At 38.6% G+C, this 144,179-nt stretch overlaps 1 protein-coding gene across 1 annotated transcript; it reads left to right on the forward strand.

The window, feature by feature from the left end:
* Positions 1-1,841: 1,841 nt before the first annotated feature.
* sorl1 (sortilin-related receptor, L(DLR class) A repeats containing) lies at positions 1,842-98,594 on the forward strand. Its single transcript, XM_057839623.1, has 48 exons — positions 1,842-2,217; positions 29,569-29,685; positions 31,093-31,227; positions 31,415-31,576; positions 34,486-34,553; positions 40,168-40,348; positions 44,817-44,918; positions 45,071-45,240; positions 45,940-46,132; positions 47,972-48,089; positions 53,132-53,205; positions 53,607-53,695; positions 55,074-55,252; positions 56,266-56,452; positions 56,904-57,032; positions 58,110-58,195; positions 60,067-60,239; positions 66,779-66,910; positions 67,130-67,221; positions 68,448-68,694; positions 68,771-68,909; positions 69,095-69,268; positions 69,390-69,503; positions 70,927-71,049; positions 72,465-72,584; positions 72,768-72,893; positions 76,855-76,965; positions 77,087-77,218; positions 77,457-77,588; positions 77,711-77,845; positions 78,046-78,195; positions 78,353-78,520; positions 80,727-80,855; positions 82,569-82,695; positions 83,045-83,214; positions 83,535-83,647; positions 83,882-83,998; positions 84,107-84,173; positions 86,871-86,953; positions 87,028-87,118; positions 87,245-87,438; positions 87,685-87,804; positions 87,984-88,148; positions 90,848-91,022; positions 91,319-91,425; positions 91,664-91,856; positions 93,313-93,525; positions 95,545-98,594. Exons 1-48 carry the CDS (start codon positions 1,897-1,899, stop codon positions 95,613-95,615), a joined length of 6,714 nt encoding a protein of 2,237 aa, XP_057695606.1. The 5' UTR covers positions 1,842-1,896; the 3' UTR covers positions 95,616-98,594.
* Positions 98,595-144,179: the final 45,585 nt, after the last annotated feature.

Genomic DNA, 144,179 nt, shown 5'->3' on the forward strand with positions numbered 1-144,179 from the left:
GCTCTTGTTTCATTGTCTTTAACGGTGCTAGACGTCCAATCCATTTTTACTGGGGGAATGTTTGTTCATTTGCCCCTCTAAAAATTAGCTGTTTTTACATTGACCACACAGTAACATTAACATGTCAAAGTACCACTTACAACACTGAATTTGAGGAAACCGGTAAACAGACGATCGAATGACAGTTATAGAATGGTGTGACACTGCAGCCTTCTCCGTGCAATTCCAGCTCATTTTGTAGACATAATGACAAAATCATTTCAGCAACTTGTGGCACATATGGTCATGCTTTGGTTTTGTAATACGTAGTAACAAATGACGGCTAAGTTTTTACACCATAAACTCACTACCTGCCACAGCAATAAACATCCAATCCGTTTGTCGTCATCAGTGTAACCGAAACGTGATCAATTAATGCCAGCAATCCAAGTCCAATGGCAGTGAATGAGTTAAGACATGTGCTTGTTTTATAAAAATTTTCAAATGTTGACATCCATTCAAATATGAAAGAAACAGGCATGACTCCATTGTTTATTTAGTACGATGACTGAATGTTTTTAGAAAGGATATGGCTAGTTGTCTGTACGTAGTACAAACAACATTGTAAGTAGGTAAACTGTTGAGAAAATACTTGTTTCCGCACCCAAAATTTGTTCGTAACCATAATTTTTAAAATCAAATAATTGACCATTGTAATAGTTGGGAAACATGTTGTATTTCTTGAGAAGGTATATATTTATTTTAATTAGACAAGGTTTAGCTTTCTTTAACTTTTAAAAATATGACATTGTGTACATGGATAGCTGTGGACTGCTTAAAAAACTTTTAGTCATACATTCTTCTTTTCCTTTCTTATTTCTTCTAAATGTTAAATGTAGACCACGTCATTTGTTGGTGGTTATTCATTCATTGAAGAATGAATATAGTCAAAAGGATAATATGCAGGTCACCCTGCAAGTTTTTTGAGGAACTGCACATGCCTCACCTTCTAATAAACAAGCAGGGTAGGGTGGGGCAAATCAAACTGTGATGCCTAAGCAGCGGTGTGTCTCCACGCATAACTTGACTTGACAACTTGTCTGGGCTAAGATCCTCCTATTGTCAGGTGACGGCCTGGTTAAACTTCCAGGCTACACGTTAGCTGGATTGAAATTAACAAAAGAATGACTGAAGAAAGTCAGTTACCAGAACAGAAAAAAAAAAACTTATTTTCAAAATACAAATGTTTAAAATGTTTATTACGAGAAGAGCCAAGACAGGAATTTGGAAGGCTAGTAATAAAGCAGGGAACCAAATACAAACTAGAAAATGCAATTTCTCTGGATATTGCACGGGTATACTTTGCTCTCCAATACTGTATGTCACCTCCTGTAGATTTTTGGCCATTCATTCATTCATTCATTCATTTTCCATGCTGCTTTTCCTCACGAGAGTGATTTTTGGCCAGTCCCTCTTAATTTTTGGGCATTTCTAGTGCCCCTTCCATGATAACTTATTGGCTGCCATTTACAGCATAAGATGTCCAATCCATTTTAACTGGGAGCAGGTGTATTAACATTCAGTCATTCGCACCTCACAGTCATTGATGTTTTTGTTTCTTTTATGTTTTGAGTTTTCAAAAAGCAACACCCATGGATGTCAGAGGTTTGATCAGGTGGAATGATTACAAAAAAGTGAATTATGTAAAGAAAACATTTAAGAGCGGTATCTTTGTAAGTTCAACTTGTATTTGTAAAAAGTTGTGCCATTTTTTTCAATAACTGATTTGGTTTATAACACATTCCCTCAGTAAATGTAATTCCCACCGTTCCTGAATGCAACATCGGGCCCATTGCAGCCTGTAGAAGGAGCTCTTGGCGCTCGCTTACCTAACCTGAAAACCAAACATACACAAACATGGCGTTAACACACGCAGGCAGGATGCTGTGTCCTCTTCGGTGTTCGCTTTACATCATTACCCTATGGCTTGTAGGGGTTCATTCGTCGACACTTTATCTACACAATGAGGACCGCTACGTAGCACCGCAACAAAGAGGATATTTTACAGTAAACGCAAATCAGGATTTACCAGACGCAGATGGAGGGGGCAACGCGGCTCCAGATCCACGACTGGCCGCTCTTGGTGCTGCTGAAGGCGTATTGAACCACGGCGCCCTTCTGCCAAGGCGAAGCCGCCGGAGCACTTCTGAATCTGCCATGCCGAAGGTGTACGGCCAGGTATTGAGATGCATCCTTGTCTTTCTTTTTGAGTAAAACCCCCGAACGCTACCTTCAGTGATCATTAGTAAACAAGCTTTGAAGAAACCACACAAGCTCACTGTTGTTGGTTTTAAGTCACACTCTACACTAAATGCACGACATATAGAAGTAGCCGTAAATGTGGTCTGAGTCGACGAGGGACAGCATAATGAAAGATCCCAGCCGAAGACACTGTGATCACCTGGTGTTTTTGTAACGTCACCGTGCTCAAATGGCTGTCAAATCTTACCTGCTTTACCTTGTAATCTTGATAGCAAGCTAGCTCCAAAGCAGATTTGCAACAGCTGGGTCATTTTCTGACAAAAGTCAATTGTGATGAGTTGATGAGATGACTTAAAACTCTTTTGAATGTGTGCTTAGTTAATGTGGCTTTCACAAATACTCGCGCAAGCAGATACGGAAGACTTCTGATAATAAAGGAAGTCATTGAATATGGTTTTACACGGAACTGTCAGAGTAGCCTGAATACAGGGAAAAAAACGTGTCTCTTCACTATTTGTGGAAGTTGACTGTCCCGTTACATCATTGTTGAACATTTTTTAATGTCTAGGTGCATGTATGTTAAGGCATTGTGACGGCAAGTGAAATGGATTAATGTAGATATATGTCGCACTCAAAATAGAATCCAACGCTAATTTCTTCCATCCATCCATCCATCCATCCATCCATCCATCCATCCATCCATCCATCCATCCATCCATCCATCCATCCATCCATCCATCATTAACCTGATAACACATTGGCGATTTACAGCTGAAATTACATTGCAATGGCGCCATGTTTTACTTCATGGCATTTCAGGGAAACATTTAAATGTACAAGGGAGACTAGGTGAAAACTTGCTTTTAAAGATACACGATAATATCGGTCACAGATAATTATCGGCCGATAATGGCAATTATGACGTCACACAGATAATCCAGATATTAAAAAAATTCAACCAATAATGCAATCCGATAATTATATACTTGATTTAGCCTCCAAATGTGCGCAACCGAAGAATTCAGCACGCCGCCTCCTCAACCCCTCCCCTCTCTGAAGCCCCTGAGGGAGGAGGGGTTGAGGAGGCGGAGTTACACGACAGAAGCAGTTGTATATTATAGCGGCTGTTACTAAAAAACGACGCTCTCGCCATCTGCAAAACATGCACCGCAGAAGTTCCACGAGGCGGAAAGAAAGCGTCCTCATTCAACACCGCTAACCCAGCAGCCATTTAAAACTGCATCACAAAGATTTTTGGAACGAATACGAGGCTGCTGCTAGCTGGAATGCTAAAGCTATTGTAAACACAAGCTAAACTATGGGGCTTGTGACGATACAGAGTTGGGTTGTTTATGAATGCAGCCCAAGGCGGGTGGTATACTCGCATCTAAAGCTAAACACCGGCACAACTCGACACCGATAGTCGACAAGTAGCCGTCTTCCGACGGAGCCCGCCGCTCTGGCCGGTCCGGCAGGCCGCTATGGCGAGGCTGGCCCAGCCCGGTTCCCCGGCGGCGGGACCGCTGGCGAACACCCCGGTTTCTCAAGCGTTCCCCCACGGCGTGCGGGTCACGAGGCGTGCGCCTCCGTCCGGAGCAGAGCCATGCCCCGAATATGCCGCGGCGAACCGGCCGGGGCGGGCGGATTATCCGGTACGAACGTAGCTGCCGCCGCCGACACAGGAGACAATTTTTTTTTTTTTTTACCGAAATGACCCAAGAGCCAAAACCCCGGATTAAAAAAATAATGCAGTTTATACGACCGCCATTCTTCATGAAGAACACGCTAATAGCATCATTTTCACCACGGACATTTGGTTCAAGTAAGCAAGCTTATCATGACGGCACAGTGGTTAGATGATAACTTAAGCATGCAGAAAACGAAGTCAGCCAGTCAATAATGCATTCATTATGTAAAATGACAAGCGATCAGATGACTTTGTAACGCTGCATTTATTTTTGGCTTAACAAAACTCAGACACAAAACAACACGCTCCAACTCTGTCCAAATAGTACTGCCGTGTATCAGTTTAGCTGCTGTAAAGCAAATGTTGTGAGTGCCGCAAACGTTGCCGCTGCAGAATGGGTACATGACATCTCGGTCTTTTGAGTTAATCATTTTCACAGTGTGCAACAACGCATATAACATTAGCAATCACTTTTCAAATTATTTAACCTATTTGTCTGCTCAATTACAGTCACGGTAGATAATCAAAACTTATTGGCACTTATTAACACTTATCAATTTAAATATGCACATTCCTGTTGTAATGAACTAACAATAATATTCTGTAGCCACAAATATTATTCAAAATCTTTCCTTCTTCCAAGTTTTTATTTTTATTTTTTTTTAGGATTAAGTATAATAATTTATTGTTTAAAATAAGGCTGTTAAGATTATTTTCAAGTATTTTTTCTTCCAAGAAATCTGAGAGAAATACACTTGAAGCGCCGGCAGATAATTTCACTTATTTCCAATAGATTTACACTTAAAACTGAGGTGTGTTTTGCAGTGTAGTAATATTATATATGTTGGGAATGGCTTACTTTTAACGGACGCATGCATGCACGTTATAATGGATGCTGCCTGTAACTGAGTGATAGATTTACTCTTTTTCAAAAGACTGGAAAATAAATTTGATGAAAACAGGCAGTGACCCGGCATTTGCGCTTCTGTGCGCACGTTATTTTTTTTGAGCGAGAGGGGAAGAGAGATAGTTTGTTGCTCCTCATCTTTCAGATGTCCAGCTGTAGTTTCAAGTCATGTCAATTGAAAAATGTCCTGACTGTGTTGCTAAGACCCGTGTGAGTCTACAAGAGGTGAGTACACGAACCCTCTTGTTCTGTTTAGCCTTTATTGTTGTTGTTTTTGAGGTGTTAACAGTTGGCGCCGAGCGCTAAGCTAGTTAGCTAATTCGCTAACGTATATTTCATATGTAGAATGTGTAAAACCATCATTAAGTACAGCGGTAACACTACAAACATGCGAAATAGTACAGAAATCTGTGAAAACAAAGTATATTGGTTAAAAGAAGACTTATTTCTAAAGACACTTTGTTTCCAGAAAATGTGGAATTCATTCCACCTGTGTAAATTTTATTGTATTGGTGAGTGAAATAAGTCCTCCCTTTAAAATGGTTAATGTTTTTGCACTTTCTTGTAAAAATAAATAAATAAAAAAAGCAGCTTAAGGGCAGATTTTTGTTATATGGACATGCTTCCATCGTTCCTGTTGAATCATTAGGATATTTTAAATAAATAATGGACACAAATTTGTTTGTCTACTATATTAATTAGTAATGTACGATATATCGATAACTGTGATAATCGTGATCATCGTCAATATCGTGATCATCGTTCAAGAATCGAATCGTTGCCCTCTGAATCGTAATCGAATCGAATCGTGGGGTGTCTAAGATGGCACACCCCTAATAATAGTGTATTTGAGATTTATCCAAGGAATTTATCTTAAACAGAATATGTGAGGCTTACGTTTTATACACAGGTCTTTATTCACAGAACACTCAGGCAGGTCATGACTTCAGCAACTATGTACTGTGACTTTACATAGTTGGTGAATTAAGTACCGTGACTTTACGTAGTTGGTGAATTCATCACCTGCATGAGTGTTCTGTAAAACATAGATTCAAATAAAGTGAGCCTGATTTGTTCTATCATCTTGGATTTCTTTTACACGTGATATCATCATTTTTGCATGAGTGTGAACTAAGGGTGTCACGGTACATGTATTCGTATTGAACCATTTCGGTACTTGGTGCACGGTTCGGAACAGAGGCGTACCGAACGAGTTTCTAAAGTAATGTAACTAGAGATGTCCGGTCGAGAGGCCGATCGATCGGGTCCGATCACGTCATTTTCAAAGTATCGGAATCGGCAAAAAAATATCGGCCATGCCTTTTTTATATATATATATATATATATATATATATTAAATAAATCGTTTAAATTGTATTTAACGTTACAGACATAATATGTTACACTCATCCTGAGCCTTTAGTTTAGGTTTAGCGTAGGGTTATCATAAATATCCCGAAAACGGCGGCATTTACTTGATTGATAAAACGTTAAAGTATTTAAAGCTATTAATATTTGCGCTGTACAACCCTTTCACTCGTTGTCGCTCTTAATCTGTTGTGACGCCATTTTTCCCAATGAAGAGAGATAAAATTCAGCATTAATTGAGCAGAGTGAACTTTGGCAGCCTTTGAAACCGCCTCTCATTTGATTAAAACCTTGCAATCTGTCTCCCTATGATTAGTAGTGTCATGGGAATCAATGTGGGGAAGCAAGACAGCAGTAAATCATTGTCTTCACACCATAAATTGTTAGCATGACTCACAGTCATGGTTTTACTTCCCATCATGGTTCCACTTTCCCATCATGCCTTGGGGCATGCTGCAGTATCTGAACTGAAAGCTCAACAAATACACTAGATGGCAGTATTTAGTCACAATACACAAAGTCCCAAGTCTTTCTATCCGTGGATCCCTCTCCCAGAAAGAATGTTAATAATGTAAATGCCATCTTGAGGATTTATTGTCATAATAAACAAATACAGTACTTATGTACTGTATGTTGAATGTATATATTCGTCCGAGTTTTATTCATTTTTTTCTTAATGCATTGCCAAAATGTATGATCGGGAAAAATTATCGGGAATGATCGGAACTGAATCGGGAGCCAAAAAAAGCAATTAGATCGGGAAATATCTGGATCGGCAGATACTCAAACTAAAACGATCGGGATCAGATCGGGAGCAAAAAAACATGATCGGAACAACCCTAAATGTAACCCTTACTTTTCGAGGCTGCGAATCGATCGGGTTAGAGTTTCTTTGTGTAGATTATATTTACTCCGTCTTCTCGACTATAAGGAGGACCAACACGGTAGGACAGTAAGAAACATCAACGGCGCGAGAACGCAGTGAAACGCGGCCGTTAAATACAGTCAGCCAATGCACACCAGCCGCAGTGCGGCCGCGTGTTAGACGCGTCCCAGAAGCGGCTCGACGCGATGCATGCGAAAAGAACGGCAGAGTTTATTATTTGACGCGAGACGCGGCCCTCCTGCGTCAATACTACTAGCTAGCAGACCGGGCAGACCGGAAGTCACTCATGTAAAAATACAGTGGATCCGGTCGATTTTCAAACTAATATGCAATCGCAACCCACTTTTTGAGTCCATCAGATCTCTTGAGTGGTAGATCGGGGCACAGTTGACTTGTCTTTGTTGATTTACAGTTGTTTTCTTTGCTATAATAATAACCAACAAGGCCCCGTGTTCAATAAAAACCCTCCTACCACAACAAAACAAGTAGGAACTAATATTCACATAGGAACTAAAGTTATACAACATAAAATATACAATATAAATGAATGCTACATCACATTTGTAAAATACAAACACATAACAAAATAAATAATAGCCCATTTAAATAAAATAAATTGAAATGAGCTACAACACCTGTAATTAAATAATAAGAATAATACACAGATCCTGCTTACACAATTAAATTTATTAATTTCTGTGTGGCGCTTTAACTTGAGAAAATCCACCAATAAAGCTTTTGAAAACCGTTCATAAGAAAAAAAAATCAATTCATTGAGGCATTTCATTTTTAAAATACATGTTAAAATCTTTGTCATTGGGACTGCTTTTCTCTTTAGCACGGGAATTCTTTTTTCTTCTTCCTTTCAGAAAGAAAGCTGACCAATACGCTGGGCCTGAAAGGCAAATTGTTGTTGGATTATTATCTTTAAATACCCGCTACTTTTTGAGCAGAATTCTAGCTTTGTATAGGCTACTGTTCCTATTGTTGAAAGCACAAAAGTGTGTAATAAACAACTAGCACATTTATATTTTGCATTTTGTTTTCTTACTGTACCGAAAATGAACCGAACCGTGACCTCAAAAACGAGGTACGTACCAAACCGAGATTTTTATGTACCGTTACACCCCTAGTGTGAACATTTGTGGTGGGGAAAAAAGCAAAAGGCAAACTTTTCAACAGGAGTCACATGAATCACCATTGTTGATATCTCACGTGTGTTGCAAACCTGCACAAAACATAACCCGCAAGAAGCAAGTAGTGATGCACGATAATACATTTTCCAACCGATACCGATAACCGATAATTTCCTCCTCATTCCAACTGATAACCGATAATGTCAAGCCGATAATTCTATTAACTCATTTGCTCCCAGAAACGTATAAAGACGTTCTATTTTTAAATGCTTAACTGTCCCACAAACGTATTTATACGTCTTTTGCGGTTTTTGTACAAGAAGCATCTAGAGCTTCCGATCTATCGCCGAAACAAAAAACAAGCCTCAAAACCCATTTTAAAGCAATAAAACTGGCCACTGGAGGGCAGTAGCGCATTTGTTAAAACCCACAACCCAATTCAAACAGTACAACTTTATTAGGGAAGTTAGCAGAGCCCCTCCGCAGCTTGCTGCTCAGGTCCACCGCACGCTTGAGTGTTCTGCACGGAAACGCGCACGGCCAAACCAGTTCACCCCCAGGAACATAAGTTCCCCAGGCGAACGAGACATGGGTCACCAAAAAACAAGACAAAAAAAAAATCCATCTTTACGAGACAGTCGGCAATGAGGGAAAAGTTTAACCGCTGTCGCAGCCACCAAACGTCATCTCTCAGTTAGGTAAGTGTGAATAAATTGTTACTTTGCTATCAAAAGCTCTATTTGGCTGGTTGTTCATGTTATTTTTTAAAAGGAAAACATTATTCAGATGTTTGGGATGTCACTGAAGCAATAAATAGCCGTGTTAAAGTCAAAATAATGTATGAAATTTTTGCGTTTACAAAAAGCTAATTTTCTCCGTTTTTTCATCAGAAATTGGAAAAATGCTCAAACTAAGCTATTTTCTAATGCTGATTTCTAAAGAATGGAAAAACATATGAACTTACTTTTTTTTCTGCTGAAAGAAGAGAGTCTAATCTTTCTTTTGGTGGGTTCCATGTTTATATAGCAATAGAACAGAATTTTTTGTGGGCCGTGCAAAATCAGTCAAAATCCAGTAAAATGGCCGGGAGCGAAGGGCCTTGCTCCAGTGAAAATGGCTGGGAGTGAATGAGTTAAAGGTGTCCGGGCGGCAGACGTGTCTTGAATTTCGTTCAGCTACGAGCGGCTGTCATAAAGTTATGAGGGAAAATCATTGTTTTCGAGCCTTTATGAATCGTAATTGAATTGTCACATGTCGAATCGCAATGCATGTAATAATCGATTTTTTGGAAGTCCTCTAACTACCGGTACTATGTATGCATATTTATGTAAATATGAGCATGTACGGCACTCGTGTAATCACATTTAAAAATATGCGAGTATTTTTGGACTTTTTTTGTCCAAAAAGTTCCCAACCCCTGTTCTAGTGTATTGTATATTAGTATTAGAGATAGACCGATTATCGGCTGGGCCTCAAAGCGCTTCACACTATATCCTCATTTACCTACTGGGGACGCAGCACCAGGAGCAATATGGGGTTTGGTATTTTGCTCAAGGATACGTAGACGAAGTCATCAGGGTGGAGATTCAAACCCACAACCTCTGGGTTGGGGAAGGACTACTCTACTACTGAACCACATCACCCCCTATTTTTATTATTAGCTCTTATTTTCTATTTATATGATTCAATAAATATGCCTTTAGGCATTTCAATGAAGTTCAGTGTTTGTATTATTCCATTTTTTTAACGCCAATTTTTACACTTTTACTGCAAATGAATACCGGCTCCAAAAATTGGTTATTCAATTCAATTCAATTCAATTCAATTCAATTTTATTTGTATAGCCCACAATCACAACAGAGGTCTCAAATGGCTTTACAGAGGCAATATGATACACAATTAGAAATGAAGCAACAAAGATGAATAGATACAGTTCAAGTCCTGGGTATCCCCTATCCTAAGACCCTCCATGCCGGCAAGGAAAAACTCCAAAAACTCCAGAGTCAATTGGGAGAAAAATGAGAAACCTTGGGGAGTACCACAGTCAGGAGAGATCCACTCCCAGGACAGATAGACAGGAACCCCAGAACGGCTAATGGGAATTAGCAAGCGAAATTGTAGTCCGTAAAAATACAGTGGAGTAAAGGAGCAAGAAGAGGTCCCTCTGGTCAGATGAGACGGGGGTAGCAGCGAGGACGTTATCGGCCTCTCTAACTACTAATAATCGGTACTGGTCCTGAAAAACCCATATTGGTCGTTCTCTAATTAGTATTGTGTGTTAGTATTGTATAATGAGTATTGTAAATTCTGTATCTAGAAGATGATCAGTTTACAATGACTTATGAGCAGTGTTGCGGACATATAGGGAAGCTTCGTTTTCTGGTTTGTAACTAGTTATTTATAAAACATTTCCTTACAATGACCTATATTCTTAAAAAAACAAAAATAATCACCACCAAAACCTGGTATTTTTGCTTATTTCCCAAATACACACTTATAGTTGTTTAAGTATGAATAATCTATTAATAAAGTCAACTACGTACACCAGTTTGGCATGTTTCTAGTAAGGAAGTTGTGACAGTGACACAACAGGTCTGGGAACAGGTTGACTCAAGATCACATGAATATTTTTAATGCACTACATTGTTTCCTCTAAACTATAAAGAACAACCTATAAAATGTACTCAACCGAAATGAGGTAACAATTTACACACAGTTTGATTGTGTAAAGTTTGGCAATTTTTTATTATTGCAGGTAAGGTTTGCTTTACCCTAAAGTTATTGCACATAAAATGATAAACATTTGATTGTCAACTGTTTTTTGAGTGACCATTTGCTCATTAAATTTAACATTTAACAAATTCTTTGCCCAAAATAAATTATGCAAAGACTTTTTCCTCATAGTATGCGTTCAAGTACAGTTTTAACTGATCAGTAAACAATACCAGTGCATCAAGCATCTTTCAGTTTGAGATACAAGTAAGGCGGAAATGCTTTTCAACAGATGTTTGAGCCCCACACTTGTGCTATGTTGCAGCATGTTAAAGGCAAGGCAAGGCAAGGCAAATTTATTTATACAGCACAATTCAACACAAGGCAATTCAAAGTGCTTTACATCACATGAAGATCATAAAAATCACATTTAAATCAACACAACGTAAAAACCAAGACAAAGATCGCATTTAATCACAGAATAAAAATTTAAAAAAATAAAACAAAAATAAAAATAAAACAAATACTACTACTAATAATAATAATTGAAATCAGCAATGGAGATAAGCACAAGAGGAATAGAAAGCAGGTAGAGTGAAATATATAGACAGTTTTGGATACGCAGTGCTAAACAAAAGCGTTTTTAGCCCTGATTTAAAAGAGCTAACAGTTTGAGCATACTTCAGACGTTCGGGTAACTTGTTCCAGAGGTGAGGAGCATAATAACTAAATGCTGCCTCACCCTGCTTGGTTCTTGTTCTTGGAACATGCAGAAGACCGGTTCCAGACGACCTTAGGGGTCTAGAGGTCTCATAGGAATCTAACAAGTCAAGCATGTATTTTGGTTCAAGGTCATTAAGTGTTTTGTAGACGAGCAGTAGTATTTTATAGTCTATCCTTTGACTCACTGGAAGCCAGTGTAGCGATTTCAAAACCGGTGTAATGTGGTCCAGCTTCCTTGTATTTGTGAGGACTCTGGCTGCAGCATTCTGTACTAGCTGCAGCTTCCTGACTGATTTTTTATCAAGACCCGTAAATATACCGTTGCAATAGTCCAATCTGCTGAAAATGAATGCATGCATAAGTTTTTCCATGTCTTGTTGAGTCAGAAGCCCCTTAATTCTGGTTATATTTTTTAGGTGGTAATAAACTAAAGTGCAAAATAGTTCCATCAAATTAGTGTGCAAATTTAACAAATAAATGTACATGAAATACATTATAAGCAGAAAAGACCTCCTACATCTTCTCTGGCTGGGCATCCGCCCTGCGCTCCGTCGCGGGTCGCTGGCTGGGCGCCGGTGTATCAGCGGGGTGTCGCCTGCACCGGCGGGGGACCCTGCCTTGCCTGGGGCTTGGTGGCCCGCTGGGGGTCCCGTGGCGTGCCGTGCCGGTTGGGGGGCTGTGGCTGTGGCTCGTGGCCCGGGTGGGCGGGCGGGGGTGGGTGTAGGCGTGGGGTTGGTGATGCGTCCCCTCCTGCCATCCCTGAAGGCCGGTTGATGGGCGCGCGGGTGGCCCGGGGGACCACCCTGGGTCCCGGGGGGGGGGGACGGTGGCTCCTTTGCTGGGCGGCGGGAGGAGGGATGGGCTGCGCATGGCCCCCCAACCCCCCCGCCCGCCCTCCCTCCCCGGGCTGGCTGGGTGGGGGCCGTGGCCCTGGGTTGGCGCCCGCACGGTTTCTCCGCCCGTCTGCGTGGCTGTCGCGCGCCCGGTGGGGCTTGCGTGCTGCTGGATGTGGTAGGGCATGCTCGGGTTGGGGGTTCCGGTGCCGGGATTGGCGATGCGGCGGCGTAGGGTTGGTCGCCAACGGGCTTACACTCATAAGAGATTCACATGATTACTGGGTTCTAGATCACAGAACTGATTTGTGTACACTCTACCCCTTTCAATCACTTAGCTTATAGTCTTATAGACACCCCCACCCCCATTCTCCTCTTTCACTGGCCAATTGGCCCCCACATGGTGTAAACCGGAAATACATCTCGCTGACGATAGCACCAGCATATTAATAACTAGTTTAGATGTTCAATGTATTTCTTGTTGTTGTTTGTGTATGTGTTTCTTTTCTTTCTTCTCTTGTATTTCTTTTCTTCTGTCCCCCCATAATCCCTTCCTGTTCGCTGCTTCGTCATAATAAAAAGGTATTTTGAAGGCTCACAATGGGAGTATGTCAGACTCTCCATGTGAAACATTAAAACTGTTCAGAATCCGGGCACTTAGACTTCCATTCTCTGTGTCAAACAGCTGAACAGGACAGGTTTAAAAGACCTCCTACAGGAGGGGTCCCCAACTCCAGTCCTGGAAGGCACCTATCTAGTTTGGTTTCCATGTCTCTGTTCTCCAACACATCTGAATCAAATAATCAGGATCATTATCAGGCTTTTGCTGGCTGATGAGTTGATCCTAAATACGTATTGATTAATCCGAATGACGGTGGCCTCTAGTGGTTGCCGCCATTACTGTTAGTGTTTACTGACCTCAGTATCAGCCCAGCTTAGATGTAAACAGTAATGTTAGCTGCTGCTGGCAGTGTGCTGTGGCACACCATAGCAATATCAGTCGTTTTGCTCGAGTTACTCAATAAATACCTGTTTAAAACTCTCTTCCGTCTTGTTGCTTTCCATCACAGGCAACTTGCTCAATGAAACTGTTGTGCATCATTATATGTGGGTCCCGCAGGAACACCATGTTTGGGGGGGGCACGTGTCAGTCATTTATACTGAAGGGCAAAACATTTGACAATACTATACGCCGTAGCTGATAAGTTAATTAGAAAATAAGGTTAAGAGATCAAATTAAACTACATTACTACCAGCAACTCACGTTGCTATGCTCTGAAGAACAGCTAGCTTTTAGCTAGATATCAGGAATGGCTGTCGAAAGCAAGGAATAAAAGAAAAAGGAAGAGAAAAATCTTTTTACTACAGGGGCTTCTGCTAACACGCAGAATACCAGGCTTGGTAATGTTTTCGCATTGTCAATTTGAAAAGAAACAGTAAATTCAAACTGCTACTAAACAATGCCATCCAAGTCGGAGTGTCCCGCCAAATGAAATGGTCCTCCTGTCAAAGAAGACTCATTGGGGCATGCGCAGCCTTGAGCGCACACCTAATGTTTTTGGGTAGATATTTTTGTATTATTATATTATATTATATTATATTATATTATATTTATAAGTTTTTACTGATTAAAATTACGGTAGTAAAGAAAGTGAGATTTACCAATTTAATACTGCTCACTTTCTCACCTCAATATATTTTAAGTATAATTTATACAATTCATATGGATCATAATTGCGACCAACAAAAATAGTTTTTTATAGTGTAGGATTTTTTTTTTCCAGCAGGCAGTGCAGAAATAAATTTAAATACTTATCAAACCCAGTCCCTCTGTGCAAAGGCTTTTTAGGATAAATAACAGTGAGTGGTTCCTTGATGAACCAGCTAGCAGAGGAATCATTTCATTGTCCAGAATGTGTGAAACATATGCTGTTTTCTTATGCTGACCACAGTCTTCTTGTGTGTGATCAATGCACACACCACAAACAGGATAAATACCCTCTGGAGATTTTGGTCATGATCAGGTTTCATCACTGTGACAGATGCTAGTAACGTGGGGTTTTATTAAGCTCTATGGTGTTGCGTTTTATCTCTCTGCTGAGTTGTATAATTAAGACTGGATTTTCTAGGAAGTTGTTGGACCTTTTAATTAAAGCAATGTTTTATTCTACATTCAATTCTTTCAAGTTGTTCATCATCAAGTAGGTGTTGACAGTGATACTTATTGTGTAGAAGACCACAGTTTTCAGCAGCACTCTTTGCCTGGTCCTCTTTATATTTCACCTTACATCCTGTGCTTTTTAGGAAAAGCATGCCTTTTACAAATGGGAGAGGTGCTGAGAGGTATCACAGCTGCTTCCTGCTTTTTATCCTTCCTTATACTGTAACTGTACTATTACTGCGTCTGAGGAGAGGAAAGCAGTGCACCATTAACACTGTGTATAGTGAAGATGGTGTACTGCTGACCTTGACTCGGGGCGTCGTGAGTCGGTGGGGAGAATACTTCGAAGCCCTCCTCAATTCCACCGACACGCCTTCCTTTGAGGAAGCAGAGTCTGGGGACTCTGAGGTAGGCTCTTCGATCTCTGGGGTTCAAGTCACTGAGGCGGTTGGTAAGCTCCTCGGTGGCAAGGCCCCGGGAGTAGATGAGATCCGCCCGGAGTTCCTAAAGGCTCTGGATGCTGTAGGGCTGTCATGGCTGACACGCCTCTACAACATCGCGTGGACATCGGGGACAGTGGCTCTGGATTGGCAGACCGGGGTGGTGGTCCCCCTTTTTAAGAAGGGGGACCGGACGGTGTGTTCCAATTATAGAGGGATCACACTCCTCAGTCTTCTCCAAGTCGTCACACTCCTCCAAGTCTATTCAGGGGTGCTGGAGAGGAGGGTTCGTCGGGAAGTCGAATCTCTGATTCAGGAGGAGCAGTGTAGTTTTCGTCCCGGCCGTGGAACAGTGGACCAGCTCTACACCCTCGGCAGGGTCCTCGAGGGTGCATGGGAGTTCGCCCAACCAGTCGACATGTGTTTTGTGGATTTGGAGAAGGCGTTCGACCGTGTGCCTAGGGGAGTCCTGTGGAGGGTGCTCCGGGAATACGGGGTGCCGAGCCCCTTGGTAAGGGCTGTTCGGTCCCTGTACGACCGGTATCAGAGTCTGGTCCGCATTGCCCTGCAGTAAGTCGAATTCGTTCCCAATGAGGATTGGACTCCGCCAAGGCTGCCCTTTGTCACCGATTCTGTTCATAATTTTTATGGACAGAATTTCTAGGTGCAGCCGAAGCGTTGAGGGTGTCCGGTTTGGTGGTCTCAGCATTGCATCTCTGCTTTTTGCAGATGATGTGGTGCTGTTGGCTTCATCAAGCCGTGACCTCCAACTCTCACTGGGGCGGTTCGCAGCCGAGTGTGAAGCGGTTGGGATGAAGATCAGCACCTCCAAATCCGAGACCATGGTCCTCAACCGGAAAAGGGTGGCATGCCCTCTCCGGGTCGGGGATGAGATCCTGCCCCAAGTGGAGGAGTTCAAGTATCTTGGCGTCTTGTTCACGAGTGAGGGTAGGAGGGAGCGGGAGATTGACAGGCGGATCGGTGCAGCGTCTGCAGTTATGCGGACTCTGCACCGGTCCATTGTGGTGAAGAAGGAGCTGAGCCAAAAGGCGAAGCTCTCGATTTACCGGTCGATCTACGTTCCTACACTCACCTATGGTCACGAGCTGTGGGTCGTGACCGAAAGAACAAGATCCCGGATACAAGCGGCCGAAATGAGTTTCCTTCGCAGGGTGTCCGGGCTCTCCCTTAGAGATAGGGTGAGAAGCTCGGTCATCCGGGAGGGGCTTGGTGTCGAGCCGCTACTCCTCCGCCTTGAGAGGAGCCAGTTGAGGTGGCCCGGGCATCTGGTTCGGATGCCTCCTGGACGCCTCCCTGGAGAGGTGTTCCGGGCATGTCCCACCGTCGGGAGGCCCCGGGGTCCACCCGGGACACGCTGGGGAGACTATGTCGCTCGGCTGGCTTGGGAACGCCTTGGAATCCCGCCGGAGGAGCTGGCCTAAGTGGCTGGGGAGAGGGAAGTCTGGGCTTCCCTGCTAAAGCTGCTGCCCCCGCGACCCGACCCCGGACTAAGCGGAAGATAATGGATGGATGGATATACTATTGCTTGTTATTGCTAGTCATATTGATTGTTCAACGATAGCCAATGATAACCCTCAAGTCATTGGGTAAAGTTAACAACGAAGTCAGTAACACATCATTATGGATCTGTACGTAAATAAGGTGGTAGTAATCGTGCAGCATCTCAGTGGACGCCATTGTATGGGCTGTATTGGTTGTATTGTACAAGATGGAAATAAAGCCCACATAAGCTGTAGGTTTTTGTTTGAGCGTAGTTTTGTAGAGTTGGACGATAAACTCTGGTATTTTATTTTGTATTCGCATTCAATTCTCTTTTGAAAGCGCAGTCTTGGCGCCAGTGGATGTGCAGGTAAAAATAAGCTCTATTGTAAGCATAAACACTTGTATCTTTGTTTTACATCTCTTAAAATTCTGCAACACATTAAATGTTTGTTGTCTGATTACTCGATTAATCTAACTTATTGATCGATAGATGAATCCGTTACTTAAATAAACAATAGCTGCAGCTCTACAAATGCAAATAAATGAGACTTGGGAGTAAAAGCGGGTTTGTATGCAAATGTCACTTTTTTTAGCTTTTAATCACGCTGTATGATCATTCGCTGGTTAAATACACAGTCTGAATGGTTTTCTGAACCATTCACCTACAGGCACCAACAATACATGTAATTTACCCCAATTCTCTCCAATAACTTTACAGTTTGTGGTGCTCCCAAACATGATGAAAAAGGAAACCCTGTCCTTCTGGACAGTTGATACAGGTGTCTGGGATATTGGAAGAAAAAACGGTTCAATTTTACAGATGTAATGTATTTTTATGTTCTCGTCAACATTTAATACTGCAATAAACTCATTTTTTGTATTGATAGTTTGTTTCTGGGTTTAAAAGCATGCCTTATCCAATTTCCCCTCTGTTATTACCTCGTCAAGTTCAGAATTCTATGCTTCCAATCTGTAAGTGGACGTTTCATCATCACCTGCTACCAAGACTGAATAGCATTAAGAAATGTGACCATTGTCTTTCAAGTGTGACTTTGTCAGATGTTCTATACTAAGAAGTTTTGAACAAGTGACTGACAGGTGTGAGTTTTTGTCCACTTTTGTCCTATTACAGTATATCACATTATTATTAAATAATACCTGTACAAATTACACTGAAAGAAACAATTGCAATGCAGCAGCATTTCCGACTGAAACCGTGCGAGAACTAGAAAAAAAGGGCCCAACCTACTTTGACGAGGAGTAAAAGTATAATAAACCAATGTTTGCAGAAGACTGTATAAACAAAAGTAACCCGTTTACTGCAGCATTTGCTACACACCCTTTAGTAGGAAATATAACACGGCATTGCTTAAAAATTGCTGCCTAAAAATCTCATGGAAAAAGTTTTATGGGCTGATAATGTGAACACCAACATTCACCTAATAAAAGGCTTTGAGTAAAGCTTTGAGTAAAAAAAAATCTATGAACCTGATCCCAAATATGTGCTATTTGGGCTCATTGATACTGCATCAGAATCAAGGCTCGAATAGTATTTTCTTCATTTTGAAAATCATTTTTACGGATTAATATAATTTTGTCTGAACCTTCACTCTTCAGAAGAGAAATTACATTATTGAGATATAGGGTTTATAGGCCGAGGCCCTAACAGATATTGTTTTACTCTTGCTTTATTTTTGTTTAGTTTACTGTAGTTTTTCCCTCTACTTCAGTTATTTGCTGTATTTCTCTCCAGGTTCCATTCTTTTTTCCACCAAGCAAGATACTGTTTGAAGAAATATTTTGTTTCCTACAGATAATGACAAAATGTTTTTTTTTCTCTTTAACAAATGTTCCTTTTTGCCAAGACATATATGTAAATACCTCCTCAATTCACTAAGCTTTTATGTTCAACACTTATACATCATAAACTGATTATTCAAAGCAGTGTTTCTACCAAGTGGTCTGGTACGAGCAGGGTAGTGTAGGATGATCCATACTACAAACTAAGGGAGTTGCAAAAAATCGATTATGAGATGCATCGCGATTCGACACGTTACGATTCGATTACGATTCATAAAGGTTCAAAAACGATGATTTTCTCTAATAACTTTATGACAGCCACTCGTAGCGGAACGAAATTCAAGACATGTCTGCCGCCCGGACACCTTTAACGGACGCACGCACAACGGTATAATGGATGCTGCCGGTTAGTGAGCGAGAGATTTACTCCTTTTCAAAAGACTGGAAAATAAATTTGTGGATGAGACCGGCAGTGATCCTGCAGTTGCGCTTCTGTGCGCAAGTTATTTTTTAGAGCGAGAGGGGAAGAGAGATAGTTCGTACCGCCATGTCTTTCAGATGTCCAGCAGTAGTTTCAAGTCATGTCAACTGAAAAAATGTCCTGAGTGTGTTGCTAAGACCCATGTGCGTCTATAAGAGGTGAGTACACGTACCCTCTTGTACTGTTTAGCCTTTCGTGTTGTGTTTTTGAGATGTTAAATTACCTAATTTGCTAACGTGTATTTCATATGCAGAACGTGTAAAACCATGATTAAATACAGCGGTAACACTAAGAACATGCAAAATAGTACAGAAATCTGTGAAAACAAAGTATGTTGGTTAAAAGAAGTCTTACTTTTAAAGACACTTTGTTTCCAGAAAATGTCATTCCACCTGTGTAAATGTTATTGTATTGTTGAGAGAAAAAAGTACTACATTTAAAATGGTTGATGTTTTTGCACTTTCATGTAAAAAAAAAAAACAAATCAGATTAAGGGCAGCTTTTTGTTATATGTGCATGTTTCCATCGTTCCTGTTGAATCATTAGGATATTTTAAATAAATAATGGACATAAATTTGTTTGGCTACCTTATTAATTAGTAATGTACGATGCATCGATAATCGTGATAACTGTGATCATTGTCAATACCATGATCATCTTTCAATAATTGAATCGTGGCAACCTCAATTGTCATCGAATCAAATCGTAGGGTGCCCAAGATGGCACACTCCTACAACCTAGACATGACAGCAACAAAGGTACCAGGAGCCATTTCTTCAAAACCAGTTTAACAAGCAGGGTCACATAGAGAAACAATGGTTTGAATGTACTATTGTATCATTCATTGTATACACCCAAATAATATGCTACTGTAAATATCCAGTCTTCATTTTTCAGCTGTTTCTTTTTTTATGAATATTTATGTAATACAATTGTTTTTACAACTAATAATGTACTCTCTATATCCTTTAAATCCAGCACTATACGGATGGCAAGACGTAAAATGTTTAAAAAAAAAAAAAAAAAAAATCAAACACACATTGATGTGCGGAGGCATTTGGAGTACTCAACATTGTCTCAAGGCAGGCTACGTGTTTGCGTTGACCATTCTGGCATAAAGAACAAAAACAAGCCGAGAACAAAGTTTGATTCTAGACCATTGATACACTGCATGGGAACTGTCATTGGTTGGAGAATACACTGAGCTATAACATTTCCTTCAATGATGAGACGTTTACTTTGTCCAATATTTGAGATGCTGCCCCTCACCTGCGGTTAGTGGAAGCTCAATGCAAGAGTGGCATCAAAACTAAAAATATAGACACAGCACATTCAATGGGGCAAATAAGTATTTATTGCCAACAAAGGGTACATAACAAAGTATTGAGAATGAGATTAACTCTTGGTATTGACCAAATACTTATTTTCCACCATGATTTGCAAATAAATTCTTTAAAAATCAAACAATATGATTTTCTGTTTTTTTTTTCCACATTCTGTCTATAATGGTTGAGGTTTACCCATGTTGACAATTACAGGCCTCTCTAATATTTTCAAGTGGGAGAACTTGCACAATTAGTGGTTGACGAAATACTAAATATTTGCCCCACGGTATATCAAACTACACTGCCCTTTGCCAGAATCTTTACACTTGGGGCATTATCTAAAAGAGACAATTAAATCTGATTGGCAAAAATCCTTTTTAGAACTTTAACTAACCTGCATTTCTCAATGCTAGATTATTTATTTTATATATATCTATATAATTCCATACATGGAACTGAAATGTTAATCAAAGCTATGTTATTCCGTTTCGTTTTTATATGTGCTTCATTTAGTGCGCATCTAATGCACACCAAATAAAATGACCGGTGTAAATATGATGGCAATAAATAAACAGTAAGGTATTGTGCATTTGCAAATGTTTACTTAAAACTTGAGTGCCAGCACCAACACAGTAAATGAGCTAAAGACAATCCTGTTAACACAATCTTTTCTAGTAAGCCAGAAGCTTCTCATCAAAAGCGGATGATTTCCATCTTGTGTAAGTATAAGCTCATGTGAAGTGCTTTCCTTTATCGACAGTCCAGAACACAGTATCCAGCAACGCTAAGCCTATCCTTTCAAAAGTTATCCATAGTAAAATTATTTTTAAATATGCTTATTTAACTTGATCTCTTCACACATTAGTTAACTTTGACAAAGGTTTTTCCTGCTACTTTACACCAAGGGTTGACAAACTAACAACCCACAAAGGGTCGCAGTGAGTGCAGGATTTCATTCCATCCGAACAAGACAACACTTTTTCACCTATTTCATGTCTTACACGTGTAATGAGTTGATTGCAGTCAGGTGCTGCTTGTTTCAGCAGAAACCTCATTGGTTAAACTATGTGTGTTGGATCGGTTGCAACAAAACCAGGACCCACAGCAGCCCTTGAGGGTCGTATCGCAGACCCTTATTTGACCACATTTGAGCACCCGAGCATCACACTGGTGCTGTCAAAAATCTGGCTCAGTATCTGGTACTATCAAGGATCAGGAGAGGGTAACAATACAACAGGCATTTTAGACCACACTCCCCTATAACCCTCCCTTCTCTTCAACTCAAAGCTCTCCATTATTCAACAGAAGTGAAAGGAAGGGGGGGGGGGTGCAGCATGGCCAGGAGCCCAACGACAGCAAAGCCAGCCTCAAGCAATGACATCATCTCTGTAGGACTGGCAGAAACACATCCTTGCTTTGCTGTATGTTACCAGGTGCAAACATGAGAATATTTTTCCCTTTTTCACAAATATTGATTTTCATTACTGGATGAATGAGAAATGTATTTCATATTATCGAAGTGTGTTGCAAAAATTGAAAAGGATGTACATAAATAATTGTGGAATGTGTCTATTGGCCTCTTTCACCATTCACTCAGAAGAACCTTTATAAAGGCTGAGGTCAATGACATTAGAGAAGAGCGCCTGGCAATATATAATGTACATAGTTCATAATAGTACTAGAATATATAGTATTTGACAGGGTTGCTTGATCTTGAACATGCATTTAGGGCCCATCCTTTGTTCCTACAATGGGGCACAATCGTGTTAAAATACAAATAGAACTACTGCAAGGTCAGAATCTCAGAAATGCCTTGCTAAAAAAGAAATTATGATTGGAGGAACTGATAGGATTAGTTAGCTGTTGTTGACAAAAGCCCATACATCCCGAGTCTACAAGAAACATTATTCAAAGCACAGAGGGTAATCATGAATTCTAAAAAGCTGACTGCAAATTTAGAAACAAAAAAACTGAGATACATGTGATGAGATAATTTCACTTTAACTTAAAAAAAAAATTTAGATTTCAGTACAGTTGTACAGCAGTGGCCAACACGGTGAATGCCTTCAGAATATATGTTAACTACTTAATGTATTGTACTATAGACGCCTAGGATCATTTTTGCTGCTCCACCATATGTTACATAAATCGAGATTTAAAAAGACCTTCCGAGGAGAGCCATGTAAGCCAAAACCATGACCTCTACTGAGATTCACAGATGTGCTTGCAAATCTGATAGATTAATCAATTCATTTAATTTAAAAAATGACACATTTAATTTTTTTTTTTTTTTTTTTTTTTTTTACTTTCCTGGTACAAATCATGTCAGTGTGCTCTGCTAACAACATTGCTGGAAACAGTATACAGCTCATTTTAAATAGCACAAGTTCCGACATTACTCTTCAACAAAATGTCATGGACTGAAGTGTGCATTTTAGCAGAGTTTCCACCGAGCAGTCCGATGTAGGTCAGGTAAAATAGTACAACAATTTGGAGCATTTCCATAGCCAAGTTGTGGATAATATGCTTGGAATATGTGACAATTTTTCATCTTCCTTTCGTCAAAGTTATATGTGGGCCAAATCAAGACCATGAAGCGGAGCTAAACATGCCTACCCCCAATCGTCATCACTGCCTTTGGTTGATTAGACAAAACAGGATTCTCATTCTTAGCGGTAGAAACACACATTTTCAGTTTCGATTCGATTACGATTCTGGTTGCTACGATTCGATTATTGAACGATGATCACGGTATTGACGATGAGCACGGTTATCACGATTATCGATGCATCGTACATTAGGTATTAATAAAGTGGCCAAACAAATTTATGTCCATTATTTACTTAAAATATCTTAATGATTCAACAGGAACGATGGAAACGTGCACATACAACAAAAAGCTGCCCTTAAGCTGCTTTTTAGAGCTGTCCCGACTAGTCGACATAGTCGACGTCAGCGATGACGTAAATCCGTCGACAAGCAAAACATCCCGTCGACGGTTAATGAAGGATTAAAAAAATATATGCGTGGAAAGTTCAGAATGTCGGACGCTCTGTATGCAAGCGGGGAAAGCGGCACAAAGCCAAAAAAGCGCACCAGAGTGTCCAAAACATTGACTTATTTCAAAGAAACAAAGGAGGGTACACTCTTCTGTCATGTCTCTTCAATGCCAAGCTTGGCTGCACGTCGGCCGTGAATAAACACCTCAAGCGCCGTCACCCAGTTTGTAATTTTTTTTTTTTTTTGCATTTTTTGTACACCAGAGGGTGCTGTCGCCTTACTAAATAATGATGTTTCATTGGCAATGGGCCTATAAGTGCTGTTAGTATTGTTTTTAATGATAATTGAAAGGTTAATTTTAGGGCTGTCCCAAACGACTAATTTTCTCCCGATTAGTCAGCCGACTATTTTTACGATTAGTCGACTAATCTAATAATTAATTATTATTATTATTTTTTTTTACTAATTTAGCAATGAAATTTTTATTGACGCTTATCAATTCACAAAAAACATTGGAACACTCAAATTATTTATTAAAGTACAAATAAACACGTAAATAACAATAATAAATCACAAATAAACAATGAGTTCAAATGCTGATAGAATTAACTAGTGTAGCATCCCGATTGAAAAGACGGTCTCTTAAACTGATGGTTTACAACTTTTATTCCATCCTTGATGTAAACACACCGAAGAGCTACGGTGCACACAAATAAAGCAACACAATTAGAAATTAACAAAAACTTTTCACCTTTTTCCTTTCAAACCTTATTTATATATCAATGAATTGCCTATATGAATTGCCTTTACCTTATTACCTTATCATTGACAATCTCTCCCTTGAGTGCAATCATTGTATATACTGTATATATTTATGACCTTTTAACCTTATATAATTTTCTATACCATAAAATAAACCATAACATGAAATAAACCTTTCAATTAGCATTAAGAACAATACTAATAGCACTTATAGGCCCATTGTCAATGAAACATTATTATTTAGTAAGGCGACAGCACCCTCTGGTGTACAAAAAAAAAAAAAATTACAAACTGCGTGAAGGCGCTTGAGGTGTTTATTCACGGCCGACGTGCTGCCAAGCTTGGCATTGAAGAGACAGGACAGAAGAGTGTACGCTCCTTTGTTTCTTTGAAATAAGTCAATGTTTTGGACACTCTGGTGTGCTTTTTTTGGCTTTGTGCCGCTTTCCCCGCTTGCAAACAGAGCATCCGACATTCTAACTTTCCACACATATATTTTTTTAACCCTTCATTAACCGTCGACGGGATGTTGTGCTCGTCGACGGATTTACGTCATCGATGACGTCGACTATGTCGACTAGTCGGGACAGCTCTAGTTTATTTCATCTTATGGTTTATTTTATGGTATAGACAATTATATAAGGTTAAAAGATCATAAATATATACAGTATATACAGTGATTGCACTCAAGGGAGAGATTGTCGATGATAAGGTAATAATTTAAGGTAAAGGCAATTAATTGATATATAAATAAGGTTTAAAAGGAAAAAGGTGAAAAGTTTTTTTTTTATTTCTAATTGTGTTGTTTTATTTGTGTGCACCATAGCTCTTACGGTGTGTATACATTAAGGATGGAATAAAAGTTGTAAACGATCAGTTTAAGAGACCATCTTTCCAATCGGGATGCTACACTAGTTAATTCTATCAGCATTTGAACTCATTGTTTATTTGTGATTTATTATTGTTATTTACGTGTTTATTTGTACTTTAATTAATAATTTAAGTGTTCCAATATGTTTTTGTGAATTGATAAGCGTCAACAAAAATTCCATTGCTAAATTAGTAAAAAAATAAAATAAAATATTTTAATTATTAGATTAGTCGACTAATCGTAAAAATAGTCGGCTGACTAATCCGGAGAAAATTAGTCGCTTGGGACAGCCCTACTGCTTTTTATTTATTTTTTTTTAATATGAAAGTGCAAAAACATTAACCATTTTAAAGGCAGTATTTATTTTTCTCAACAATACAATAAAATTTACACAGGTGGAATGACATTTTCTGGAAGCAAAGTGTCTTTAAAAATAAGACTTCTTTTAACCAATATACTTTGTTTTCACAGATTTCTGTACTATTTTGCATGTTTGTCGTGTTACCGCTGTACTTAATCATGGTTTTACATGTTCTGCATATGAAATACACATTAGCAAATTAGGTAATTTAACATCTCAAAAACACAACACGAAAGGCTAAACAGTACAAGAGGGTTCGTGTACTCACCTCTTATAGACGCACACGGGTCTTAGCAACACACTCAGGACATTTTTCCAGTTGACATGACTTGAAACTAATGCTGGACATCTGAAAGACAAGGAGCTACGAACTATGAACTAGAGATGTCCCGATCAGATATTTGGATAGGATCAAACGCCGATATGGGCAAAAAAATGCGCATCGGTATTGGATTGGCCGACACGGAAAAATTCCGATCCAGACTTCTGACCCAGTTTTGTTGGACGTCCGTTCCGGGTTTTCCAGTGCACCGATTTACATAATCCATTCCAGTTTTTGCTTTGGTTTCCCTAAAATCCGGTCCGCATTTTACGGCACACCTTCAACAAACTACATTACCGTCTCCCAATTTACCGAGAGACTTTATCGGTAAAAATGTCAGCTGTGTGGGATCATTTCACCTTAAAGGACGACAAAGACGTAGAGGCAGAGTGCAACATATTCCACAATAAAGTCAAGCGTGGTGGTAAAGCTGTAAGAAGTTTTAATACAACCAACCTAATCAAGCACTTAGCGAAATACCACCACAAGCAATATAAGGAGTATGTTAAGAAAACCGAAGACAAAAAGAAAGGTCCCACGCAACTAACACTGGCAGAAACTTTTACTATGCGTGACAAACTGGCACTCGACAGTCCCAAAGCCCAGGGAATAACAAGAGTCATTGCCGAAGAATTCATTCTGGATGACGAGCCATTATCTCTCGTGATTAAAGACGCACCATCCAACACTTAGAACCACGGTACAACATGCCCAGCCGTCATTACACCCTTGAGCGATTCGGCCGCGGAAGATTCGAGAACGATTCACAAACATCCAAATTCCGATTATTGAAATATGTCAAGTAAAGCGGAACTAATACACAGCGCAGTCTTCGGGACTCAATGAGAAACGGACCGCATTGCGTCCCGAGAGTAAACATCATGCTTGTCATAGACCTGGGTAACGCCAATGCTCAACTCACGGCTTTAGCTCAACTCATGCCGCTGGATAAAAAACACAAGAATACCTGACTGCTGCTGACAGCCGCTACAAACTACGTCAACGTCGTTTTACTGGAGATAATAGATATCATATGTATATAGAACTAGATGCAAAACGACAGACTCGACTGCGTTAGCAAGATTGAAGTATTGAAAACTAGATGTGTTGGTAAAGAGCCGCCATCTCAAAGCAGAAGACTTCCCTAGTAGGCTATTGTGAACCTTCCAAGCGAACCTAATTAACTTTTTATCTAAAATATCCCTAAATCTGCAAAATATTGACTTGAATCTATCTTCAAAACAGTTTTAAAACTTTCACATGTCGAAAGTAGACAGAAGTAGGGCTGGGCGATATGGCCTTAAGCACGTATCACGATAAATTGAGCAGATTTACCTCGATAACGATAAATGACGATAAATTCACCCAAGCAGACTGTTATATACCGTAATTTGAAAATCTGAATCAATGCATGAAATACAGATTAACCGTTTCTTGTTGATTTATTTACCAGCTTTCAATTTAATATATTTAACAATTGTACATGCAGTCTAAACATTAAGTATACAAAAATTTATTGTAAACAATAAGAATTCAAGTATGAACATTCAAAACAGTTTTTATGGCTTGAACAATGTACATTGTCAAAATCAATATGCCTGTGCAAACGTCATTGTAACACAAATTACTTACAGCTTGAACAGTACACTTCAAAAAGACAACTTATTGTTAATGGCTGCTGTGACATAATTACTCAACACAAGTGTTTACTGCAAGGTTTCAGGGTTTTTTTCCCAGTGCATTTTTTAATACATACACACACACATTAAAGCTGCATTGATCTAATGACACAGAATTAAGCACATACAGAAAAATAGCTGGGGCCATTAAACAGTTCTATTATAATTTTCACTGTTTGATTGTACTTTATGCTAAATGCTTTACCATCACAAAAGCTATCAGAGAAATTACACACAGACAAGAGATACACGATAACGTGATAAACTAATGCCAGTGACGTCAGATTGAAACAACTTGGAAGTCGGGGTAGTTATTTTTCCTCCGACTTCGCGACTTGGACCTCCCAGTTCGAGTGGCGTTCCAATGATATTTTCCTGCTCGGAGGTCGGAAAAGTCCGACATCCCACTTTTCTGGAACGCAGCATAATTGCTAGATGCAGTCCGAGACCAATCCGCTCATTAAGTTCAGCTGTTTCGACAAGTTTAGAGCCGCTATCCGACTCCATCACGTTCATTTGTGGCGTTAGCCGCTAGCGTTAGCCACTAGCATTAGCCACTAGCGTTAGCCTGTGGCTTGGCTACCAGTAGAAAGCATTGAAAGCATCCTCTTTGGAAATCGGGAGGACAGCGGGTGAATGCCCGTCTGGATGCCGCCAAGAGTCTATTTAATGTCGGGTGAAAGTTTGGCGAACCTCCCTTGAGCAACACTCCATCACGTTTGCTTGTGGCGTTAGCCGCTAGCGTTAGCCTACCGGGCTCGTTTGATTGGCTTCCTGATAACCACGTGACTCCATACGTAAGCACACTGTCTGCTTTCTTAAAGGGGAGTGAACATAGCCAAACAACACAGAGTCAAAGCGGGATGAAAAGACTATATTTTCTTGTTTTATTAAATTACCGAATTTACCGTCATGGTCAAAATGACGTCGGTCAACGTAAAGAATTTCGGTACCGGTAAATTTTCGGTTTACCGCCCTGCTCTAGACAGAAGGGAAAATATGGAATATTGGGAGCAATTTTAACAACTTTAACAGTTGATTCGCAAAATTAAATGAATTGAATGTAGTTTAAAGCTGCTGATACAGAATGGGGACTTGAGTATTTTATATACTGTTTTAAAATGTAAACTTGATACTGAAATAGTCGTTTATTTAAACCTGAGAGGCTTTTTATACAATTATTGTAACTAATGCACGAAACATTAAAATCATCTAATAGCTTGGAGGGTTTGTGGGATTTTCCACTGAGGTTGTTTGGGTGTTTTGCTTTTTTAAGACAGTTTACAATATTATTTGCGCGTTTTACTGACTGACTATGCCATTTCTGTTTGTTATTTATAATGTTTTGTGTTTGTCACTGAATAAACAGGTCAGTTTCTTGTTACCAACCGTTGTGTGTTATTCAAACTCACTTAATTCAGCTGGCTAGTTGTTATCAAGAGTACTAAAACCCTTTTCAACATGAGTCTGACAACTAAGTAAGGAGGCTAAATAACTTTAAACTTTAATACATGCTCAGATAGGCCGGTATCGGTATCGGCCAGTATCGGTATTGGATCGGAAGTGCAAAACAATATCGGTATCGGATCGGAAGTGCAAAAACCTGGATCGGGACATCCGTACTATGAACTATCTCTCTTCCTCTCTTGCTCTAAAAAATAACTTGCCCACAGAAGCGCAACTGCCGGGTAACTGCCTGTCTCATGCACAAATTTATTTTCCAGTCTTTTGAAAAGGAGTAAATCTTTCGCTCAATAACTGGCAGCATCCATCATACCATTGTGCGTGCGTCCGTTAAAGGTGTCCAGGCGGGAGACGTGTCTTGAATTTCGTTCCGGTACGAGTGGCTGTCATAAAGTTATTAGGGAAAATTATCGTTTTTGAACCTTTATGTATCGGAATCGAATCGTAACGTTTCGAATCGCGATGCATCTAATAATCGATTTTTTTGGAACTCCTTACTAGGTTGTAGTCGATGAAGATTTTTTAAAATGGGATTTCACACACAACCCGTCAATTACCTCATTGTACCTTTTTGCTTTGACAACAACAATAGTTCACATTTTACTTCTGCCTCGATGTTTGTTGCAGTGCATTTCGTCCCATTTTCATGTGCCAATTTTTAATTTTTGTCTATCTCAGATTGTTGAGTTTATTTCAAACATTTTTTTTGCAAAGCACGCAGAAACAATGAGTAAAAAGTATACCCACTTTAAATATCATTTCACAGTCATGAACATTTTGCCTGTCAGTCAAACACACATTTGCCATGCAGGAAATCTGATTACTGAGGGTTTATAGTAAATAGAAACACTTATTAATCCAAAATTACTGATACTCATCCAATTTACACCACTATTTGCTCTCCAGGCCAGCTTGAATGACTCTCATAACCAGATGGTTGTCCACTGGGCTGGAGAAAAAAGCAATGTCATCGTGGCTTTGGCTCGAGACGGCGCTGGAGCCGATGGACCCAGAGACAGCGCGGTAAGGTGAACACATGTATGGGTAAAAGTTGCAAAATTTGGAGTCGAAACATTTTTTAATCTTGCAGAGCCTGAGATTAGACATCTCTGGGACGACACTTTTACGTCATTCCACTCCCTCTTTTGTCAATTAATCACCCGAGAACCATACACTGCATTTAAAAACCGGTTTGTTATGTTTTAGCTGTTGTTGTGAATATTAAGTGTACAAGCTACAGCATTCTCCAGTGCACACCCAGAGATGACATCGCCTCAAACAATAATTGAACAGCATGTTTGCCTTTTTGTTCCATTTTTAGAGCTCACTGTTCACTTAACAGCTTTGACAAATTGATTGAAATGTGGAGTTGCGTCACTTTTTATTTATTTATTTTTTTTAATGAGGATATTGTTTTATTTTTATTTTTTATGTACATATATATATATTTTTTTATATAATTGTTAAATGAAAATTCAGCTGAATATATTATGCTAAGTCACTAAATCTCAAGATTGGTGGTAACTGAACAACTGCAAGGACTAGACTCTCAAAACTGAAAGGTTGTGTTGAGTCCCGCTACAGATTAAAATGCATTTCAACCAGTCATTGTCGAGATACTTATCTCCATACGACTACTATCACTGTTCCATTTAGTTCCCCCTCGTCTCTGCTCAGAGATGCGATCACAGTTTTTTCCCTGTGCTGTGTGAAACAAAAATATGAACAGTATAGGTGGAGATACGGCTATTTCATGTGCGTGCTCGTCAAAAATTATTTGCACATTGTTTTATAGTGTGCTCTCGCTTTTGTTTTTAGTTTAAAAGTGCTGGCTGGAAAAGTGTGAGACATGCAGAATCTGTAGGCCGTCCATCAAACTTCACCACTGACAAAAGATCAAATGATACTGGTGGACCATTATCATTGATTGGTTAGCACTGTCTTTACAAATTTGTCATGGATCTGTTGATAAAATTGTAAAAGAAAAGAAAATGACTCGAATTAAAACCAAAAGTAAGAGGGCGCCATATAACATGCGGATAATTTTTTACTTGCGCTTTTAGGTTGTTTAGACAACACAGTGGAAAGGTTGTTACTTGATTGATAAATCAAGTTTTTAGATTGTAAAAAGCTGCTTTTACTTTCCAATTTTAACACTTCTACTTTACATCTGTGGACCACAGATTAAGACAACAGCAGTCCGGTGCAGTAGTTACAAATTTGCTGCCAAAAGTGACTAAAAACTAAATTATTTGACAGGACGCAAAGTGTTATCTTTCTGTTTTGTAACTTCAATTCACTCCAGTGTTGCCAGTGCGCCCGCTCTGTCGGGATGATAGTCAGTCTACATGGCTTAAATAGTTTTTAAAGGACTGTCTTTTGTGCATGCCATTATGTTCCCAGAATGATCAGTTTCTGCTTTCAATCCAGGTCTATGTGTCTTATGACTATGGGTCCAGCTTCACTCCTGTCTCTTCGAAATTCAAGTTGCCTGAGGCTATGGCCAAGGCTGGCAGCACACAGATAATCTCTCAATTCTACCACAGTCCTGCAGATAACAAAAGGGTAAGTACTTTCTTATACTCTTGTGTCGCATGGCAGAGTGTGTTCAATAAGCAGACATCACTGTGAAAAAAATCTGATAACTTTGTGTTCCAGCTATATTTTATATTATTGGTCTACCAATTTGTTCGTTGGGAGCTTTAGTGCAACCTTCACCTATAGTGCTTAAACGTGTTTCCCTGTGTTTCAGTACATTTTCGTTGACACCACCAACAACTACCTGTGGAACACCTATGACTTCTCCCAAAGTGTGCAAGGTTTCTCAGTCCCATTCAAACCAACAGACATAGTGATCCACAGCACAATGCCCAATCTGGTGCTAGGGTATGACAGCTCTCACCCAAACAAGCAGGTAAAGAATAGCATACTTTGTCTTCAGTACATGAATTTTAAACTTGGAAAAATTATACATTCTTTTTGGTTTCTTTGTTCAAGACTGCAAAGAAAGTTTAGCTATGACACAAAGAAACCACTCATTTCGGTTTAATGTGTTTGATAATAATGCATCCTTAACATACACACTCAAAAAAATTTACATTCAGGTTAAAGATTTTTTTTAATTTATAACCATGAGAAAAAAATATTCTTCTATTCCATAATTTATTATGAAATACTTACTGTAAACAGCTGGGCCGAAATGGCATGCTACTGTTGCAGAGGAATTGTGTCAGATGAATTTAGCGCGGAGTAAAGCTTGCTTGTCAAATTGCATTCAAAGTAGCAAACTACCTGATCTCTTTTCTCATGGAAAATTAAGTCATCAGAATGTCAGTCATTTCCTTTGTGACATAAACTACCGTAATTTCCCGAATATAAGGCGCACCCGTGTATAATGCGCACCCCAAATTTACTTGTAAAATCTAGGGAAAATTATTGTACCCATTTATAACACGCACCCTAATTTTAGCACCAATAAATAGAAGAATACAAGAAAACAGAGCTCGTGTACAGATACAGAAATGTCATTTCACTGACTGGTGAAACACAGCACAAGCATAGCACATTGGTAGTTCAGAACATTACCATAAACTGACAATATTTACAGTAATAATATGATTTGACAACTTCTCCAACTTACCAGAATCTAGGAGAAAACAAAACAGATGTGACTTTTCTTTTAAAGGCTGCTGTATAACTTGCTCGTTTCATCATGATGAATAAATGTTTCTTCAATGGATTGATACAGTAAAGTGAAAGTGAGAACGTTTAAGTCGGAAATCCGTGAGAGCTCATCGCTGTCAACACAACAGTAACAATAGGAACTATTGTTATTTGGGTTTGAGTTTCCCGACGGACAGATATAGTTGACAGACACACACAGGAAGTGTGTTGTTACGTTTGTTATGGTCCGAGTTGCGGAGCTGCAATAAACGTTGACTCAAATGAGTTCAAGAAACTATTCTGTGCTTTATGAAGAGTGAAAAAAGCAGAATTTAACACAGACAAAATCATTCGGCCGATTAGAGTGAAGTATTACCAAAACAAAATGGTGACGTCATGTACCGTAATGGTTGGCAACGGGTCGCGGCATACGTTTCTTCAACACAACATGGCCGTGTCAATTAAAAAAAATCGGTTTATATATATATATATATATATATATATATATATGTAATATATGTATATTTCTGTCTCCATCCATGTACCTGTTTATAATGCGCACCATGATTTTACAAGTTGATTTTGGGGGGAAAAAAGTGCGTGTTATATTCGGGAAATTACGGTAGTATTCACCCGATGAATGTGTTTTGGTGATCCTTTTTGACTGCCATAAACAAAACAGCTGTGGGTAGGTCTGTACAGTTTGGAAAGTCACTGAACACTGAGAGAACAAAGGTCTGGTTTGTTAAAGGGAACCACGGACTTAAAGACTTATAGGCTCTAATAAGCCACAATTGTTCTCTTTTACTATATGGTATTAGAAACACATAAATTATAGCCATTGATTTAAAAATACAATATTTAGTACGTTTTAACCTGCGGAGGGCGCCAAGTTTTACACGTGCAATGCATGCTGGTGGTGATGACGCGGTTGGGCTGTACTGGGAGAATAGCCGTGCTCTATACGAGTGAAGCTAGTATGACGACTGGCGTGATTTTGTCACATTCTGCTGCTGGTCAGATTGTTGTTACAGAGCTGTGGGATGAATTCCCGACGTCATAGGAAGCAAACAAAAAACAGGAGTTCGTGACAGCAAACACTCTCCTGCTACGTCACTGGCAGTAGGAGCTTTAGTACTGTCACTAGAGGAACTTGCCACATGAACACTACCACCTTTGTCCTACTCTTGTCTCATCTCATCCCGTCTTTCATGTTCATTTTGCTTTTGCTGTTCGTTTTGTGAAATATCGGAAGTGTTGTCCTGCTCATCAATGTTCCTCTTGGGTTCAAATTGAAAGGGCTGAACAGATGACATGTTTATGTTGCTAGTGTCATACTCTGAAAGCCCAGCAGCGCAACCCGATGACATCACCGCCCACAGTGCATTGTGATGTCAACAACAATGGCGACCTACTAGTTAAACTAATTTTACAAGTTTTATAAAAATTAAAACATCAAGAGGGGTTTTAATATCAAAGCATTATAACTCATACTAACGTTTATCTTTTAAAAACTACAGGTCCTTCTATCCGTGGTTCCCTTTAAACTACTATCCAACACAGCAATGACCTACAAAAAAACCAACCTCATACATTTTAATATCAAATAACCCTTTCATATATTTTTAATGACAGTGGGTGTTCCAGACTGGCGCTGCGCACCTTATAAAGTAATAGACCTGTCCCATCCCTTTCAGACAAAAAATAATGCTGACGATACAATTATAAAATAAAATATAACCATATTATTATATTTATAGATCATATTATTATTATTATAACCGTATGATTGCAATTAACATATTCAAAAAGAATGTATAAATGTTGAACTATTGGAATAGGGTACCTTTTACTACTATTGATCACATATTTTCAGACACACAATTGGTTTTGTATTTTATTTTAACTACTGGTGCCATTGATTTTGTTTATTTTATTTAACATTGATCATAGAAATCTTTAAGGAAAACTATTGCTTTCTTTGATGTATTAAAACTATTTATTTATTTCTTCTTGATTTCATTTTTATTGAGCTAGTAGCTAAATACTCTTGCTTCTGTTACATGTCCAAAGTGAAAATGAAGGAATGAGCATGACCTACATTTTTTTTTTAAACACACCATCCCCCTCTTCTTCTTCCCTCCTTCCACACTCTTGTAGCTGTGGAAGTCAGACGACTTTGGGGAGACTTGGGTGTTGATCCAGGAGCATGTGAAGACCTACTTTTGGTAAGATAACATTTAAACTCACTGACAAGCACAGCAAACCATGGGCTGAGAAGCGCCAAAACAATTAAAAAAAAAAAATACCTTGAACCATCTTTTACTTTCAGTTATGTATGTTGGAAACACAAGTTGAATCGAAAGTAAATACGATAATGGTATACAGTACAAATAATGTTAGGAACTGTCTACATTCTCACAGGTTATCAGCGAAGGGACCAAAATCGGGAATACAATCTTGATGTAGCCGGTTGCACTCCTTCCATCACTCATTAATAAAGCTGAAGCTAATTAATGTACAAGTATTAACAAACAATGGATTCTATGAACGGTTATGTCCACATTTCTGGGATGTAGGCATGCTAATGCATTGTGATAGCGAGGATGTGAAATGACAAATTACCTGTATAATTCCTCCAGTTATCAGCAAGTTATTCCAAAGTATCAGCAAAGCTATGAAATGAATTATATATGTTTATATGTTAGTAGATGATTTCCTAATGCTGAATTTACTACGATGTCGATTCTTGAACTTGATTTTGCAATATTGAGCTGAAAATGTAACTTGATGAAAAAGTGTAATGGATTCAGCCAGCAAATGCATATTCGACTGACAGCAGTAAAGGCTAAAAGTAGTACTTGAGCTTGCACCAGGGCTAGCTGGACTTACAAATTTGACACACAGTGGTACCTCAAATTACAAAAGTCTCTACAAATTATTATTTTCAGGTTACGACACGCCTAAACAGGGGCAGAAATGCCTCTTGTTATGAGTAAAGTTTCATGGTTACAATAGGCATAAATAAAGCACAGTATGGGAAGCTGCGTGTATGGGCAGCTACTCGCAGCTCCCAGAGTTTACTGAAAGTAACATACTCACAGCTGCTCTGCCACTGGCTATTGCCGAGCATCTTCCTGGCATCCAATTGGCCAACACTCTACAATGTATTTGTACGTGGTGTCCTCTTTATTAGCACTTCCCACTTCTCGTGAGCATACGTATTAACTTTTATTGGAATAGAGGAACAGAAGAGAAGAGGAGTTGTGAATACAAACAAAGCAAGAGATAATGTAATAGAAAAGTATGAAAAAGGGGTGCGCTTTGTTGATCTCACCAAAGAGGATGGCAGTAATACATCAACAATAGGCACGTTCTTCAAACATTGGTGCAAGAACAACATCAGGAGTTTAAGCCATCGCGTGGATGGTTCGAGAAGTTCAAAAAGAGCACAGGAACTCACTCTGCTGTTCGGCATGGTGAGGCAAGTAGCGCCTACCACAAAGCGGCCGACGAATTTGTGAAATATTCAAACAATTGGTGATTGATAAGGGAAAAGGGAGATGAGGACCACAGTTAAAAGGTAAATGACCATCATTTTTATTCTTTATTTTTTTGTTTTTTACATGATGCACAACTGTCATTTTGTTAATTGTGCAAGACACTAATGTATATGTAACATGTTTTGTTGCCTTTTTATGCTTTATAAAAGATGTATGTCTGAATTTTGAGGGGCTTGGAACGGACTAGGGCAGGGGTTCCCAACCTATTCCACTAAGGCACACTGTGGGTGCAGGATTTCATTCTTACCAAACAAGATGACAACACTTTTTCCCCAATCTGGTGTTTTACAAGTGCAATCAGTTGATTGCAGTCAGGTGTGGCTTGTTTTAGCAGAAGCCTCATTGGTTCAACTGTCTCTGCTGGATCGGCTGGAACAAAAACCAGGACCCACAGTGTGCCTTGAGGACTGGGTTGAAAACCCCTGGACTAGGGCATTTACATGGAAAATGCGTCTCTACTTAAAGAATCTTCAGGTTAAGAAACTACTTCTAGAACCAATTAATTTTGTAGGTAGAGGTACCACTATACTTTATATTTTGATATATTTGTTCTGAAAAGTTGCAGTTGGAGAAAAGTTACTATGTACCGAGTTGGTACTTGGAACTGAAATGCGTTCCAATTTTTTTCAATTAATATATTGTACTGTATTAATTGGTCAATTTTGAGTGAGCAAATACTTTGCTGTCAAAAAAATCACACAATAAAAAAAAATATTATAAACCTGTAATTACCTCTGCGACCAGTGGTATACCTTTGAGAAGGGACTTGAGCACACCCTTAAAGTTTCCAAATGCAAATATATCAAAATGTCAGTATACCAATTCAAAGTTAAATCTGTTGTAACACTTTAGGAGGAGTAAGATAAACAAGGATTGCTTATTCCCACAACCACAGTGGCTCCATTCAAATGAATTAATTGTTTTTGTTATGGCTTAGAAAAATGGGTGCCACTTTGTCTAATAACACTGAAATCCAGAGAGTTTTTTTTTCTAATTGCCATCTTGCTTCTGAGTGGTGTTTAAAACCTAAACCAATGCGATTATTGGCCCCGATTTACATTCTGATCCTCTGTCATCTACCATGCACCCTCAATGAATCAGTTTATTTGAATACATAAAGTCGCAGTTGATTATAACTACATTAGTACATCAAGCATTTGTTCTTTGTCTTTTAACTTTGTAATTATTCTTTTATTTATTCATGTATTTGTTTTATTTATGGGTTTGAAGGACTATGAATGTGTGTCTTGAGTACTTTACTGGAGCAGTATGATACAGTTATGCTCCATAAAAAATAGGTTCCAGGTCATTCAGCACAAACAGAATTCATACATAATGTGCACTGGATTACAAGGTGCACCTTCAATTTTTGGGAAAAAATAAAGGATTTCAAGTGCACCTTTTTGGCTAAAAGAAATATGGTAATTCAAAATCCTCTGTGTATACAAGAGAGATGTGGCTTTTAAACCAAATAAAAGATGGCCAAATTCTGAAATATCAACAAATACAAACACCTTGTTACTTCAGTTAAAAAAGAAGTAGGAAGAAATTAAATACATTTTAGGTGGTGGTCAATTATGGCCAAAAGTAAGTGTGAGTTGTAAGTTAGTTGAAAGCATCTGATGCCATCAGCAGCAACATGTGACCGAGTTAATCTACATTAATTGTGATTTTAAAGTGGACTCAACGTAGTTCAGTTTTTCTCAGTTTCGTATTAATTTGTGTTGTATTAGTTTGTAAAGCAAACCTTTTTCCTTTAGAGTCTTGTGACCAATAACAGAAAACACTGACAGTGATGCCACATGGTTTATTTTGCCTCATTTTGCTACACTTGGAATATTTATAGTGTAAACACAATTTAAATGAGGGACAACAGTTACAACATGGACAAACCTCGGAACTAATTTGGACCGAATAAAGCAAACAACACGTCGTAAAAATAACTTGAAATTGTATGGGTAAAAGAAAAGATAAACACACTGTTCACATCATCAGATATAGACAAGGTTGGTCCAGTCAAGTCTGTCCAGATGGCAAACTCTGCCAAGAAATCCAGCATATGCTGGTTTCTGAACCTTTAAGACCATTACCAAAACAACAAATGATCCAGCGAGGTTCTCCTGGATGTGTTGTGTTATGGTAATGGTTTTGTTTTGCTAGTACAGAACCCAGCAGGACATTGTGGGATTTGTTGTGTTTAGTACTTTGTCTTTTACTTGGTACAAACCATTATACCGTTAGCCTAACAGCATGATTGCCTAACTCATATTTTAACATGTTCAGGAAAATGTTAATTTTATTTATAGTTTGTTTTTGCAAACACATTGATACTATATTTTTATGATTGAAGCAGAGAGTGTTTTTAAACAGTTCTGATTGGCTTAGGAGAAAATCAGTAAGGCATGATGATGCAGCAGTGGTAGGAGAGTGGCATTATGCATAGATCTCAGTATGGCAAAAATATGTCTTAGGCAATTATGGTGTTAGGTTAACGAAATGCTGATTTTGTTAGAGGGGAAGGAATTGCATAGAGAAGAGAGGCTCGTTACTGAAAAATACTGAACTACTAAAAAATGTTGGTTTCACAAAAGATGCAAAACAGACTTCAAACTAAATACTAAGGGAACAAGGTGAGGTCGAGAAACACTAAGAAATGATGCAAGTGACAGCAGGGAGCTGATTGGCTGAAACAAAACGTAAATGAAAACTTAACCATACAGCACTGGAACTAAAATACTGGAAAATAAGACCTATCAAGAGAACACCCCAAAAAGCACAAATCACAGACCGGGACAACATCCTTAAATTTTACAAGTCCCTTTGACTAGAAGCCACAGGGGCAGAACCTTGCAGAGACAGTGCTTTCTCTGTTAAACTCTTGAGCCTCTGACTGAAAACATCATGTTTGCAAAGCTGAGGCTAAGACACAGCCTAGCCTCTCCGTGTAGTTTTGATCACTGTGCACATGTGTTCTGGTACTGCCTTGTGACATTTTAACAGTATATTTTTGCTTCTTTTTCAAGCTATTTCAGTTGGTCCTTTTTACTTGCCTCAGCAAACAGCTATAATTTTTAAATATCTGGCTGACTGGGTTAAATTTAAATATTTAATGTTTAAATTTAAACTCTGATTGATCATTGAGGAGTGTGTCTGTTGTTGGGCAAGTGTTTATAATAAGACCCGTGTGTCTATTGGGTGTGTAGGAAGCACAAATTGGGCAAGTACTTGCATAATAAGGCACAATGTTACCGGGTTGAAATCTGCTTGCTTGCAAAGTGGTTTGATTTACAAAAGCGAATTCAATCAAACTATAAATCACATATAGATGACAAACTTCACCCCACATTCGTTTTGACCTTATAATTGAACACTCTAAATTGTCCATAGGTATGAGTGTCCGCGTGAGTGGTTGTATGTCTCATTGTGCCCTGCGACTGGCTGGCAACCAGTTCAGGGCGTACCCTGCCTTCTGTCCGTAGCTCCAGCACCTCCCCGACCCTTGTGAGGAAAAGCGGCATGGAAAATGAATAAATGAATGAATGCATAATGCATGAAATAGTGGAAAAGATGGGAATTACATGCAAGGTCACAGTTACTTTTAAAAATCAAATAAAAATTCAAACTATTTAGTTTCACTTGTAAATATATTTAGGATGACAACACCTTAGTCCATTTTGGGGCTACCTTTAAGGGCTAACACAACCTATTGAAGAACTCTGGTCAAGCTCAGTTTATTTTATTTTATCTTTTATTTATCTATTTTTAAAAAACACAACCTATTGAAGAACTCTGTTCAAGCTCAGTTTATTTTATTTATCTTTTATTTATCTATTTTTAAAAAAGTTTTAAGAACCAGTTCAGGTTAACCAGAGATTGTGACATTAGTCTTTGCTATCGTTTGGGTGACAAAAACAAAAATCAAGTGTTGAACCTTGACTTTGACTAGGGAATTAAATATTCATGAATTTACTGAGACTTCATGGTTTAAAGGCCTTCAATATACTGTAGTTCTTTTTGTCCACATGTTGCTTTTATCTAGCTATTGCTTATTTTTTCCCTCATTTGCACAGCAAGGTAGAAAATGCAATGAAAGCACGCACATTCTTCTTGAAATAACATACCAGTGGATACTTTCATTTTCACATTTTTGTCATGACTTGCACGTGTATGTAGGTAAATTCTATTGGCAGGTAAAGATTTCTGTAATCAGCAAAGGTGGTGATGAGCTGGTAAATCAATGCATGCACCCCTACTTCAATATCTCTGTTTTCATTTCCAGGGGTGTTGAGCCATACGACCCGCCCACAACAGTGATGGTCCAGAGGCATGAGCCCCAGGGTGTCTCCACAATTCTTAGTAGTACTGACTTCTTTCAGAGTGAACAGAACCATACAGTGATCCTGGAGCAAGTTGACAGCTTCCAGCTCAGGGAAAAATACATGTTTGCTACCACAACGAGGGTAAGACACATTCATATACAGTGCAATGGAAAATACAATACAGTGTATTTTATCTTGACATAACTGTTGTCAGAACTCAACCATTGTTGTTCAAAGGTATTCCTATGTGTTCAAAAGATCATTTGAACACATGTCTGTCCAAAAGATCATTTGAACACATAGAGTATTTGCCCAAAAGGAAAATATGATGTTAAATACTTTACAACATGCCATACGAAAACTATTAACCATCTACAGTATTTGTTCTTTGTCTTAATGATAGTTGAAACCCTTTTTCTGTTGTCATTAGATTCTCACTTGCATTAAAAAAACTGATAGTGGTTAGAAATTTTCTAGGATGAGGCAGTGACAGCTGCAGATTTGTAATATAGACACATTATCATGTAACTCAAAAAACAAAGCAAAAAAAAAAAAAAAAACACAAAAGGAATTAAGACAGCATGGCAGTTGAGAAAATAGGTTTGTCCTCTTAATTTATAGGAATATTCTGTTTACTTCGAGAGCATATTGTTGACTCAAAATTTATTATACCTCATCATTAATGCACTAATATGCCTTTTAATCAGGTGTGCCTTATGTATGAAACTATACACATTCAATGGTGGTGTGCTGTATAATCCAGTCCGTCTTATCGACTGATAAATATGGTAAATGAAACTTAAATATTTCACGACTTAGAAAACATTATTTAGTGTGTATGATTGGAAAAAAATCTTATTTTTAACTAAGCCATTACTAGACAAGAGAACTAAGTGCTAATTAAGCCTACCAACTGTTCTAAAGTCTCACTAAACCCCTCCTCCCAGTATTTTATCTCTAATATCACTGGTCTACTGCTTCCTGGATAAAAGTAGACTGAATTTAGGTCACTAAAAAGAAAAATGAGGGCAAAAGTGTCAATTGGCTATAGTTTCTTAGATATACTATCTGGCTGAATTGTTAAAATCCAAGAAATTTGGGTGAAAACATATATGAATTGAAATGGGAATGGCTATTTCTGGGTTAACATAAAGTATATACCTAAAAAAATGTCTACCATTTCAGAATATAATCTTGTAGACAAGACCTTTGACATAATATGCTGTTTTCAATGTATTGCTGTTTTGGAAGTTGATTAAATGCATTAATGTTTACACATTTCATAAGCGGTGGCAGACACCAACTGTAAAACTGATATCATGTTAATGACACCTATGTAACTTTGTAATCAAACTTGAACATTAAATATCTTGAGTATTTCAGCCAACCAGCACTAAAATATTTTATTCTCAAATCCATGTCACCACAGCAATTATGATTCAACCATTTTTATCTCTGAAACAGATATTTTCCTAAATTTTGTAGGCCAGTGTCATTTCATTTGTGTAACCAGCAATGTTCCCGTGCTGGATCACTTGACAGGTTGCTGGGAATGACGTACCAATAATGACACATTCTACTCAGCTAATTGCGTCGTGCGACTTAATGTGGCCTGTTTGTAACAAGCTAAATAAAATATACTTTTGTGTTTCAGTAGCAGACAATTATCATACAATTATTGCTTTGTAAATGAATACGGAGTGATAAAGGTCAGGCACACTCTGAACTGATTCGCCAGCCATAAAAAACAATTTCCTCATTTTAATCTACAACTTCATCAACATGGCAAACGAAAGCAAAATATTTCCTGCTGTTCTTGTTCTACAGCTGCATGCGTTCTTGGAGAATGTTTGCAATCCAGCTTTGCTTTCAGTTAATGCATAATGAACTGAATCAACCGAAGTAACAGCTCTGCTTCAGCACAAACCACTATTTGTCAGTTGTTAATGTTGAGCACATTGCAAGTCGTCGGTGTTTGTGTATTTGAAGGCAGAGAGAGGGAGCAGAAAAACAGATAGTGGAACAGATGGTGAATATGATTTGGATCTCATCTCTCTTGTTTCCATGGACAGATTTGCTGTCAGTCTGGTGTGAACTCACAACACCTTGTTGTTGTGCTATGTTAGCAGTTGATTGTTAACGGAGGTCTACTGTGAAGGATTTGCGTTATGTGACAGTAAATAATATATGCTAAGCTGTGCACCTTATGGGATAGATGTCAGTATGAAACATTTGCTAAAATTCCCCTGTGATTATCTCTCTATTACGGTAATGCGAAATGTCCTTTCAAATTTTATTAGAATGTGGATTACCCAGTTTTATCATTTTTCGTCCGTTTACTTGACTGTCTGCAACTAGGGTAGTGTGGCAATGAAGAATTTATCCTCTCAATTGTCTTACCATGACAAATACAGTGGTACCTCTATGTACGAATTTAATTCGTTCCAGGAACGTAAGTCGAAATGGTCGTATGTTGAGCGGGATTTTCCCACAAGTAAACATTATTTGATAATTCTTTCCACAGCCCAAAAACATGTGCTAAGTCCTTCATAAATACTGCAGGTACAATTACAAATAACAATTCAACAATAACAATACCACCAATAAAACAAATAAATTATAAATATATAGGCATGAAAATCACTCACCTTTCGGCGAAATTCTCCGTTTTGAAGTCAAAAAGTGTGACCTTCGTGACTTGTGTAGATCCCAGGAGAAATTTTTAGGGGGGGGTCGTAAGTCCATCTAACTAACTAACGACATGCTTTATTGTAGTTGCTAAGCCTGTCACGATATGCAATGAGTGCATTTATCGCAAGGTAAATAAGAATGAGGACGGTAATTTTCACGGCTGCGTTTTATCACCGCCTGCGTGCATACATTTGTTGTTGTGTCCAGATGTTTATTGGTCAACAGCAAGCCGTAGAATTACAGTTCACACATACAAAATAAGGAAACACATCTATATTAAACACTGTAAACGTTAGCATTGCTACAGTGAGGCTAATGGAAAAAAGACAACCTATTTTAGCCTGCTATAAAACATGGCACTGGACATGTTGGCCTGCTATAAAACATTGGCACTCTTTTCCAAAACGCAAACTTGCGGTTAAAAGGTAACACTACAAACATGAAAAATCGCTGGTTAACAGCATTTGCAAATGAAAAAAATGAAAGAAAAAAATCTATGAGTGACACCATAAGCAATGACGAAAAGTGTTTTTTGCAGAGTGTAAAGTTGTTAGCGGTTTAGCGAACGCGCTTCCGGTGAACATTTCAAAATAAAAGCATGTCACGTTTGTCATATAAATAACGATTTCTGGAGTTAATCCCACATACTTCAGACTTAATACTATAATATGTAAATACTATAATACTACAGAATAAATTTAAAATGACACCCTTTTTTAAAAAAATATGATTGGCAATTAATATATAATTATTATAATACTATTATATATAGTAGTATACTATAATAATAATGCTAGACATTTTTTTGATAAGAATTGTTTTGAATAATGTTGGAAAGGCGAAGTCAGTGTTCTGAATCTCTTTACATTCCATTCTTTCGCACTAGTAAATGCTATTAGCTAAGCCTGCACAATTCATTTGAACATCGCCATCGCAATGTGCGCATGCGCAATAGTCACATCGCAGGACGTGCTATTTTTTTCCCTTTTTTTCAACATTTAAACTTTTGTTTTACTTCATGAACGCAGCAAGTGTGCAGATCCTGGATTAAACTGAGTTTAAAAAATTAGGGCCGATGGCACCATTTTTCAGAGCATTGGAATTTAAAAACAACATACATTCATGTTTTTCTGCTTCATGCTCATACAGCACCACAGTGTCTCACTCTCCCTCCTGCTAGGCAGCGAGACCAAACTCTGTTTCTTCGTCAACAGTGCAGCTATCCCGAACTAATCTATTCAAGTTATTTGGTGAAAATTTTCTCGTTTCAATATCGCAATATGAGATCGCAAACTCCCCAAAAATTGCAATGATAGCTTTTTCCAATATGGTTCAGGCCTACTATCAGAATTTGAACTCAGTGTTCATGTTTGATTAATTATTGTTATTTACATGTTTATTTGTACTTAAATAAAGAATTTAAGTGTTCCAAACTATTTTTATAAATTAATAAGCGTCAACAAAAATGTCATTGCTAAATTAGTAAAAAAAATAAAATAAAATATCAGTCGACTAATTGTAACTTGTGTCTGTTTTGCTTTTACTGTTTTATTCTTAGTCTTTTGCATTTTATTTATTATTTTCTTTTTTTGCCAATTTGCACTTTGAGATTTGTTTTTCAAATGTAAAGTGCGTTACAAATAAAATGCATTATTATTATTATTATTATTATCCATCTTAGTTCAAGTTAACTCTGAACATTTTACATATAGTATGTAATTGTGTGTCAAACAAATCTACATTTGTCCTCTGTTTTGCAGCTAATCCTCGAGAATTTTTTTGGGAGGGGTTGTATTTTTTTGGAAATATAATCCTGACCCAACTAACAGGAGAAATTATTTTTAATTTTTCAATATACATTACTTTGTATGTTATTATTTCCCCATAATATTTGCATAATTTGTGTGTTTATTGTCAGAAACTGCTTGGCAGTGCTGAGCCTTCATCCGTTCAGCTCTGGGTCTCCTATAACCGCCAGCCAATGAAAGCTGCCCAATTTAGAACTCGCCATCCAATCACAGTGAGTTTTCTTTTGTTTGGATGAGATGTAATGTTTTAACGATCAGAATCACTGACACGCTCCCCTCCTGTTTCAATGTAATAACATTTACCTTTCTTTGTAATGTAACCAAATATTTTTTTTTTCTCCCACCTCCTCCATTGTGGTAACAGGAGTACTACATTGCTGATGCTTCTGAGGACCAAGTGTTTGTTTGTGTGAACCACGTGAACAATATGACACACCTGTACATCTCAGACACACAGGGTGTTTCCTTCTCTCTGTCTTTGGAGAATGTTCTATACTACAGTCCAGAGAGATCCAAAAGAAACTCACTCATCAGGTATTAATAGACCCCAACAAAATACTGTTGCATTGTGTGTATTGTTCGTGTTTCAGGGGTAATCTTTGTTTAGTGAATAATATTTTCATTTCGTCTTTATTCGTCAACAAAAAAAAATCAGTGCTCATTTCGTCCTGATTATTGTTTATTCATGTTGGGTTTGGTCTCATCTCATATAGTTTTTATCCAATAAAAATAAGGCGTTGTTGAACATATTTCCTTAACAAAATTACCACTAGCGCCCATTCCAGCACAATTTTCAAAGTGAAGATGTATTTTCAAGGTGCAGGCATACTTTACTACCTAACTGCATACCGAAATAGCACCAGATAACTGCTGATGTAAATGAAGGTGCTCAAGTTCTTATATTTATGTTGGGTGAGGGGCATGCTGGACACTTGTGTTACTGGGTGCTGTTTTTTAATATTTTTGCCACAGTCCCACAAATTTAAAAAACTGAAACAGTTACGAATAGTTCACATTTGAAGCCTACATATTTCTCAGTTTTTGCATGTTTTGAGCAATTCTCAAATACGGATGTATAGAATAATGTTGCAGTAAAAAACAAATATCGTTAAATTCCGTTTAAGGCTCTCTACATGGGATAATCTGGCCTGTAGATTTTAAATCTTTCCTATAAACTCATAGATTCCAATGTTGTATAAACAATTGGATTTTTTTTTAATCCATTTGTTTCAGGTATTATACTAAAGAGCCTTTTGCTGACCTGCACCGCGTGGAGGGACTCAGAGGTGTCTTCATCGCCACAATCGTCAATGGGTCTCTCACTGAGACCAACATGAGTTCGGTCATCACATTCGACAAGGGAGGAACGTGGGAGCTGCTTCATGCACCCACAGCTGACAGTCTCGGAGGGACTGTGGACTGTCAGGTACATAACCTTTGACGTTTCATATTTTTGGATAATGTGAATCATGCGCTAATAGACCATTTACCTAATGGTTAAGCAAATAAAAAACAGTGGGGCTAGACTGATGTTAGACATAACATTGCTATTCTGCTGTGTGTTGACAGTTTCGGTAGCAGAATTTTTATTTTCCAGATCGGGCTGGACAGTTTTTAGATTAAGATCGTTTATCAATTTTTTTTTTAGGTCTCTCTCGGTGATAGGCTGTTACATTTTTAATTGAACAAAACATGTTGCTTAAGGAAGGTGTCCATTTTGGGAGATGTTGAACTGTTCCTCAAAGGGAGTCGATTACTGATGTTTTTTGTTGTTGTTGTTTTTTTCTAAAGCCGTTTGTTTCACACAAGTTGAGGTGAACTATAACACTAAGCACATATACCACACATTGAGTATTGTTTGGGTTCTATCTGATACCGATTACTACTTGGCCCTTTTTCAAATTGATCCGGTGCTTCAACGGTTCTTTTATTGATAACCCTACCCTCCAAGAAGCAAAACAAAAACGCACGTTAACTGAGTTAAAAAGCACTGCCCTTTAATTTATCAAAACGTACTACAATTTAGAGTAAATCATGTCAAAATTGTGAACATTATTGAATAAGCTTTACTGATGTCTTCGTCCTTTTGACAAGAACACTTCATTTGTAAAACTGAAACGACACAAACATATTGTAGCTATGCTATGGTACAATGAATGTCACACAGATGTACACTAGAATATGTTACTGTGCAATATAAAAATATAGTTAGGTTTGTAACATTACCCCCACTTAACTGTAATGTAAACAAACAAAATGTTCATACCACAAATGTGCTCAAAACACTCATGTAACATGGAACAAAGGCAGAATACAACTCACAAGCAATGCTTTTCTAAGGCAGTGTTTTCCAACCACTGTGCTGCGGCACGGATGGTCAGGTGACAGGTCATGAAAATAATTTACCTTACTAAAAGTAAGGCCGAGAAATCACAATTAGATGAATTAAGTGTGGCAGAAAATCAAATCTATGACCTCAGCCCCATCAAACACCCATTTGATAAACTAGAGTGAAAACTAATCAGGTCTTTCTCATTCTGCATCATTGAGCTCAGACCTAACAAATAAATTTACCTACAGAAAATATAACATTAGATTTATCTACACATTTTTAAACAAAAGCAAAATTCTGAACTTAAGGACGTTTACATTTCATGAATATTTTTTGTTTCAGCTGCAGTGCAGTGTTTCTTTTTGTCCCTGAAAGGAATGTCTGTATGAATTCAAGTTCATTAGCATTGGAATGACAACTTTAGGTTCAATGGAGACCTGTTTCATGGGAGGAACCTTCAAAAAAATATACAGCTGCTGATTGGACGATGGTTGTTCTCTTTGCACCCGAGAAAAAAATTGTTTCATGTCAAAAAAACCTTTTAGTCACTTTCTTTGCTCCTCGTTTAATGCGGAAATTAATTGTATAATTCAGACAAAACTTGGAAAATTGATCTACAAGAACCGCTTTGCACGCCGACATTGTATTGAACCAGATAGTTTTTTCCTGGTCATATCGGAAGCTCCCTCCTCTTTCTCCTAATAGGTTCGAAAATCAGTTGACCGGGAAGTGGTTGGACAGTTGAGGTTTGCAAGACCTTACTGTATGATGAATTAATGAATCAGGAAGTACTGTCTTGCTTTCAAGGCTAGCGTCATACCATAATATCTTTGTAAATAAATAAAATGTCACTGTTGGATAGGGAGGAGTAAGCATTGTATGAAGAGCTATCATCTCTAGCTATCATTATCCGCTCTTGTTTTCCTTTCTCAGCTCAGTAAAGGATGCTCCCTCCATCTGGCGCAGCGTTGGAGCCAACTATCAAACTTTCAACAGAGGAGGGTTCCCATTTTATCTAAGGAGTCTGCACCAGGACTCATCATGGCCACAGGTACAGTACAATTGTCATTGTTTTTAATATACCAGAATTTCTGTACTATACACCACACCAGACTTAATATGATGCATCAGTGTTGCACCTACCGCCAGCTGTGTGCTCAGTCCCGTTCACTCGGCCATACACAAATAATATTTACAGCCCAGATCCCTGTTAGTTAGAAAACACCACTGGTATGCACGTATTAAAAGCACTGACACAGTTTGCGGCAGGAGAGTCGCTTATTCCCTAAAAAATCCATAATGCATAGTTACTAAATTGATTTTCTTAGGCTACCATCACAGTTTTACCAATTTTGATTACCATCATTTCCACACTGTGGCGTGCAATTAACTGGCAACCAGTTCAGGATGCACACCATGTTTTTCCCGTCCAGCCTATATCAATGTGCATTGAAGACTGCAGTATATTGGATGGGTCTTGTCAAACTTCTATTTATGTTTACAGATGTTGGAAAAACAATGTTTAACTAATTATATTTATTACCTGCTACTTAAAAAAAATTCAGAAATTAAAGGTAGCTAGCTGTAGCCTTATAAGTAGGCTTACATATTTGACGTTTATTACAACCGTGTAAGAATCAGTTAAAATGAACAATTGTGAGATTATGATGGCTGCAGTTGTGTCTGGCACACCCAGTTCAATGCGGCATCTGGTATTCCTTGTTTATGGGTGCAGCTCGCTTCAAATGAGAATTATGCACGCGTATGACCTTGAACTGTAACGGCACATGGTAAGAATGGATGGATAAATGGATAATTATGAGCTTTTTCTCAAAAGAATACTTACGCAATATATTGGAAATGGAATATTGTATTGCGATATACTGTACATGTTGTTTCACTTCATACTATAATATACCGGTAATATTGCAGAGCTCTACCGGCCACTACTTCAAGTCTCATTGGTGTTATCTGAGGTACTCTGAAAAATACGTAACCTTAAAAAACAGGTCACTATAATTACGACGATGAAAAAATATAATCTACCTTTCCCTTGACTTCTTTTCAAATCTGCTTAATCACCGATGGATAGCCCTAAACTGTTCTTCTGTAATGGCAACAAGCATCAGACAGAGGCTTTATTGGCAATAAAGTCCTTTTAGAGCTCAATAAAAACGACTAGCCAGTAGCAGTAAAGTACACTAGCATTGAAGTTCTTAGTAAACAGTGGCACCTAGGGTGAACGCTACCAATAGCTACAGGTGTAGACTTTGAATACACCACAAATGGCAACGTCATCATGATGTGCCAGACCAAAGCGACTAAATGGAAATGTTCATTTGTATTTTTAACTAGAAATTAGATGCTCATTTCATTTGACCCCAAAAATACATAAATAAGCTGCTTCCTTATTAGTTTCTCTCAAATGCTATAGCACATTTCACAAATGTCTCCTCCATTTTTCCCCAAAGTCGAAACAATATAATTTTATAAAGCTATATAAACAAAACCAAACTTTTCATTTCAAAACTCAAACTTTCAGACTGAAGAGCAGCGCGACACTTTCAAAAAAGCATCATTAAACACCACAGTAAAACGCAATGTTTAATTTGTAAATGTCACGTTCTTTGGTTCACTACTGCCATTGCATATTTTTTAGAAACTTGAACACATGTTCTTAGAGAACATTTCTTTAGAGGATTGGGCATTTTGATTTTTGAGTTTCATATGAAGAGTTTGAATCTACAGAAAATATGTACACGTCTGACCAGAAACAATTCTCACAACTCAATGCAAAAACAGATAATTTATAGCACACAACAGTACTCACTGACAACATGTCCAGTGTGTGAAGTTTTGTATTTACTGTATGTAGGCCTATGGTACACACACATACATGCACAAAAGTATGTTACTGTATGTAGGCCTATGGTACACACACATACATGCACAAAAGTACGCTTCCCAATGCACACATGGGCAAGCGAGCACACACACACGCCTACACGCCTACTCCCACAGGTGTGCACAGACACCTACACACATGCACATGACAGAGTTAGAATGCCCTTTACTGTCTTTTCACAACAAGTTGCAAAATAATATTTGGAGCTTCTCCCTATCAGTACAGAGAATATCAAATATAGATATAAAAACACATGTTCAAAACAAAGAAAATTATAAAGTATGGAAAGTATAAATATTTTTATATATATATATATATATATATATATGTACAGTATGTGTGTGTTTTAAAATGATGATAAAATTAATTAAAAACTGAGTAACATACAGGTCTAAATATACATAAGAGAATGGTATGAAAAAATATGATTTCTTTAGCATGACATTTGTATCACGTAAATTGTTTTACAAACTTGTGTAGTTTAAAACAGACTGCAGAACAACTGCAGTAAAATCAATTCCCAGACTCTGTCCCCATCCATTGTGTAATGTGTGATCATTTGAAACTTTCAGCAAACAGCCATCTGAACTAGAGATAGACCGATAATCAGCCGGATCGAGGTTTGGAAATTTGATGAAATCGCCATCGGCCTTTTTTTTTAATCTGACCGGCCGATATTAAAAAATCAATTTAAAGTTTGATTAAGTATTTGTTAAATGGTAATAGTAAATGGAGTTACACTTGTATTGCGCCTTTCCACCTCCTCTTTTTTTTCCCTCAAATATTTTTATTGAATTTTCACATATTAATGTTAAGGTCCTCAAAGCGCTTCACATTATATCCTCATCTACCTACTGGTGATGCAGCGCCAGAAGCATCGTGGGGTTTATTATCTTGTTCAAGGATACTTAGACAAAGTCATCAGGGCTTTCATTTGAAAAAAATCAGAGAGCTTTTTATTTAACATTTTATTCAACTTTGTAAGAGATGTTTCTGAGTCTAGGAAATTCAGGCACTTCTGGAACTATTATTTTCTATTTGTGTGATTCAATAAACATGAAGTTCAATGAAGTTTCAATGAAGTTCAGTGTTTGCATTATTCCATTTTTTTCACCCAAATTTTTACACTTTTATTAATAATAAATATTTGCTCCAAAAATCAGTTATCGCTCCTCTGACTACTAATAATGAGTATCGGTCCTGAAAAGCCCATATCAGTCGATCTCTACTCTGAACTGCTTTTATATCTGTGATCACATCATTTGGGTCAAGTGTCCTAAATTTTGAGTCTTTGTGCTTAACAAATGAAGTCAGATGTGTTCATTGTGTTCAAGTTTTGCTGACTGTGGAAAGCATTTTGTATTGTATAAACATTGATTTTAGAACATGAGGGATGTACTTTTGCAACTTATATTTTAGCAATGCAAAATGTGTTTAGATTTAAGAGAAAGGAGGATAGTGTTTTGTTAATTCAGTATTCGTGTGAAATGTGTTTGTGGTACTGAAAAATGGTGGCTCATTTTCTTAAATGTGTTGAGACATCTGCTCATTTGGTTTAGTAAATTGAATTTTGGGTTGTACCAATTGTGAAAATCCATAAAGTCGCAGGGTTCAAATGGCCAGAAAAAAGTAATGGCTTATAGTGCAAAAATGATTATACAGTATATAATAAATGTTATTATATAATTATTAATATACTATTATTATATATTAAATATATGATTATATCTATTCACACAAAAATATAATACAGTTGCTCTGAATTTCCTCATTGAGGTGTGGATAAACGCTTGTTCTGTTCTTCTAAGAACTCTGTGATGAGATGTTTCATTTGTTCTAGCAGCATTGTCTTAGTCCATGAAAGGAAGACAGATTTGAGTTAGTTGTCAACATGGTCTCATTGGGGATAGTGTCAATGCCATGTCACCTTGTAATTATTCAACCATTTCATTTCAATTCAATTCAATTTTATTTGTATAGCCCTGGATCACAACAAGATTGTCTCAAAGGGCTTAACCATTTCCTGCTTCTTCAAGAAAAATGATACAACAGCCTGATACAGCAAACTTAAGATGCAACCCAAAAAAATGAGTCACGCCGCAGAGTAAATATTTGCTTCCTGTATTGCCTGGAACAGGAAATGTGATTGTACTCTCTCTCAAAGGTGGTTGAGATCTCTTTTTTGACACATGACTGTTTTAACTAACTATCATGCACCTGAGAGAAAAAATAGTTATCGAAATATTGAACACATTTGTTTTTTTGTGTGTCTGATTTAATTTAGAGGCTACGCTTGGAAAAAAGAACAATCCAGGCAAGCTTATAAAAGGAGCTGCCAGCTTGTTTCTAGGAAGCTCATATACTAGTAACTAGTAGCTCCTTGCCTGTTTCTTCTTCTCCGACTACTTAATTTTGGCCACTGCGTGGTGAAAAATTACAAATAACAAAGATCACCAAAACAGTAAAAATTATGTCATAACATTATATCGGCTCTTTATTCGTAAATTGGTCGATGGCTGATCTTGATAAAAAGTCCATATACCGTCTGACTAAAGTATCGGCCGACCTATACCTGTAAATCTACTGTACATAGATTAAATGTTTAAAAGATTGATTGACTGATGCAGTGAGCAAGAAAAGGATTTCCACGTATAATATATTGTTGGATACACCAATGCTTAATAACAGCTCTTACGATAACGCCTATGGAAACCCAGCCATACGCTTTTAATGTTTGTGTGTTTTTAATCTTCAATTCCCCACTTTTGTAGTCAACCGTCAAACCGCCACTTTTTACTACAGCTTACTACTTGTTTCGTACCCTGTCACGTGGGATAGGGACCCTCATGACCTTAGCAAGGATAATGGGTACAGAGAATAGATGGATGAATGTTTTACAATAGAAAACTGAAAAAAAAAAATATATATATATATATATATATATATATATTACTAGATGCGGCTAAAAACTAAAGCATTAAAAAAAATGTAATCTAATATGCGTCAGGTATACTGTATGTGCAAGTGTTGCTAAGTGCACAGGCGTCGATGACTGTAATATGTTTTCAAATGTCCTGTTCATTCATTTTCAGGCACATTAACCTGTTTGTGGTGGGCCTGAATTAAGTCTTAAGAAGAGCAAATGTGTGAAAAGCTGATTTTTTTTTTTCTTTCTGCTGTTATTACAGGATCAGTTGGCAACAACTTGGCAAACAAACCGAATGTGTATGTGTCAAGCAGCGCGGGAGTCCAGTGGAGGGAGGTTCGTTAAACTATAACAGACAAAAAAAAAAAAAAAAAGGCATGTTCAACTAAACATTTAAAAAAACATGTATAGGAAAATTTAAAAACTAATGGCAACATTTAGTTTGAACTTGCATGCAATTTCTTATTGGTGAAGTTGATGAGGAATTGTGTTCTTTTTTAGTTGCTCCAGTCATAATCAGGAAAATAATTTAAATCCACATGCAGAAAGGCATGTTCTATAGGGTTCTTTAAGGGTTGAATTTCTGTTCATTATTGAATATAAAATACACTTAGCATTTCTTATGAACGATACTTGTCCAAAACAAAAGGCGGAGCCTGACAGCAAGAAAAAGGGGAAAAAATCCAGCTGCCTTGTTGCTTCTTTTGTTGATTTAGTACAACGGGTCTTGTTTTTAGGCATTAGCAGGTCCTCATTTCTTCTCATGGGGAGACCATGGTGGTATCCTGATGGCTATCCCACAAGGAGGCGCCATTAACCAACTCATGTAAGTTTTTATTTAGTGTGAGATTATTAGGATGGCAAATTATATTAACCTAAAGTAAAGGCAAGTTCTATCTCCTATTGTGTCACATATTATTCAAAAGGAGGTGCTTGGAATTTAAGATGTTCAGATAACAAGCAAACATTGTTTAATTTCCCTTGGGTTTGAGAGCATTAGTCAGCAGGATTATGTATTTTGAATATGAAGGTTTTCTGATCTAATAACCATAATATCCTAGTGTTTAATACAGCATACTGTATCTGTGCCAACAGAAAAAATACTAAGCAGACAATGGTGGTAGTAATAGTTTAAGTGCTAAAGCAATCTTTTTTTTTTTTTTCTCCACTGAATAGCCATCTTTATTTACCTGATTACTCAGTAACATGTTTTAATATTTATGTATTCTTTGGTTGGAATCTTGTGCAATAGTAATAGGGAGAGTACTGTACAATTTCAAGGGGTGTGGCAATAAAGTTATTTTTTTGCTGATGATTTTGGTACGTATCGTCTATTTGTAAGATCTGTCAACCATGATACTGATCACATGGATTCACTGTTAAATTTTCAATTTATTTATGTTTAATGCTATTTGCTATATGGTCACAAAAATAATAATAATAATAATACATTTTATTTATAACGCACTTTACATTTGAAAAATCTCAAAGTATACATTACCATGTAAAAAAAATAAATAAATAAAATAAAACAATAAAAAGTCTAAGAATAAAAGAGTAAAAGCAAAAATAGAAACACAGATAAAATCAGAAGACAGGTAAAATAAGAATGGAAAGAAAAAGGAAGAAAAATGGACGATAATTTACTCAAATCTATTAAAAAAAAAAAAAAAAAACACAGCATAAACTACTTTTTCAAGAGGATAGATAAAGAAAAAACTTGCTACCACAACACAGCAACTATTCAGTCAAAAACATTTTTGAAAAGCCTTAATTTACCGGTACTAGCTTTTAGATACACAACCTATAAAATACATTAGATTAATCAGTACACTGAGCTGGCTGAGTAATGCAAAAGTCACATAAAAATGCTACATAAACATAGCCTGGATCACATCTTGTATAGTAGAAACAATGCAAATATGCACTTCATAATTTACAAGGAAAGTGAAAACAATACAACAATAGAACGTACATTTAGATCCGTTTAAACAGTTTACAGCAATCAATTTTTTTGTTGTTGTTATTATTATTCTTAGTTTTAACTACAGTCAACCAACTATAAACAATCCTTTTTTTTTTTTTTTTTTTTTTTTTTTTAATTATTTTTTTTAAGTTATTATGATTATTCTGACAGTTTTAACCACAGTCAGCTAACTGTAAAATTAAAACAACAGAAACACAATTTATATTTGTTCCTGCAGGTTCAGCACTAATGAGGGACAGACGTGGACCAAATTTCAGTTCTCTGATAAACAAGTATATGTTTATCAGTTACTGACGGAGCCTGGGGAGAAAAGTACAGTCTTCACCATCTTTGGATCCTACGCCGGCCAGAGGCATAGCTGGCTCATTCTTCAGGTCAACGCTTCTGATGCATTAGGTAGGTTGTACTGCGAGGAGTCAGTACACAGGGACAAGGGGGAAAAAATCAACCTCACATTAAATTTACAGTATTTCATACTGTGTTTCTTTTCAGTGTGGAGTTGGGCATTTACAATACCGGTAATCATTAGGATTTAAAGTGCTTATTTTAATATCAACTATTTTTGTGACTACTCTATAAAATTGAATAACATCTTTCACAATATTTAGTAATATTTAAAAGAAAATTAAAGTAACTGCCGTAATAGTCTAGTATTTATCAGAGGTGTAAAAATACAATTTCATGACAATATGATATTGAATGCAGTCAGTTACATTTCACCTAAAGCAACTAAAAATGCAAAGACATTTTAACATTTGAAAATTTTCTGTACTTTGATTTACATGTATACTTTTCTGATCCTGTCAATCATTTGTATTCTTTCACATGCTGTGATGCTCGGTATATCTTTGTACTGTCCTTTTTTACATGATCAATTTAATTCATTCTATTAGGTTATCTAGCATATTGTATTGTATTTGGACAAAACTATTTAAGACTGATCACCTTCTTGAGGCCAGGCATTAAAAATGCAGTATATTTGCAAGTAACTTTGTTTTCAGGTCCATGCATTAGTGCAAGTTAGTTCAAATAAAGTCTTATCTTTTTTTTTTTATTCATACTGTAGACTTTGGGGGTTCATAAGGCGCATTCTTGGGACAGTCACTGAAATTTATTTACCCAGGTTGAATGTCACTGGGAAGCGCATAAAGTGAAATATTTCCCCCCTAAGTTCAGCAAAATGTTATTAGACTAAAGAATAAAGTTTAAGAATCTGAAATTGCCCAGATATTTCTCTTACATGACAGTTTTTATGGAGGCACCAAACATTTTCCATAAAGCAACGAACAAACATGCTTTAGCTTAAAATGCGCTCCTTAACCCAGGTTAGAGCTCTATTTTTGCAGTGTTTCACTCATGAGTTAAAAGAATGAATAACAAATAGACCACCAACTTGCTCTTTTTCCTAGGTGTTTCATGTTCTGAGGCAGACTACAAACTTTGGTCCCCATCAGATGAACATGGTAATGAATGTCTTCTGGGTCGAGAGATAACATTTAAGAGAAGAACACCTCACGCTAGATGTTTCAACGGCGAAGACTTTGACCGTCCTGTCACCATGACTAACTGCTCATGCTCCCGTCAAGACTATGAATGGTGAGGGCCCATGCATGTAACATACAAAACATTGCTAGCACGCAGCAATTGTAAACATGTTTCATCACAGCAATAGAAATGGTAAGTGGGGAGTACTTATGCTTATACATTTATCTACATGTTTTTACCATGCCCAAGCGCTTAACATTAGCTCGCTATAACCTTTTCACGCACACATTCACACACCAATAGTGCTGCTTCCATGTAACACACTGCCAACCCACTGGAGGCAATTTAAGGTTCAGTGCCTTGACCAAGGGCACTTTGAAAGTGGGCAGTTATAGCCAGGAATCGAACCGCTGACCGGACAACTCGAGCTACCAACTGCAACATAGCCGCCCTAATAATAATATGATACAAATAATAAGCCTGTTTTTAGATTACATGAGAGACCAAGGATTGAGTTTGATTGATTTTTTAAATTTATTTTGCCTGTTTTTCTCTCTGGTAGTGACTATGGCTTCAAGCTTAGTGAAGACTTGTCCCTGCAAGTGTGCGTTCCTGACCCCGAGTTTACTGGTGACGTCCATGCTCCTCCAGTGCCATGTCCTGTTGGCACCACTTACCGCTCCAGCAAAGGGTGAGCTGTAATTTATAGTAGAAATATTACTAATCTAGGTATCATTGAAAAGGCGGCACAGTGGTTGAGTGGTTAGCACGTCAGCTTCACAGTTCTAATATCATGGGGTCAACCCGGGTTCCAGCCTTCCTGTGTGGAGTTTGCACGTTCTCCCTTGTCTGCGTGGCTGTTCTCCGGTTACTTTGCTTTCCTCCCATATCCTAAAAACATGCATGGTCGTCGAATTTATCACTTCAAATTGACACTAAGTATGAGTATGTGCATGATTGGTTGTTGGTCTACTTGTGCACTACAATTCAGTTCAATTCAGCATGTACTTTGCATAGTTCCCATAGTTAGCTGAAAAAGGCTCCAGCACCCCCGAGACCCTGGTGAGAATAAGCAGAATGGATGATGAATGAATTAATCAATCAATTCTTATCAGTGCACACTAAAATACATCATACTGGCCTCGCAGCAATTATTTCAACAATCTTGTCATGTGCACAATTATAATATATTGAACAAATTTCTTTTCAAAGTTCCTTTTCACAATGGGTTAAGATATACAAACGTAAACAATAAAAACACAACCGGGTAATTAGCTAAATATTATGTCATAAGCCAATCAAACGTGTGTTTGAGGGGAAAAAAATGGACTGGCACATTCAGCAAGTGAAAAGGGGTAAATGTCAGCCTGAACCTAATGAGAGTAATTTACTTAATACTGGTAGAGTCAATTCTATCCATACAACATATGGAAAGACAATCTAAATTACCTGTATAACTGAAGTAATTATATAATGCAAATAAGGTTGCTTAAAAGTTGGTGGGGACCGTTTGAGCTTTCTTAAAAGTTGGTCGTGTTGTGTCCCTACCGTCCTTATGCAAATCTACGCCCTTGGCTAAATGTCATTCCTCAACATAAATTCTTAGGCCCGTGTGTGTACTACAAAGGCACACTGGACGACTGCTTGATGACTGGTTAGCACACCTCGTGCAGTTCTGAGAGCTATTCTGTCTTTCTCATCTCTTAGGCAAGAGCACCACCAAGTGTCAGACTACTGAAAATTATTTTCTGTCTCTTCATTGCCACAGATATAGGAAGGTACCAGGAGACACTTGCAGTGGGGGAGATGTGCAAGCCAGACTAGATGGAGAGATGTTACCTTGTCCTGTTGGAGGTAATTGCATCTTACATTCCACATAGTGTGTGTAATGCCTTGTACCTTGTAGTTGGCTGGCAACCAGTCCACAGAGAACTTTGCTACTTACCCAACACGCTTGCTCAGTCTTGGACAAGTGGCATAAATATCTGATTGGATTGACAGATTACACTATCTTCAAAGTCAATAAACATTGTAAATCCTGATGTATTTCTTAGCATCCTTATGATATTATTCTATTGTGATGTTTGGCCCATCTTTGATCTCATATGTGAGATCAAGTCAGATAGCAAAAATTAAATATTTGTAAGTTACTAAATCAACATGTGATATTTCTGTTGAACTGGGATATTTTTGCATTGTTTAGTATATCTCTAAACCACAGGTGTCAAACTGATTCCAGAAAGGGCCAAGTGGGTGCTGGATTTTGTTCCAACCGAGACCGTGCAGAGAGTTTAACCAATGAACTTCCTACTGAAACAAGCAGCACCTGACAAAGTTTAAGTGATTACACATGTAAAAGATCTGATTGCTGAAAAGGTGTCCTCTTCATTGGTTGGAAAGCAAACCTGCACCCACTTGCCCCTTTCTGGAATCGCTTTGACACCTGTGCTCTAAACAATTGATCAATTTATTATTTTATTAAAAGACATGTTTCATAAATGTATTTTAATTATAGTAAAATGATCTTGTAATTGGGGCTAAACTATTATGTGGAACACACATTTAGAGATACAGTAACAGGTATCATGCTAAGAGAAAAAAATAAATAGGCATTAATTTCCTTTGGATCAATCATTTTATTCATTCTTAGTTGGGATGTCCCGATCACATGTTTTTCACCGGAGTCCAAGTCACCTGATTTTGATAATCTGCCGACACCCAGTCCCGATCGGATACTGAATTTTTTTTTTTTTTTTTTTTGGGTGGGGGGGGGCAAACTTTCCAAACATGTTACTGTCCCACTGTGCCACCTTCATAATGTGAATTATTTTTAAAGAAAAATGACGTAGAAAAATGCTTGTCTTTATAAAATGCTTCATTAAGTGGGTCCACTCATGCTGCAGAGAACAGCCTCTCACTTACCCAATGAGTTGCCACAGCACACTTATGCAAGTTTAGCAATGATTGACAGATTTGTGCCTTTGATCGTAGAGCTACCAAGCTTCTCTGGCAACATCGAAACTACAAACTATCATCACAACTATCATCGTTAACTAAAAGTTCCAAACGCAAGCTGGACAGTTTGCCCGAATTGTTTAGTGGGAACGAGGGTGGGAGGCTCTGACGCTGTACGAGCATGAAGCAGAAAAACAAACAAAAAAAAATTTTTATTTTCAATTAAAAACCTGATCCTTTCACCGGATTCCGATCCTTGAAAAAAATCGTGCGATCGGCCCGATTTCCAATTTTAGTCATGTGTAAGTAACAACCATCATAATCACTTTAGGCATTATCATTAAGGTATCTAAGGGAAATAGATGTCAATGCGCATTAATGTCAGTTCTAATTCGTCAAAACTCAAATAACGGCAAAAGCCTCAACACAGCACTCAACACATAGATCTGTTAACATATTGCAGTCCTTTGCAAAACGCATATCGAATATGCATTCTTTTTTTCATATATTGTGCGACTTTCTTAGGGATTTTTATAGGGGCAATTTCAACATCACGTGCTGTGTATGGTGATCAGTGTGGTTTGATGAGCTCAGATCGACTCTGCATGGTTTTAAAGCCAGTTCGTTACAATATTAAACTAAGTCTATTAAAAATTTCTGCATTCTGGGACTGATAAAGTTTAATCCTATTTTGGCCCGAATTGGCCGTGACCGATTTCCAATGTCAATCTTTTACTTCCTATTTCAAGATGTATTTTATGTTTTTACAGAGAGTAATGAGTTCATCCTCTATGCTGTGAGGACTTCTATCCATCGCTATGACCTGGCCACTGGCACCGACCAGGTCCTCCCACTGCTGGGTCTAAAGGAGGCTGTGGCGCTGGACTTTGACTATGACAAGAACTGCATCTACTGGGCTGATATCCTGCTAGATACCATACAGGTTTGACATTCATTCTCCTGTGACACAGTTCATTTATAAAGCACTTTTAAAACAACTGAACATCAAACACAAACGCAGGAAGTATAAAAGAAATTAAAGAAAAACAATAGAAAACACGCAGACAATAAAACCAACGTACGTAGGACGAAAACAAGGAAGCAAATGAATAAAAACAAAGAAACAAAACAAGCATTTAAAACAAGAGTCTCATGCTATGCTAAAAGCCAAGTAATAAAAATGGGTTTTAACACGGGCTTTAATAATGGACAATAGAGGGGCTTGTCTAATGCACAACAACAAATCATTCCACGATTTGGGAGCAAAAAAAAAATAATTTTAAAGCCGTACACGGACCTCAGTTCAAGATCTTTCTGAAACTATTCTCTCCTACTCGAGGGGAGGGATAAAATGTTGTCTTATTATCAAGTGTTAGTTCTAAACTTAATACTTGAACTAAGAAAACAACAAAGACCTAGGAGAGGGACCGGAGTAGGATCAGACTAGGAACGAGATACGTTTTTACGCTAACGGCCGTCAGGAGGAAGGTTGATGCGGAGCGAGTGGCTCCCAACAAGCTTCTCTGACTTTCCCCCTGAGGAGCGCAGCCTTTTATTGGCAAAGTGAGAAAGTTTCAACATACATGTGTGAGTTTCACATCTTGAGAAATAGCTGTTATCTTGAGAAAAGAATGCGGGCAGTTATTTGTCTTGTCTCATTGTGTTGAAACTTTATGGTCAGCAATAGAAACCTAAAACAGGAAATCTGCCCCTCTGGGTCATGCTGGCATCTGTCCTTCAGTTGAATGTGACCTTCCGCGACACATTCTTTCTTTTGTAAGGCCTTAAAACTGTTAAATAAGACTGTAGTTATAACTATTAGTTTTAAACACACATTATTAACCTTAGCACGCAAAAGCATTAAAGCACATCTTACATTTCCCTCCTGTTGTAGGTTTAAAACTTTTCAGCTTTCATCAGAGTTAGACATTCTCGAGAGTGGGGTTGGTGTCTGACTCGTCAATTATCCATTAGCAGGAGTTATAAAATGCCACGATAGGGGCGAAAAAAACCTTAGCATTAAGGACAAAATTCCCCTATTCCCTCCCCATTTGCGCTAGGGACGAGAGCAGCTTCATGCCATGGCTCCATGGAAAACACACAATACAACACAACATTTGGTAAATGTAGGTACAATCTGGAACTCTTTTGAACGCCATATTTCAGCGATTTATGATCGCCTCGTCGGTGTTATTTATCGAGAGTCCATAGGGTTGCAGAGTCGGGATGGCCGACGTGGGGAATCTGCTTTAGACGATAGTGTCCGTATCGTCACTGTCCAAATCCGTATCTGGTTCTTCTAGGGGGACCTGTGACACAAGGTCGTATTTGGCTGAGTAGGCGACAAACATGGTGTTGACCTTTTGGTCCACAGTGGAGAGCAGGCGTTTGACAATGCGAAGTAGACTCTTCCATCCAACGACGGGAGGTCTTTCGTAGGAGTGGACGGGCTGCCAGGAGGGCGGAAAACCCTCCACCGCTCTTAATGACTTTAGGTGAGGTCGGGACTTTAGGAATCAGGGTCTGGAGGACTGGCGTCGCTAGGTCCTTCTGGCAACCGGAAGAACTTGCACTGGGACTGACGAATTCACTCAGTGCATCCGTAGACTTTCACTGCAGTCTGGCTGAAGTCAACCATCTCGTAAGGACCGTCCCAGCGTTCACTGTCCCACCTGGCACGCTGCAACACTTTCAGGAAGACCAAGTCTCCGACCCGCACCTTGAGAGTCTGTGGATCAGAACATTCTGGCAGATCATTGTTGTCGCGACCTTGTCTTGGATCAAACTGTTTCTTTATGTTAGCTGCAATGCTGCCAGAACCTTTAACAGGTCCTGGGTTTCAATCTGGAAGTCTAAAAAGTGGCAAGTTCTTTCCTTCTGCATCAATCTATTATTAATTTGTCTTTTTCCACTAGTCCGGCAGACTGGGGTCTGTACATGCAATGGGTTTTCTCTTCTTTTTTCCATTTCATTGTTTAACAGTCTGCCCACTTCCATTAGACCCTCAGCTCTGAAGTGGGGTCCATATTCACTTCGGACAATGGCAGGTATGCCAAATGTTGGAATAATTCTATCACACATTGCATTAATTACTGGTTTTTCATCCTCATGTGCGCTAGGAAAAATCTTAACTCATCTAGAAAATACATCTATTTATCCCCAGGCAATATCTTTTCCCCAGCACTCTGTTTAACTCAATGCAATACATGTGCAATGTATGAAATAGTTCAGTTGGTTCTAGAAACCTCCCTCTTTTTAGTCTCAAATAACCTTGTTTATGCAAAGTAAACACCGTTTGAAAAATTTTTTTTTTTAAGTTTTTTTTTTTTTTTTTTTAAGTATGAATTAAAGACATTGGGCCACAATTGTCATAGTGTCTATTAACCAATTATTAACCAACTCGATCCTCCCCCCTGAAGACACTTGACAATCATGTGGCTCAATTCAGCTGCCCATATGATCAATAATTTTGGTAGAAACCTTTCATCGCCCATTTTTGCTTTTCTGTTTGCGATGCTATGTTTTTATAGCCTTTAAGTTTTTTATCTATTAGTTGTTGCGGTTCAGTTTCAGCTAATAGGTGTATTTTAGCTTTATTGCGTTGATTTACAACCGCTATCTTGGCTGCTTCATCTGCTAGCCTGTTCCCGATTGACACGTTATCAAGGCCATTAATTTGGGTTTCACATTTACAAATGACTAACGCATTCGGTAGTTTGATTACATCCAGTAATTGTTTTAACTTGTGTTACCGTTACTATTACCGTATCAAAAAACAGTTTACGTTCCGCAATCAACCCAAAGTTACAGAGTTACAACTCTCCCAGTATAATAATTTCCACTTGGCAAATGCCAATATTTGCTTATGATCAATTTTTGTCAGCTCCCATTTTAATCAGTAAATTGAATTTTGCAGTGGCATTAATATATCGCGCAACGTTCCACTCAAGATTACAAAAATGGAATGAATTTGTCTTTGTGTTGGAAGTTCTTTAGAGCTGACAAAAATGTCTTTTCACCTTTGGGTCACTGTTGAAGATTCATCAACACGTGATCCAAAAATTACGATTCCACTTCGCAATTATAATCTATTCAATTAATTGTTTTTAGTCAAATACAGTATCTCAACAGGCCTAGGGTATCTTTGGGTAAATTTTGTAATCAATTTAAATTTCTATTTCAAATTTGAATTTTCCATATCACGGTGTGTTGTCCACATAAGTCAAAATCTGACTTTTTTACCCAGGCAAAATTTTTCATTTGCATGGGAGGGTATTGTGGGACAGCAATACTCTTTTAAGCAATCTTTTTTATTCCACTATGACTTCTCTGCTATTCTTTAACACCTAAAACACTACCTCTTATAGCATCCAATTCAAATTTTAATTCCAATCATTTTCAACTGACATCCATATAATTTATAATAGAGGATAATTCAGCAGTCCAGAGGAGAACAAAGAATGTTTTTTCGTGCACTAAAAAAACATCCATTTGTATTTCACTCCAGGTTGGTAGAATTATCTGCTTTACGTGTAAAATTTATAATGTTTTTTAATACTAACTCTCGATTTGTTGTTTTTATTTATACACTCCCTGTAACAACTTATTTCCCTAGTTTAGACTATTTCTGCCATTCTTAAAAGCGGCAAGTTTAAAATTGCTCTAACGTCTGCTAAGCCTGATTTTCCACCAGCTGTTAATATTTATTTATTTTGTGACATATGCCAAACCGCTGCTCCTTCCTCAACAGGAGTTTGCTAATCAACATTTGGACCTATCTTTATCTATAAGACTTGCATTGATATCTATTATCATTCCCAAGAATTAATGGGAAGTCTTTTTGACAGTTCTTACTGTATTTTGCCATGTACTTCAAAATCTAATTTAGTCAATCTATTTATTATGTCATTATGTGTGATTCCTTTTCTCTTTAAATCTGCCAATAATGAGTAACTTTTTCTATTTCTGAATCACCTTCTTCATTGTAAATTTAATAATGTCTCACTAAGATCATTTCTCTTAAATCTAGCTGAATAATTTTCTCCATCTTATTTTGAATGTTAAAGACTAGTTCAAAGATTAATACGTCAGATTATTCTACTTACTTGGAGTAAATATAATTATTTGTTCTTATTAGCTCGATACATCTAAAAGTTGGTCATTTTTTCACCTGAATTCAGAAGAATTTACTTTCAAAAAATATTATGAACCATATCTATTCTTGAATGAAGAACATTTCTAACAATCTAATTTTCTTTTTATCAAATATACTAGCTCTTTGCTTAAAATAAATCTGTTAAGTTTGTTTTCAAATAGCTATTTATCAACAGTTGATCTTTTCCTTTTTCAAAACATTAACTATTTTCTTTCTCTTTTAGCCATTCTCTTATTTTCTTTTAAGAGCGTTCTATAAGTTTCAATTTAGCTCAATAGTCTATTTTTTTTATCTCTAATGAGATTCTATTTTAAAAATTCATATCCTAAATAGTACAAGGGAAAGGCTGGAATATTCCCAGCTGCAATTACAACCTTCCCTTATAATTAATTTGGGCAAAAACCCAGCGGATGCCGTCGAGGACCCCATGTTGCAAATAGGGGCCCCCGAAGGGCCGCACTCCTCATGTTGAAAAACTTCTAGGTTTTTCCTGATTTTGCGCAATAAACGGTCAGCTATTCACAAACAATTCCCTCGCTTATCGACGCTCGTTTCACACGCCCAAAACTTTCTCAGCCCTACTTTCTCAGCTCCTCTTTTCCACATCAGCTCTTTTTTTTTCCCACTTCAGACGTCCATCAAACAACCAAACACATTCGCCACCCATCTTTACTTAGACTTATGGTTACCACTGTCCTCAATACAACTTACTCAAACCTTCAACATCACAATTCACCAATTATCACAATGGACATGAAAAATCATGAAAGAAAGACACAACGCAGCCTTATAATCAGTCACATGACAACAACCATACTTATCCACAATGACTTATCATACAAGACAGTACAATTTCAAATACAACTCGAACTCACCGTACATTCAACTAATGGCTCACACCAGACCAAAAATAAAAACATACAAACAATTTGAGCTCAATGACAAACTGTCAACACAGATACACAAAAATTCCTATTCACAACCGAATTCACCTTTTCGCCTCATTTTTCCCATTCTTTTCAGTTTCATCATTTTCCGGTCTGTCTTCTATTGTTTTAGCGACGTTTTGACCCATTTTCGCAAGTTTCGTTGTTTCAATGACCTCTATTTCACGTAATTTCGATTTTATTTGCCGTGCACGGTCTTTGTAAGTTCGATTTTGTTAATTTTTCGTTTACTCGAGTTTTTATCTCCGGTTCTGGGCTGAATTTTTGTCACTTTTGATCTTTTAACGGTTCCACGACCCGCTTTCCGACGATATTTTGTCTTTGTCACACAAAATACCGTGCGTGTGTTAACCCTTTGTACGTCAAGAGTTAATATTACGCAACGCTTTTTAGACCTTTAAAACGTACGTAATTTATCACACAATAGTTCCCGGAACTATCAGTGGGTTGATTTCAACGGTTTACTTTGCGCCGTTCTTCCCTCGAACTAATCTTATAAGTCCCCGACTTATAACTAAATGCGCCCCGTATCAACACCGAAAGCGTCAACTCTGGACAAAAATATGGTCCTACCTTGACCCGTCCCTCCCTGGCTCGGTTGGGACCTGTCACCGGCAATCCGGGTCGTCGCAGGAACAAACTGACGGCCGGTCCAGTCACGTAAAGGTGTCGTTGTCTGGAGACGGCCCGTTGGTCCCGCTACGGTCCGGATGGACACGGATGTGAGGTTCCCGGGTTTCGGCACCAGAGAAAAATGTTAGGTCTAAACTTAATACTTGAACTAAGAAAACAACAAAGACCTAGGAGAGGGACCGGAGTAGGATCAGACTAGGAACGAGATACGTTTTTACGCTAACGGCCGTCAGGAGGAAGGTTGATGCGGAGCGAGTGGCTCCCAACAAGCTTCTCTGACTTTCCCCCTGAGGAGCGCAGCCTTTTATTGACAAAGTGAGAAAGTTTAAACATACATGTGTGAGTTTCACATCTTGAGAAATAGCTGTTATCTTGAGAAAAGAATGCGGACAGTTATTTGTCTTGTCTCATTGTGTTGAAACTTTATGGTCAGCAATAGAAACCTAAAACAGGAAATCTGCCCCTCTGGGTCATGCTGGCATCTGTCCTTCAGTTGAATGTGACCTTCCGCGACACATTCTTTCTTTTGTAAGGCCTTAAAACTGTTAAATAAGACTGTAGTTATAACTATTAGTTTTAAACACACATTATTAACCTTAGCACGCAAAAGCATTAAAGCACATCTTACATCAAGTTATGAAGGGTTTGCTTTAGTGAGTACAGGAACTCAAACAGAAAAGCTTTGATATCAGTCTTTACAGACATATAACACATTATTGTGTTTTTTTTTTTTTTTCTTCATTGCAGCGTCTCTGTCTTAATGGCAGCACCGGTCAAGAGATTATAGTGAGGAACAACCTACAGAATGTTGAGGCTTTAGCCTTTGACTCCATCAGCAGATTGCTTTACTGGGTTGATGCTGGTGCACAGAAAATTGAGGTACATAACGAGTGTGTCATACATTATAATATTTTATAATATATTGTTAAAACTTCATTGTTAGGACTATTGGGAAGCTTAACTTGTTAGCTACAGAAAACATGAGATTAAAATTAACATGTTTTGGAAATGTGCAATTGTATTCTGGTACAAATTTTGTAATTACTGTCATTCAATTGAAATGCAAATACTGTAAATGCTATTGCTGACTTGTGTAAGGTTTCCAATCCTGATGGGGACCTGCGTCACACCCTCCTGAACTCTTCCATCCTCGAACATCCACGAGCTCTTGTTCTTCTGCCTGAAAAGGGGTAAACTACTAACATTACACGTACAGATAGACACACACATACAAGACATCCCTTTCAATCAGAGGCCAAAATCAGTAACTGAAATATATCACAGCAACAATAAAATACAATATTTAACTAATGCTAGAGTCAGTGTAGTATTACACCAAGTAATTTTATTTATGTTCTTTGAAAATGAGAGAAAATAATGTTATAAGTCGGGAAAATAATCACTGTATTACCGTAATTTTAAATAATTTTTGCACTATAAGGGACAATTGAATTTAAGCCGCCACCCACCAAATTTGACACGAAAACGGCATTTTTTCATAGATAAACCACACCAAACTATAAGCCGCACATACCAAATTTGAGAAGAAAACTTGTTGTTCATGTATAAGCTGCACTGGACAATTAGCCACAGGGATAGTCACACATAAAGACTACTGTTGTTGCGTTACAATAATATTTCCAAATTGATATCTATATTAAAAAAAAATACTCAATACCATTTTTGATACAACATGAATTTAAAAAAAAAAAAAAAAGGTTTTTTTAGGAACTCTTTCACTGCCATTGGACAATGATAGACATCCAGTCATGTGGCACAGTTGACTAGTAGACGTCCAATCTATTTGAACTGGGATGGTGGCAGCGAATGAATGTTCATTCGCTTGCAACCCTCCCATTTCAAATGGACTGGACATCAAGCGCAGTCATTGGCAGCCAATGAGTTAATAAGGAAAATGCAAAAGTATCCTCCATCACTGTAAAGAGTATTGCAGAATCAAATTTACCATATGACAACACAATTCTCTAAACCTGTGGTAGCCCAAAAACCAATAGATAACTGAATAATCAAATATTGTATCCCGATACAACATTTCAGTATTAATACGATTCAATGCTTTTAACAACTTAGTAAAGACATACAATTTATCGCCCTGCAAAATCCACATATAAAACACACTGGATTATAAGACTGAGGGTTCAAAGCAGAGGGAAATAAGTGGCAATTTATAGTTCGAAAATTACGGTAATGTGAAATGGCTTAAATTATTGGAAATGATATGGTCTGAAACTAAAATAAAATATACCGGTAAGTAGAATGTATACAGTCTGTACAAGTATTTAAAATCAACCTTCATTGCGTTATTTGTACAATATGTTTCCCCACCCCCATCCTAATAATTACAATATCATATTTTTAGATAAAGATGTTTTATTCATATTGCATCATCCCACAGTCTCATGTTCTGGACTGACTGGGGAGACAAAGCAGCAGGCATTTACCGAAGCGCCATGGATGGAACCAGTGTTTCTTCTATTGTGTCAGAGGGGGTCCGCTGGCCCAATGGAATTGCAGCTGATGATAACTGGTTGTACTGGACTGAGGCCTTCAGTGACCGAATTGAGAGGGCTGACTTTAATGGAGGTCAACGACGCATTCTGTTTGAAGGGTTGCCCCACCCGTATGCCATTGCTGTCTTCAAAGTGAGTACTTATAATTTTAGCATCAATATTTTTAATGAGAAGATGACTTTATTTTTCATAACAAACTTGTTTGCAGAATGACTTGTATTGGGATGACTGGTCCAGAATGGGTATCTTCAAAGGTCCAAAAAGGGGTAGTCATAGTACTGACCAAATTGTTGGCAGACTTACTGGTGTGATGGACCTTAAGATTTTTTATAAAGGCAAGAACAAAGGTGAGAAACATGTTTGAGAAACACACAAGTTGATAAATTGTAACAATACATTATAGCAATGAATGATCACTTCCAGTTCTCTCGAGTATATCTCGTGTATCCTGTACAAACTACTGATAGTTGTAAACACCAAAAGCCCTTTCCACTTAATAATACACAGTATGTCTTGAAATATTATCTACCAGGTCATAACTCCTGTGCTGACCAGCCATGCAGGTTGCTTTGTTTGCCTAAGCCTGGCTCTGGGCACACCTGTATTTGCCCAGAAGGCACCCCGTCTATCACCTTGTCTGATGGACAGCTGCAGTGCAACTGTCCTACAGGATACCAACTCCAAAACAATACCTGTGTTAAGAGAGGTGCGACTGTTGATAGTAAAAACTTCCTGTTCTCCAGTTGGCCTGATTATGTCGTCCTGCAAAAATGAGTATTTTTTCTGGCTAATTTTTGGCTGCATGTGGCTCTGTCTGTCAATGTCAGAGAGTACCTGTTCTGCCAACCAGTACCGCTGCTCAAATGGCCGTTGTATCAGTAAGATCTGGAAGTGTGACAGTGACAACGACTGCGGAGATATGAGTGATGAACAGGAGTGTCGTAAGTACCCAATCCACTTTTTTCCTTCTCCCATATACTTTAAATGTTTTACTTTGGTTACAATTCACTTTTCCTTGCCTTCAGTAAAACTGTAGAACAGGAAAAGCTGTATGTTAACATGAAAAACATTGACCACATATTTCATGGACCGAGGCCTTTAGACAAAGAACATAAATTATTGAGGTAGAAGTATCTCATTAGCAGGAGTTAAAGAGGGCCAAAACGGTCTGGTACGCTGTACTGGTGACAAAAGAAACTGTCAAAAGTTACCGTCAAAAACAAAATAAATAAAATAAATACCATCTGCCATGCTGCCACACATGCATCTCCAAGAAGAAAACTATTTACTAACGTCTGATTTACACACACAAATGTTAATAACAAGTCTACAAAAGTCCTTGTGTAGCATAATCCGTTTCCACCGATATTTATCAATGTATTATTTATTTATTTATTTATTTATTCCACTGAGTTCTGTCCACTGGCTCTGTCTCTTTGTTGATGTGCGCATGCGCGCAGCAAACCGCACTGGACTCAGTTGTCAATTCAATTGGCTGAGAGACTAGCATGTGACCAGCATGGATAGTAGCTGTTATTGGTTTGAATGCACATGTTTTCTGGAACAACAAAAAAAGAACAAATCCGAGCGATAATAAACAACTTGTTAAATTAATATGATAAAAAAGGGTAATGCAATGGAAAATTGATTGTATCTTTAAGCGAAAGGAGAGAGTTGAAGAGGCATATTTTATTTTATTTGCGCTGATGGACGATTAACATCGTCCATGAATATGTGCACATTTGGACTTATTTTGTTTCATTTATCATTTAAAAAATGTTTGTGTTATCTTCAAAATATATTCCATTACAATGTGCATAATTTAAGAGTCATTTGAAATTATGTTTTTTTTTTTTTTTGTTCATTTGTGTTACTTATTTCTATCTTGTATTTATTTATTTATTTTTAATTCTATGTTTACATTGTCTTCAATTTTAATGGACCACCAATGTTCTTAAGTGATGTTTTACAGTACTGTAGTTAAGATTGAGGAACAATTTTTTGCATTTAGATGTGAATGAAAATTATATTACGAGATGGATGTTGGGGTTGTGTTTTTATTCACTGTTATTTTGCACATCATTAAAAAATCTTGTGTATTCCTAGTAAGTAACTACACTACTTACAGTAAGTGTAATGCAGTAGCCTAATGCATTTGTAAGATCTGGTGTGTCTTATTGTATGTTATAGATTTAACTATGCCAAAAGCAGTTTTCTTTGCATTTAGGTGGTTTTAGGAAGTTTGAACATGATTTGAAAGTAATTCTGTTTTTATTTTTGTTTCAAAAACATCTCAACTACATTGGAATTTGGGTTATAACCAAAACTGACCATGCTTCAAAATGTTCTTGGTGGTATCTTCAGCGACAACAACTTGTGACCCGAACAATCAGTTCCGCTGCGTCTCCACCGGTTCTTGCATTCCTTTGTCTTTCCAATGTGATCATGAAGATGACTGCGGAGACAACAGTGATGAAGAGCATTGTGGTAGGTCTTCATGCACGCATGTTTGTATCAAAATACAATAGGTCTCAAAATTCAATCCAACACCATCCTTTGTTTGGCAAAGTATTACACACAGGAGTTGTGGCCACTTAATCACCAGCCAATATCGATAAGATGACATTTAATGCAATCCGTTTACCATAGATATAAAGAAAATGCATACACAATTAAGGTAAATTAAGTTTATATAAGTATTATTTAATCGATTCAGCCTTTATTTGCTTATTTTTTTTAATCTGCATCTCTGCTCAGAAATGACATCAACCATGGCGTCATTATTCGAGCTACATGCAATTTTTTTATTTTATCTTTTGCTTATACGTGACTTAGACTGCCACCAGCCCTCAATGCCATTGAAGGTTTTGCAGAGCCAAGTGAAACATAAAACCAGCACAGGACAGACAAGGGTTTTCTTGTCTATATATGCAACTTAGAAATCTTAGTGTATCTATATACTTAATGTAGTACCTTAAAACAACTTCATATCTCCATCCATCATCTGTACTGCTTATTTTCAGAAAACAAAATAGGATCCCCAAATAATTTCAAATTTAGATACATTTCCACATCCATCTGGAAATCATGACAAACTTAACTGACTGATCACACCACGCAAACTTGGGTAGAAACTTTTGTGAATGATAGTGCTGTCTGCATCTAGTCCTCCATATTCCTGAGATAATAATATGAAGCATTAGTCTGCAAAAACAATGAGCAACACTAATATTATGCATCAAATTAGATTACAGTATACTGTACATCTCACTGAAGAAGTGACTGAGCATTTCTCTGCTCAGAGTTGCCTACCAGTCACTACTTGTTTGGCAACATTTTGAAAGGTGGATCCCCTACATGATGCAACCCACCCATTTTTATGCAAGTGGCCATTTACACTATTACTGCATTGACAGCACAACGATCGATATTCTCGACACCAACACGCTCTCCCAGTCACTGAAATGTTTTACGAAGTATGTAACTTCACAAACTAGTTTTTTTTTTATTGCACACATCAAATCACATAACAAAAAAATAATAAGATATATGATACATTCAGGTGTTGCTTCAGCAGGAAATTTTGTTTACTGCAGATGTGGATGAGATTGTTTTTCTCTTTTCCCTCAGTGAAGTACACACTAGAGCGATGCAAAATGTAACATAGTTTCAAAATGATTCGATATCTGATTAAATCTTGCCTGACAGGCAGAACACTTGTGGGCCGGTTACAGCTTGTAGGCCGTACGTTTGAAACGTACGAGTATTTTGATAAGACCTCCAGTATTATCAATCTCACCAATTCATTCTAAAAAAATCTGCTTTCATCCAATCCAGAAACAAGATGTTGAGTATTGATTTTTGCTGTTGCTGTTGGTTGTTGTTGTATGACTCCTATGTAGAGTCTCACGTGTGTGGAAATGATGAGTTTACCTGTGCACGGGGTGTTTGCATCCGTGAGTCCTGGCGTTGCGATGGAGACAATGATTGCAGAGACTGGTCAGACGAGGTTAACTGCACAGGTAATCTTTTTAAAGAATTCACTGATGAGTTTTGCTTGTGCATATTTACAAAATACTGTACTGATTCATGTGCAATTTTTACCATGTTGTTTGTGTCGCTGGTAAAATCTTACACTTAAATAATGCTTACTAGTGTCCTCAAAGTTGTTATCATCATTATCTGAAATTGGCGTGTCTTTCTAGGTGGCCACCATACATGTGAATCGAGTAGTTTCCAGTGTCACACCGGCCACTGCATACCAAAGCGCTGGACGTGTGACGGTGACAATGACTGCCAGGACGGCTCAGATGAAGACCCTCAGTACTGTGGTAACATGAAGCCCTTACTAACACGTTTTGTATATCACACCACACTGTACATTTCACCTCCTGTATTCATGTTGCCTAATATCTCTAGCATCAGTTGAGCAAGGCCACAATCGTGTAAAGAACGGCAAGCATCACAGACTCAGATTGGTAATGTAACAAGAAGTGCCGAGCCTTCAAAGTGTATGTTAAGGAATCAAGTGACGTTTCCGTGAAGCCCGTTCCGAGGCTCACTTCATTTTGCCGAATACGATGACGTCCAAATCCTCACTGCCCAGTTGTACCACGTGATTGCTTCAGGAAGTGCTTTAGATTGTGGCGCGCAGTTTGACAGCTAGCTACAGTACATTAACACCTCAAGCTACATTAAAAATGTGGGTGTATGCCAGTCATTTTCCCTCCAAAATGTCATGTGACTCGTTACAGGAGTGCTGTCAGCATTGTTGTAGAGATTGAAGAGGTGGGGAAAAGGGGTATAAGAGTGCGATTTTACCAACATCCCAAATGGCAGACACTGAATTTGATATTGCTGTAGATCTCATGGTTTTGACTTTCACCTTGGAATATTTGAAAGTGTCAATGAAGTTTGAAGTGGTGAAACATGGAAGTCTAATAGGAAAAGGCCAACAAACATGACACTGATGATACAAAATGGGTTGATTGTTCAAATAATATAATTGTTATTTATTTTTCTTTAAATATTCAGATAATTTTAGTGAAGCCAGTAACACCATAAAATCGCTGGTGGAGAGGCTAGCAGTAGTTAGTTGTCACATTGCTTTGATGACCTAGACCAGGGGTGGGCAAAATATTATTTCATGTGGTTGCGGGTTTTCGTTGCAACCCATCAAGAGGACACCTTTTCACCAATCTGGTGTCTTACAAGTGCAATCAGTTGATTGCATTCAGGTGCTTACTGTTTTTCTGGACCCCTGATAGTTTAAATTGCCTGTGCGGGATCAGTTGAAACAAAGACAAGGACCCGCTGTGGCCCTTGAGGACCGGTTTGCCCACCCCTGACCGAGACACATGAAAAGAATTTCATAATAGGTCACGTACATTTTTGTTGACCTTTCAAAAATATTTAGAGTGGAAAAGGTAGTGATAGTGAGATTAAGCCTCATGAGGCATTGAACAACTTTAAGTCAATTGGTTTGATAAAGGGTTAATTTCTAGGACTCTCATATGTGCATGGTGTACCACCTACTGTCTATGTGTACAATCACAGTCAGTTGTCTCCCAACCACATGAGTGATTCGTTGATTTTTATGTGTGTGTTTGTTGGGAAGGCATTATTTTGCAAAATAATGTCTTATCATATCTTCTACTTAGATTATCATATATCTATATATATTTTTGTTCAACATTTTTTAAAATTGTTTTTCAGTCACAGAAGTTAAATTTGGTATAAATCTTCAGCAATGAGATCGAACTCATAACCTGTGTGACCATAATGTATGAGGGGGGCAGTACCTCCTGAAACAAAAAGAAAAAAAAATATATACGAAACAAAAATCACACTCATACACGCAAACAGTACTTTAACAGTCATACAAATGTATGATATGGTGATGTCTCCTTTTTAAGAAGGGGGACCGGATGGTGTGTTCCAATTATAGAGGGATCACACTCCTCACCCTCCCCGTTAAAGTCTATTTAGGGGTACTGGAGAGGAGGGTCCGTCGGGAAGTTGAATCTCGGATTCAGGAGGAGCAGTGTGGTTTTCGATCCGGCCGTGGAACAGTGGACCCGCTCTACACCCTCGGCAGGATTCTCAAGGGTGCATGGGGAGTTCGCCCAACCAGTCTACGTGTGCTTTGTGGATCTGAAGAAGGCGTTCGACCGTGTGCCTCGGGGAGTCCTGTTGGGGTTGCTCCGGTAGTACGGGGTACTGAGCCCCTTGGTAAGGGCTGTTTGGTCCCTGTATGACCGGTGTCAGAGTTTGGTCCGCATTGCCGGCAGTAAGTCGAATTCGTTCCCACTGAGGGTTGTACTCCGCCAAGGCTGCCCTTTGTCACCGATTCTGTTCATAATTTTTATGGACAGAATTTCTAGGCGCAGCCGAAGCGTTGAGGGGTTCCGGTTTGGTGACCTCAGCATTGCATCTATGCTTTTTGCATATGATGGGGTGCTTTTGGCTTCATCAGGCCATGACCTCAAACTCTCACTGGAGCGGTTCGCAGCTGAGTGTGAAGCAGTAGGGATGAAGTTCAGCACCTCCAAATCCGAGACCATGATCCTCAGTCAGAAAAGGGTGGCGTGCCCTCTCCTGGTCGGGGATGAGATCCTGCCCCAAGTGGAGGAGTTCAAGTACCTTGGGGTCTTGTTCACGAGTGAGGGTAGGAGGGAGCGGGAGATCGACAGGCGGATCGGTGCAGCGTCTGCAGTAATGCAGACTCTGCACCGGTCCGTTGTGGTGAAGAAGGAGCTGAGCGGAAATGCACAGCTCTCGATTTACCAGTCGATCTACGTTCCCACCCTAATCTATGGTTACGAGCTGTGGGTCGTGACCGAAAAAAAAAAGATCCCGGATACAAGCAGCCGAAATGAGTTATCTCCGCAGGGTGTCGGGGCTCTCCCTTAAAGATAGGGTGAGAAGCTCGGTCATCCGGGAGGGACTCGGCGTCGAGCCGCTACTCCTCCGCATTGAGAGCAGCCAGCTGAGGTGCATCTTGTTAGGATGCCTCCTGGACGCCTCCTTGGAGAGGTATTCCGGGCATGCCCCATGGGCGGGAGGCCCCGGGGAAGACCCAGGACACGCTGGAGAGACTATGTCTCTTGGCTGGCCTGGGAACGCCTTGGGATCCCGCCGGAGGAGCTCGTTGAAGTGGCTGGGGAGAGGGAAGTCTGGGCTTCCCTGCTAAAACTGCTGCCCCCGCGACCTGACCTCGGAGCAAACGGAAGATGATGGTATGCTATGGTATGGTGATGTCTCCTGTAAGTAAGCAGTGCCAAGTAGCTCCCCGGATATCAACGTACAACAAATTATACATATAAAACTTTTGGGTCCAGTAGTACGAGTTGCCACATGCAGTACGTCACTCATGAAGTAAAACCTACTATATATTTTTTTCTATGTAGTGTTGCATATGTGGAAATGATTCCATAAATTGCGTTATCATAATATTGCAGGTTGTGCAATATTTTTTTCTGAAAATGACATGAGCGTAATCAGGGAAAGAAGAGTGAAAGTGTTTGTGTAACTTGAAAAAGGGCACTGATTATGCTTGTGTAATTTTGACATTGATGTAGCTACAGAATGGTGGGGATTTTCGTTCTGTTTTATTAAAAAAATAAAAATAAAAAAAGGTTTTCCACAGAGAGGAAGCCCTCTTTCTTGCTGGCTCCATCCTATCAACTACTGTACCCTTCTCTCCTCTCTCCTAAACCTTTCACTCTCCAAACTGTCTCCAAACTCCAAACGTCTCTCATCTGATTGCAACTCTCCTTCAAACATCCACATTTTGAATGTAGCCAGAGGTTTTGATAGACTGCAGCGAGCTGTCAAACCTCGCATCAAATTTAAAGCACTCCTTGAAGCAATCACGTGGTACAGCTGGGCAGCGAGGCTTCGGATGTCATCATTTTCGGAACCTCCCCTAAATGAAGCGAGCCTCGTTACACACTTTGCAGAAAAGTCCCTTCATTACTCGACACACACTTCGAAGGCTCGCCGCACCTCGTTACATCACTCGGAAAAGGGTTCTCTGCCTGAATCACTTTGCGCTCACTAAATGGTCATGCAGTGTCTGGTTGTCTCAGATTAATAGATCAGCTTGCACTTCTGTCGGCGTGAGCAATGAAATTTAGCCTGTTTTTGCATGAGTAAATCTTTCTTAAAGCAAGCTTCATGTTGTTCATCTATTGTTATATACAGTTAAAAAGTTTGTGCGTCACTGCTACAAATGCTAAGAAGTATTAGCCTTCAGCAATATTTACTCTGTATTGTTTTATTATTTTTCAGATGGACCTAGCTGTAAAGGTTTCCCCTGCTCCAATGGCACCTGTTTGCCAGTAACTTCCCACTGTAATGGGATGAAGGAATGTCCAGATGGTGCTGACGAGGACTACTGTGGTAAGTATGTCAACTGTGCCTCTCTTAAATTATAATGTAATATGATAGCAATAATCATGCAGGTTTGTTAAGCATATCGTGCTTTAAATTAATATGACATTTGAAATTACCCCCTGCTCAGACCCTTTGTGCACTCGTTACATGGACTTTGTATGCAAGGACCGAACCCAGTGTCTCTTTCAATCCATGGTATGTGATGGTGTCAAACACTGTGAAGATGGGTCTGATGAGGATCCAGATTATGCCAAATGTGGTAAGGAATCTTACACTTACCCGTTACCAAGTTTCCTTATAAAATTGACAGGAACATGAGTAGTAAACACGGTATGTGTTCAAATGCAAGTAGTTAGTTTACTGTTTTTCCTTCTGTAGTGCAGTGGCTACGTCACCATCTCGCATGCATTTGAGAATGTTCAATATAAAGCAAATTCTCAGTATTGTACGTATTAAACTACTAAATCTACTGCTATATGTTATGCTTGTTTTGTCAGCCCCTCCATCTGAGTTTACCAAAGTGTGTGACCAATACACCTTTGAATGTGCCAATGGAGAATGTGTGAGTCTTGAGTGGAAATGTGATGGTATGGATGACTGCGGAGACTACTCAGATGAAGCTAATTGCGGTGAGAATTTTTTTTCTCCACGTACTCTTCATCTTCAGACAATAATCTTCAAGTACACGTAAACAATGGTGATTCTTTAACAGTCCTGATTCTACTCTTAACTTTTCTCTCTGGTGTTGCAGCTGCGCCCACTCAGGGTCCTGGATGCTCAAGGTATTTCCAGTTTGAGTGTAAAAATGGACGCTGCATCCCAACTTGGTGGAAGTGTGATGATGAAGATGACTGTGGAGACTGGTCTGATGAAGCAGACTGCACAGGTAGAGACTCTTGTTCACACTATTTCGGTTGTACGTTATTCCTAAATAGTGAATAGGCAAGGCACGGTGTCTCCAGTCCGTGGTTCCCTAGTCACTTGTGCCTTTTATTTTGGCTCTCTTTGATTGGAAAATGAATATTCTAATTAGTTAGTTTGGTGCTCTTGTAACATTGAACACTCCACAAGCCTCCAATCTTCCAGGTGAAGGATCACACACTGTGGCGCCTGGACGGCCGACATGCGGTCCCAACCGCTTCCACTGTACCACTGGAGCTTGTATTGTAAACACTTGGGTTTGTGACGGCTATACTGACTGCCCTGATGGCAGTGATGAGCTGGGATGTCCCACAGGTACAATTTTTTGGATGCCTAGCACTTTTGCGTAGGCAGTGATTCATGGTCCACAACATGTTTATGGTTTCATATCACGTGTATTGGACGTCCATAGAATCATTGATAATAACTCTAAATAATGCTGTCCCTCGCCCACTTTTTTCTCTTTGTGCAGTTGATCCATCCGTGACAAATAACCCAATGTCCACCAGGGACCCCTCGTCCTATGCTCATTGCCAGGAGGGTCAGTTTCTGTGTCACCATGAGCGCCACTGCATCCCTGGCTGGCAGCGATGTGATGGCCATTTCCAATGTCGAGATGCCTCTGATGAAGCCCATTGTTGTGAGTTTCTTTGTTGTGCACAACGATAGCGAAGTTAAGTTATGGTAAATTTCTTATCACTCCAGCATAATTAAGGGATGATTCAATTTTTGGACAATAAGTTATAAGCTGTACTTTTTTCCTTCCATAATTTACTGCTTATACTCACCTTCTACATACTGGATGGTCTTTTCCTGGTGTTCCACGCCTTCTTCTACCCCTGCCTTGTTGTTGTGATGACATATTTCAATATAATTGTCATCAAAATTGATTATTCCAGCAGAGAGAGTATATAAAACTGGACGGATGCAAGATGGGGGTCACTGACGTGAAGTTCGAATGGATTTTTCCCAGTTGGCTTGGCAAAACTCGTTTAGTTACGATGCCACAATGCTGCCATCTGGTGTTGAATGAAAGAGCTACTATTCATCTAAAGTAAACTGGTGACGTCCTTATGTTGAGTACAACAGACGTTATGGCTGAGAAAAATCGAAGGGGACGCCAGCATCCCCATTTGTACAGTGTGGAGTGTATAGTGTTGAAAAGTAAAAAAATATATAAGTTAGGCCAAGGATATAGGAAAAAAATAACATTGCGATATACACTCACCGGCCACTTCATTAGGTACACCATGCTAGTAACGGGTTGGACCCCCTTTTGCCTTCAGAACTGCCTCATTTCTTCGTGGCATAGATTCAACAAGGTGCTGGAAGCATTCCTCAGAGAGTTTGGTCCATATTGACATGATGGCATCACACAGTTGGTGCAGATTTGTCGGCTGCACATCCATGATGCGAATCTCCCGTTCCACCACATCCCAAATATGCTCTATTGGATTGAGATCTGGTGACTGTGAAGGCCATTTGAGTACAGTGAACTCATTGTCATGTTCAAGAAACCAGTCTGAGGTGATTCCAGCTTTATGACATGGCGCATTATCCTGCTGATTGAGATCTGGTGACTGTGGATGCTATTAGAGTACAGTGAACTCATTGTCATGTTCAAGAAACCAGTCTGAGATGATTCCAGCTTCATGACATGGCGCATTATCCTGCTGAAAGTAGCCATCAGAAGTTGGGTACATTGTGGTCATAAAGGGATGGACATGGTCAGCAACAATACTCAGATAGGCTGTGACATTCCAACGATGCTCAATTGGTACCAAGGGGCCCAAAGAGTGCCAAGAAAATATTCCCCACACCATTACACCACCAGCCTGAACCGTTGATACAAGGCAGGATGGATCCATGCTTTCATGTTGTTGACGCCAAATTCTGACCCTACCATCCGAATGTCGCAGCAGAAATCGAGACTCATCAGACCAGGCAACGTTTTTCCAATCTTCTATTGTCCAATTTCGATGAGCTTGTGCAAACTGTAGCCTCAGTTTCCTGTTCTTAGCTGAAAGGAGTGGCACCTGGCGTTGTCTTCTGCTGCTGTAGCCCATCTGCCTCAAAGTTCGACGTACTGTGCGTTCAGAGATGCTCTTCTGCCTACCTTGGTTGTAACGGGTGGTTATTTGAGTCACTGTTGCCTTTCTATCAGCTCGAACCAGTCTGGCCATTCTCCTCTGACCTCTGGCATCAACAAGGCATTTCCGCCCACAGAAATGGTCTTTTTCGGACCATTCTCTGTAAACCCTAGAGATGGTTGTGCATGAAAATCCCAGTAGAGAAGCAGTTTCTGAAATACTCAGATCAGCCCTTCTGGCACCATGGCATCATGGATGTGCAGCCGACAAATCTGCACCACCTGTGTGCTGCCATCATGTCAATATAGACCAAACTCTCTAAGGAATGCTTCCAGCGCCTTGTTGAATCTATGCAACGAAGAATTGAGGCAGTTCTGAAGGCAAAAGGGGGTCCAACCCATTACTAGCATGGTGTACCTAATAAAGTGGCCCGTGAGTGTATATTGCCAAGGCTCCATACTTACGTTTTGCATTGGTTGCACTTGAGTGCCTAACTTTGGTGTCTTACAAGGGTGAGAGGCTGTGGCACTGTACGAGCAGGAAACACAAAAACACTTTTGCGTGTTCAAAAAAGTAAGTGTATTGCACGTCTTTGCGATGCGAGTATTACGCATCCGCACATTGCGATGACGATGTTCAAATGATACATCTTTCAGGCCTTAAACATTTACTTTAATATATAAGGACTCATTGCAGTGTGGCATGATTAAATGCAAAAAATTAAATGAAAGAAAACATTCTAACTCTTTTTCACAGCAACCCACAGCCAACCTTCCTGTGTGAACGGAACTCGCTGTGCTGATGGAGAAATATGTGTGTTGAACGAAGAGTGGTGTGACGGCTTTTTGGATTGTTCCGACCACAGTGATGAGGACAACTGCACCGGTAGGTTAAATGCATGTTGTTCCAGCACGTGAAATTAATTTGATGTCAAATTCTTGTTTTGCACACCTTTTTTAATTTATTTAGCTTTTCCACCCTCATTTAACCATTTAACTACACTGCAGAATTTTTTTCACACATCCGGTTAACAATCCTTGATCATAGGCCATAATAAAGATACACACTTAGATTTACTAAGTAAATGATGTATGCGGTCTATTCCTCTAGCTCAGATCATAAAACATTACAACACCTCCTTTAATACTAATGCAGATGACACAGAACTCTCCATTTAACTGTCCCTACATAAAGTCTAATAGTCTCATTGTATTCATATATTCATCAAAACAATGTGTGGATGTGCCAGAATTTTGTCCAGCTAAATGTAGTACTAAAGACAGATGTCATCACCCCCCCCCCCCACCCCCAAACACACACACAAACACACACAAAATCAGATCTTACTTTGTTTTAATATTATTGACAGTTACAAATCAGGCCAGGAATCTCGTTGTAATTGCTTATTACTCAGATCTAAGCTCCAACAGTCATCTAAAGTTTTTCCGCAATTCTGCGTATTACCACCTAAAAAAATGGCCAGAATTACCTGAAGATCTGAAGTGTGCTCAAACAGTTCCCTAGTTAAAATCAGGGCTAAAAAACGCAATCGTTTACTACAGCTTATTTATAGCTGCCCTTATCGTTCAAATACCCAATAGTATTGGGTAGACTTTTGGGTTTCATCTAGGGCTGCAGCTATCGATTAGTTTAGTAGTCGATTAATCGATGAACTAGTTAGTTCGAATAATCGAGTAACCGGATAAAGAACATAAAAAATTCAAATACCTGAGCTGAGCCTCCAACGGAATAAAAAATAATAAGGATCTATGTACAACAAAAAAACAATTGGCTAACATACATAGCAAAAGTCTGCTAGCTTAAATGCTATAAAATGCTAAAAAAAATCTTTCTTTTTTTTAACAATGCTCTTAAAAAATGGTTCAGACACATATTCCCACAAAAAACGGCTAAATATACTTTACGAATGCATTACAAAAAACATTAGCTCAAACAAAAATTTAGCTTACGTTGGTCTTAACAGGGAGCAGCTGGATTCAGCCACGTGAAATGAGGCAGACTAGAGGGCAGTGTATCCACCCAAATCAATAAAACTAAATGCAAACACTTACGGTACAAAACAAACCATTACAACGCCACTTTAATTAAACGAATACTCGAAACAGCAAAATTTAATTCGAATCTTTTTTTCTAATCGAATACTCGAGTTAATCGATTAATCGTTGCAGCACTAGTTTCATCCATTTTTTTGTTTTTGGTACTATTTCCTGTTTTAATTGTTTTTGGCCACTTTAGTGTAACTTTTATGTATCATTTTATTTTGTTTTTATTTCTATTAATTATGTCTTGCTGATTTTAATGTGATGTATGGCACTCTGAATTAATTTGTTGAATTGTGTTATACAAATAAATTGCCTTGCCTAAATCTATCCGAAAACAACAATAACAAAAATCATATTTCTCTTTAGTATTGAATAGTTAAAATAAGAACAACAGAAAGTGTAACTAATATTCTAATGTACTCTATATACACAGTTGGTCAGTTTTGAAAATCTTATTTAGTATATTTGGAATAAATTAGAGTACAGAATAATAGCACACGGAACGTTTACAGGTGAACACTCTCTTTTCTTCCAGCGAATACACTGGCCTATAAAGTCCAGAACCTTCAATGGAATCCAGACTTCTCTGGCGCCATCACTCTAACATGGTCTTATCCGAAAAAGATTTCCCTGAACTCCTGCCTCTATGTTGTCTATTACAGGTGTGTACAACAGCCTTTAGAATTTAATCAGACACATATGTCCATTATCTTAATAGTTTGTTATTCTTGAGACATTGTATTCATGAACGCATGCTTTTCCTTGTTTTTCATTTTAATGTGAATGGGATCGTATCTAGCAATTGTTAATTTTTGATATTTTTACATTTCATCATTATAATTGTTTGTAGTAGTAGTTGTTGTATTGTGGTTTAATTGTACCAACAGATGAAGAAAGCAAATGCCAGTGGTATTTTAGTTACTCTTTGCAGCAAGTCAATGTAAAAATGATACCCCAGAACCAGTAGTCATTACTGTGAAGTCATGATTTTATCTCTTGTTTGTGTCTTAGGGTTATAGGCACTCAGCCGTGGACCACCATAGATACTCACAGTAGCACCACCAGCTACAAACTTAAAGTCCTAAGACCAGACACCACTTATCAAGTCAAGGTTCTCGCGCAGTGTCTCAAAAAGCTGCACAGTAACAATGAAATGATAACGGTCAGAACACCAGAAGGATGTGAGTGTTTTGATTACCTTAGATCTCATATGTTAAAAATATGTTTTAATGACTTCACAATCAAGCTCAATGCATTTCAGAAAGTGTCCAATATGTATTTCACTGTTGTTCTTTCTCTGTTTTCAAGTATTTATGTGTTCATTTTATTCTCAATGACTTAAGCTTGTCTGCTCTTGTGATTGAATCTGGTTTAAAATTGTTTTCCTCAGAGTCGAACTGTAGCAATTGTCTCTATTTCCATTCAAATGTAAGATTTGTTTATTTGTATCTGAAACAAAATGGCACCCAAAGGCCAACAACGAAACATGTCTTTTCTGCAGTGCCTGAGCCTCCTACAAACCTAAAGCTGTCTTGTGATGAAAGTAAGGATGGGACAGTTGATGTTTCCTGGAGTCCACCTCACAACGGAAACGGACTCATTCGAGAATATATTGTAAGTTTTCTTTTTGTTGTGAAAAGTTACAAAAAGCACAGGAACTAAATACATTATTTCAACAAATGTAAAAACAACAAACAATTCAAATAGTTTTTTGCAGGGGTGTAATGCAAAAAAAAAAAAAAAAGGCCTTTCCTGTAACACCCCCCCCCCCCCCCCCCAAAACAAAAATCCCTTTAAAGTAAAGAGGCTTAAAAAGAGGTAAGTCTATTTGTGTGTGCTGTTTCCCAGGTTGAATACAGTGAGCAAAATCTAGAAACCAATGAGAAGGTGTGGACATCACAGAGAAGTACCACAACCAGCACAGAGGTAAAGGGACTGCAGTCAGAAACGATGTACATGTTCAGGGTAAGCCAGACACTGTTTGCATGACCCACTAATCTGTAATATTCATCTCCTAAATTATCAGCATTCCGATGTCACTTTTTCATTTGCCGGTATTTATTTTTAAATCAGGTGGCAGCTGTGACCGGCCGAGGTATGGGAAACTGGACTGCAGTTAAAACCTTAACTCCTGGGGAAGGTGAGATTGTTTACATAAACGGCGTAGGTTTGCATAACCTGCATTGTACACTTTTTGCTGGGGACGGGACATTGATAAGACCAAACAGATTATTGAACAGGGGTCAGGGCTACATTTCTCAAGAATATGAACCTAATTAATTGATAGGCTAAATCAGTACTTCTCCAATAGTGGGGCGCGCAGAGCGATGCCAGGGGGGGCGCATGTGACCTCGTGGAAGATGCTTTTTGTTTTTTTTTTTTTGGCCGTACTGGAATAAAGTGTACTTGCACATCCACTCAGTGGGTGGCAGTGGCGCTCTCATTTTCAGAGTGCGCGCAGTATTTTTGAACTAAGGAAGAGCACTCAGCACACACAGAAAACAGATATGAAGAGCAGTGTGCCGCCGCCGTTTTCAAAAGCCGTTTTCCGACCGGACTCACTCACGCAGCGACCCATTGTCTTGTCCGGTTCTCATGTGGCCGCCCGAGAAGTGCCATTTTCGGCTTGGGATCGTCACGACGACCGCCCTCACCTGCGGTTCTACCTCGGCCGCCGAGAATGCGCTTTTTTCGTGCCGTTTGCCTTTTAGCTTTGACTTTTAATACAGTGGCTGATGAGGAAAGACCACTGTTTACTGTGTCTGAAAATAATTATAGCGGACAGCCAGAAGCCAAATCAATTAAGACGCCACTTAAAGACATTAGACTCCAATCTCATTGATAAGCCGCTTGATTGTTTTTCAGTGAAAACGTGCCGAATATTGCCAACAATCGTCCTGCTTTGTCAGTGTTATATCAGTAAACCAGTGAACATTGTTAGCATGCTCATTGCAAAATAACTCCACACCATTGCAAAGGAGGTAATACTATGAGCAGCAAAAATAAAAACTGTCTTTCTGTCCAAAGACACTCTTTTTTTCTTTTATTCAATTTTGTTTTTGGTCAAATTTTTGGCATATTGTCCTCATGAGTGAATGTTTCTAATCAATTTTAATTTGTTATTATTTACTGATTTTATTACATTTTATTTTTCTGTATCAAATGGTCAAAAATGTACCTTGAGTGTATTTTTACAGTTTGGATGTGACTTTTTTTTTTGAATTCAGGCAAATTGATGCGCGTCAAGTCTTCTCTGTTACAAACAAAACAATGTTAATAAAGTTATACTTTATTATAAGTTGATCTATGTTACTTTTTTTCTTTATTAGGAAAAAAGGACACCATGTTAGGCAGATGCATATTTATAATAGTAATTTTATAGACAAATGATACTATTTACAGTGGCGGCAGAGAGTTGGGGGAGCGCGAAACACTTACGTCTTCCTTGGGGGGGGCGTAACAGAAAATAATTGAGAAGCATTGGGCTAAATGATCAATGCAAAATAAATCTGTATTGACTCATACTAACTTTCACGTGTATTGGTTTAGGTGACATACCGTTCGATTCAAACCTTTGTTTCAAAAACTACTAAAGAAACATTTTTAAAACTTCCCAAAAAATGTCTGGATTTTATTAGCAAATTTTATTTGCTGTATTTGAACATAAATTATATTAACATACGCAATAAATACTTGTTAATAATCTCTTAGCTATCAGGGAATGCAAAAAATAAATAATTTTCTTAAGACCACTCAGCATTGTCTGTCTAAATAAAGAATTAAATATAACTGAAAAAAACTTTTGTCAGGGAATAACAAGAATAAATAAAAATGGAGCCTTCCTTCTTGTAAAACACAAATGATTTTGTTCACAAGCACAGCCAAACTCAACAAAAAATGAACGCACTTTGGGCTGCTTTCAAACCACATACGTAAATTAAATTAAAATAAAATTGAAATTGACAAACACACGGACTTGGGACCTCTCTCTCTAAGCAGCTTCTTCCTCGCATTTTCTGGTTCTATAGTTTCCGGCACTACATTCACTACATTGCACTACATTTCTCACAATTTAATTAACGTTACCAGTCAAAAACACATACAGGAGGACACCTCTGTCTAAGCAGCTTCCTACTCGAGTTTTGCAGGTTAGCAGTTTACACAGTTTAATGTTATGCTAACTCTGATGCAGGTCGGACTTTCAGTAGCAAAATTAGTTGTGTGTTCCCCACCTCCACAATTATGACGTTGTTTTACATTACTGACAATGCTGCTGCTGCTCGGGGGGGGGGGGGGGGGGGGTACTTCTAATATTCCTCCTCTTCGAAGGGGGCAGAGGAGGCGGCATGACATTATTCTGTCGGGGCTGTGCGTGTGTGTGTGGGGTGAGGATGGGGGTGGGCGGCCCAAGTCATCAGCCAATCAAATTTGCGTTTGCAGCGAAAAAAATGGACCGGCACATTCAGCAAGTCAAAATGGAGAAATTAAAGTCCTATATTCTATAATTATAATCTATAATCTAAAATTCTATCCTTACAGCATACAGTCTGTGAAGACAATTTAAATTACCTATTTAACTGAAATCAGTTTATAATGCAAATAAGGTTGCTTAAAAGTTGGTAGGGACATTTTGAGCATCCTGGAAAGTTGGTAGTGTTATATCCGTACCGTCTGTCGCTATGCAAACCTACGCCCTTGCTTTACATGCACACGGTTCATTAAAAATGTTGCTCCATACTGCCTTATTCTGTTGGCATGGACATATTGCAGGTTGTGTGTCAAACTGGCTTTCATTTTATTTAAATATTTATTTATTTGAACTCTTCTCCTGGTGCAGCGCTGCCTTCTCCTTCTGTGAATGCTGACATAGTCACTGCAGATTCCATGAGCCTTTCATTCAGCCTCAACTCCAAGAATGAAGTAAGTGATTCATGTACTGTTAAAAGATGATATTATTCTCCTTAATAACTAATGCGTATATATATTTATTTAAGGTAAAACAGTACATCGTGACTCTATCCTGGCAGTTTGACTCTCACCTGAAGGAGAGCAAGAACTACACAGCCACAAAAAATATACTTAAAGGTACTCTGGCTTTTTCTTTTTTTATGTTTTTAAATTATAAAAATCACACTGCCAAGTTCCAGAAAATATAGATAAGTAACACTGGTCATGGTCATGGAATTAAATATTTTCTTTGTCCAATTTTAGTGAACAACCTGACAGCAGGGACAGTGTATGAGGTGGCTGTGTGGGCTCACACTGCTGTCGGTGACAGTCCTACAGCCTTGTCTCATCATCGGACTCGGGGCGTCCAGCCACACAAGCCCATCTTAAAAGCTTCAGCTCTCAACCAAACTTCTGTGAACTGCAGCTGGACCATCACCAATGGGGAATCTGCAAAGGTACAGTACAATATTTTATGCCTGCACGAAAGGGGTAAAATATTAAAAAGTATTCTCAATCTGCTGCAATGTCTTGTATAGATCACTAAAAAGTACAACCATAGTGATTAACATAATACTAGTAGGTCTCGCTTTGGCTCAAAAAAGATTGAGCTGGTTTTCATGGTAGGGTAACTTAGAAGGTACGTCTTATCTTTTGAACTTCAATATCTAGCATTTAATGACGATCTGCGTGTTCATTTATAGGTGTATGGTGTGTTTTATGCCACATCCTTCCTGGATTTGTACTATAATCCTCATCTGGTCCACACCAACTTTACCAATTTGATGGTTACTGTGGACAGCAATGAGCAGTATCTTTTTCTGGTGAGACTCTTCTTTCCCCTTTGGAATATTTAATGAAATGTCATGCGTTGCTCAAATTTTGCAATGATAAGGATACAAATTTGCTTCTTTTATGAAATAATCATGGTAGTGTTTGTTTGGTGTGAGTATAAGATGAGAAATATTGAGTCATGCCATATTTTGATTTAATTTTGGTTTAGGTGCGGGCTGTCACTCCCTTCTCCGGTCCTCCATCTGAGCATGTTGTGGTCAAAATGATTCCCAGTGACCGACTACCACCAAGAAATCTCCACCGTGTGCAAACAGACAAGACAGAGGTCACACTTAAGTGGCAGCCTCCATACGATACACCAAATAAGTCTCTGGTACAGTTCTTGTTTCTTAATAGACCATGAATAGGATAGACAAGTGGTAAATGTCTCTATAATTTTAAATTTGATTGCTTAACATTTATGGCAAGGATATTTATATATTTTTTTAGTGCAATTAGGACCTTAATATTTTAGCTGTGAATGTCCATTGGATTATTTAACTACTGTATTTTCTGTACTATGAGGCGCACCTAAAAGCCTTAAATTTTCTCAAAAGCGGAGAGTGCTCCTTATAATCTGATATGCTTTATATCTGGATCAATATTAGTCAATCATGGCATAACATTCCCTTTAACGCAGCTTCATCTAGTACACAGGTGTCAAACCGATTCCAGAAAGGGCCAAGTGGGTGCAGGTTTGCTTTCCAACCAATGAAGAGGACACCTTTTCACCAATTAGATCTTTTACATGTGTAATCAGGAAAACTTTGTCAGGTGCTGCTTGTTTCAGCAGGAAGTTCATTGGTTAAACTCTTTGCGTTGTATCGGTTGGAACAAAATCTAGCACCCACTTGGCCCTTTCTGGAATTGGTTTGACACCTGTGATCTAGTAGATGCATAATGCAACCCCAACAATACTACTACTGCGCCTTATATATGAAAATAGTTTTGAAATAGGCCATTCATTGAAGGTGTGCCTTAAACTCCAATGCACCTTATAGTGCAGAAAATACGGTATATTGTCAATATAATTGTTTTTGAAAGAAAAAGCAGATATTGGAAAATTTCTTATTTATGAATTACAGTACGATGACAATAAGTTTGCTTTCATCAAGGACAACAAAAATCTAAATATAGGTATTTACTGTTAAGAGGCTCTGAGTGGAGGACAATTTTTAGCTAAACCATATCTCGAAACAATAGATTATCAAAAAAAAGTTGCTGATAAGTCGCTTAATTGTGGCATTCCAAATTACTAATAAATGCCTTTTTTGGGAGGAAGTGGAAGGGCAACATTATGAGGTGCAACTTGTTATAAAAACAACCTTCTTATCAAATGAATGGGTGCAAGATATGTAGGATTTATGAACTCCATGTATAATTTGTGCTAATTCCCCAGGTAAGAATACTATGTAGTAGAAGAAACTGTAGTATATTCAAGGGCGTAGGTTTGCATAGGGACTTTAGGGATATAACACTACCAACTTTCCAGGATGCCCAAATTGTCCCCACAAACTTTTAAGAAATCTTATTTGCATTATATAATTACTTCAGTTATATAGGTAATTTCAATTATATTCCCACATGTCTTAATGATAGATTTGACCCTACCATTATTGAGTGAACGGTAAATGGTGTTATATAGCGCTTTTCCACCTTTCAAGGCGCTCAAAGTGCTTTACACTATCTCGCCATCCACCTACTGGTGACGCAGCACCAGGAGCAACGTGTGGTTCAGTATCTTGCTCAACGACACTTAGACGAGTTCATCAGGGCGGAGAATCAAACCCACAACCTCTACGTTGGGGGACAACTACTCTACCACTGAGCCACGCCACCCCAGTGAATTATTTATTATGTTCAGACTTACATTTACCCCTTTTCACTTGTTGACTGTGCCGGTACATTTTTTTCCCCCTCAAACGGACATTTGATTAGCTGATGACTAGACACACACACCACCACACACGCATACTTACGCAACACCGACAGAAATACATTGCAACATGCCGCCTCCTCTGCCTCCTTCAAAGAGGGGGGGTATTAGAAGTGTTTTTTCGGCCAGCAGCAGCCACTCTAGCTAATGTAAAAATATGTCAATGTTGTGGAGTTGGTGAACACGCCACTAATTTTGCTACTGAAAGTCCAACCTGCATTACAGTTAGCATACCATTAAACTATGTGGACTTGCTAACCTGCGAAACTGGAGTAGGAAGCTGCTAAGAGAGAAGTGGCCTCTTGTATCTGTTTTCTAATGTTAAAGTTAATTCAACTGTGAGCAATGTAGTGAACTCTACTGGAAATTATAGAACCAGCAAAACGTGAGGCACAAGCTGCTGCTTAGGGAGAGGGAGCGCTGTCCTAACCTGTTTCTCGCAGTAAAGTGTTGACGGTAAAAAAAAAAAAAAATCTGTTTTTTTTTCTTCTCGTAAACAACCTGGTTTAGAAGGAAAGAAGGCTAGAGCATGTTGTAACTTTACACTTTTTAAACCAAATTCCTATTAGTGCATTTATTCATTATTTATTTAGAAATGTTATTTGCAGCCTATGCAGACCTTTTTTCAGATAATCACAAATTAATCATCAGCGAGGTAAAAAGTTTAATTAATCCTGTTTTTTCTTCCATAATTTCTCAACCCACTGATGCACTTTACAGATTGAAATAAGGGAGAAGATGAAAGAGACAACCAATTAAATCAATGTATTTTTTTGTGGTGAAGCAAGGGGGGATTCCCCCATTTTGGAAAATTGACTTTCTCCCATGAAAATAACAATTTTAACTATATTTTAAATTTTTATGTAGGAAACACATCAACATATTTGTGAGATTTATTAATGTCCTGTCCTCAGCAAACTGTGTACATGCAGGCTATGCTGTTATACCTTCCCTACCAGTGTTGAAACCTAACCTACACCCTTGAGTATATTAAATGATATTATTGTCCATCCACTATGACAGCGTAACTTCTGAAGTGAACTAAAAAAAAAAATTGAAATGCTGTCATGGTTTGTCTCTGGTCTTTTTATTTTTAGACATATGCAGTCCATGTGCAGGATGTTATCCGCAAAGTGGAGCGGGACTATAAAGTAGCAACAAAGAACAACACGGTGGAGTACCATCTGAAAGGGTTGGAGCCTGGAGGACGCTACAGCATCACAGTCCGTCTCTTCAACATGAGCAACGAAGCTAGCTACACTCTGACCACAGGTAAACAGCAAATTTACATACTGTATATTGTTCACACTATTACCATCAAAAACACTTAAACATGATTAAAACAATTAACCCTGACCTTAGCTCAAGTTAGCACTCTTTCTTTACGTCATCACTCTGGCTTTTCTCGAAAATGCATCATTATGATTTACAACTACAAACTCATAGTAGTGGACTACCACAGTGTATACATAAGCGTAAGCTGAAGGGAAACTTAATATAATGTCAATGTACCGGACAGAAAACTGCTACGGTGGTCACTGCGCTGTGTGCTCATTTCTTTGCTGCAGTTCCTCTTCCGGCTCCTGACGCCTTGAAGATACTGAATGAGAATGACCACATATTACTGTTGTGGAAGAGCATAGCTGTCAAAGATAAGACTTTCAATGAGAGCAGGGTAAGAAACTAGCTTTGATTAGCATTTTCAGGAATGTTGACTCATGACTTGATGACTGTAGGCATCCAATCCATTGTGGTTGGGACTCATCCGGATTGGATGTCCATTTCTTTTCATTGGTAGTTTTTTTTGTTTTGTTTTGTTTAATGAATCCATTTCATTGAAATGAAATGTAGTTCAGTATTTTGGAGCATTAGCCTCTGTCTCCTACTCACCAACTGTACATATTTGTTTACAGGGGTATGAGGTGCATATGTATGACAGTTTGACTAACAAGACTACCTCCCTGGGAAACACAACAGACCCCTACTTCAGCATCAGCAACCTGCAGTTTGGACACAACTACACATTCTCTGTCCAGGCCCGCTGTTTGATAAATGGCCAACTGTGCGGCGAGCCTGCACTGCTGCGCTATAACCATATTAGAGCAGGTACTGAACAATACAACTACAATCCAATCAATACAATTCTCAGCTATTCTACTAGCAAAATTTAATAAATAGTTGTCACCCACACTGTAAGTTTTAGTCTAAATGTGCTGCTTCAGTGGCATACCTACTGGGAACCGTGTGCTCATTCCCGGTCCCTCGGCCGCACAGAAATTATTCTTGAAGCCCAGATGCTTGAGAATTAGATAAAGTGACTGGCGTGCACATCTGAAAAGAATGGACATAAGTTCTGAGTGGAGAGTCTCTTATCCCTTGAAAAATACAGTCACACTGTAAATTTTCCTCAGCAGCATTTCATGTTTTTAGCATTTTGATTAATTTTAGGAAATTTTTCCTGTACCGCTCGCGTATTCAAAATTTAGTCATATTTCAATGAACAGGGACCTGTTTGTTTCAAATAATGGGGAACGGTTAGTATGATTATTTAATGATACAAAAAAGGCTTTCATCTTATGGTTTCATCTAGATCCTAGATCAGGGGTCGGGAACCTTTTTGACCATAAAGCCAAAACACCTAACATATTTGAAAATGGGATTCCACAAGAGCCATACAGTGTATGTGTGTCCGTTTTGTAAGCGCGTTTTTTTTTTATTTAATTTTTTAATTTTTTTTTTAATTGTGAACGCATTTGATGGCCTCACATGGGAGCAAGAGCTAGGTCATGCTCAGCTTATACTAGCTGTTGCCGAGTTGTGATTTAAATATATCTTGAAAGAACAACAATGAAAGCCTAACATCGTTACTTAAGATGTTACAATCGTTGCGCAATTGCTCACTCATCAGTTGGAAAATAACAAATAGAAACATGGTGTGGCATTGCCTGTATTACCTGGAAGTGGAAACCACAACCAGGGAGACATGTGCATAAATGTGGCCCAGACAGGTTAAGCCTCTCAGGGCAGCCGATCGAGAATCGTGCTCTCCTGGAAGTGGTGACAATTTGACAGGCGAAAAGGTCATAAAAGTCTAACCGACTTGACGAAACCAACGTGACTTGGGGTGCCACGCAGTTATTTCGTGGTTTCATTGTCCCTACGCATTTTTTTTAAAATACTCCTGTTCACTCGGCATTGAGTTGGGAGGGGCCAGTCCCACTGCTGGCTGAGCAGATAGCGCGCGAGGCATGGTCCTTAACGCTCATCTCCATACAATCCACGACGTACGTTTGAAGTGTCCAAAATCAATGGGTGAATGCACCATCAGCTCATCACAGCTTGTTCATGTATATATATATATATATATATATATATATGTGTGTGTGTGTATATATGTATATGTATGTATGTATGTATATATAGGGTTAGGGTATATAGGGTATATATACATAATTATAAAAAAATCTGATACCGTTGCACACATGTTGTAAGCAAACATTGACGGAGAAAGTACGGCATATGTTAACTCAAGTGCTGAGATGCATTTATCGTGGTATTCTAGGAGCGAGTGGGGCGTCCCAAGGTGATGGTCATTCTGAGGACACGGCAGCAGTAGTGGTCCCGGTCCTTTTCTTGCTGCTTCTGGGCGTATGTGGTGGCTTGGTGGTGCTCTACCTCAGACACCGTCGACTGCAGAACAATTTTACCGCCTTTGCCAACTCCCACTACAACTCACGCTTGGGCTCTGCGGTCTTCTCCTCTGGGGATGAACTAGGTGAGAAAGTTTTTAACACCATTTACCATTTACCACTGTATTATTATTACTATTATGAACTGTGCAGAATTTTGTAATATGATTTAGTCTAAAGTCATTGCAAAATTTACAGCAAACCTTTTACATTTTCGGTGTTATCTTATATTTTAAGATAGAGTGAAGAAAATACGTTTTTGAACACCATGCTATTGAGTGAAGAAAATAGGTTTTTGAACACCATGCTATTTTACAAGTTCTCCCACTTAGAAATCATGGAGGAGTCTGAAATTTTCATCGTAGTGCATGTCCACTGTGGGAGAGATAATATAAAAAGAAAAATCCAGAAATCATAATGCATGATTTTTTAACATTTTATTTGTGTGATACAGCTGCAAAAGGGTATTTGAACATTTCAGTATTTCTCCCACTTAGAAGTCATGGAGGAGTCTGAAATTTTCATCGTAGTGCATGTCCACTGTGGGAAAGAGAATATAAAAAGAAAAATCCAGAAATCATAATGCATGATTTTTTTAACATTTTATTTGTGTGATACAGCTGCAAATAAGTATTTCAACACCTGTCTATCAGCTAGTATTCTGACCCTGAAAGACCTGTTAGTCCCTCTATTTAAAGTCCACCTCCACGCCATGTATTATGCTGAATCAGATTCACTTGCTTGAGGTCGATGGCAGCATAAAGACACCTGTCCACCCCATATTATCAGTAAGACTCAAACTTGTAACATGGTCTAGACCAAAGAGCTGTCCAAAGACACCAGAGACAAAATTGTTCACCTCCACAAGGCTGGAAAGGGCCACAGAGCAATTGCCAAGCAGCTTGGTGATAAAAGGTCCACTGTTGGAGCAATCATTAGAAAATGGAGGAAGCTAAACATGACGGTCAATCTCAATCGGAGTGGAGCCCATTGTAAGATATCACCTTTTGGGATCTCAATGATCCTAAGAAAGGTGAGGACTCAGCCCTGAACCACATGACAGGAGTTGGTCAATGAGCTGAAAAGCTCTGGGACCACTGTTTCCGAGTTTGCCCTTGGTAATATACTAGACATCATGGTTTGAAATCATGCATGGCACGGAAGGTTCCCCTGCTTAAACCAGCACATGTCAAGGCCTGTCTTAAGTTTGCCTATGACCATATTGATGATGCAGAGGAATCATGGGAGCAGGTTTTGTGGTCAGATGAGAGTAAAATAGAACTTTTTGGTCATAATTCCACTAACCGTGTTTGGAGGAAGAAGAATGATCAGTACTATCTTAAGAACATCATCCGTACTGTGAAGCATGGGGGTGGTAGCATCATGGTTTGGGGGTGTTTTTCTGCACATGGGACAGGAGGAGTTCACTGTATTAAAGAGAGGATGACTGGGGCCCTGTATTGTGAGATTTTGGGAAACAAGCCCCTTCCTTCAGTCAGAGCATTAAAGATAGGTCGTGCCTGGGTCTTCCAACATGACAATGGCCCGAAGCACACAGCCAGTGGCTCCGTAAGATGCATAACAAGGTTCTAGCATGGCCTAGCCAGTCTCAAGACTTAAATCCAATAGAAAACCTTTGGAGGGAGCTCAAACTCAGTGTTTCTTAGCAATAGCCCAGAAACCTGACTGATGGGTGGGCCAAGATCCCTCCTGCAGTGTGTGCAAACCTGGTGAAAAACTGCAGGAAACGTTTCATCTCTGTAATTGCAAACAAAGGCTACTGTACCAAATATTAAAATTTGTTTTCTCAAGTGTTACAATATTTATTTGCAACTTATTTGCACCTGTATCACACAAATAAGTCGTTAAAAAAATCAGACATTGTGATTCCGTGATTTTTTTTATTTTAGATGATCTTTTTCAAAGTAGACATGCTCCTACAATGGACATGCTCCTACAATTAAAATTTCAGACCCTTCCAAGGGTGTGAAAATACTTATTTTCTTCACTGTATATGTGACACTGACATTAACGTCTTCTGTTACATCACTAAGTATAAATATACCTTCATGATTTGGCTTTTATCCTTCTTTTTTTCTCCCCAGTCGATGATGATGACGAAGATGCGCCCATGATTAGCGGCTTCTCAGATGATGTTCCCATGGTCATTGCGTAGCGCAACCTTCCTTTTACGAATTTCTCCCTTCCCACTTAATTAGAAAGAAACATGAAGAAATGAGAGATAGATATTTTTCAAATATACAATGCACTTTTTTGAACGCGCAATAACTTATTTTTTATATAAAAGGTGAATATATGTATATGGGGTCAAAAAAGGACTTGAGGCTGTGTTGGACACGGAGGCATACTGTGAAGAATAAGCGCGGCGTGGAACGATGGACCCTTTGCGAGTGGTCCATCACGTAAAGCCAAAATATTTATCCAGAGACTTAAATATAGAATGCAAAAACATCCAAACACGTGTATAAAACCAAATCCAAAAACGAATAATAAATACAAAAATGGCAAATGTTGTTTTAAGCAACGACATACACCTTTTAGCCCAATGAAAGACATCCATTCAGCTGGAAATCACACATCATCTGCAGGAGTTGAATTCTTCACCTCTGTGATTTCCATTTGGGAACATTCTGAACGGTACATGCATTAAAAGCAGCACACTCGTGACTGCTTAGGTAGATAGATGTTTTTTTTTGTTCCACCACCAGCACACTGTTGTATGTTTGTAAATTGACGCAACATGTGCCAAGATGATTGGATAATTCCAAGCTCCGGGGATTGATCATACCTCGCATCACGACTACTTGTAAATATTGGCTTTTAATACATTTATCTTTGTATTTCTGCACCACATTTTGTAAAATTTATATTTTGATTTTTTTTTTGTTTTTTTTTTTTGTTAATTGTTCATCCCCAGCTTTTTGCCATAAATGTAGTCATCATGTTTGGAGTTCTCAGGGAATTGCGTTGGGTACCAGCAAAGCACCACCGTCATCAGCGTCGTGGGTTCAGATCATTGGGTGATAGCTCCTGTTAGGAGTCGCTTCCAATATTTAGATGCAGATTTTCTTAGGCAACCCAACTCCCCAAATAAACACTTGCCTATTCTGGGATTATGTATATAATGCAGACTGATAATATTTCTTCCAAAAATTAGATTTCTTGTATAACATCATCTGTAAACAAGTTACTGTTTTGTTTGCATTACATGAACGAAATCTAGTCTAGCATGGGTTTTTATACTATCAAACCTTTAAATGGTTATTTTTTCACGCTGCATAAATCATACAAACCAGTTAGTTGTCTATAAAATTGTTACATCACCAAACAATATTTTAACACTGTTTATTTACCAGTTGAACCAAAATTTTGGGCAGTGACTCATGTTTTGTCTTTCACAAACACAGCTGCTGCTTCGGCATTTTAGATCATATAGATAGAGTTCAACCTCAATTCTTTGCCGATTGTCCATTCAATTTTTGCACTTTTCTACGGCCAAAGAAACGCCAAATACAGTTTAATTTATTGTCATTAAACATAACAATGTTGTGCGGCATCACATTCTGTAGAATGCCGACCAAACTGCTGGTGATATGATAGCTGAGTTCTGGTGGGTCAAAGCAACTGTAGGCAGACTACTTTTAAATAACATTTAAATGATTTCTTTTTTTATTTTTTAACTTTTTGACAGGCTCTACTATTCTGGCAGAGGTGGTCCTTCAAATCTCAAATTCGTTATTGTCCGGACAGGTTAATCTGAGGTTCATTGTTCCATAAATCTGGAGAAAAAAAAACTCCCCCAAACATACACTGTATAAAAATAATACACAGTGCTAAGACTAAATGGAAATAAATCCAATTTAAACAGTAAGTCATTATTTACATGTACACATTTATTTGTACACGTGACAACAATTGGCTTTTATTTTGTTTTAAAGAAATGAGTAACTGTTTACTTTATTAATGCAAATGCCGTATGAATACCTAACTAAAAAACGTAAGACAGCGGGTCAGTAAAACACAGTGTTTCTCACTGTGACAAAATGAGCGTACCCCATTATTAAAAACAAAAAACTAACATAGCATAATGTAGATCAAGTAAGTGATAATTTGCTAAAAATGTAAAGAACCGCGCGTATGGATGGTTTTTGTTGCACGGCCATTAATGTGTCAGTGTTGAAATATGAAGTCACCAATGTCGCGACTTCCTTGCCCGGTCTGACTGTATGGTAGTCTTTCAACTGCAATGTTGTATGTAGCCTCTGGGCTCGAGCCGTTGGGTCTTCTGCTTGATTATGAATTTTTTTGTTTGTTTTTTTGGTTGGTTGTATTTTTTTTGTTTTTTGTTTTTTTTTTTTGGTTCCTGTTGAAAAGTCCTCATGAATGTATTTTCTACTCATGTCCTTCTTCCACCGATGACTTTTATGTTCATTTTGATTCATTCTTATCGCAGGTTTTTAAGTAACTATTCCAGTATGGAAATGCCTCTACAACCCACTTTCTCTTTTAACAATTCATAGAGCCCAATTGTCAGGCCTACAAAAATCATCACGGTCTTGGCTAGCACTTTTTTTTCCCCTTTTGGTTTTAATTCCTGAACTATTCATGTTGTCTTTGCCTTAACTTTTTTTGTTGTTGTTTTTTTGGGGGGGAGGCAATTATTTTGTGTTTAATCTCTGGAATCACTTTACTGTATGTTTTGTTTTGGTTTGCATTTGACCACATAATGCCTTTTAAGACACATCAGATGTCTATATATTAACGTAGGGTAGAAATGTTTCACATATGCATACATGAACATTCATTCACACCGTGAAAGATGACGCTATTAACAGGGCTTTTTGTTTTTCCAGTTTTGTCAAATCACTGCTTCTTTCTTCTACCAGGGACACTTTTTAGCATTTTTAAACCTCATGTGCAAAGTCTAATTGTCTTTGGCCATTTGCACCCCACTTGTCTTTGTCGAATCTTGTCAAAAAGTTTGCTTCAAAATGTTTGGCACGGACAACTGGCAGTTTCTTTGATGATATTAATGTCTTATTTGCTTATCTTGGAGGTTGCAAGAAAAAAAATGTTTAAGAAACAGTGTGAGGTGTTTTAAAAACCACTTTTGAAATAAAGGTGTTTAAAATTCTATTGTCATTTTTACAATGAACTTTGGTGAGGGAAGTGGAGGAAAACTTTTGGGTCAATTGGTTTACTCATACACAACACTTGATTAGAATTTCAAATGATTGTTGAAACTGACTTCAAACATCCATTTATACAACATAATACACATGTATTATACATGTCATATGAGCTGCACGTTTTCCTCCCATTCATTGCGTGGAATTCATTTATTGTAGGTAAATGGTGTTGGATGTGTTGGGTCAATTTGGATTAGACAGTCTAGTTGGTTGATCTGTTGTGTATCCCAACCAATACGAACCATGAGTTAATAGGATACTGGGAAGGTCAATTAGGGTTCAAGCTTTGAGCTGGGACAGCGAGAACCAAGACTGTACAGTGGGGCAAATAAGTATTTAGTCAACCACCAATTGTGCAAGTTCTCCTACTTGAAAAGATTAGAGAGGCCTGTAATTGTCAACATGGGTAAAAATGACATTGTTTGATTTTTAAAGAATTTATTTCCAAATTAGAGTGGAAAATATGTATTTGGTTACCTCCAAACAAGCAAGATTTCTGGCTGTCAAAGAGGTCTAACTTCTTCTAACGAAGTCTAACGAGGCTCCACTCGTTACCTGTATTAATGGCACCTGTTTTAACTCATTATCGGTATTAAAGACACCTGTCCACAATCTCAGTCAGTCACACTCCAAACTCCACTATGGCCAAGACCAAAGAGCTGTCGAAGGACACCAGAGACAAAATTGTAGACCTGCACCAGGCTGGGAAGACTGAATCTGCAATAGGTAAAACACTTGGTGTAAAGAAATCAACTGTGGGAGCAATTATTAGAAAATGGAAGACATACATACATAAATTCTTTTTAAAAAAATCAAACAATGTGATTTTCTGTTTTGTTTTTTGTTTTTTTCCCCCACATTCTGCCTCTCATGGTTGAGGTATACCCATGTTGACAATTACAGGCCTCTCTAATATTTTCAAGTGGGAGAACTTGCACAATTAGTGGTTGATTATACCACTGTATGTATATTTGTATATCTACAGTGAGGAGCAAAAGTATATGCACCCATTGTAATTTTGTACGTTCACCCACTTAGAAAATACTACAGCTCTGAATTTTCGATCATATATGCATTTCCATTCATAGAAACGTAATCTGGAAAAAAAAATCCGGAACTCGCATTGTATGATTTTTAAAAATAATTTATTTGTAATTTATTGGGGTTCGTAAGTATTTGGACCCCTGACAAAATCAGTGCTAATATTTAGTGCAGCAGAAGCCTTTGTTTGCAATTACAGAGGTCATACGCTTTCTCTAGTTCTTCACCAGGTTTTCACATATGGAAATAGGGGTTTTGGCCCATTCCTCCACACAAATCTTCTCTAGATCTGTCATGTTTCGGGGCTGTCGTTAAGAAACACGAAGTTTCAGCTCCATCCAAAGATTTTCTATTGGATCGAGGTCTGGATACTGTCTAGGCCACCCCAGAACCTTGATATGCTTTTTACCCAATCACTCTATGGTCAGTTCTGCTGTGTGCTTTGGATCATTGTCATGTTGGAAGATCCAGCTACGACTCATCTTCAAGTCTCTGACTGTGGCAAGGAGGTTGTGGCTCAAAATCTGAATCTGGGGATGGTGTTCTTGGGATTGTATTCATCATTCTTTTTCCTGCAAAAGCGACGAGTACAGGGTACCCGCGGGTTATTAAAAGTATTAAAAAAACATTGAATTTAGTTTTCCATTATTAAAGGTATTAAAAGTATTAAATTAGCTGTTGTAAGTCTGGAATTTTTTCACCGTGGTCTTAATTTTCAAGAACATCTCAGAGCAACCTAAATTATATCCGTGACGAAGTTTTTTTTTTTTTTTTAATCCATAACGAAGATGACGCATAGAATTTTTACGATGCACTGCACTACAAATCGAAATGCAATTCGTGCGTGCCAAACCACCACAACCGGCAAAACGGGGAATCCATCCACCTCTGCATCGGGAATGCGTCCGTTTGTCGGTGGAAGGAAAACCCTGCAGGCAGACGTATTGTGGATTCTGAACACCAAAACAGACCACCATTCATATACTTCAAATGAGTCCATTGGTGATCTGTTTCGGATATTACGTCATTTTTGGTCGGCATCGGCTGTCACAATGTTGGTCATATTGCGTTTTGTTCCAGAGGGAGCGTTCCCGATGTCTTAACTGTCTTTTGTAACGAATGTTCAGTTGGCAGAAAAAAACGCACATTTTCTTAATGTTTAAATAGTCTACATATTTTTATGACCATTATGAATGCATTTTCACAATGAAATAAGCTGGAAAAAGTTTGTTAAACATAATGTTGCTCAAATCGTGTTTTTTTTCCCGGTGGGAGCATTACCGACTTCGTAACTGCAGCCAATTTAAGCTCATCAAGACTTGAAGATAGAGGTAAAATCGGGCCTAAAAAGTCCAGCCTGACCCGAACTGGTCCGCGGGTATTAAAGCCCGACCCGCGTTTTGTGTGATAACATTTGTGACGATGTCTGCATAAAAGCTTGTCTTTTATAACGAATTCTCAGTTGGCAGAAAAAAAACGCACATTTTCTTAATGTTTAAATAGAATACATATTTTTATGATCATTATAAATTTATTTACACAACGAAATAACGCTGGAAAAGTTTGTTGAATATACTTAAACAGATGCGGTTGTGCGGACTCGCAGAAGGGAAGCAGGGCCGGCCCAGGCCATTTGGGGGCCCTAAGCAAAAAAATGCAAAGGTGCCCATATTTTTGGCCCACCATTTCGTCACAGTGTACTGTGAAACCCATACATGCAATCCAACCCATACGTCCATATTTTGTATATTAATCAGATTTTGTTGCACTGCATACTTCAAACTTCTCAGCCCAAATGATTGTCAGTACTTACAGTAGATAGCGCCAAACCTTTTTCTAAAAGAGGAAAGAAAGAAGTTAAGGAAGAACTTTTATTTTTTTTAAGCTTGTAATCAAGTATCAAAACTCACAAAAGTCAAATAAAGCAAACTGCAGTAAACAAAATAGAATATAAATTAAACATTTGCCAGATTGGGGCCCCCTAGTGGTCAGGGGCCCTAAGCAGCTGCATAGTCTGCGTATAGGCTGGGCCGGCCCTGAGGGGAAGATTAAAAAGGGCGTATAGGCACGCTCTGGCTCTGCAATGACCATACAGTGCCTTCTTTTTTTTATCCAAATTATTTATTTTATAACAAGTATTCCTTAGTTTATCATTCATACATCGTTAATATATAGTTATTTCAAAAAGTTAGCGAGAAAGAACCCTGGCCCGGCCCGACGTAATAATTGACATTTTAATTTTGGTCATGTTTTCAGTTTAATTTAGCTGTTTCCAGCTTGCTATGTTTATAATTGCGATGTTTGTTTACCGCTTTTCCTCTTACTGTGAAGAGGGAGGAAGTTACATCGGCCGCCGCTATGATATTTAAGTCATCAGCCATCTGCTGTGACCCGGTAATTTAACGCCTGCTTTCACGCACACTGCTTCCCATGTCAGTCGACACGGGAAATTGTTTTCACACACAACTGCTGCACGGTTAAGTCCCGCGATATTCCCGTTGTTTTGGAGTATGTGATAGGGGCTCAAGTTACATCCAGATACATTAGGTTGCAGTTTATGGGTCATGCAAAGGCAGTGGATCTGCTTAAACATTTTGGTTTGCCTTTCGAATGAATGTGAATTTCGCCGTTTTAACTCGAGAGTTAGCCATGTTCACTGGGGTCTTGGCAGGTGCACTAGCGGCTAGCCTGCTACAGAAGATGGGTGGTCTGAGTCCTGTCCTCCTCCTCTTTTTGTCCATAATTATTGTGTGCGTGTGTGTTTAAAAAAATTCCGACAGACTTTATAATGTTACTTTAAATGTGTTTTAATTGTATCTTCAATATATGTGCATTCTTTTGTCAAACACACTTAGTAATTGAGGTTAAATTTGATGTTCAGTGCTTTATTTATTTAATATGATTCAATATAATCTAAATAATGGGTCTGAGAAAATTATTAATTTTCAGTTGAAATGGCATTAAAAAAAGGTCTTAAAAGTCTTGAATTTAGATTTATCAATCCTGGGGGGACGCTGGAGTAAAGTTTGCACCAAAAAGTTCTACTTTGGTCTTATCTGCCCACATGACTTTCTTTCATGACCCCTCTCCATAATTCAGATGGTCCGTGGTAAATTTCAGACGGGCCTTCACGTGTACTGGCTTTAACAGGGGACCTGTCTAAGCAATGCATGATTTTGAACTATTGCACCGTAGTGTTCTACTGACAGTAGCTTTTGACCAGCTCCTGCGTAACTCTAGACTGAGCCCTCCCTTTTTCATTATGAGTAAAGCCCCATGAGGATTTTACATGGAGACCCAGTCCCAGGTAGAATATCAGTCACGTTTAGCCTTTTCCATTTTCTAACATTTGCTGCAACTGTTGATTTATTCTCACCAAGCAGCTTTCCAATTGTCCCATAGCCTTTGTCAGCTTTGTGGAGCTCAACAAGATTTTTCTGTAGTGTCTTTCGAAAGCTCTCTGGTCTTGCCCATGGTAGCAGTTGGATTATGACTGACTGTGGTGTGCACAGGTGACAATAATGAGCTCAAACGGGTGGTGGGTTGGTGGTTACTCATGTGGTAATGGTAGACTGACAACTCTTTGTGTGTCATGATTATTGCTGATTCTCAGGGGTCCAAATACTTATGAACTCCAGTAAATTACAAATAAAATATATTATGCATATATATATATATATATACTTTTTTTTTTTTTTTTTTAAATCATACATACATACATTTCTGGATTTTTTCCTCCAGATTATGTCTCTATGAGTGGAAATGCAACTATGGTTGGAAGTTCAGACCTCTACCTATTTTCTTAGTGGGTGAACATCCAAATCACAAAGGGTGGAAATACTTCTGCTCCTCACTGTGTATATATATATATATATATATATATATATATATATATATATATATATATATATATATATATATATATATATGTGTATATATATATATATATATATATATATGTGTATATGTGTATATGTGTGTATATATATGTATATATATATATATATATATATATATATATGTGTGTGTGTATATATGTGTGTGTATATATATAACATGTATATATATAGATGTGTATATATATAACATGTATATATTCATCCACAAGAGGGCAGTAGATACTTAAGCAATGCTTGACCAAGATTTTATAATTAGGCAAATTGTTAATGGGCAAAAAGCACAACGGAAATGATTTAAAAGCAACAGCTCTCATGGATAGTTTAAACAGAGTGACTGAGAAGGTCAATAAATATGGCGGAAAACACAGACAAGGCTGAAAAAGCCGTTTCTGCTGTTGCACCCCTCTTTAAAATACACTGCTGTATTTTAAGCCAAAAGAACTGTTGTGTTTGATAGAACAATGTGTCTATATGCTGCCATAGCAGATTTATGGCGCAGTAAGTACCCGAACTATTTTTAATTTGTCTGTTTCACACGGGACACCCCGTTTACAGATGTCGCACAACCGCTTTTGTTTCAACCCAGCCATAAAAAGAAGGTAAGTAATCATATTTATTATTTGAAATGCCTGTCATTTTTAGCTTAGAATCATTAATTGATGTCTAGTATTTAGTTAAAAAGAAAAGAAAAAAGAATAAGAAATTATTCACTCGCATATTTAAAACTTTTAAACAAATTACATTACAACGAAAAATTGGCGTCTGAAAAAAGTCACGGATATCTACCTCATAACTATCGCTTAGTTGTATTTTTTTCCATTACTGTCGCATTTTCCCCAATATTTTAGATGATGAATAATCGATCCAAACAAAGAAAAATGGGGAAAAAAACATTTAAAAGGGTAAATATATGAAAATGAAGATCTTGACCACTCCTTGATGTCTGCCATTTCCGCATCGCGACCCTTGTCATATTACTATGTTTCACCCTTAAAATTCCCCCCAAATCCAGCTGTGACCATTCACAGCTGTGTCTTGACACTCGGTGATACATGCTACATGGAGTTTTTGGATCGAAAAGAGGTAGGTAGTCGATAATATCTCATTAAAATCGGGGCCTCTTTAATTCTGCTCGTGCGTGCTCTCGCCTCCAGTTAAGGTTTTTCTGTTTAAAAAAAAAAATATTTTTTTAAATGCCCTCCTGTTCAAAATTTTTCTTCCCCCAGAAAATTGAAATTTTAAGCTTTCCAATGATGTATCACACATGCATATAGGACAATTTTGAAAATTGGCCAAATTGCGGGTCTCAGAGTGGAACTTCAAGTCACCTGAGTGTTTTCCGCCATATATATACAGTGTGTATATTAAGTATATAAATAAATACATGGATGAAAGAGCCAATAAGTGAAAGAGCTAATAAATAGGTGGAAAAGCGAGATTTGATCTTCAGCAGCAGGAACAACAGGAGTGATTATTTTATGTTTCTATGTTTATTCAGAGCAATGACAACTCTGTGGTACAAACTGTTCATAAGTCCGTTTGTTCAAGACTGTATAGACCTGCCTGTGGTAGTTAGCTGGAAGAGCTGGTTCCTGGGTGCGAGGAGAGCCTGATGATGCTGCAGTATCCTGCAGTTACTGGTGCTGAATATATCCTCCGGAGATGGAGGGCAGCCAGTCCGTCTCTAGATTGTGGTAATGACCCCCTTTAGTTGCTTCTTCTCGGCCACATTTTAACTGGAGGACCACAACGTGATGTAGTAGCTCAGCACAGATTCCACCAAGCAGATGTAAAGCCCACCAACGGTATAGCACAAAACCAGGATAAGGGTCTCTAATTTTGGCCACCTGGATAATTTAAAACTCAAACTGGTTGCACAAAAGCAGGCCCAGTTAAACCTGGACATGTAACCTTGGTGATTTAGTCGCTGCAGCTAGCCTACTCCATAGCAGGTTAACAAGTGCCACTTTTGGATGGCTCGACAGCCAGTCATCGTTATCTTCTTCTACGAATAAGTTCTTGTAGGCTAAATACATGTATAGCACTATGCTGCCTTATTCTGTCGTGCATTTTGATGAAGCGCAGAAATGTAAAAATCCTCCATATATGATTTCAAATGAAATACAGTATAACATTTCTATTGACAGCTATGCTAGTCCTGAATCCAGAAGCTCTTTAAAGAGATCTTATCTTTCAGCAGATTGTATTACAGAATGTTAGTACTGTCAGAAATTAGTGGTTTATTTCAAATTTAGTTTAGTTTTTTTTTTTCTACATGTTTAATATCCAGGTATTATAACTACATTCATTTCACTTGCTGTTTTTCTTGTAGGTTTAGAATCATCACAGATTATATTCCAAGACATATAAAAAGTTAGTATTTCAGCAATAAAAGGAGGCAGGCTGTTAATTAGGTTTTCCAAATGTTCAGAAAGACCCATACAAACTTCAACTATCTATCAATTCATCCATTTGTTCTTACCCTAGCGTGATGTTGAATAATAATGAATATTGCAAGTTGAATTGTTGTCAGCTTTTTGATTTAGATGTGTCTCAATTATACTTAACATAACCTGATATAACAGCAATTCTATGAACCACATTAAAGCAAAAATACATACTGAATAGTGGAAAAGTCATCATCCGCATCCTTTAACTTGTAGTGACTGTTTCTATGGAGTATATATATTGTATATGTTTGAGCTACGTCCACATGAACCTTTTCATGCATGAATTATGCCCCCCCCATTAAATATTTTTATTACTTTTGTATATGCCAAGGGCAATATTTTGCAGCCCCCATTTGACACCCAGGTTATAAAATTAGTGTTTCCTGCACATAGTTTACAATGGGCAAAAAAAATTATATCAATAATTTTAAATAAAATCAATGAATTAATTGAAGGATCAATTTGGAGGGAAAAAATATTTCAATAGTAAATTATTAAAGAAAAAACCCTAACTTTAAAAAAAAAAAAAATTACATAAACTGCAATAAATTGAAAAGAAGAAGAATACATTTTAATTTCTCCCAATTGAAATGAATTGGATGTCTATTGCTGTCAATAGGTGTTTTCAATATCAATTTTCCTATTTTACTAACTACCACTCTGTGACCTGGGCTGGCATTCAATGAGTTAAGCTAATGATAACTTTTCAATAGATGTCCACTGTAGTGACCACTGTCCCTGAAGGGGGTAACATGATTTATATGGGAGGGGGGGAAAACCCACACATATCCTTTGTTACTTTTCTTGTTTTAAGCATGTTTTTGTCAATAGAAGACAAGTCTACAAAAACAAACCACTTGTCTCACTCTCCAGGGGTGAAGATCTTGGTCAAGAGGTTTTTGTGACTTGCTATTCTCAAAGGTCAACAAAGTAGACTTAAGGTCAAGAACTGATGAAAGCCAGCAATGGAGAGCGGAAAGCATCAGAGGTAGAGAAGACAAAGCGGAGTGTGCTCAACCAGACAAAGCCTGCTGATGACTGCTTTACCATTAGGCTGTATTCAAAGGCCATTGTTGGCAAAGTAGACAAGGATGATCATCATCTCAAAGGTTGTTCAAGTGATGTTGGCAGTTTTACAACTCACAAGGGCAAGCACCCAAATGTAGTTGTTGTAGCAGTGATGGCAAGTGATGCACAATGCTTTGTTACTGTATTTCAGTACATTTTCAGGCAACTTTACGTCTGAGGAAAGTTGGGGCAACATCCTATTTTTTTTTTTCAGTTTTTCTTTTTTTTTCTCTCTATACTAAAGTGTACTTGAACATCCAGAACATTAGATGGCAGTGGGAACCTCTATGTTAATGTCAGACTGGAAAATGAGCTCTCCGTGTCTGGGTATTTATGCCCTGAAAATGGGAACACACCACAACATAGTGGGAAAAATGAGGTGCAGTGAATAAATCCCCAAAAGAAAACACGAAAAACTATTTAAGAGGAGAAGAATACAAAGGAGAGAGATGGTCATATCAGAGCAAAGTAAAATCTGTGGCAAGTTAAGACATTTAAGGAAATATTGTGTGACGAACCATTTGTAGCGTTTGTCATCACTGTGACTGGTGGCAGCCAAAGAAAGAACAATGTGCTTACTGTATACATTTTGACACCAAATAAATTAAGGTATCACTTACAGACTTTGCACCACTAAACATGCAAATATTGCCAATGACCATACCTTAGTACCTCAGTACAGAAATAGACACATCCTGAAATATGCTGATGATACAGTCATTATCACTTAATTACAGAAACATGAATCCCAGCATGGGCCTTTGGTCGACGAGTTTGTTAGTTGGTGTGACAGATCTTTTCTCCAACTTAACACCTCTAAAACTAAGGATATGTTTACAGATTTTAGGAAAAAACGACTTGCTCCTCCTCAACACACTCGTATAAAAGGTAGCAGTATTGAGGTGGTAGAGCAGTATAAATACTTGGGTACTGTGATAGACAGTAACTCAAATTCGATGCAAATATAGAGACCATCTGTGAAAAGGGTCAACAACGATTGTACTTCCTAAGGAAGCTTAACTCTTTTAATGTTGATAAGGTTATCTTGTCTTTGTTCTGTAAATCTTTTATTGAATCTGTTCTTACTTTTACTTTTATTGCCTGGTATGGAGGTATCAGCCTGAAGGAGAAAAATATCATCAACCTCATTGTTAAGGTGGCTGGTAAGATAATACGCTGTCCAAAGTTGTTTTTTTACCAAGTACGATTGGGCTGATAAATTTGCACAATTCTTGCATCGAGATGCGAAGCTGTCTATAGCATTTTTTTTTTTTAATTATAGTCTTTGTTATTTTATGTGTATAGTATGTGTTATCTGTTGTTGTGTTATCTGTGTGCTTACCTGCTGTAAGATAGGTTTCCCCTTATTAGGGGACATTAAACTTGAACTGAACTTACTTTTAACAATTTCATAGACAATACACTTATAATCGTGGAAGTGAGTACGGGTGATAGGGAGCATGAAATAGTTTCCTCTTCCTAGAGAGGGGCATAATAGAAAAAAAAAAAAAAAATTGAGATGCACTTCTTTACATTGTCTTGCCATGTCAGCGTAACTGGCCAAGGCAGACGATTGCCCCACAGAGCATTGCTTCTGTTTGAGGTTTCTTCCTTTGCCTCCCTCGACAAGTGTTTGCTCATCTGGGATCCAGTTGGTTTTCAAGTGTAAAGTGCCTTAAGAATAACCTCTGTTGTGAATTGGCACTGTATAACTTGAGCTGACTTAATTTGACTCAAGGCTCCAGCAAAAGTCAAATTGATTTACAATAAAGACTTTCTGTTTTGGGGCTATAGGCATTTTTGGTTGTTATTTTTTCTTTGAAAGAGGGGATTTTATGTGTAACTGGTGGTATCAAGTTTATTTTGTTCACCTATGAAGTAAAAATTATTTCTTTCTTTCTTTCTAAAAAGTATTTTAGAATTACAAAGGATTCCATTAATATACTTATGAAACGTGTATATACATGTATAAAATGTATTTAAATATAGTACAAATATCAATAATTTTTCCTCAAGTACAGGTAAAAGTACCGGTACTTTGAAAATATACACCAATAGGCATTATTTTTGTTGGTTGTATAATGGTTTGATTAATGATACTACACAAGCACTTTTTTGTTTTGTTTTTTTTGTTTTTTTTTTTGGATAGCATCTTTAGTGCTTTTTAGTATGTTAGTGATATGGCTTCAACTAATGACTATTTTTTAAAATCGATTGATCAGACGATTAATTGAAAACAACAGTTTAATTGGATAAAGTTTTTAGTGAAAGGTATGAGTATAAAACATAAGAATCTCTCAGTACACAAATCAAACAAGTCCTGTTCATTCAAATAAATAAAAAAAAAAATGCTGCTAATTGACTTTTTTTTTTCTGGGCAAAGCGCTGATAAAAATTGTGTCAATGTTTGATATTTTTTCTTTAAATAAACTAAACAACAAAATTGAATAAGTAGGAGGAAGACTGTAATGAATCAGTTTTCTTTATCCAACAGTTATTTATTATTACAATCCAAACTTAATTTCAAAGGACTTTAAGCTGTTGTATGAATGGGTTTATGTGTGTGGTTTTTTCATTAAAAAAAAAAAAAAAGTGAGACAACTTTACTATCTAACAATAACTCAAGTGCTAATATGCTTCTCAAACACAGTACCAAGAGACACTGACAGTGTATCACAAAAGTGAGTACACCCCTTGCATTTTTGCATAGATTTTGAGTACACCCCTTGCATTTTTGCATAGATTTAAGTATATCTTTTCATGGGACAACACTGACAAAATGACACTTTGACACAATGAAAAGTAGTCTGTGTGCATCTTATATACCGGTTATAAAGTTAATTTATTTCCCCTCTCAAAATAACTCAAAATATAACCATTAATATCTAAACCCCTGGCAACAAAAGTGAGTACACCCCATAGAAACTACATTCCTAAATGTCCAAATTGAGTACTGCTTGTCGTTTTCCCTCCAAAATGTCATGTGACTCATTAGTGTCACTAGGTCCAGGTGCGCATAGGGAGCAGGTGTGTTCAAATTTGTAGTGCAGCTCTCACACTCTCTCATACTGCTCACTGAAAGTTCCAACATGGCACCACATGGCAAAGAATTCTCTGAGGAGACATATTGTTGCGCTACATGAAGATGGCCAAGGCTACAAGAAGATTGCCAACACCCTGAAACTGAGCTGCAGCACAGTGGCTGAGATCATCCAGCATTTTAAAAGAGCAGGCCTCAGGTTGGTCATCCAAAGAAGCTGAGCACATGTGCTGAGCGTCACATCCAAATGCTTTATTTGAAAGATCGTCGCAAGAGTGCTGTCAGCATTGCTGCAGAGATTGAAGAGGTGGGGGGTCAGCCTGTTAGTGCTAAGCCCAAAATGAACTGATGAAACTTTTTTTTTTTTCATTTTCCCAGAATGAAATTTGATGCAATCAAAGCAAACCACTCTCCTGCATATTAATGAGAAATGTGGCTGTCACAACCATCAAGTGAAAAAGACCAACAAGAAAACCTTGAAATGACTGGAATATAATTCTAAATACAAATGATCTTGCAAACCAGAAAAAACACAACGTTGAAGATGAATTCGGAATCAAAAAGATGATGAGGACATTAAAGTCAAAAACAGAAACTACAAAACAGGGTTACTGTTTACTGCTACTAGCACTAGTACTTTCGGTATGTAACTACCGTAGGCTTTGCAAATATGTGTTGTCCCCACATAAAAACAATAATATACAGTGGGGAGAACAAGTATTTGATACACTGCCAATGGGAACCCATTGGCAGTGTATCAAATACTTGTTCTCCCCACTGTACTTTTTTTTCCCCCGGTGTTTGAAGCTGATTTTCTTCTCAATAAATATTATGCTGCCTCCTGCCAATAGCTACCTCGGATAGGCTCCAGCACTCCGTGACCCTAATGAGGCTAAGCGGCACAAATAATGAATGAATGAATGACGATTATGACTCAGATAAATTTCAAACTGTCATCTGAGAGGCCAACCATTCAATTTACAACTTCAGTGATAGAAAAAATAGACATGCATTTATTTGAAAGATTGAAAATAAAATTTGGTGCAGTATCTGTTAGATATACACTGGTATGAAAAATAATTAAGTGATCCCTCTGCCTAAGGGGACTTAAAGAGCAATTGAAACCAATTTTTACCAAACAATATAAGTCAGGTGTGTTCCCAATCACTGATGAGTGGTTTAAAGCTGCTCTGCCCACTATAAAACGCACACCTGGTAAGAATTGTCTTGATGAGAAGCATTGTCTGTTGTGCATCATGGCTCCGTCAAAAGCGCTGTCTGAAGACCTGCCATCAAGGATTGTTGATTTGTATAAAGCTGGGAAAGGATACAAAACCATCTCTAAAAGTCTGGATGTTCATCAATTGACAGTCAGAGAGGTTGTCTACAAATGGAGAGAGTTTGGCACTGTTGCTTCTATCCCAAGGAATGGCCAAGAGTTCAGCGCAGAATACTCAGAGAGGTGAAAATGAACCCTAGAGTGTCTGCTAAAGACTTACAGAAATAATTGGCGCAGTCCAATATCTCTGTGCACACATCAACTATATGTAAAACAATGGCCAAAAATAGTGTTCATGGGAGGACTCCACAGAGGAAGCCACTGTTGTCTAACAATAAACATTGTTGCTCGTTTAATGTTTGCAGAAAGGCACTTAGACACCCCATATAGGTTTTGGCAACATATTTTGTGGACTGATGAAACCAAAGTTGAGTTGTTAGGGAGTAACACACAATGTCATGTGTCGAGGGAAAATGGAACAGCTCACCAACATCAACACCTCATCCCCGCCGTGAAGCATGGTGAAGGGAGCATCATGATTTGGGGCTGTTTTGCTGCCTCAGGGCCTGGACAACTTGCAATCATTAATGGAAGTATAAATTCAAAAGTTTATCACAATGTTTTGCAGGAAAACCTGAGTCCATCTGTCAGACAGTTGAAGCTAAAAGAGGATGGATGCTGCAACAAGACAGTGATCCAGAACACAGAAGTAAATCAACTTCAGAACGGTTTCTAGAGGAACAAAATACAAAATCGAGTGGCCAAGTCAAAGTCCAGACTTGAACCCCATTGAAATGCTGTGGCATGACCTAAAGACAGCGATTCATGCCAGACATCCCAGGAATCTGACTGAACTACAGCAGTTTTGTAGAGAACAATGGGCCAAGATTAGTCCCGATCGATGTGCCAGACTGATCAGCATCTACAGGAAGCATCTGGTTGAAGGTTTTGCTGCCAAAGGGTGGGGTGGGGGCGGCGTGGTTAATAAAACTGATGGTTCACTTACCTATTTCCCCCCTATCCTCATTAAAATATGAAAACCGATAAATGTTTGTGCAGTTTTAGTCAAAGCAGACACTGTTTTTACATTTGTCTGATTTTGACAAAGATCAGATCACATTTGATGGTGATTTTATGCAGAAATGTGAGAAATTCCAAAAAGTTCACACACTTTTTCATACCACTGTTCACTGTATTTTTAAACATACTATACCAATGTTTAGGCCCAAGCCATGTGCTCCTTGAATGAGCTGAAATTTGTAAACCTTTGTTCTGATCATTTGCAAGTTCTTAGAAATCAATTTAGTGGTACAGCAGTGGTCTTGTATCCGATTCACTGAATTTATCATGAAAAGATGACTTTTTTTTTTTTTTTTTAAATTACCAGTAAGCAGATACCTGAGTATCTAGGGTTCATAGCCACTCATAAAATTAATGCTTTGTGATCTGCCCAGCTCTGCAAATCTGGCTGTAAGTGAGCAATTTTGCCAGATGGCAAATGGCAATTAAAGTAAAATATAGATTTACACTGTTCCCTGGTTTTTCTTGGCGTTGCTTTTTAATGGCTGACTGTTCAGTGGATGTTTGTGTTGCACTGTCCCTGCTGTTTTAAAAGCAGTTCAAAAGGAGGAACGCTATTATGTCAGAATAACTTTTTTTGACCCCACAAACCTATGTCATTTCCTCAGGCCATTGCAAGATTTGTGTGTCTAATGCAACTTCCCGTGGCTTCAACTTCTAACGCCACCCATGAAGTGGTCAAAGGGTCAAAGGATCGAAACATGATGCGAGAAGAGCAGCGAGGAGGCAAGGAATAATCTCGATGATAGATGTGCAATGTGTTGACTCCCATGATTGTTTATTGATGTTTGTTTGTGTAGAGGTACACAGTACTGTATGTGTGGTAGTGGAGGTGCTGTATTCTCTTTTTCATGTATAGTGCAAGAATACATACATCCTATTTCCACAGCTTCCTTCATCCCTCCCCCCCTACTGAACAGAAAGGATGCATTTGTTCTCAATTTTGTGCCATTGTTCAGTTTTTTTCCATAGAGATTCTGCTTACTTTCAGATTCCATCAATACGGGTGGGTTGGACAAAGGCTGGACTATATAGTTCAGCCGAAACCACGAGATGCAAACAGAGGTTCCTTGACTTCGGTATGTTACAGACAATGACAGCAGTGTAAGTCAGACGATTGATCATTTTGATGGTTTGCTGTTTGGATGGATGTCAAGACAAAACAATACCAAACAAATAAAAGGGTAGGAGAAGTGACCTGATTAACTATTGGCTTTCGAGAGAATGAATATGAGCTTGTGATTTCTTTTTTCGGGACTTGGATTATTTGACATTACTTTTTGACTTGCAATAAATGTTAATCATTTCTCATATTGAAACAGTTCAACAATTTTTTTGATTGAATAATCGATTAGGTGGTTCGAATAATTGGATTACAAACATGCCTTGTGTAATAAATTTTAGGAGATGTAAAATGAAAGAAGTGTTTATAATATTTATTTTGGCTTGCTAAGATTGCACTTTCAAAAGGGAATTAAATGTGAATACAAAATAAAATTCTTGCGTGTTTCTTCAAACAATGCAGAATTGCATTCTCTTTTCACAAGACATTTCACTACTACCTAATACAAGTAGTATTACTGCCTATTCCTCCTGAGGGGACACCATGTGGTAGGGGATTGCGAATAACCAAAAGAGAGGAAGAGAAGACAGATAGAACTGTGTGCACGGCGAGTGTGCAAACAATTAGGTAATGTGTAGTTGGAATTTAAACAAAGACGTCACAAAAGCTCCTCTTTCTGAAACCATTCACTCATATTCACATGTATGGAGAATTTTGTCTTCAATTAACTCTAAACAGAAACATCAGAGATGTGGTGGGAACTAAAAAAATGTTACCCCTAAGATACTCCCTTGTTACAATAGTATACATTATCTAAACCTTTGTATTGCAAAGCACTTATGTCTGCAACTTATCATTTCACCTCGGTTGTTTTCCATGTAAAATGAAAATTGCAAATGTAATTCAGCTGTACCATTACTGAAGACATTAACTGGTTCCTGAAGTAGTTTGGTAACCCGATAATTCTGTAGAGACCGGTTTTACATGTAAATGTCCTAATCCGTTCCAAGTACTACTAACACGCCACATTTAATTTTATAATTGGGTTAAAACCAGAATAAAACAACAGCCAAACACATTGGAATCATTCCATATTGACTAATCCGAGCAAAATGACCGGAAGTACCTTGAGTGTCCCGCCGCCCCGCCCACATCACACAGCTATCATCAGCTAACCTTACAGTTTACGGAATTCACCAACGGAGTTGGACAGTTTTTGTTTTTGTGCATCCATATATTTTTATGATGTTGAATGGACATACATGTTCCGTCATAAATTATGCCAAAAACCGTGTGAAAATCCAACAATGGAAGAAGAGAGTTTGTGAAATATACAAGCCTTTACTGCACCAAGAATGCCCATGTTAGATACCGTAGAGTTTCCATCGATTTCCTGGATGCGCAAAGGACGAAGAAGTTAGGAAAAAGTGAATTAAAAATATCAACAGAAAGGCCATTGATCCAAAACACAACAGCAGGGTGAGTTTTGGTTAATAATACTGAATTTCGTTGCAGTTGGATCGTCTCATTGACAGTTCTCTTTTTAAATATCATGCTCACCAGCAGTAGTTGTAAACGCAGGTAGTAGGCTACTGGGTGCTTAATATTTAATCGAATGAACAATAACTGAGATGATGCAGCATGTGCAGATGTTAATTGTCTCAAGCTACAAATTGTATTTCTTAATTTGGGCATCTAACATACAGACTAAGGTAATTAGCCAGCTAGCTGGACTACCCTGCCTGCTGGTAACGTAGCTAGCTGGTTACATAGAAAGCCTTTTTTTTTTTAAATCTGCCCCAGTGGGAATTTCGATGGTGTATTGCTGGGATGACTTTATGATTGATTTTTGTTTTTCTTGTTTTGACATTTGACAATTTGAAAATGAATGTCATATTTCTTTCTTCTGTCTCCCTAAGCAGGGAACAGTAGGGATGGGAATCGAAATCCGATTCCAATTCAGAACCGGTTCCGAGTGTTTCGAGGCCTCGACATCACAATGAAAAAGCCTTAACGATCCCTTTAACGATCCCTAAAGACGCATATTGCGTCGTGACGTGTCTTGTTGTCCTGACGCATCAAACTAGCATGGCGCCAAGAACCACTCGCTCCAAAGTTTGGCTACACTTCACCAGGAAAAAGTGTGAAAATGAAAGGTTACGATAGTTTAGCACGAGCGTTGCCGCCGTAAACATAACAATGACGTAGGTTCGAACGCTCGAAAGTGTGTCTTCACTTCACGAGGGAAAATTACAACAAAGCGACTTGCAGTCATTGCGAGATGGAAATAACTGCATCAGGAGGGAATAGACTGCACTGTCCTCACCGAGACGCTAAGGCTCAGTCCTAGCTATACAGCTAGATAAACTCCCAAATGACGATGCAGAAGACGTTGGTATAATTTGCTGACTTTATTCAACCATCACTTGAAACTAAAAATAGAAATGAAACAAATCAATTTCGTCCCCAATAACAAACAGGTTCGCATCAACGTAAATCAGCGATGATTAGCTGCTAACACAGTCATACCAAACAGTTAGCATGCGTTCGCTAGCATTAGCACATCGTTTAAACCACTACACAACTGGATTTAAGTGTCCGATCGCGAGTGGAAACACACAACAACAACACAGAAGATGATACATACAGGCGTTGGCTCTGTGGATATTTTACAAACATTAACAAAGAACGTAGGCTCGTGGCAGTGTTTCCCTTTTTCACTAACTCGCTCACTGGCTTGGATGCGGCATTTCTTCTTCTTCGCGCTCTTCTTCGCGTGAGGAAGCGCAAGGGCGCCACCACTTGAGCGTGAAAGCGCCATAAAAACTAAAAGGCATGCATTCCAATATACTGGTAAATAAAAACAGGGGTCCCCAAACTACGGCCCGCGGCTCCATATTTGGTCCAGCCCCCTGAACAATTCCAGAGAGCATTTTGATTTTTTTTTTTTTTTTTTTCTCCCTCAGTAGTGTTATTTATTTCCTGGCCTTTTTCAGTGAATAACTCAGAGAGGGTTATTATCTATTTAATTAATAGTGCTATTATTATTTATTATTATTATATTATATTATTATTTTTATTTTATTTACTTTTGTTCCATGAAGAATCCACAGAGGGTTATTTGATTGTGGCTTTCTGAAAAACAAAATTTTTTTTTACATTTCGCTCTCCTGCAATCGTCACACTTTTTCTGTTACAAACTGACCCCGGCCTCTCATCAGAGAAGGGAAAAGTTATTTGGCCCTCACAGGAAAAAGTTTGGGAACATTGCCAAAGGCAGAACAATGACTTATATGCCAAAATATACCAATATTTTTTATTTCTATTAGAAAAATGTTTCAGTAAAATGTTACACATTCTTGTGCATTTGCCACTTATTGCCACAGTTAACATTGAGGCTTTGGGCCTCTTTTGACCTCGTTGTGAGTTTGTAAGGTTGTGACTTCTGATTAAACAAACTTGATGCCAATCAAAATGTTTGCTCTTCTTTTTCCCGAAATTAGAATCGATAAGAGAATTGATAAAGAATCGAATCGTTAAGTAATATCGATAATGGAATCGGAATCGTAAAAATCGTATCAATTCCCATCGCTAGGGAATAGTGACATCTGTCCTTGCCCCGCCCAAAGGACGATGTTTCGGACCCCGTGCAGTCAACGCCTCGGAGGATAACAGTTGTGCTGCTGAACCTACTCATGCAGAAGATGATCTCAACAACCTGGAAAATATTCGTCAGCATAGGTGTGATGTCGGCATCCATTGGCCAGACCTCACAGATCACAACTACGTTTCCACAAAAAAGATTTAGATGACAATGACTGTAGGTTTTTCACAGACATAGGTGTCAATCTCCAACACTCCCCTTTGTTTGCCATACAATCACAGTTCACATTTAAAACTCTCCCATGTCCCTTCCAGTTTTTGCAGAGTCAATTCAACAATATCTTGGCTGTCAATTGTCTGTGGGAATCGGACAGGTGCTCTAAGAATTATGTGCTCATTGTCAGGTAAAGTGTGCAATATTTGACCTGTCCATTCAGAACTCAGATCATTTTTACCCTCAATATAGTTGAATTGAGTTGTCCCTGTAGTTGGCATTTTGTTGATCATCATATACCAGACAATGGAGGGAATACTCTTGAATGCCAATAAAAATGCACACAGTGCTTGGTTGCAATTAGCTAGCGAACGTAACAATTCATAGTTCTCCATGTTCTCTCAGTTTTTAGTGTTTGTTATGGAAATAGCATGTTCTTGTTTTCATCACCAAACTAATTACTATAATCACTGATAAGATACCTTCATCTGTAACTGGAGGCCACTGTCGAATATAATCAATGCATCCATCCATGGTGCATTACTTGGAAACGCACATGAAATCAAGGCTGCATTGAATGACGCTGAGCTGCTACTCAGGTGTTTAAACACTCCATTTATGGCGGCCAGCGCTTGATGGCGACATACACAAATCTCTACTCTGATTAGTCAATACCTAATCTAACTGTAAGCATTGTGTACTTAAAGCGGACTAAGACCAACGTTTTTGAGTGGACCAGAGTTCATTTGTTTGGTCCAGACTGGAGTTCAGGTACGCATTCACATTTACAAAACGAAGCGGATTTTTTGAGAAAAATAACTTGTGGAGCCATGAGGGAATGAACTGACTAAGCCTAATGTATTTACATTGCAATTGGCTGGGATTGACTGCCTGCATACCCGATACAAGGCTCAGCTCTAATCGGCCATTTTTGGGGGGTCTTGGACAATGCTCCTTTCTCCTATTATCTCGGTCTTCCTTGCTCTCTGTGGAGGTCAGGTTACCTAAAAGTAAAAAGCCGCCCACCGCCTCTTCTCTGTCTGCAACACTTCTCTCCTCCAACATTCTGACTTATAATTACTGTCTCTAGTGATGCCATAGATATCATCAGTCAAAGATTCATCCACCCCAACCCAAAAACGGGCACTAGATACGGTTGACATCAAATCAAAGAGGGTTTTTGTTTCAATAAATTTCATGTAATACCCCAATGTCATACTTCGCCATTTCTAGAAGTGGGAGGGAACAGTGTTTGAGGGACCAGGTGTTGCTGTGTGTGCATTCTCAGTGTCACTGTGTGCATTGCGAGGACAAAGACAGTATTGAGGAGACAGACATAGAGCAGGGAGCAGCACAGGATACTCTTACAGACAGCCCGCCATTTGTGCCAAGTTCACCCTTCATCCACACAACAGAGACTGTGTTCAGTTTCCCCCCACTGCCAGCTTTGTTCAATCTGGCTCTTTCCCTCCATCATTTCCATTCTTCTTCCTTTTTTGTTTATATACACCAGAGGTGGCTTGCCTCAAACATCTCAACTTTTAAGAGGAGACCAAGAACCAACAGGTTAAAGAACATACTTCAGACTTAACCATTAAAAATGCTTTAATCTTCCTTTGAAGGTATGATGGGGTAGAGAAAGGAATGTTCTCTGAAGAAACAATACAATCTTTAGACAAGCTGTATGCATTTTACTTTAAGTCTGCATTAAACTGCTCAAAAAGGGTCTTTAGTCCAAAAGAATGGTGCTTGATGATTCACACCATGAGTAAAGCCTGCAAACAGAATATTATCACTAGTTACATGGATTTTCCTTATCAAGTAACTGTGCTTTTTCTGTATAGCGAGCACCTCTGAAGAGGTGAATGCATAATATCAATGAAATCCCATTTGGGCGATATTTCTAATATTTTCACAATTTTAAGTATTTGCATAAGACGTGTAATCCAAATACATTTTGGTAATGATTAAATGCAAGTTTGGGACATTTGAGGAAGAACACTTTTAAAGATTATTATCATGATTGTTTTTTTAAGTTTTAGACGGGCCCCTTTGGAAGACGCTAAAATATGATAACAGATACCTGCCTCTGCAATAGCGTATCGCCTGAATGCTATTTTTAGACCACAAGGCTGCGTGACGTCACCATCGTAAACCGGAAGCGGGCCAACATAAAAACGCGCTCGCATTCAAGCCATGCAAGTACTGCTTGTTTTCTGTCGGTAATCTTTCAAAAAAAAAACATGCCGAGTAAACACTGCTGCTATGGAACTCGCACAAACGACTCTAGACATTACGACCATCCACATCTGAATGATGTTTTCTTCATACTTTTCCTGAAGCCAAAAACCCAGAGGGCAAAAATGGAAACAATAGATCAACTTGTGCGGATGTCCAAGAAAACAGTTTAACGCCAGCTAGCTGAAGCCATTCACCTTCGTATGTAGTAAACATTTTGTTGGGGGCCATGGTCCAACAGATGACAGTCCCGATACATTGCCTACCAGGAAGAGTAAGCCATTTTGATATTTCTACTTATGTTTTAGCGGGGTGTTTTGACGTGCTGCTTCTGTCTGACAATGAATGACCTGGAAAAAAAAATATTTATATATCACAACAGTCATGTAGGCCGATTTTTCTAAAATATGGATATTTAAATAAATTAGCCATGTTTGGCCTTGGTCTTTCATGCCTACAGGGAGGCTCCAGATTTAACAGCTTTACCTTTTCTGTTGTAAAGAAACAACGATAGTAAGGAGGAAGTGTAATTAAATTAATAGAATTAAGATTTGTTATTAATGAAAACATTAAAAGTGTTCATTGGCTGTAACTGAGTGGTAATTGCGATCGCTACACAAAAAATAGCAATATAAATTACCCCCAAGAACGGTCGTAGAGAGACGTAAGACAACCAGAGGATATAAAATAGAAGAAAGACAGGGCATATGGTGGTAAAGGATAGCTTGTTGAAACGGGAGAATGCAATTGTCATTGGCGTAAGGCAATGCACACCAGAAAAAGGTGTCTGGATCAGGTCGCCACTTTTTCCCGTCTCTTTTAGCGCCTGCACTCAAGCCATCTCTTTAACTAAACATTTCTTCCACATCTTTACCAGTGAATTTGCACCAGGGACATTATTTTCGGACAGAATTGGTAGGTTTAGCTCAGTAAACATCTCGTTCGTACACTATTTACATGCATCTAGCATGAGTGACAAACGTGAGTTTGACCCCCCTAGCAACAGTTGCCAACGTCATGAATATTAATGCGCAAAGGTGACGTGTTACGTGTGGTACGCTATTTAAGTGATTAACAAAAATTATTATTATGTAAAAATCTGTAAAACTAGACATATTTGTTTTAGAATGAAAGTACCGTCATTTTTTTTTTTTTTTTTTTTTTACTATATGGCTAACTCATGCCGCATCCACCGTGTTTATATATAGTCAGCACTGGAGCATAAGCCGCAGGGGTCCACCTTTTACTTTTTTAAATTTTTAGGTGAAAAGAAATGCAGCTTATTAGCGTGTAAAAATCCATAAAATAAATCCATGTCAGGACTCGCATTTGCTCGCACGATGCGTCCAGCACGGCAGCCGTGTGTGCCGACCATAAGCCAAAAGCCCAGACTAGCAGCTTTAGCTGCCAGCGCACCCTCTAGAAGGCATCAGGAGGGAGGTTTTTATGCACCGAACACAACGTACCCGTCTGGACCCGTTACACAAATAAGTTAAATAATACATACTCTAAAGTCATTCTCTCATTCTCTCATGTGGTTATCTGTGTGGGGGGTGTAAATGTGCATAAATACGTAGATCAAAATAATGTGTACATAAATGTTTTTAGAACTCTTTTATTTACACACCAAGATACTTATAACAAGATTAAAAAATCTGTGATGCACTGAGGGTGCGAAAGTAGAGCCACGAAGTAGCAAGGGATCACTGTAATAAATAGTTTGTAGTGTGTGCGTGTGAAAATTATTCCCCAAATACTTACTTACTTAATCCTCTTCATTCCCTGTGGAACATAAGGCCGTGACTATCTGCTTCCATTTGGTCCGATTCTGTGCAGCATGTTGTGCCTCGCCCCATGTTAAATTCATCATTTTCAGTTCGGAGGTCACAGTTTTCCGCCAACTAGTCTTCTTTTCTCTTGCCAGATGGAGTCCATCTCAATACTACATTGGGAATACAGTCTTGGTCCATTCGGATGACATGTCCATGCCATCAGAGCCGGCGATATCTTATTTCCTGTACCATGTTGCTGCAGTTTGTCTTGTTATACAGGTACTTGTTTGAAATCTTATCTGGCCAAAAGATTCGGCATATGTTCTGGAGACATCCGTTGTGGAAGGCATTGATCTTTTTTATGTAGCTCTCAAACACTCTCCAATACTCCGAGCCATAGAGCAAGACTAATTTAACGTTGCTGTTGTATATCTGAACCTTGGTCTTAAGGCTATACTGCTTGGTTTTCAATATGGTCTGGAGGCAGGGAAAGGTGCCTGCCTCCAGACTGTTTCTCTGACTGTTTCTCCAGTCTGTTGTTCTTCGAAATCCACTGCCCTCACTGAGGAGACTTCCCATATATGTAAACTCCTCGACATAATAGAGAGGTTTGCTGTACATATTGTTAGGTGTGTTTGTTGTTGAATTCATACATATCATTGGGTTTTTGGAGGTGTCCATACTTAGGCCGATCTGTTTGGCAAATATGAGTCTGGTTGGTGGAAAGCTCATCAGCATCATCAAGGTGTAAAGAGTCCACTTTATGCCTCCGATCTTGTCCCCAAATTATATCATAATATGGAAGATTTTTCAATGTTTTTTTTCTGAAATTGGCATGAGCGTCATCAGACAGAGGACAGTAAAAGTGTTTGAGTAACTTGAACATTGATGGATAGGATGCGGGGTGGTTCATTCATTTTTATTTAAAAACATTTTTTTACCACACAGGGGAAAATGTCATTCGTGATGGCTCCTTCCTATTAATTACTGTACCCTACTCTCCTCACTCCTGAACCGTTTTCTCTCCAAAATAGCTCCAAACTACCAAACTCTCGCCTGATCACAACTCTCATTCAAACACCCACATTTTGAATGTAGCCTGAGGTGTTTATACAGTTGGGCAAATAAGAATTTAGTCAACCACTAATTGAGCAAGTTCTCCCACTTGAAAATATTAGAGAGGCCTGTAATTGTCAACATGGGTAAACCCAGAAAATCACATTGTTTGATTTTTAAAGAATTTATTTGCAAATCATGGTGGAAAATAAGTATTTGGTCAATACCAAAAGTTCATCCAATACTTTGTTATGTACCCTTTGTTGGCAATAACGGAGCCCAAACGTTTTCTGTAACTCTTCACAAGCTTTTCACACACTGTTGTTGGTATTTTGGCCCATTCCTCCATGCAGATCTCCTCTAGAGCAGTGATGATTTGGGGCTGTCGTTGAGCAACACGGACTTTCAACTCCCTCCATAGATTTTCTATGGGGTTGAGATCTGGAGACTGGCTAGGCCACTCCAGGACCTTGAAATGCTTCTTACAAAGCCATTCCTTTGTTGCCCTGGCTGTGTGTTTGGGATCATTGTCATGCTGAAAGACCCAGCCACGTCTAATTTTCAATGCCCTTGCTGATGGACAGAGATTTTCACTCAAAATCTCTCGATACATGGCCCCATTCATTCTTTCCTTTACACAGATCAGTCGTCCTGGTCCCTTTGCAGAAAAACAGCCACCGAGCATGATGTTTCCACCCCCATGCTTCACAGTGGGTATGGTGTTCTTCAGATGCAATTCAGTATTCTTTCTCCTCCAAACAAGAGAACCTGTGTTTCTACCAAAAAGTTCTATTTTAGTTTCATCTGACCATAACACATTCTCCCAGTCGTCTTCTGGATCATCCAAATACTCTCTAGCGAACCGCAGACGGGCCAGGACGTGTACTTTCTTCAGCAGGGGGACACGTCTGGCAGTGCAGGATTTGAGTCCCTGGCGGCGCATTGTGTTACTGATAGTAGCCTTTCTTTCTGTGGTCCAGCTCTCTGTAGGTCATTCAATAGGTCCCCCCCCTGTGGTTCTAGGATTTTTGCTCACCGTTCTTGTTATCATTTTGATGCCACGAGGTGAGATCTTGCATGGAGCCCCAGATTGAGGAGATTATCAGTGGTCTTGTATGTCTTCCATTTTCTAATAATTGCTCTCACAGTTGATTTCTTTACACCAAGCGTTTTACCTATTGCAGATTCAGTCTTCCCAGCCCGGTGCAGGTCTACAATTTTGTCTCTGGTGTCCTTCGACAGCTCTTTGGTCTTGGCCATAGTGGAGTTTGGAGTGTGACCGACTAAGATTGTGGACAGGTGTCTTTTATACCGATAATGAGTTAAAACAGGTGCCAAATAATACGGGTAAGGAGTGTAGGCTCGTTAGACCTCGTTAGAAGAAGTTAGACCTCTTTGACAGCCAGAAATCTTGCTTGTTTGTAGGTGACCAAATACTTATTTTCCATTCTAATTTAGAAATAAATTCTTTAAAAATCAAACAATGTTATTTTCTGTTTTTTTTTTTCCACATTCTGTCTCTCATGGATGAGGTTTACCCATGGTGACAATTACAGGCCTTTCTAATCTTTTCAAGTAGGAGAACTTGCACACTTGGTGGTTGACTAAATACTTATTTGCCCCATTCTATTCTGTAGCGAGCTGTCAAACTGCATGCCAAAATCCAAAGCACCTCCTGAAGCAATCACATGGTACAGCTGGACAGTGAGGCTTCAGATGTAATCTTTTTTGGCATTTTCGTTACATCAGTACTCACCTGCCTTGAGTCCCGTGTGCTTTTCCCTGTGTTTCTGTTAAAGATGGGTCCTGCAACACTTGTGCATCAGCGCATGTATAGACCCTACTCACATGACGTCACAACCACGCCCCCGCGCCATATTGTCCGTCAACTCGTCACTGTTGATGCATTACCGCTACGTTAATTCCTCCTGTTATGGCGTGTTTTTCTGCTCGTTAACATTAATAATCAAAATGGTGAAGGCGTGTGTGGCGGTCGGTTGCAATAACAGAGAAGATAGACGGAGAGACTTGAAGTTGTACCGGATTCAGAGAGACCCGGAGAGGAGAGCGAGATGGGCTGCTGCAATTCGACGAGAAAACTGGGCTCCAAACGATTACCACAGATTATGTAGTAGTCATTTTATATCTGGTAAAATGCATTTAATATATATTTAGAGGGTTTTGGGCTGACAACCACAATTAAGATCATTGCTAGGCTAATCGCCGACAACATACACTCAGACGTTGTGAATGAACTACCTGAAAATATATAATTATAAGGGGATAATAAGACAGTTGTCATACAATTAATTTACAATTTCACTATTGAGGTCAAAAGCCAAAAAATAAATTCAACTAGGGACAATCTGGAGTAGTGCTATTGCACTTCATATTTATTACATATTATATACAGTAGTGTGCAAAAGTTTTAGGCAGGACACCTGCCTAAAACCTTTGCAGAGTACTGTATATTTTTATTATATTATGTATATACAGGATATACTGTATGTATATCTTTTCCCCAAGTGGAAGCTTCCATGATCCTAATAAATTTAATAATTTAAAAAAAAAAAAAAAAACACTACTGTGCAAAAGTTTTAGGCAGGTGTCCTGCCTAAAACTTTTGCACAGTACTGTATGTATGTAGTAAGAGTGCTATCGCTAAACCATATAAACATTAAAAGCCCTAGCTCCATTGACAAATGACATGAAATACATTAGACTTGACAGTGGATGTTAGCAAGAACAAAAGATTTTGAATTTTTCACCCAATCAGAAATTGCGGTTCTGTGCATGCGCGTAATGTTAAAAATGGCAGCGAATGCAGCGGTTCCAAAGTAAACACTACAAATTTCCTTTAAAGAAAGGAATATTTACTTATGTTTGATCATGGACGGACATGTAGAGAAGTTTTGCTGAGACACATCCTGCCATGTGGCTGCACATAACTCAACTGCACGGTGCTCTTTTACCGTTAACGTCTTTGCCATGTCTTTAAGCATTTATTTAAACCATATTCATGTTGCACATGTACAGTATGTTTATGATGAAACTTGTTTAATTAGCGCATTTGGATAATATTGAGAGTCTAACTGACTGACTGCTCCAATTGACGTCACTGATGATGTTCGAACCACTTTAATGCTTCATTCCAAACTAGTCACCTGATTGTTTCGGGTTGGCAAGTGGACCTTTGAAACATTGGTGTGAAACTGTGCATTTAAGACTGCTGAAACTGCATCATGTCTGTTCTACACGTATTATTTGATTGACATTCAGAGTTGTGGACTTTTTGAGGGATGGAGCCGTCCAGGAATCATTCGCAAGTGTGAGAGGATTTGGATTTGGTGTCACAAAATAAGGTAAAATACGCTCACTAAAATACGCCGACGACATGCTTGAAATACGACGATTTATGACAGCGGCATAGTTTCTTTGTCTTCCGCAAGCTGGACGCATGGCGGATTTTCTTGTGAGAGAAATCAACATAGGTTCCAAGAATGTTGGTGCAGGTGGTGAAAAAAAAAGAAAAAGGTGACACTTACCATTGAAATGAAGATGGAAATGATAGAAAAATATGAGCGTGGTGTTCGCGTTCGTGAACTGGCTCGACAATATGGCTGTAGAATGTCTACAGTCTTGACGGTCCTCTCCGACCTCCGCTCGCCAATCTTTATAAGCTAAGGTGACAGTTATTATTATTCCCAAGGAAATCACCAGTTTTCGTCAGGTTTTTAAATGATTTATTTCAGAACTTTTGCAACACAAGACGCCTACTGTCCGCTGCAGCTGACGCCAACAACAGAACATGAAAAGTGAAAGTAAAAACTCTAATGCACCTCTCTTACTCTGTCACGTTTGCCACATGGTGTTTCAGGTACACCACGCAAAACACATCCGCCATATTAGAACCCGATTCGTTACATTATTACAGGTATTATTATTATTATTATTACTATTATATTATTATTCCGATTTTAGTTTATCATTTATTTGTTTTGCCCTGTGTAATTGCTATTTGCAGTAGTACCAGCAGTATATATTGAGGATTTACTGCAGGTTTTCGGGCTGTGGAGCGAATTACAGTTTTTCTCAATTGCTTTAGTACGTTTCTCAGATCAGACTTGTAATTCTCAAAACTACTTGTTCAACTCTCACACCATCGCATCAATAGTGCGCATCAAAAAAGTCGTTTCTCATTCCTTTGAGCAAGTAGCAGATGTTTTTGTGCATCCATGCAAATGATTTTGTACAATTCTCTGCTGTCTCCTACATTATCAGTTGCATCTGCCATGATGGTCAAAATGGATTTTCATGGGTTTCCATTGAATAGTCTCACCACCCACAACATCTAATCATTACTTCATTGCGTAAGCCTTTAACATGCAAAATGGATGAACATCTTGTCAGAATATGTCAACATGTGTGTGCTTATTTCTGAGCATTTTCCTTACTTATTTTACATAATTTATTTTAACCTGCCAAAATTTGTAATGATTTGGGACAATGTGAGTTTCCACCACACCAGTATAATAAGGGAATGGTTTGCAACCCATAACCAAATGGTACTGGCGTTCCTACCACTATACTCCCCATTCATCAATCCCGTAGAAAAATGTTTCTCCACATGGAGATGGCAAGTTTATGATCTACAGCCTCACAATCAGATGACTCTCCTGAATGCCATGAATGCAGCATGCAGTGTAGGCTTGCCACCTGTCCCTTGAAATTAGTGTTGAAATTCGCCTCCCCAGCCAAGCCGCACGGAAACAGCGACAGCCAAAACAAGTGCCGCTCGGCCGATGCTGCCTCGCGTGCGCCAACCGGGAAGGCGGAACTTCACGCGTTCTCTTCTTATTTTAACCCTTTATACTGACTCCATGTTTCAAAAGTTTAAAGAAGACTCACCGAAAACAGGTTGACAATTTATTCGTCGACAATGGTCAAAAACAAGGCAAAAACAGACGACGGAGGGAACAAAGCTGAATCCAAAGCAAGGCTACATAGCAGATGTTTCCGAGCAGCAAATCTGTCTTATCTCAGTGTCCAGTGTTTTTTAAGTCTGTGGGCCGGCCGAAGGTGTGTCCGGGCCTTGCTTTGGGATCATCCCTCTCTGGCCGGTTTCGGGCTGTTTAGGTTTGTGCGTGAATGGGATGTGGTTGCCACAGCGACCGACGCTGGTCTTGACGTCACAAGCGCCTGCTATCAACTTTGTTATCCGGACTGGCACTACTTGTTTTAGGACAAAGCGCGCTGGTCTTTGTCCGTGTTCATTTGTTGGGAGGACTGATTGCCAGAGTTGGTGCATCAATCTTGCTCATGGCGCCCATGTTGGGCTTCTGTGATAAGATGGCGTTGTGTATCTATTCTGTTTCTTTAAACTATGGTGTGCTGTTTATTTTACATTAGGTGTGTTAGAGTAGTGCAGTCCTACAGTGAATATGAGAAATGGTACTATTCCCTGATTGATTATATTACGTGTGTTCGAGTAATGCAAACAGTTAGACGGTGCCTAAGAGAAACTGTACCATTTTTCCTTTTCCCCCTCATGAGCGCCGATAAGGTGATTCACTTTTCTGTGTTCAAGGCCACTGAGTGAAGTCTGCCTAAACTATAGTTAAATGAATGTGTTTTACTAATGCAAACAATTATATGGTGTGTGGGAGAACGGTACCTTTTCCCTTCATTAGGAACGATTTGTAATTGGTAATTAAGAGTTGCGTTCCGTGCGTTCCAACCAATACAGAATATATACTCTATGAATAGATACATTTCTATGCATTTTAGGAGTTTTGGGGATGTCCCTTTTTTTTTTTCTCGCCTGTACAGCTTTAAGCGCGGGGGGGCATATTTCTATTTCTGAAGGTGGCAACCCTAATGTAGTGACATCACAGCAGATGCCTGCAGAGGCTGGGTAAGGCATTCAAGAAGATTCTCTCCACGCTGTATAACATGGGGAGGACATCCGTTGTGACGTGGATGAAAATTTGTGGCCAGACAGATAGGAACGTCAAGATGTGTAGAAAAAATAGGTGAATAATCCTGACAGCATTTAAAGTTTAGTTGTTCTGATTGTCTTATGTTTTATAATTCTGCTTTTATGTTATATGTCTTTGTGATACTCAGTGTTGTCTTTTGCTTTTTCGTTATTGCAATGACATGGTCTGCAAAGGTTGTAAAAACGGTAAAAGTTTAAATTGAATCTTTGCAATTTGCAATTTGACTGTCTTGTGTGTCAGGGCCGTTCCTGAGCAATTTGGTGCCTTAGGCAACACGTTTGTTGCCCCCCCCCCACACACACACACATTTTCACCACATATATTTAAACACATTGAAAAAGCACATTGTCTCTTTGTAATTGATTATATAAAGCAAGACAATGAACAAGTGCATAAATTAAAAGAAAAATGCTGTAATAACTATTCAAAAGCACCAATAAAAATACTTCAAAAACAAATGCATTAAAATAAATTAAATAAATTAGAATTGTTATTACAATATGATTAACACCCACCCACCCACCCACCCACACAAACCTATATAAAGACACACAGAACACTTTAAAATTAAACTTTTTTTTTTTCACCTTGACCTACAGTATAACCTTACTCACCTTGGTTTCACTGATGCAAAAGCATCTTTTTACTTTAATATGACAGGTTTTTTGGAAGGTGCACTTCTTTCCTGAACTTGGCGGGCTTGGACTTGGTGCTGATGTGGATAAGTTCACTGTAAAAGATGGCCCAGGATGTACAGAGGTAGAAGGAAAATATTTCAGAAGAGCATCTACAAAGAGAAGTAAGTGGAATGTTACATTATTTTAGTCAAATAGCTGTTGATTGTGAAACCAGCATGACATAACCATAATAGCGCCTAAATTCTTGCAGCCTACTGTACCTGTCTATTGGATCCTGCCACTATCTTTGATGGGCGTAGTTAAAAGAAACTAAATTTTTGAAGCACTGCAACTACACAGGACTATCCAATAATAATGAATTAAATAATATATGATAGCAAAAAAATTTAATAAATTGAATATGTTTTTACATGAACATGATCGCCATTTTATTGAATTAATGACACATTTAATAACAAATGTTTGCCTTTAAATCCGTGGCACTTTTAGTCCCCCCTACCACAGAACTTTGAAATTATTAATTCCATATTCAATGGTGAAGTATCTAATTAACCTTGGCACTTTTAGGCAAGGCAAATTTATTTGAAAAGCGCAACTTAACACAAGGTAAAAGTGGTTCACATCACATGAAAATAAGCAAGACAATTTTAGTCTCCCATACACTTTGTCCAAATTTCTCTAAAATTGGAGGGGGGGTAAATTTAACTAAAACTAATCCACAGCTGGCTGAATACTGAACATATTTCTAAAACAACATTCTGGCTAATGATACAGTATAATTTTGCTTTAGCACTAAGTCATATACATAAGCTCTATGTAAATATTGCTTATGCTGTTGAAAAAAATCATCACAACAAACCTTTTTTTCTTCACGTCTTTGCTGTCTTCTTTCTTTTTCTTCCGACCCAGAGGGCTTTTGTCTTTTCATGAACTTGACTTGTCACCGTAACGTCGCTCAATTGCGGAGGCTAAAAATAGCACCTTCAGGTAGCTCGCTGGTCTGCTGGGTGGTGAGTGAGACTAGGGTCTGTAGTGAAATTATCGCATCACAGGAAAAAGTGAAACGGGCAGAAGGCACACTAGAAAAATGATTTCATTATTATTTAAAGACTTATTACGAACTAGAGGTGTGACAAAATATCCAAATGGTGATATATCATGATACTTTGTATCCCAAAAGGTTATCGATATACTCCTGCAAAAATCGAGATATCATTTTAAAAAGGTGTCAATGTCTAAAAAAAAAAAACAACAAAAAAAAAAAACAACAACAAATTGCTACCAAAATCTTCCACCATAATAGTGTCTCACTTAACTCAAAGGCTGCCTTGACAGTGCTCGACACCCAATCCATTAAGACTGGGAACGTTCGTTCATTCGAAACCAGAGCATTCACAGTCATTCTGTCAGATTTTCAGGGCATTTATAAGTCACTTGCTGTTCATTTTAGGGCATTTCTAGGTAATTTCCTGTTGAGTTTGAGTCACTGCCTATTCATTTGGATGATTCCCAGGTCACTTCCTGTTCTGTAACACAAAATGAACAGGAAGTGACCCATAAAATACCCCAAAATCAACAGGAAGTAACTGAAAATCAACAGGTAAATGACCTTAATAGCCCAAAATTACCACATTGCCTGGCATTGGCTGCTACTGACGGCCACCGGGAGGGTGGCAGCGAATGAACGATGCTACTACCCTCCCACTTCAAATGGATTGAACATCTACTAAACTCATTCCAATTCACAGCAGAAGCTTATTTTTCTGTTTATTAGTTGTTTTTAGAATATCCTAGAATGATTTCCTGACCAATGTTTCGATAATTGTTGTATCGCCGTATCCTCAGATCATCGTTATCGTGAGCTTTGTATCGCAAACTGTATCGTATCGTGAGGTACCAAGAGGTTCCCACTCCTATTATGAACGGTTTTGTTGTTCTTTTGTTTTATTGTTTTGTATAAATTTTTTGAATACTGCTATCATCAAATATTCTTTGAATATTTTTCTTGACGCCTTTTTGGACGCTGGTGCACCCATAGGCGGTTGCCTAAATCACCTTATGGGCGGCACGGGTCTGTTGTCTGTACACCAGTGCTTCTCAATTATTTTCTGTCACGCCCCCCCAAGGAAGACGTAAATGTTTCGCGCCCCCCCAAACTCTCTGTCGCCACTGTAAATAGTATCATTTGTCTGCAAAATTACTATTATAAATACGCATGTGCCTAACATTGTGTCCTTTTTTTCTAGTAAAGAAAAAAAGTAACATAGATCAACTTATAATAAAGTATACCTTTATTAACATTGTTTTGTTTGTAACAGAGAAGACTTGACGTGCATCAATTTGCCTGAATTAAAAAAAAAAAAATTCACATCCAAACTAAAAAATACACTCAAGGTACATTTTTGACCATTTGATACAGAAAAATAAAATGTAATAAAATCAGTAAATAATAACAAATTAAAATTGATTAGAAACATTCACTCATGAGGACAATGTGCCAAAAAATTTGACCGAAAAAACAAATCTGAATAAAAGAAGAAAAAAAAAGTGTCCTTGGACAGGACAGTTTTTATTTTTGCTGCTCACAGTATTTACCTCCTTTGCAATGGTGTGGAGTTATTTTGCAATTAGCATGCTAACTATGCTCACTGGCTTACTGATATAACACTGACAAAGCAGGACGATTGTTGGCAATATTCGGCACGTTTTCACTGAAAAAATCAAGCGGCTTAACAATGAGATTGGGGTCTAATGTCTTTAAGTGGCGTCTTAATTGATTTGGCTTCTGGCTGTCTGCTATAATTATTTTTAGAAACAGTAAACAGTGGTCTTTCATCATCACCCACTGTATTAAAAGTCAAAGCTAAAAGGCAAACGGCACGAAAAAAGCGCATTCACGGCGGCCGAGGTACAACCGTAGGTGAGGGCGGTCGTCGTGACGATCCCAAGCCGAAAATGGCACTTCTTGGGCGGCGACGTGAGAACCGGACAAGACAGTGGGTCGCTGCGTGAGTGGGTCCGGTCGGAAAACGGCTTTCGAAAACGGCGGTGGCACACTGCTCTTTATATCTCTTGTCTGTGTGTGCTGAGTGCTCTTCCTTAGTTCAAAAATACTGCGCGCACTCTGAAAATGAGAGCGCCACTGCCACTTACTGAGTGGATGTGCAAGTACACTTTATTCCAGTACGGCAAAAAAAAAAAAAAAAACATGTTCCCCGAGGTCACATGCGCCCCCCCGGCATCGCTCTGCGCCCCCCCAGGGGGGCGCGCCCCACTATTTGAGAAGTACTGCTGTACACGATGAAACAAGGACTTGACAGCACCGACATGTTCATTGACACAGAAATTTAATTTTGAACGATAGACGAAGTATTTTGCACGGAGAACTTGCTTTTTCAGGTAATCCATGTTGTTTTGCTACTTGCGTGACATGTTTTGAGGTTTGAAAAAGTAGTTTTTGGAATTTCAATTCTGATTTGAGAAACGTACGAAAACAACAGAGAAAAACTGTAAAGGAATTATAATGTATTTTTAGGGGAAAATCCTGCTCGACATACGACCTTTTCGACTTACAAACAAGGTCCTGGTATGAATTAACTTCGTATGTAGAGGTATCTGGATGACATCTTCGCTATCTTGGGTATGTGGGAATTTGTTTTCAGTGGAGCTGCAAAAAATGACGCACAATACTGCACAGACGCACTACGCATTGATCATAACTTGGTACTAGCTTGTAGCATAAAAAGCTCACCCATTATAAAGGTTGATGGTTTTTGTTGCTCTGGTTTAATTAACTGGGTTCAGATGAGTTTTTTTCCTTTTCACTGTAAAATGCAAACTAGAAATTAGAAAAAAAATGTTATTGAATGATTGCCATTAACTAATTTAAGAGTGGGGGTTAATTTACATTGACTTGTGTAAGGTTCGCATATGTTTCCCAAATTTGTTTTCGTATCCATGCATAAGTCCCTTGCTTGAGGGTGGGTGCCAGTGTGTGTGTGTGTGTGTGTCCAACATAATTAACTGTCCACAGAAGCGTGTCATTCCTCTATTGTGTGTCACAGCAGACCACAGGGGTCCTGAGGAGGAGCGGAAATGCTGAATTAGCCTCACATTATGCCATGAGCTTGTCTTTTTTCAGTTTTCTATTTAATCAGACGAGCGTCCTATTTTGTTTTTAAGGGGCTTAAGGACACAATATTAGTATTATGTTCTTGGCCTCCCCCTACTAATACAAACCTATACATGCATAAGTAGCGCAAATATGTCCACACCTCCTACCAACAGATCGCTGATTGTCATGTTAAATGTGTGGTGGCGTTATTCAGATAAATTATTTTTGACTTTTTCTTGTAGATCTTCCATGCAGCTTTGCACCCTCAGATTTCACGCTGCAACATTAACACAAGTTGACACATTGGATTAAAAGCAGAGCGGTGGAATGCCCGGGCCCTTTGTGCAGAATGGAGCTCAGCCAAGGGCCTTCACTCTGAGGCCAAGAGAGACCTGGGAAAGAGAGAAATGCTTGGAAATAGCCATAAGACAGGCCAAGAGGGTGGAATGTACCTGTTCGGTGAATACGCTCGGGGCCTGCTTTGCTGTCAGATACAAGGTTTTGATGATTGAGGCTAAAAAGTGAAAATGATTCAATTGGGACGTATTTAAAAACCTGCGTTGCAAAGTGGACTAGATATTTCTGCAATTTGCATTTAGATGAACTATTCAGAAGCCTATAATAATCTTCACTGAAGGACCACAGAGGAAATTAAAGAAAAGGAAGTTATTGAAAAGATGAGAAAAAGAATAAGTTACAAAACGTTAGGAAAAACCATATTGTATTTTGTATAGTATAATAAACGTAAAAATATGTTGGTGTAAGAAGTTATAGATGTCCATCCATCGATCTGGTTGTAGTCCGCCTTTCGCCCAATGTCCCCTGGGACATTGACTCCAGCAGCCTGAACCCTTGAAGATATATCGTACAGAATGAATGTTATCATGTAGAAAATCGCATCATTTTAGGGAGTGCGAATTCGTTGGATGCTGCCCTATTTCTTTCCACACTAAATGCCACCAAGTGTCCTCCTTGGTTTTGTCGAAATGGTCACCCTAGTTTTGAGCCTTAGCCCAGTGGGGGTGGGTTACTGGAGCACAGCGACATCACCAATGCATACCATTTACTGAAGTCATACAAGTACACAGACAGTCACAATCACTGACTGATCTAATCAATTTTCTTTAGGAGACCAAGGAGATTAGCTCGCAACAGTAGGATTTTTTTTTTTTTTTTTTTTTTAAATAAAGTCTTCACTTAGCTGCTAATAATAGATAGTGACTTTAGACCAAAATTCTTCACCTACGACAACAAAGTTATAATTCTTTTACAAGTCTGCATTTATTACTGACAATTTACTGTCTTACGTGGCTCTGAGAGCAAGCAGAAGACTCACAAACTGAGAGGCATTGTGAGCAGAAGCTGTCGATTTGCACTTGGCACTTTACTGTTATGGCCTACACATTTAAATCATCGATAACATTTTGAAAACAGGACTTTAAGCGTTGCTGTTTCAGCATGTGGGAGACGCAGAGTGAGTGAGTGAATGAGCGAGTGACATTGCCCTGCTGAGGCGCTCCATGGTAACAGGGCAGTCAAGTCACACCTCATTATTCCAAGCTGAGTGTTTGTATTGGCCGGCCAGTTCCGGAATGTATTCTACCCATGCTAATAGCCTTCAGATGCCATCGGCTCACCACACTCAGCAGTGTCACCCAATCCACTCACCCACCCCATATCTACACATCCATGCACACGCATCCACACACAAAGTAAATGGAGAGCTACACTGCTGGCTAAAGGTATTGGCACCCCTGCAATTCCGTCAGCTAATGCCCCATTTCTCCCAGAAAATGATTGCAACTACAAATGCTTCGGTAGTAATATCTTCATTTATCTTGCTTGCAATGAAAAAACACAAAAGAGAATGGGGGGAAAAAATTTAAATCATTATCATTTTACACAAAACTCCAACAATGGGCCGCACGAAAGTATTGGCACTCTTTGAAATATCATGTGATGCTTCTCTCATTTGTGTAATTAACAGCACCTGTTTCTTACCTGTGGCACATAACAGATGGTGGCAATAACTAAATCACACTTGCAGCCAGTTAAAATTGATTAAAGTTGACTCAACCTCTGTCCTGTGTCCTTGTGTGTACCACATTGAGCATGGAGAAAAGAAAGAAGACCAAAGAACTGTCTGCCAAAACTTACCTGAGAAAGCCAAAAACGTTCTCAAAGAATGTTCTCTGGTCAGATGAGACAAAAGTAGAGTTTTTTGGGAAACATAGTTTACAGGGGAAAAACGAGGCCTTCAAAGAAAAGATCACAGTCCCCACAGTCAAACATGGCAGAGGTTCCCTGATGTTTTGAGGTTGCTTTGCTGCCTCTGGCATTGGACTTCTTGACCGTGTGCATGGCATTATGAAGTCTGAAGACTACCAACAAATTTTGCAGGGCCCAGTGTGAGAAAGCTGTGTCTCCCTCAGAGGCCATTTGTCTTCCAGCAGGACAATGACCCAAAACACACTTAAAAAAAGCACTAGAAAACGGTTTGAGAGAAAGCACCAGAGATTTCTAAAGTGGCCAGCAATTAGTCCAGACCTGAATCCCATAGAACACCTGTGGAGACATCTGAAAATGGCAATTCGGAGAAGGCACCCTTCAAATCTCAGAGACCTGGAGCAGTTGGCCAAAAAAGAATTATCTAAAATTCCAGCAGAGCATTGTAAGAAACTCATTGATGGATACCGGATGCGGTTGTTCGCAGTTATTTTATCTAAAGTTTGTGCTTCCAAGTATTAGGCTGAGGGTGTCAATACTTTTGTCCGGCCCATTATTTGAGTTTTGTGTAAAATGATAATGATTTAATTTTTTTCCAATTCTCTTTTGTGTTTTTTCATTGCAAGCAAAATAAATGAACATATTACTACCAAAGCATTTATTATTGCAATTGAAGAAACTGAGCATTATCTGACAGAATTGCAGGGGTGCCAAGAATTTTGGCCAGAAATGTAACATTTTTTTCATCCCAAAGGAAGGCTAGCTGATGCACTATTCATATTTAAGACATTGATTAGTTTAAAAAAATGCAATTCATCAGGATTGCCAAGTAAGCTTAAAAGTTAAAAGATTTCTCTCAGACTGAAAGGCTACCAAGTCTAGGCCCAGCACTCATCATTTTTTTGCCAGTGAAAGTTTGTAAAACTTATGAATTAGAGCAAAATAGATAAATGAATTAGTAAAATAAATAAAAGGTTTGTTGCTTTAAAGATTACAAAGTGACAAAATGTCACTAAATGTCACGCAACAAAAAAATGGACTACTTAGAAAAATGTCCAAGAATATGTTTTTGTGTTAAAAGTAGGGCTGTCAAAATTATCGCGTTAACGGGCGTTAATTATTTTTTTAAATTAATCACGTTAAAATATTTGACGCAATTAACGCACTAGGCCCGCTCAGACAGATTTAAATGTCAGTACAGTGAAAGGCTAACTTGTTAATTGTGTTTTATGGAGTTTTTCCGCCCTCTGCTGGCGCTTGGGTGTGACTTGCATATGTTATGTGGCGTAATGTCGCCCTCTACTGGCGATTCAGTGCAGCTGATTATTTGGGTTTCGGCGCGCTTTTCTGACGTGATTATATGTCGACGTGAACTCACACTAATAGGGAATGGGACGTACTACGTCACTGTTTGGACGCGCCTCCATGCTGGCAATATGATTTACTTCCGGTTCGGCAGAGTCAATGCGGATTGTAACGTGTGGTAGTGCTAAGCTAACTCCTTCGGTGTTTTAGAAAGAAAATATGGGCGTTTATTGTTGCGTTTCAGGGTGCAGCAGCGTCTCCCACAGACAAAAAGGGGTTAGGAAAAATGGACTCACTTTTCACCGTTTTCCTGCATGGAGGACCAAATATCAGATCACGAAGGTACTACGGATGGCTGGATTGCAGCGGTTCGTTGGAAAAGCATTTCTGATGATCATATTTCTGCTGGAATGAGAGTATTCCCCTCATCTCTACTCTTGTAAGTTGAACGATTTATCCGTTTTGGTTTCAATACGTTTTTTTGTTTTGTTTTTTTACTGTTGTGTAAATCTGCCTCGGTAGCAATGCTAACCTACTCCTCCTCCTCACCTACCTGTTGTGTTACTAGGAAAACCTGCATATGAAATGCTGACAACACATCCCGATTGGTCACCATATCTCTTCTTGGGTTATTCTGAGGTCAAGCGCACCACATTATGAGAGGTTGGAAAGGCGAAGAGTGCACGCTGAAACTTCAGTTTGCTCTGCTCTTACAAACACGATCCCAAGTGTTGTTGTGAAAAGTCAATAAAATATGAATACCAAAACATGACTTGAACAACTTCTTGACAAACTGTAACTGCTTGTTGTTTACTTCAGGTCTTCATAATAAACAGGTGTAATGATTACAAAGTCAGGTGACTTAATTTTGTTATTCTATTTGGAATATGCATTGACAATGTGTGGACAGTGTTGTAGACAAGAACTGGGACTGATAAGTTGCAATAGATTTATTTCAAGTAATGCAACTTCTCCAATACAGTATTTGAGCTGACAGTTTAAAATCTTTAAATTAGTGCAAACAAGGCCCACCCTCTGACGGGGTCAGCAAATATTATATAATTATAAGTAATATATACAAGTTTAACATAAATGTGTCTTTGTCAAAGCAGTTTAAAAACTATTTACTGGCCTTGGGTAAATTGCCAGACAGAATAAATATGTGGTTTAAAGTTCTTGCATTTCCATTTTAAGTATTGCAAGTACTAGTCTCCAACATAGTATTTGAACTGACAGTTTAAAATCCTTTTAGTACAAAATGGCCCACACTCTGGCAGGGGGCAGCAAATATTATAATACATAATACATTATAATAAGCTATATACTATATAAATACAAGATCACAACAAAACCTGTATTTTTCAAAGCAGTTAAAAAACATCCAGTGGCCTTAGGTAAATAAACGTGTATAAATATGTACTTTACAGTTCTTGCATTTCTATTTTAGGTATTGCAACTTTTCCAACACTATTTGAATTGACAGTCTAAAGTCTACATTAGTGCAAATAAGAATATTATAAATTAAAAATAATAATAGAATATATAAATTCAACATTACAATGAAACGTGTCTTTGTCAAAGTGATTAAAAAAAACAACGTCACTGGCCATAGTTAAATAGCCAGGCAGAATAAATATGTGCATTACAGTTCTTGCATTTTCACAAGTTAAAAGCCTGCAGTTCAACGACGAGAAGGGCAGACCCAGATGGCGTCTGCAGCAGGGGCTTGTTTGAGTCCGACACAGGACAAATGGAACCACTCCATTGAACAAATTTTCTTTGTCAAATGATCCAAGAAGAGAGATGGTGACCAATCGGGATGTGTTGTCAGCAGGTTTACCTAGGAACACAACAGGTAGGTGAGTCGTAGTAGGCGAGCATTGCTACCGAGGCAGATTTACACAACGGTGTAAAAAAAGAAAAATGTATTGAAACCAAAAGTGGATAAATCGTTCAACTTACAAGAGTAGAGATGACAGGAACACACTCTCATTCCAGCAGAAATATGATCATAAGAAATGCTTTTCCGACGAACCGCTGCAATCCAGCCATCCGTCGTACCTTCGTGATCTGATATTTGGTCCTCCATGCAGGTCCATTTTTCCTAACCCCTTTTTGTCTGTGGGAGACGCTGCTGCACCCGGTAACGCAACAATAAACGCCCATATTTTCTTTCTAAAACACCGAAGGAGTTAGCTTAGCACTACCACACGTTACAATCCGCATTGACTCTGCCGAACCGGAAGTAAATCATATTGCCAGCATGGAGGCGCGTCCAAACAGTGACGTAGTACGTCCCATTCCCTATAGACAGTGCTATTCAGACCAGCTAACGTCCGCATCCAGTATTCAGTGGCAGTTCTCATAGCCCCATCACACTGATTGTGTCTAATACATGCATCGCTTGTGAGTTATATTCCTCCTTTGTTTATATTCATGAGCATTAGATAGTTATTGATGATGTGTATTTGAATTTGTTCACATATATGGTGAAATGCAGTTACATTGTTAGATGCTTGTGAGCTAATTGGCTAGTGCTACTGCTCAAATGGACACGTGTGTGTACATTTTATGTTATTTTGTGATTTATGCAAGTTATTGACACATTGCCTTGTTATTTTCAGTTTTACAAAAATACAAGAAACGTGCTCCTGTCAAACAGAGATGACTTCAGTAAAGCCCATGCAACTTTGCCACACCGTCTGATTTCTTTTTGGAACTTATGTTCGCTATCTGTCAATTTGTGTACTCACACACATTGAGGACAGAATAGGGCTACTAGTTTATTTTTTGATTGAAATTTTTACAAATTTTATTTAAACGAAAACATTAAGAGGCATTTTAATATAACATTTCTATAACTTGTACTAATATTCATCTTTTAAGAACTACAAGTCTTTCTATCCATGGATCATCACTTTAACAGAATGTTAATAATGTTAATGCCATCTTGTTGTTTTATTGTTATAATAAACAAATACAGTCCTTATTTACTGTATGTTGAATGTATATATCCATCTTGTCTTATCTTTCCATTCCAACAATAATTTACAGAAAAATATGGCATATTTTATAGATGGTTTGAATTGCGATTAATTACGATTAATTAATTTTTAAGCTGTAATTATCGTTTGACAGCCCTAGTTAAAAGCATTCCAAAAGGAGAGATTTGCTTCAATTATTTAATTATTGCTCACTGCAATATTTTATTTCTGCAATTGAACCTTAGTAGCAACCCAAGTTAGCAAGGTTTGTTGACAACTATAATTATTTCAAAACTGCAAATTATTATCAGAGATGCCGAGAAACGGCTTAGAATTTTGGCACTTACGCCATACAAACTGAGCAAGCATGTAACGCAACTGGATTGTCTATAATAATTTTGTTTAGGCAGCATTAAGTTATCAAAGAAAACTCTAGTCTCCTCAACCCCAATCTTAAATGGAACTCTTTATCATGTGATCATGCGGAGATAAGTGGGTCCATGTGTGAGAAACCAGTACTGTGTGCAGTGATGCTCACCTCCTTGAGACTTAACAGGGATTTAGCTTATCCTGGCAACTGTCGGTCCAGCCTGGGCTCGCAAATATGCCAGAAGTACAGCTATCTGACATAAAAGAAATCTAGAATTTTGATATAATGGCCATGAAAGTACAAATCAAATAGGTAAACTGAGCTCAGAGAAGGATGATCAGGAAAAGGAAAACAATATGGACCAGAAACCAGACAAATTATGAATCAAAAAATGGATTCTCTAAAAATATGGCACTAATCTGAAGTTAAACCGTTGTTTTTGATAATTTCACACAAGAGCTTGAAATATCCTGCATGACTTCACAGATGAGTGCCCATCCCAAAGTTCATGACAGCATTAGGAAAAGTGTGATGGCAACCAGAAACCTATTTTTGTGATGTTGCAACAAAACCATTTATGTATTGTCAGGCAAAAGACATGGCATACACGCACAAATAAAAAAGGCATGGACTCTGTCCAGTTATTCCGAGGTTTGGAGATTTGCCAACTCGCACAAACCTTGCAAACTTGAAAACAGAGTTGTTGGAATCTATAACGAGTGCTGCTCATTCTTACTATAGCAGCAGCAACAACCTGATTGTGTGACCCTATTTTATCTACAAGTCTGCATGACAGTCTGAATGAGGCCCTCCTGCAGACATATAATGGGGTTTTATCAGCCCTCATGACAAATGGTGAGGAAGCAGCTGCAGAACTGCAGGAGAGCCAACCTCCCTCCGGTAAAGAAAACTCTTGTGACAGGAGGGAATCCTATCAAAGGGAACTTTTGTATTTTATATTATTTAATGTGCAAATTTTCCTACAAAGCTGTGATAATTATTTACTAAATTCAAGTAAATACTTTTGCTTTATACATATTAGAGTTGCTCAAATAAGTTCACAAATTATCTCAGTTACAAAACAGTTTCACTATTTTACATGTTACACATTATTCACAGGTGGAAAAAAACAATATAACAATTACCGTATTTATGAGGAACGAAAAGTCACGCTAACCCCCCTCAAAATACATAATGAAGAGGGGAAAAAAATGTACATTGCACTTTTGGTGGGAATTTTATTTGATCAGAAACCAAAACAAACAGTAGGAATATACCATATTTTTCGGACTATCAGTCGCAGTTTTTTTCATAGTTTGGCAGAGGGTAGGCCTTATACTCTGGAGCGACTTATGTGTGATAATTTACGGTCGTTTCGGGCCGACTTCTCTCTCGCTAACTTTTTTTAAAAAGAATAAATACATATTCATATATTCATACTAAAACGATGTATGGATGTTAAATAAAATTAATAGATTGGATAAAACAGAGAAGGCACTGTGCACGCTTGCGCACTTGAACACAGTGGCCCCGCTCTGTTTTCAATCTTCCCCTCCCGCGCCCTGGCACCCTCCGCGAGCATCCTGGTATTTCCTTTTCGATATGGAGCAGCTATAGGAGTGAAAAATAAACCAAAGACAGGGGAATTAAAAAAGCAAAAAAACGCGGTAGGGATATGGAAAAGATTCAAATTGAAACCTGTGACGGCTTCGCTGAATGTAAACGAATGTGGCGCTCTGGTATCATACGGGATATATTTAACAAACTTTTCCAGCGTTATTTCGTTGTGTAAATGCATTTGTAATGATCATTAAAATATGTAGACTATTTAAACATTGAAAAACGTGCGTTTTTTTTCTGCCAACTCGATGAGATTAAAATAAATGTTAAATCCACTATCCGCCTGTTAGAACAGACACACAAATGTAATAGATATAAATGTTTATCGAATATCCATCTTACAGTCTTGTTTAACTGGGAGAATTCGTTACAAAATACAGGCTTTAATTTGTTATCATTATGCATGAATGCATCGGCATCGTCACAAACGTGATCACACAAAAAGCAAACACGCATCGTAACCCCGCATTTCCTCCTTCTCCTGAGTCCTCACAAGTAAAACATTTTTTTTTTTTTCGGACACGTGACCACAAATAAAAAATGAGATTTCGTTTTGTTTTTGGGCTTGGCAAGCAAATCAAGTTAATTGATCGGGCTCGGGTCGCATCAGGCTTAAATACCCATGGGCTGGGCGGGTCGGGATGGATTTTTTAGGCCGGATCTAACTTCTAGCATTATGTAATGTTAGCATACTGTACACCTATTCAGCCTGTTGTTCTTTATTGTATTTTAAATTGCCTTTCAAGATGACATTTTCCCTGAAAAATGCGACTTATACAGTACTCTGGTGCGACTTATGCATGCTTTTTTCCTTTTCATTGCGCATTTTTGGGCTGGTGTGACTTAGACTCAGGCGCGACGTATAGTCCGAAAATTTCGGTACACTATAGTGGTAAAAGTAAAATGGAGAAGAAGAGGCTAAATAGCCACCTGTTAACCTAAAATATTCATTTATTCGTAGCCAGTGGCGGACTTATCATTGGGCAAACTTCATCGGCGATGTGGTTCATCCAAGAGATACCTCAAGATGTATCTGAGGCACCGTCTGTGAAAGACATCCAGCTTGGTGGTGATCCTGGCTGTCTTCATCCAGATGTCTCGCAGATGTAGGTCAATGTAGGGATGACCACTGACATACAGTATAGAGGCGCAGCTTTGTGGACGTGGTGATAGATTTGATAACCGGATGTTCAGGAGGCGTTGTAAGACTCCTGTGGTTCAGATCTGTACATCTTTTTCTGTATCTCCAGTGTTTCAGATGTTGCTTCCAAGAATTATAAGTTTTCTAAATTTTCTACGTACTCAATGTCTTGTTCGCCTGTGATGATTGGTGGAAGGTTTGGTCTTGGCTAACCTTTTCCCCCTTGCTCATGTAGATTGTTGGTAAATTCCTGGGGTGCAGAGTGAATATGGCTAAGTAGAGCTAAGTTGTCTGCCAAATCCAGATCTGCCAGTCTGTCCCCTTCCCACTGGATGCCGAGGTTTCCCCTGATGACAAACTTCCTCATCACAAAGTCTATGACAATGATAAACAATAAGGGTGTCGAAGTCATCGGTTGTGCTGTTGGTGGTTCTCATCCAACAGGTGGAGTTACGGTGCAGGGATTTGAAGATGCTGACGTACTTGGATGATATACCGTATAGGTGGAGGATCTACCACAGTGATTCTCATTGGATGCTGTCAAAAGTTTTCTTGAAATGGATATAATTAATGATGAGGGGTGTCAGGAGTTTTTGGCACTGTTCCGTGATGTTACGAATAATGAAAATCTATTCTGCACAGAACCTTCCCTTAGGATGGTACTTTAGGCGTTGGAGCAGCACCCTGCAGAATACCTTGCCGACGATAGACAGCAAAGTGATGTCGTGCCAGTTGTTACAGTTTCTGTCTCAAGCTTCTTCCTCAACTCTTCATGGTGGCTATACTCGACAGGTTGGTGTTCTTAAGCTTTTCCATTGCGTAGGGTCTCTTGGGCTGCACTTTTTTCACCTTTTTCAGCTCCAGCCTGATTTTACCCAGTGGTCTGAGCCTATATCTGCACCCCAGAGTGAGCAATCAAGTAGCAGGGACGAACACCACCTCGTGTTTATGCGGACATATTCCAGCTCATTTTGGGTTTTGCCCCCGGGTGAAACCCAGGTCATCTCAGGTCATCTTGTGGATCTGCTTCTGCATGAAAAGCATGTTACCAATGCAGAGGCTGATGGTGCTGGCTAGCATTAACAGTCCCTCACCGTTGTCATTGGTGGATCTTGCAGACCCATGTGGTCCCACTGTGGCATTGAGGCCCCTTCTGTCACCATCCACTTTTGCATTTAGGCCTCCAATCAGCATCCTATATCATATTCTGGGATCACATCAAGCACGGCTTAGAGCTGGCTGTAGAAGGCATCCTTCTCCTCCTCTGAGGCAACTCCAGTCGGAGCATAGACATGCACGATGGTGACTTTGGAATGTCTGGTTTAGAGGC

This window comes from Corythoichthys intestinalis, chromosome 6 (assembly GCF_030265065.1).
Source record: "Corythoichthys intestinalis isolate RoL2023-P3 chromosome 6, ASM3026506v1, whole genome shotgun sequence".
Taxonomy (NCBI): domain Eukaryota; kingdom Metazoa; phylum Chordata; class Actinopteri; order Syngnathiformes; family Syngnathidae; genus Corythoichthys; species Corythoichthys intestinalis.

What these genes read in the sequence shown, in the direction of transcription:
- sorl1 (XM_057839623.1), top strand. Translation starts at nt 1,897, where the DNA reads ATGGCGTTAACACACGCAGGCAGGATGCTGTGTCCTCTTCGGTGTTCG. An exon ending in TGCCGAAGGTGTACGGCCAG is followed by an intron (nt 2,218 to 29,568) that starts GTATTGAGATGC and finishes TTTGCTCTCCAG; the next exon opens with GCCAGCTTGAATGACTCTCA. An exon ending in CTCCTCTGGGGATGAACTAG is followed by an intron (nt 93,526 to 95,544) that starts GTGAGAAAGTTT and finishes TTTTCTCCCCAG; the next exon opens with TCGATGATGATGACGAAGAT.